The sequence below is a fragment of the Oncorhynchus tshawytscha genome, linkage group LG03 (genome assembly GCF_018296145.1).
Source record: "Oncorhynchus tshawytscha isolate Ot180627B linkage group LG03, Otsh_v2.0, whole genome shotgun sequence".
Taxonomy (NCBI): domain Eukaryota; kingdom Metazoa; phylum Chordata; class Actinopteri; order Salmoniformes; family Salmonidae; genus Oncorhynchus; species Oncorhynchus tshawytscha.
The window spans coordinates 56,971,843-57,116,021 of NC_056431.1; the positions used below are offsets into that span (position 1 = coordinate 56,971,843).

At 41.2% G+C, this 144,179-nt stretch overlaps 3 protein-coding genes and 1 long non-coding RNA gene across 4 annotated transcripts; 3 read left to right on the plus strand and 1 right to left on the minus strand.

Annotated features, from left to right (window-relative positions):
- Nucleotides 1–2,325: 2,325 nt before the first annotated feature.
- LOC112239610 (integral membrane protein 2B) lies at nucleotides 2,326–21,492 on the minus strand. Its single transcript, XM_024408048.2, has 6 exons — nucleotides 21,287–21,492; nucleotides 5,861–5,992; nucleotides 5,418–5,654; nucleotides 5,149–5,259; nucleotides 4,783–4,933; nucleotides 2,326–3,194 (listed from the first exon to the last, which is right to left on the minus strand). Exons 1-6 carry the CDS (start codon nucleotides 21,365–21,367, stop codon nucleotides 3,106–3,108), a joined length of 801 nt encoding a protein of 266 aa, XP_024263816.1. The 5' UTR covers nucleotides 21,368–21,492; the 3' UTR covers nucleotides 2,326–3,105.
- Nucleotides 21,493–21,664: 172 nt separating this feature from the next.
- Nucleotides 21,665–28,514, plus strand: med4 (mediator complex subunit 4). Its single transcript, XM_024408053.2, has 7 exons — nucleotides 21,665–21,761; nucleotides 23,259–23,325; nucleotides 26,317–26,487; nucleotides 26,605–26,662; nucleotides 26,765–26,851; nucleotides 27,092–27,223; nucleotides 27,381–28,514. The coding sequence occupies exons 1-7, from the start codon at nucleotides 21,691–21,693 to the stop codon at nucleotides 27,551–27,553; spliced, it is 759 nt and encodes a 252-aa protein (XP_024263821.1). The 5' UTR covers nucleotides 21,665–21,690; the 3' UTR covers nucleotides 27,554–28,514.
- A 143-nt stretch (nucleotides 28,515–28,657) lies between these two features.
- On the plus strand, nucleotides 28,658–46,460 carry sucla2 (succinate-CoA ligase ADP-forming subunit beta). Its single transcript, XM_024408062.2, has 11 exons — nucleotides 28,658–28,810; nucleotides 29,601–29,787; nucleotides 35,939–36,038; nucleotides 36,131–36,293; nucleotides 36,945–37,073; nucleotides 37,583–37,721; nucleotides 39,418–39,579; nucleotides 39,702–39,844; nucleotides 42,120–42,240; nucleotides 43,302–43,390; nucleotides 43,975–46,460. Exons 1-11 carry the CDS (start codon nucleotides 28,727–28,729, stop codon nucleotides 44,047–44,049), a joined length of 1,392 nt encoding a protein of 463 aa, XP_024263830.1. The 5' UTR covers nucleotides 28,658–28,726; the 3' UTR covers nucleotides 44,050–46,460.
- A 5,439-nt stretch (nucleotides 46,461–51,899) lies between these two features.
- LOC112245850 lies at nucleotides 51,900–59,732 on the plus strand. The gene is made up of 3 exons (XR_002952817.1): nucleotides 51,900–52,177; nucleotides 55,535–55,578; nucleotides 58,945–59,732. It is a non-coding gene; the product is annotated as an uncharacterized LOC112245850 (long non-coding RNA).
- Nucleotides 59,733–144,179: the final 84,447 nt, after the last annotated feature.

The window sequence follows — 144,179 nt, forward strand, 5'->3', positions numbered from 1 at the left end:
ATACCAATTATTGGAGGACCAAAAAAAACAATACCGATTAATCGGATGATTTAATTTAAAAAAAATTGTAATAATGACAATTACAACAATACTGAACTTATTTTAACTTAATATAATACATCAATAAAATCAATTTAGCCTCAAATAAAATGAAACATGTTCAATTTGGTTTAAATAATGCAAAAAGTGTTGGAGAAGAAAGTAAAAGTGCAATATGTGCCATGTAAAAAAGCTAACATTTAAGTTCCTTGCTCAGAACATGAGAACATATGAAAGCTGGTGGTTCCTTTTAACAGGAGTCTTCAATATTCCCAGGTAAGAAGTTTTAGGTTGTAGTTATTATAGGAATTATAGGACTATTTCTCTCTATACGATTTGTATTTCATATACCTTTGACTATTGGATGTTCTTAAAGGCACTTTAGTATTGCCAGTGTAACAGTATAGCTTCCGTCCCTCTCCCTAAATGGGCTCGAACCAGGAACACATCGACAACAGCCACCCTCAAAGCAGCGTTACCCATCGCTCCACAGAAGCCGCTGCCCTTGCAGAGTAAAGGGAAGAACCACTCCAAGTCTCAGAGAGAGTGACGTTTGAAACGCTATTAGCGCGCACCCCGCTAACTAGCTAGCCATTTCACATTGGTTACACCAGCCTAATCTCAGGAGTTGATAGGCTTGAAGTCATAAACAGCTCAATGCTGGAAGCACAGCGACGAGCTGCTGGCAAAACGCACTAAAGTGCTGTTTGAATGAATGCTTACGAGCCTGGACACACTAGAAAACTAGTAATATCATCAACCATGTCGTTAACTAGTGAAAATGATTGACTGATTGTTTTTTATAAGATAAGTTTAATGCTAGCTAGCAACTTAACTTGGCTTCTTACTGCATTCGTGTAACAGGCAGTCTCCTCGTGGAGTGCAATGTAATCAGGTGGTTAGAGCGTTGGACTAGTTAACTGTAAGGTTGCAAGATTGAATCCCAGAGCTGACAAGGTAAAAATCGTCATTCTGCCCCTGAACAAGGCAGTTAACCCACCATTCCTAGGCAGTCATTGAAGATAAGAATGTGTTCTTAACTGACTTGCCTAGTTAAATAAAGGTGTAAAAAAAAAACGGCCAAATCGGTGCCCAAAAATACCAATTTCCGATTGTTATGAAAACTTGAAATCGGCCCTAATTAATCGGTCGACCTCTACCCTCTTGTTCTGGGCAATGAACAGGAAGGCTCTTCCTTCACTGTCCCGAGTGGACATCAGGGTCTATGTAGTGCCTGCCTCCAGTGCTCCGGTGGAGCGTGTCTTCAGCCATGGTGGCATCATACTGCGTCCTCATCGTGCACATATGACTTAAGACTTTTATCAAATTTGGTATTTTGCAAATACAAATGTATCATAGTGCCCTGAGATAAGAGAAAAAATGAAACTGTTTATGCATTACACAATCTGCCGTCTTTGGGGTCTGTATTTTTTCCTCAGACATTCAGGCCAGTGTTCAAATTGTAGGCATCAGTTCAGTATCAGTTGTTTAGATGTATCTTTTAATAAATGATTAACTTTATGGAAGGATTGTTTTAGGTGTGTAGAGTATATCTGGAGAGAGCCCTACAATATTTTGTTGTCTCTCATGGCTACCCATGTATTTCCATGGAAATAAAGTTTATTTGGAAAGTAATAAATATTTTTAAAAGCATTCATGATTTGCATAAATGTAATATACTATTACATTTGGTGAAGAGCACATTATGGCTTGTTTAGGACTCGAAACTTGACTCGGACTTGCCTGTCTTGGCTTGAGTGCTAAGACTTACTTGTGATTTGGTCCCACCTCTGCAGAGTTCCACTACAATCATTTAACAGGGCTTATAGTCATACATTGTCAATTTATCCGTCACCACATTTAGCTATCAGAGGAGAGACATACTGCTATGGGAGCAAACATAAGCAAATGAGTCAACATGTACCATTGACTCCATTCAAAAGAGTGGCAAATGTGCTCACAGGAAAAGGGTTGCAGGTAGCCTCGTGGTTACAGCGTTGGGCCAGTAACTGAAAGGTTGCTAGATTGAATCCCTGAGCTGACGAGGTAAAAATCTGTCGTTCTGCCCCTGAACAAGGCAGTTAACCAACTGTTTCTAGGCTGTCATTGTAAATAAGAATTTGTTCTTAAAATGACTTGCCTAGTTAAATAAAACGTTACATAAAAAAACATGCCAGAAATGGATGGCACCAAGTTAGCAGACAAATGTGTATTTAAGAAAAGTACTCAGGCTTATTTGATATGTTCTTGTCACAAACACGCTGGCTATGCCATGGAGGTCCGTAGTACTGGTTTAAGATTTATTGTGGTGTTGGTCATATCTTTACAGAGGTTATATACAAATTAGTAATATAGATGGAGTTCAGGGAAAAAAACAAAGAACTTAAACTAAATATTTTGATCCCAGTATAAAAAAAGTGTGTTTTCCTTTGTTGTATAAGAAAAAAATAACTGATTTGAATTATATCGACAACTATCTTGATTTTTATTTATTCTTAAAGCTAGATGAAAGAAACATGTATCCACACTTATTTTAAGATGTTTTCCAGTCAAGACATCTTAACAGTTTCAACAGAAAATGTAACATCTATAAAACACCCTGGACTAGTCCTTTGCACATTTGTTTCTGTATTCAAAAATACAAATTAGACTCGGTTTCAGAAAAATCTGACTATACCATACATGATCTGCTTCAAGCCCCCTAATCCCAGTTTGATTACTTAAGTAATCTTAACCTCACTGATGATTTTGAGATCTATGTTTACATTTTTGACAAGCTAGCAGTCCCGCCGTTGAATATATCCTCCAAAAAATAGAAACCCTCTATCGAATAACTGCATCCCTGTATAATGAAAAAAAAAGGGAAAAAAAGAACTGATTGACAGATTTTAAGCAGACAAAATTGCCCCATTTCACATAAAAATGATCACACAACTACCTGATGTAGAATAACAAAATGGGAAAATTTAAAACAGAAAATGAGGATTACAAATCTCCAACTGCGCTCCCGGGGGAAATGAAGAGGTTGTACAGAGAAGATGTCACACTTTGCCCACGGCGACGTCACTAGGGCTCACAGATCAAGGTCTCCACCACAAATTTGCTCTCAAAGTGACGGATCTTGTGGCAGTTGAGAGCTTCACGCTTCTGCATACCTGTAATGTGGGAGATGGGAAGGTTTAATTGCTGATCTACGCCTAACAAAAACCTGTATAAGATGCCACAATATGGTGGTTGGTTGTTCATACAGGCTCAGACTCATTGGGAGTAAAGATATGAGTCAGAAACACTACATGACAATGTATGTGGACACCTGCTCATTGAACATCTCATTCCAAAATCATGGAGTTGGTCCACTCTTTGCTGCTATAACAGCCTCCACTCTTCAGGGAAGGCTTTCCACTAGATGTTGGAACATTGCTACGGGGGCTTGCTTCCATTCATCTACAAGAGCATTAGTGAAGTCGGGCACTGATGTTGGGGGGGATTAGTCCTGGCTTGCAGTCAACGTTCCAATCTAGCCCAAAGGTGTTCAATGGGGTTGAGGTCAGGGCTCTGTGCAGGCCAGTCAAGTTATTCCATACCAATCTCGACAAACCATTTCTGTATGGACATTGCCTTTTGCACAGGGGCATTGTCATGCTGAAACAGGAAAGGGCCTTCCCGAAACTGTTGCCACAAAGTTGGAAGCACAGAATTGTCTAGAACATAAAATTGTATGCTGTATCGTTAAGATTTCCCTTCACTGGAACTAAGAGGCCTGAACCATGAAAAACAGCCCCACACCATTATTCCTCCTCTTCCACCAAACTTGACATTTGGCACTATGCATCTGGGCAGGTAGCGTTCTCCTGGCATCTGCCAAACACAGATTCATCCATCGGACTGCCAGATGGTGATGCGTGAGTCATCACTCCAGAGGACGCATTTCCACTGCTCTAGAGTCCAATGGGGGCGAACTTTACACCACTCCATCCAATACTTGGCATTCCGCATAGTGATCTTCGGCTTGTGTGCAGCTGCTCGGTCATAGAAACCCATTTCATGAAGCTCCCGACGAACAGTTCTTGTTCCAATGTTGCTTCCAGAGGCCGTTTGGAACTCGGTAGTGAGTGTTGCAACCGAGGACATATGATTTTTACATGCTCCAGCACTCGGCGGTCCCGTTCTGTGAGCTTGTGTGGCCTACCACTTCCTGGCTGAGCCGTTGTTCCTCCTAAACGTTTCCACTTCACAATAGACCAGGGCAGCTCTAACAGGGCAGAAATTTGACTAACTGACTTGTTGGAAAGGTGGCATCCTATGACAGTGCCACATTGAAAGTCACTGAGCTCTTCAGTAAGGCTATTCTACTGCCAATGTTTGTCAATGGAGATTGCATGGCTGTGTGCTTGATTTTATACACCTGTCAGCAACGGGTGTGGCTGAAATAGCAGAATCCAGGGTGTCCACATACACTATATATACAAAAGTATGTCGCAATGCCCATTTGGTAGATTTGTTAGACGTGTGTGTGTGTGAATACTTGCACGTGTGTGAGAGTAGTGTGTTAGGTATGGGAGGTCTAACTGCGTACTTAGAGACCAGTCAGTCATGATCTCAAGCTAAAAAAGGGCTGAATGTAAGAGAAGCCCATTTCCTTTGGGCATGTCAGCATAATTCTTCACTTGTCCAAAGAACTATGAAGCGTGCGCAAGGTGTGATGTATGGTATGTGTGTGTATTTATGCAGGTGTGTACTGACCCAGGATCCTGTCTCTGCGCTGAAGCTTATAGGTGTCCTTGCCCTGGCAGAGGTTGTTGATGAAGAATCCCAGTTGTTCCACGTTGTCCAGGCGCTCTGTCACCACCATCTCCTCATGGACCAGGTAGGACTGGGGCATGTAGGCACCAGCCTGGGGAAGAAAGAGGAATACAACATTGACTAACACATCCTATCATTAACATCATGAGATACTAAGTGGCTCATTTCAAAGACATTTAATGTCAGTCTCTCTTACAACATTGTAAAAACAGTATAAGGTTACATTGGGTACCCAGACTAGTGCGTAAGAAATCGAATGTATTACTATCATTATTGTAACATGGTTCATAAAGCAGTTCCTGTTACCTTGATGTTGACCAAAAGCTCCAGGAAGTCATTGGGAGGCATGACGATGGAAGTGTTGAGGGGAATGACATAGCACTTGTTCAGGAACAGGTCCAGGTAGGCAGTCAGTCTCTGTGGAGAAGCACCAATAGAACAGACTAAGATAACAACCTTAAGAAATGCCACTGAACACAAACAATCCATGGTCTGCGGATTGTTATCCCCACAGAAACAAACAGGGGTTAGCAAAAAACAGCCTGGTTGAAGTTTTCAATTCAGTCAAGTCTTACCCTGTGGAAGTCGTGGACGATGTCGGCGGGGTCACCGTCTTCGAACTCGGGCACGGGTACGTTGATGAGAGCCACATCCTGGTCCACCAGTATGCGGATGTTCTCCTGGATCATCTTAAAGCTGGAGGGCAGGTCCAGCTCCACATCCTCCTCCTCCTGGGTCATCATTGTCTCCTCATGGTAGTTCACAATGTCCTCCTCAAAGTACTTTGCCCCACACACAAACACCCTGCCCTCCTGGTGGACACAGAAAACATTTATATTCCCACTTTTCACTGCATGGAGCTCTGCCCTTCGAGCAGAATGTATCTTTTGCCATGTCAAATAAAAACTCTAAAACATATCATGTATTCAAATACAATAAATACAACATTCCAATCCTGACAGTTACAGTATTCAATAACCCCTAGATAAACACAGGGGTCAGAGTGGTCCAGTCTCACCTCCAGGATGTAGTACCTGTAAAGGTAGGCCCCTCCCACAACCACGCCAGACAGCATCAGGGCCAAGCCCAGGCACACGCACCAGCACCAGGCCTTGGACTGCTGACGCACTGGCAGAGCCACCTCCGGATCCTAAAGAAACAGAGGGAAGAGGCCGTATGTGAGGCAGACAGACACACACTGTATTTTCAGGTTTTTAAGTCACTCAATCCCTCATCTTTCAATCTTGAAACACTTCTGCCCATCTCTAACCTCTCCTTTCTCTGCCCTCTCTCTCCATTAATTTCTCTCACTTTCCTTTTCCACCTCACCCCTGTGTTCAAGGCAGTGTAGGAGGGATGGGCACAGCCACACTAGATATGAGAGTTTTGGCAACACTCCTGGTTCAAAACAACAAAAAGAGGTAAGGTTTGTTCAGGGGGGGTGCAGCACATTGGCAGAGGGGCTGCATGGTGAGCGGAGACAAAACAAAGGCAGTGTTTAAGGAATGGATGAAGAGGGCTTCATTCTCCCCAAAGAGGCACAGAGCAGGGCGAGTGATGATGCAAATCAACAAAAGCACAGCAAGAAAGGGAGACGAAGAGATAGAAAGGAGAAAAAAAGGTAGGTAGAGTAGGAGAACATAGAGAAAACAGAGGATGGGGAGAGTAGACCATCTACAGTGTATATTTGTGTATGCCTTGACATTATTGCAGTCAATTTGTGATATCATAGAAAAGGCTAGGAGATGGGTTTGATCCTTGGATCTTGGTGTAATACAGCTGGTCTTAGCTCTATTTTTTTTTAAAAAGCTTGTGAAAAGCTTGACTAAAACACTAGCACTTGACTCACCCCAGACACTCCCAAACTTCCTGGGAATTTCAGATGGGTCAAAGATCTAAGGAGGACTGCAAACCACCCAAAGGCCCTGCTGGCGATAATGAACAGCTAAGTGCTCTGATCAACAGCCATAGATTGAGCTGATTGAGGTTGATTGAGGGAGTCATGTGGACAAACAACACAGTATTTATCAAATCGCAAACATGGGATTTCACGATAAGGTCTCTTCTTTAAAAACTCTCCACCATCTTCGTATCCCCTTGTGAAGGGACTTTCTAGACATGGGTCGACCCCTGGTCTAGCTGACCAAGGTAATGAGTATGGGTATTGGCGGAAAATCATTAAGTCTCAACATTCTTCAGTAATGCCCTGATGGCATATTTCTCTACATTTCAACAATAGGAAGTTCTAGAGCTGGCTTCTGAAGAAACAAGTTTGCTTACTGAGAACATTTTTATTGTTGAGCCCATCTGTACAGTTGAGGAGTATGACTGCATGAGTAAGCGTTTCTGGGTCCAAACAATAGTTTGACAGGAAGAGCCCACATTCTCAACCAAACTTCAGCAGAGAAGCTATTGCACAATGAAAAGCAAGCAATTCGCCCTTCCCAAGTAGTAAGAGCTAACCTGACCTCAATCAAGTTAATGTCAACACAAATTTCGGAGCAGCAGGGTGGCGTTTCCAGGGAGACGCAAAGCAATAAAGAGAGAGACTAGGAGGGAGAAACACAGGGGAGTAGGCTAATAGCAAAAACCAAGAGGGAGCAAGGGGGAGAGGAACACTAACGTATATCCCATTATATCCACTCTGTTCGGAAGCCTTGGCTGCAAGTCATTTCCTAGAGAGGGCAAAAAGGGAATATTTGAGGCTTTCTGGCTGGTTTAACTTCTAATCTCTTCCCCATGAGATCAAAATGCCAGGGTGGTTTTGCCTTTGCTGACCGAAGGGGAGTTTCCAGGGACAGGCTTCGACTTACTCTAAGAGTAAATAGGGTAATATATTGCACTAAAACAGGAACTTCTGCTTCATTAGCAACAAGATTCTCTGCCAATGACAGTCTGATTCAAATGCTGTGGTGGGCCTACCTCTCACCATTACACCCAGTGAGAAAACAAAATCCCCATCATGGATGGTTTTGTAACTGAGTCTGTATGTGCCCAAAGCCATGAACGGTTTGGTTACAATTGTCAGAGTCAGAGGCTTTATTAAAGTTTACATTCATCCCACAACCGCACATTAACCTCAGGTTCTTTTCTCATGTTGAACTTTGATAGTATAAAGCTGCTGCGCTAAAATTAAACTTGGTCTCAGTTTTGTTCCTCCAGTCTGTTCCAATTCACTTCCTCTTCCTTTTGTGTTCTTCTGCTCTGACTATGTTGGTTTCCCCATTTCTGCAGGATGAAAGGGAAGAACATACACGCATCCAGAACCTATATGCAGATACTGGACATCAGCGTAAATGTTATCAAGAAACATACTTTTGACCCTGAAATAGACAATATGGGAGCATAGCTTAGTGTACACTGCAGAAAACCTAGTCAAGTGTCTTAAAGGCCCAGTGCAGTCAAACGTTTTAAATACACTGAACAAAAATATGAACGCAACTGTTGGTACCATGTTTCATGAGCTGAAATAAAAGATCCCAGAAATGTTCCACATGCACAAAAAACATCTCAGATTTTGTTCAGAAATTATTTTACATCTCTATTAGTGAACATTTCTCCTTTGCCAAGATAATCCATGCACCTGACAGGTGTGGCATATCAAGAAGCTGATTAAACAGCACGATCATTACACAGGTGCACCTTGTGCTGGGGACAAAAGGCCACAAAAATGTGCAGTTGTCACACAACATAATGCCACAGATGTCTCAAGTTGAGGGAGCATGCAAGTGGCATGCTGACTGCAGGAATGTCCACCAGAGCTGTTGCCAGAGGACTGAATGTTCATTTCTCTACCACAAGCCGCCTCCAACATAATTTTAGAGAATTGGCAATACGTACAACCTGCCTCACAGCATCTAACCAAGCCAGCCCAATAACAGCAAGTTTTCAGTTACCCCTCCCCACTCCCAGACAGTCCTATCAAAATTCATGCTTGAGAAATTGTTCATAGCTAGGAAGCTATTTTAATTTAATTTATACAATTTTAAAAACAATCACAGTAAGGTACTTAATTGTCACCCAGACATGATTTGATATTGAGATTAAAAAAACAGCTGCATTGGACCTTTAAAAATACTGGATGTAGCCTAATATTGTCCTATACTTTATACTTTAAGCACTCCCCTCAGACAGAGATGGTCTTCTGCTCTGCTAAGCCCCCTCAGACCACTGGCTCTAGGCCTACATCTGGGGCTGCAAGCACATCGCACAGTCATGCTAGGGTGATGATCAATGCTTTGTCTGTGTGTCCAAACCAGTCACACCAAGGAAACCACTACACACGAACACTTGTGCTCCCTCTCAGATAAATGCTATTTCTGCCTATGGTACAATGAGACGCCACATTAACTGTGTGTTTCTGAGGCTTGTTGTGTCTTTATGAGCTTCAAATTGTTGTTGTGCGTGTCCTCGTCTTTCTCTCTTTGGAAAAGCCACTACAGACAAACACGTATGCATCGCCTTTGACTATGTTATCATTGTCCTTTCACTTGGTATAGAGGGCGCCATATGCGATGCTACATAAGTTGGGGGCTATGTGTTTCAAAAAGTGTTGTTTTGGCCTTATTTCTCCCTAGGGCCTTGAGGGTGAACTCAGCTGCTTATGCTTCTTCTTGTAAGAAAACGAAATAGGTTGCGTTAGAGCCTGCTCTCCCTTGGCTCAACATCTTCTTCCAGCCTCTACATCTGTTCCGAGGAAAGGCTGTCCCTCAGCTATGGGTTCCTGCAAGTTTCCACATGCTCCCCAACCTGCTGATGCCACAGATAACAAGTATACAGCAGGTGTGGCCAAGTTTCCAGTATGCAAACTACCTGGCCTAGACTAATTCAGTGGTACTGACCGTCTACATAAATCAAGCCATGCTGTATTACCGCTGCATTTACAACATCAAAAATAACAATTGCAAACGGGAGAGGAGTACAATTTGTTTTCTATAGTATGCCTCTTTTTAAATTCCCTAACAAGGAGAGAAAATACTTCCCCTTCTACTTTCGCACTGACACAGCATCTTAATTCTGAAGTTCAGGAATGTAACACCCTGAAAAGAGGTAGAATTTCAGTAGCTCGGAGACAGGTAGTGTTTTACTGTGACCGAGGAAGAGCTCACATTGCACAGGCAACTAAATCCTTATCTTCTTCCTTCTCCACCCCAACATGCCCAGAATATATCCTCAGTAATGCTCAGTGAACTTATGGCCAGCACGTCTTATTTACGAACCTTTCTAACCACGTTAGGGCTAGCAAATTTGACCAATCACACACTATTTCTGCATAAAACGGTCAAATCATTGCAATATTATAGCATAAAACTGACCCATCAAAAGGTGGGCTTGTAATATCAACCAATCACTGCACATGTACCACATAATATGGTTCAATCAAGCTCCTAAGGTTTTCCCTCAGCGCATTTTCACGACCAATTGCCAATGCAAAATGTCAGAATTACCGCAGCAAAATCAAGCATTTTTTCCTGCAAATATCACAAAAAAATCCCTGAAAAATCATGGGGGGACTGACTAGGCCAAGTCTATGCACTGCTGAATATTCGTCGCTCCTACTTTGCATTCACTTCCATACAACAAGGCATTTCCCTCCCATCTATAGAGACTGCTAATGACACATTCAAAACAGTCAGTTTGAACTTTCATTCTATTGTACATTTGCATACTCCATCCATGATTTACATGTAACAGTTTATGCATTTATGTACCAACGTGTTGCCAAGGTTGTCTAATAACAACTAGCTCAGTAAGTAGCTGATGCATTCAGCTGACAGGAAAAGACTGAGGTGCTAACTCGATATCAGATCTGCTTCCGTATTCAAACATGCCGACCAAACAGACATACCCTTGAAAGTTGCCTAGTCGAGGCCATGCAAACTACATAGGGGGATCTGCTGACAACCACGTCTCTTGACTTCCTAATGTCAACTCTCTGTGGAGCCATCTTGTTTATAAAGTGGCTAGTAGGCAACTTGGAAAAACAACATGCGTTTATCTAGATCTACTGTTTCTATAACTGGCCGTCTTTTGGTCATATCTTAGCCACACTGGCACACTAAGAGTTAACCTGACAAAGGTAAGGCAAATAACAATACCACATTCTAGGGGTGCCTCTGTGTTGTTAAGGGGTGTATGTCATTATGAAGTTGGCCTATATTTACATAATATTATTGAACTGTCAAGTGGTTGCAGAGCAGACTCAGGCTTGCTATTGGTCGAACCCTTGAACTGGCCTACCTGGTTAACTTCTTGGTGACAGGGGGGGGCAGTATTGAGTAGCTTGGATGAATAAGGTGCCCAGAGTAAACTGCCTACTACTCTTTCCCAGATGTTAATATATGCATATTATTAGTAGTGTTGGATAGAAAACACTGAAGTTTCTAAAACTGTTTGAATGATGTCTGTGAGTATAACAGAACTCATATGGCAGGCGAAGACAAATCCAACCAGGAAGTGGGAAATCTGAGGTTTGTAGTTTCATTTAAGTGATTTCCTATCCAATATGCTGTGTCTATGGGTCCAGATTGTACTTCCCAAGGCTTCCAGCAGATGTCAACAGTCTTTAGAAAATTGTTTGAGGCTTCTATTGTGGAAGGGGGTTGAATAAGAGCTGTTTCAACAAGTGGACTAGGCTGTGGCCAATCAGTTGTTTACTGCGTGGTCACGCGGGCACGCAGTTCCTTCTTTTTCCTCTGTAATGAATACGCTATTGTCCGGTTGGAATATTATTGAAGATTTATTATAAAATGACCCCAAGGGTTGATTGTAAACATCGTTTGACATGTTTCTACAAACTGTAATGGAACTCTTGACTTTTCGTCTGGATTTTGCGCTCATGCATTGTGCCTTTGGAATGGTGAACTAAACGCGAACAAAACAGAGGTATTTGGACATACATATGAATGTAATTGAACAAAACAAACATTTCTTGTGGAAGTGGGAGTCCTGGGAGTGCATTCCGACGATGATCAGCAAAGGTAAGTGAAGATTTATAATGCTATTTATGACTTTAGTTGACTCCACAATTTGGCGGGTAACTGTATGGCTTGCATTTGTGGCTGAACGCCATTCTCAGATTATTGATTATTGTGCTTTTGCCGTAAAGCTTTTTTGAAATCTGAAAGAGCGGTTGCATTAAGAACAAGTTTATCTTTAATTCTATGTAAAACATGCATGTTTCATCAAAGTTTATTATGAGTAATTCTGTTATCTGATGTGGCTCGCTGCAATTTCTCCGGATGTTTGAGGCATTTCTGAACATGGCGCCAATGTAAACTGAGGTTTTTGGATATAAATATGAACTTGATCGAACAAAACATACATGTATTGTGTAACATTAAGTCCTGGGAGTGTCATATGATGAAGATCATCAAAGGTTAGTGATGAATTTGATCTATATTTCTGCTTTTAGTGACACCTCTCTTTGGTTGGAAAATGTCTGAATGCTTTCTGTGACTAGTTGCTGACCTAACCTATGTTCTGCTTTCGCCGAAAAGCCTTTTTGAAGTCGGACACTGTGGTTGGATTAACGAGAAGTGTATCTTTAAAATGGTGTAAAATACTTGTATGGTTGAGGAACTTTCAATTATGAGATTTCTGTCGTTTTGAATTTGGTGCCCTGAAATTTCACTGGCTGTTGGCGAGGTGGGACGCTAGCGTCCCAAACGATCCCAGAGAGGTTAAATAAAGGTGAAATGAAACCTGTTAAACAGGCAGTGGGAACAGAGCCAACCCTCCCACTGTCCGTCTCTCACGCCATCTGATGAGCTACTGACCAACACATTCCCTTAGACGGCTTCCCTAGCGAGGCGAGCGGCATCCTGCCAGCTGGGAAGTGGTGTAAAAACACCTCCCTCTATTTTATGGAGCATTTTCACCTGAAACTTATCCCAGTGTTTTACCAAAAAGGCTCAGACTTTTGAGTTTCAACTTTCCATGGACCGTCTCCAGTCTCACGGCATCGGTGGACCTGCTCCGACTTGGTGCCACGGCCTGGCCACCGGTTCCTTTCATCTGGCTTTACAATGAATGGCTAACTGAACATTGGTTAAACACCTTGTCTTGATGCAGAGGTTGTCGATTCTGCTCGCCCAAAGTCCTGTATCACACATCTGCTGGAAACACAGTTCCCGAAAAATAACACTAGAGCTTACATTAACATAGACACTGGCAACACACTGGTGTGGGTTAAGTCTCAGGTGAAGAATTCCTCTGAAATGAATTTGAAGCCTATGCCTGCCTAGCTAACCTGAAAGCAAGCTGCCTATTGGGCCCAAGAGTAGGCTACTTTGGTCATCTTGCATTGTCTCTAAACTCATCCGAGTGAACATTTGGCCAGCAAGAAAACACTGAAAACCCAAATAAAACTGTCCCCTAAACTACTCCCAAGTTCAAAGGAGCAAACATACTGTATAGGGTGATTCAATGCCAGCATGGGCTGATTTTTGTTTTGTGGTATTAGACTGTTCAGGCAATTATCCCATAGAACCACAATTGGAAGGTTGTTTGATATGCTTTTTTTGTAACACAACCAACCATACACACAACACCTCAGTGTCATACTCCTAATAGTGGGCTCTAAAATATGGAGTATCGCTACATTCTGAAATACAATTTCACATCCATATATTCAACATGAAAACTATTAATATGTTGCTATGTGCATAATAGCAAAATATAGGGATTGAGAACAATGCCGCGGAGGCAGCAGCATCAACATCCCTGTGTTTTGAGAGAAATGTCTGGGTTTACAGGTGTTGCTCGCGGTTTGAGCAAGAAAACAATAACCGATTCGGTAAATTGAACAAAGTGCTGTGCATAGCCAATATATGAAGGGCCTACATATCAACTTTCATAGTGAATGCTTTTGTTCATATGTTTTGTGCGTATTGATTGAATATTGCCAAATGCGTCAGTAAAAAAATATTGCGCCTCTAATGGAACCCTTGCTGTTGATAGATTGCAAAGCAGCATACAACTGTCCTAAACGTTTGGAAATAAGTTCACTTTCGCATCCATAGGCTTTAAATGCATCTCAAGTGCATTGTTCAGCTCACATCTAAAGGCTGGGGATCATTTAGGATGTTGTTTTTTCAACAGGACAATGACCCAAAACACACATCCAGGCTGTGTAAGGGCTATTTGACCAAGAAGGAGAGTGATGGAGAGTGCTGCATCAGATGACCTGGCCTCCACAATCCCCTGAACTCAACCCTATTGAGATGAGTTGGGATGAGTTGGACAGCAGTGAAGGAAACAGCTGACAAGTGCTCAGCATATGTGGGAACTTCTTCAAGACTGTTGGAAAAGCATTCCAGGTGAAGCTGGTTGAGAGAACGCCAAGAGTGTGCAAAGCTGTCATAAAGTCAAAGGGTGGCTACTTTGAAGAATCTCATATTTGTTGAACACTTTTTTTTGGTTAATACACGATTCCATGCGTTACTTCATAGTTTAGGTATTCACTCATTCTACAATGTAGAAAATAGTAAAAATAAAGAAAAACCCTGCAATGGAGTAGCTGTGTCAACTTTTGACTGGTAATGTATATATATCTATATATATATATATATATCTACAGAAATAAGCTAGATATTGCTTCTGTTGCCTGTTTGTGTGTTTGTTTAATAGCCTACTGATTCCTTGAGCACCAAGCCTCATGCAACGGCAAAATGTTGGGTAAAGCAATTTCACAGATTTGGCGGTTTTTAATCTTTGCTATGCTGTAATAAAGGCTTTACAATTTTTTTTGTTAGAACAGACTGCTATTAGGTATAATTTATTTAGTGTTGTTTACACTGTTCCAAACAGGCATAAAAATACTAATCTAACAGCACCTGTTTGTCACATAATATGCATGCAGCTCTCACTCCTATACTCCTTTTTTTTGATCTCATTGTTATTATTATAATGATCATCATTATAATAATGTCGTTATCATTAGTAGGCTTTGTATAGTATCCTTGTATAACCACCACCTAGCTGTAGGCCTAAGAGCATGTCCTGTTTAGTCTTAATACTGTAACTTACTTCAATATATAGGCTACTGCATCAAATCAATCATTAATTTGTTCATGCATCAGAGCATACGAGACATTCATGCTTTGAAATACAATCAAGCATTTTAGTTTTAAAATGAAGGGAGCTTTGAATGCATGCAACTGTTTTTAGTCTGCTATAATAAAGGCTTTATAGATTATACTTTTTTCCATTAGAACAGCCTCTCTGGTACACATATTTAGTGTTGTCTAAACTGTACCAAATGGCCAGAAACAAAATACTATTGTAATCTAACCGCAACATAACTCACAACACTTACTGCTATACCCTCCTTTATCTTGATCTCCAGTAGTTTCTACAACTAAGTAAAATGTCTGAAATAGATCCGACTTCACCTTTCCCTCCTGAGCAACCAGTAAACATTCACCCGTTTCAAGTTGCTTTCATGTTCTCCGCATCCATTTTGCTGTCGACATTACTGTGTTTGGAGTTTGTTATAACCAATTTATTGATGTGATTATGATAGGCTATAGATCAGGCCCTATTGGTCACATGCATGCAATGCTCACATGTTTCATGTAAAGAGAGCAAGGGTTGAGGGAATGGTTTTCCTAAACAAATGAGGGATTTGAAATGTTGCAGCTTCAGCACAGAGAGCGCAATAAACACTTGCTGTGCGGTGGTGCCTTTTCTCTGCAATAGGGAGGAGAGCGAGACAACGTGTGCAAGTCACAAAGGCACTCGCTGTCATTATTATTATTATTTTTAACAGTGTGCCCATTGGGCTCTTAAGTTATTTGTGTCTTAATTATTTCATCAATTAGTGTGCTTAAAGCATCAGACAAGCTCAATGCATATGTAGTTGGTATTATTCAAACATAGGGTGTGTGTCTTTATATGAAAAAATAAGTTTAAACATTTAGACCAATCGATTGGTCGAAAGGACAGAACAACTCTCGATAGACCCATTTTTTTTTTGCGGGGACAGCCCTAGTTTAAAGAGTATATTGTGCCAAACCATACATCTAAAAATAAGCTAAATCAAAAAGGGTACTTGAGACATTTATAATAATATTTTATGTTGAATAAATTAATGTGACATTTTTTATTCAGAATATACAAATACTCCATATTTTAGAGCACACTATAAGGAGTATAATGACACCAAGATGTTGCCTGTACCATGTATAGTGCAAGGATCATAGTCTTACAAGCGGCATGTATAGGTCTAAAGAGGGCCCAAAAATGGCCACTTTCATTATATTTTTAAATGTGTGATACAATGTAAATAGCATGTAAAGGTATGCGTGTGGCAACAGCCAAACTTTTTTCCAACAGATATTATCAATAAATACATTCCAATAAGGCATGACATAAGGTATATAGATACAACATCCTGCTGAAACAAGGTTTGTATCGCTCTGTTGTTGAATGGACCAAAAGAGAAACAAATCTTTCCTACTGATGAGTCAACAGGGTCAACGGAAGGTAGGCTCTGAGGGTCAGGTCTTGACACGCACCTGAATAATAAAGCAACACCTGAGGGAATGGCATCTAAAACAATTGCAAAATCTTTAGGTGTTACAGGGACCTTGTAAAGTGATAAGAATTCCTTATAATTGAGTAAAAGACCCTCTGCATTTACCAGTTGGCTCACCAATAGGATATTATTTCAGAACCAATATTCTAAAAACAAAGAAGTATTTTTATACAATATATCCCGATTATTCCATATATAATATCTGTGTGGAGAAAAATTATGCTTATAAATGAAGGACTATGACAAGAAAACCTGCCGATGAAAAGCAGAAAGTTTCACTGGAACTTTGTCAATATTATAATTGCAAACCAACATGAAGTTAAGGCCACCAAAAGTAGAGAAGACATGATGAGGAATAAAATTCCACATAGAAGTGGGTTTTCTTAGGAATTGTTTTATCCAATTAATCTTAAAAGTATTATTTAAGGTAGTAAAGTCCAGAAAATTCAGCCCACCATTCTCATAAGTGTTCATTACAACATTTTTCCTGGTGTAATGGGTACAGTTTCTCCACAGAAAGTTGAAAAGCATCTGGTCTATCTCCTTGCTTATTTTACTGTCAAGATATAAAGATAGAGTGTCATATGTTAGTCTAGAGATACCTTCAGCCTGGGTTATTAGGACTCTTCCTTTTAAAGATAAGTCCCTCTGTAGCCATTGACTTAGCTTCTTCTAGTATTTTTAAATAGAGGGTTAACATTTAGTAACCCTCTAGACTTCTGATCCTTTGTAGTGGTTATGCCTAAATATGTAAGTATTTATTTTACTGGAATACCATAATATGAAGGTGTCACACAATCTTTGACAGCCATGAGTTCACATTTATTCATGTTAAGATAGACCAGACGCTTTGGAAAAGGATTGTATCACATTGATCGATATGGGAATTTGGTTAGCATCTTTCAGAAAAAGTGTAGTATCATCAGACAGCTGGCTTATAATAATGTCTTTACCAGCTATGGAAATACCTTGTACAGGACTATTATTTTTAAAATTGGTAAGAAGTGATTAATAAAAACAGGTATGGTGAGATAAAGGACAACCTTGCCTAATTCTTCTCTAACTCAAATCTAGGTGAGGAGCCATATTTCAATTTCATAGGACTCTCTATACAAATGGTAACAGCTCTAATAGCCTTACATAAAAAAAAATCCCCAAAGCCAAGTCTCTCAAGGCAGTGGAAGAGGAACTGATGCTCTACTGTGTCAAATGCTTTATAAAAATTTAAAAAATAATATGAAGCTATCCTCGGTTATTAGGTCTGAGTAGTCAAGTATGTCTAATACTAGTCTGACATTGTTAGAAATATGTCTGTTCCTCATAAAGCCAGATTGTGTTTCATCAGTGATTGCATCCAGGACATTTTTAATTGTTTTGCAAGTAGTAAGACTAATATCTCATAGTCATTATTAAGAAGACAAATTGGATGCCAGTTATCGATAAGCAGCACTTGTTTTTTAGGCTTAGTTATCAGTGTTATTAACCCCTGACTCATTGTAGGAGGGAGAACATTGTTTTTAATACTCTCTAAAAAGACTTCAAATAGGAAGGGAGCTACTTGTTCAGAAAATAATTTGTAAAATTCTGATGTAATTCCATCAACACCTGGTGATTTATTGTTCTTTAGATGTTTGATAGACTAATCTCTTCAACTTTAATGGGTTCATCACACTGTTTAGATTCTATATCACTGATTAGAAATTGATGAACAGAATTATAGAACATTACGTAATTATGCAGTTAAATTGAATCGAAAGGGAAAAAAAGTTATTTTACAACAATGCTTTTATTGATTGTAAAAATGATTCTAAAGAGGTATGGAACACAGTTAAGGGCTTACTTGGTACATCTATCTCATCATGCCCATCTAGTGTGGAGTTTGACGGGAGAATAATAACAAAACCAGTTGATATTGCCAATCATTCTGCAGATTTTTTTACACAGAAAATTAAATTACTGACCAACAATGTAGACATACATTCTTCCAAACAAGCTATTGTCCAATGGATTGATGATCATATTATGAGCAATAAGATCTGCTCTTTTAGTCTACAAACGGTGTTACTGGATGTGTTAAACCTATTGAAGTCATTACCTAATGGTAAATATACAGGTTGTGGTCTTATGGACAATTTTTTGCGTCGCTGTGCTTTTTCCCAGATTTCAGTTCCACTGAGATACATATTTAATTGGTCACTCGAAAAGGGGATGTTTGCAAATGTATAGAAGCATGCGAAACTATGTCCTATTCCGAAAGACAGCAAGAACCCATTACTCCTGCCAATAGTTGACCAATTAGTCTACTCCCTACACTCAGTAAGATATTGGAGGGTATTGTGAGTAGACAAATGTGGGAGTACATGGAAAAGAATAATCTGATTACAGCCAATCAGCATGCTTATCGCAAAAACCATTCCACTGCCACTGCATTGGTTGACATAACTGACCAACGGCTCAATGCTATGGATAATGGCAAATTTGTAGGTGTACTATTTTTAGATTTCAGTGCAGCATTTGATATAGTGGATCATGAAATAATTTAGACAAAATTAATGCGTTATGGTTTTAAGGAGGTAGCATTGAATTGGGTACAGTCATATCTAACTGACAGGAAACAGTCCACCTATATCAATGGTTCATTTTCTTCCCCTAATGTGTTAGGGTGAAAAGGTGGATGAAAAGGTGCCCATTGTAAACGGCCAGCTCCTCAGTCTCGGGTTGCTAATATATGCATATTATTATTAGTATTGGATAGAAAACACTCTAAAGTTTCCAAAACCGTCAAAATATTGTCTGTGAGTATAACCGAACTGATATTGCAGGCGAAACCCTGAGGAAAATCAAAGCAGGAAGTGACTTCTATTTTGAAAACTCCATGTTCCATAGCCTCCCTTTGCTCCATTTAAAGGGATATGAACCAGATTCCTTTTCCTATCGCTTCCTCAAAGTGTCAGTCTTCAGACATAGTTTCAGGCTTTTATTTTGAAAAATGAGCAGGAACGATAACATCGCGTCAAGTGGTCACATGAGTTTTGCTCACGCAACAGAGTTTGGATAGGTATTGCTTTTCCCTCTCCTACTGTGAAAGACATTTGCAGTTGACATATTATCGATTATATATTTTAAAAACAACCTGAGGATTGATTATAAAAAACATTTGACATGTTTCTGTGGACATTATGGAAACTATTTGGAATTTGTCTGCGTTGTCGTGACCGCTCTTTCCTGTGGATTTCTGAACATGACGCGACAAACAAACAGAGATATTTTGGATCTAAAAATAATCTTTATGGAACAAAAGGAACATTTGTTGTGTAACTGGGAGTCTCGTGAGGGAAAACATCCGAAGATCAAAGGTAAACGATTAATTTGATTGCTTTTCTGATTTTCGTGACCGAGCTACCTGATGCTACGTGTACTTAATGTTTTATCGTACGATCGATAAACTTACAAACACTTGGATTGCTTTTGCTGTAAAGCATAATTTCCAAATCTGACACGACAAGTGGGTTAACAAAAGGCTAAGCTGTGTTTTCCTATATTGCACTTGGGATTTCATGAATATAAATATTTATAGTAATATTTATTGTATGTAGCGCTATGCTATTCAGCGGTTGTTGATGACACTTATCCCGATATCGGGATTGCAGCCATAACAAGTTAAACTGTGGAATACCGCAGGGAAGCTGCCTTGGGCCACTTCTTTACTTAATATATACCAATGACCTTCCCTATGCCTTGGTTGAAACTCAAGCTACTATATTTGCAGATGATACTACAATTTATGCAGCAAGACAATCGGTTCAACAGGTACAGCAGGCTTTACAAGGAGATTATCAGGAAGTGGGTTTGCCAAAACAAACTTATTTTAAACACCAAGAAAACCAAAGTTATGTTGGTCTGTTCAACTAGGAAAAGGCCAAAACAGCATGGGATACAATCAAGTATGGGAGGAGTACAAATTGAAGTGGCAGAAACGAAACTATTGGGAGTGCAGCTAGACAACTGCTTATCATGGTCGTCTCAAATAACTAATCTATGTAAAAAATAATAATAATGTTTTTATTAAAACAGCATGCATAATCAGAAGGATAGCTAAATATTTACCAGGAAAAATTCTTCAGCAAATAACCCAAGCATTAATTGAGAGTCAGGTGAACTACTGTTCGGTGGTCTGGGGAAATGCATCATCAAGTGAAGTTAGGAGGCTGCAGAATGCACAGAATAAAGCAGTTAGCATTGTTTTAAGGTGGAGATATGGTTATTCTGTTGCAGTAATGCGCAGTGTTCTTGGTTGGTCATCAATCGACAAGATAATTTTAAAAAACATGCTTATTTTATAATATACATAATTTAAAACGGCCAAGTTCTATTCACAACGGTATTCAGTTGGTAAGAGACAGGCATTCCGTAAATACTAGGAATAGATTGTCCACCATCTATGCGTTATCCAGACAGAAAAGAGAAATAGGCAAAATAACATTTCGATTTAGAGCAATAAAGAAATGTTATAAATTAACTGAGCAAACTAGAAACCTTTCAATATATAAATTTAAACATTATTTTAAAACAATTTAAATATAGTATATAGAAATGTTTTGGGACTATAGTAGATGAAGAATAAATATTTATATAAATATTTATTGGGTCATTATGCTAGTATATTATGTATGTTTGTAATAGTGTGTTATATGTGAAAGTGTGTTTGTATTATAAATTGGATTTTAATGTTTAAGGACTCTTGGAAGATTAGTCCAAATGGGGACTAAAAGAGATCCAAATAAAATCAAAATCAAATAGAGTGAACATTATTCAGTGAGTCAAAAAACATATCTGTGGATTGCTGACAGTACGTATAGCTATACAATTTTCTGTAAACAAATCCTACAGTATTTAGCGACTCACCTTGTCCTCGGGAATGAGGGTTTCGCAGTCCTTTTTCACTTCCTTCTGCCCGAGGGCCGAATTAAAAGATACCTTCACCATCGTGAAATGCACACTTTATTTGATTTCGAAAAAAAGAGAACAACTGTGTTTATCACGTCAAAATTGTTTGGTATCTTGCTGTAACTGCTCCTAAATCAGACGCCGTAGTTTAACACAACTCGTACTGCCTAACTCAAACGCAATAGCAGACACACTCTTCTCAACTTTTCTTCAGTATTTAGTATAGCTAGATGTGGCTCCGCCTCTTTCTCTTTTTGATGTAATGACCAACAGAGGGCGAGAACCGTCGCTACCAAGCTTTCTTTCCGGACAACAAAATATTAGCTCAATTTCCTGTCCTGCGCAGTGGCGTGGCAACAACCATGGCGGTGGCTGACAAATCTACAAAAGAGCGGTTATTATTGGTACTGGACGATTTAGAGGTGTTATCCAGGTACGATATTATTATTTTCTCAACCTTTAATAACTGTTATTTTAACAGCCATTCAAATGATCGAGTTTGTCGCTAATTCAAAAATGCCTTTGCCTACGTTTCTTGTTCTGAGTGTATTGTTAGCGACCTGAGTTGTACCAAAGATTTTTATAACTAAACCAAGAGAGCACAGCGTGTCGTTTCCAATGGGAACAAATGAGCCATTGTGGGCATAATGGGTAAGGAGGGGTGCAGAGCAAGCACGAGTTAGTGAGATCCTATTGGCGCGTTCTAGCGGCATCTGCATATTTCCGTTAGGGAACGCCTACTGTAAATTGCGCGTGTGCAATAACTCTTAAACAACTATATTTAAAAATAAATACAAACTTTTGCAAAAGGTAAAGTCTACAAACCTTAGTCCACTCTGTTTATAACATATTCTAGTTTTGGGAACAGAACTGTATTGAGATCAAATGATTTATCGATTTCGCCCACAATCCATCTCGTTCTATCTTCTCCCACTGCCCGCCCTTGGGCTTCATCTCACTACCATAGGTGAGGGGAAACGCCAAGCGGATGCTTCAAATGTATCCATCCAGTGAAATATCTGTCTCATTGTTCTAGCTGTGGTTGTACACTCAGAACCAGGGTCCGGTTTCCCAAAATAATTTTAAGACTAAGTTCATTTTAGAACCATAGTAACATTTTAAGGCTAAATTCAGTTTAGGATTCTAAGATTAATTTATCCTTAAAATGCTTGTGGGAAACCGGTCCCAGAAACGTAGGCATTTATAAATGGGTTGGATTTATTGAATGGATAACCTGGTCTCAGAGTATGTTGTATTATTCTGTAAGTAAATTCGAAACACTCCATATTGTATATGTGACTTTTTTTATGTTATGTATTAATATGTGAATGTCCATCACCCATTTATGATATGTTACAAACTACAATTCGTATTATGTTATGAATTTTCTAAATGTACATTACAAATGAGAAAAATGTACAATATTTAACGAATTTGAGAAATGTACAATTTGTTCGGAATTTGCAAAACATATGTTACAAATTCTAGCTAGGTGGCTAATGCTAGCTGGGTTAGGGGAAGGGTTAGTAAACATGCTAAGTAGTTGCAAAGTAGTATGAAGTTGAAAAGGTGCTAAAAGGCTAAAGTTGCCTGTGATGAGATTCAAACTCTCATTTCGGTTGCTAGACATTTGCGTATTATGCCCGACAATCCCCCACCTTTAATTTTTACCTTAAGTAACCATCTGTCTTGTGACCATATATCTGAGATACATACAGAATAATATGAAATGCTCTGAGACCAGGTCTGAATGGATGGTCAGGAGGACTATATTAACTCATCTTTGCAAACGCAATGTTCAAGTAACTGATTGGCAGTAATTTATTATATGGTCATTTTCTCTGTCAAGTATTGTCTTTCAAACTGAGATGTTCTGTTTTCTCTCCATTATCATGCATGGAAACTAAACCCAATATTACTCATATTTCAGGGAATTGATAGAGATGCTTGCACTGTCAAGGAGCCAAAAACTCCCTCAAGGAGGTGAGGACACTCAGGTAACAGGCTAACCCGAATAATGGACTAAAGGAGCTTAACGTTACTCCGTAGGACCTTAGATATTCTGTTTAAAGTCAAATTGGCTTTGGAAACCAAAACAGCCAAATAATCTAAACGTGAATCAATTGTGGTACGGTTCTAGAAACATAAATCCCGTTACTTTCATATCACGTAAGAACTATTTCACAAATGCAAAATACACACTTAATGTACACTGTTTTAACCGGTTTTATCACAGTTGCAGCCAACAGTATTTTTCAGTAACAACACGTTTGTTGTGTCCATCTCCCAGTTTACACATGTTCGTAGACGCAGATGTCTAATTAGCACAGATTGTCCACTCTGTCTTCTGTCTGTTTTCTGTAAAAAAGCACTAACACTGAAGGGGTTTGATTAATCTCGCCCAGGGTACACTGGGCAATGCACGGTCACTTCAAGGGCTAGTAACAGGCATCTGATTTAGCATAAAACTGCATAATGTGTTAAATATATAGACAGGTTGGTTGTTTAGCAACAAAACCGACACGTGTGCAACTACGGGGCATAACATACGAATTTGGCTTAGATTGACAACATGTAAACTATATTTAGTTTCCAATGTTTATTGAAAACATAAATACATTTGCACAATGGGTACTTGTTGCCAAAAAATATGTGAACACCCCTTCAAATTAGTGGATTCAGCTATTTCAGCTACACCCGTTACTGACAGGTGTATACAATCGAGCACACAGCCATGCAATCTCCATAGAAAAAACTGGAAGTAGAATGGCCTTACTGAAGAGCTCAGTGACTTTCAATGTGGCACTGTCATAGGATGCCACCTTTCCAACAAGTCAGTCTGTCAATCTTCTGCCCTGGTCAACTGTAAGTGCTCTTATTGTGAAGTGGAAACGTCTATGAGCAACAACTGCTCAGCCGCGATGTGGTAGGCCACACAAGCTCACAGAACGGAACCGCTGAGTGCTTTAGCGTGTAAACTCATCTGTCCTCGGTTGCAACACTCACTAGCGAGTTCCAAACTGCCTCTGGACGCAACGTCACCACAAGAACTATTTGTCGGGGTTTCATGAAATGAGTTTCCATGGCTGAGCAGCCACACACAGGCCTAAGATGCTCAATGCCAAGCATCTGCTGGATTGGTGTAAAGCTCGCCGCTATTGGACTCTTGAGCAGTGTAAACGCTTTCTCTGGAGTAATGAATCGCGCTTCACCATCTGGCAGTTCGACGGATGAATCTGGGTTTGGCGGCTACCAGGAGAACGCTACCTGCCCCAACGCATAGTGCCAACTGTAAAATTTGGAGGAGGAATAATGGTCTGGGGCTGTTTTTCATGGTTCAGGCTAGGCCCCTTAGTTCCAGTGATGGGAAATCTTAACGCCACAGCATACAATGACATTCTAGATGATTATGTGCTTCCAACTTTGTGGCAACAGTTTGGGGAAGGCCCATTCCTGTTTAAGCATGACATTGCCCCCGTGCACAATGCGAGGTCCATACAGAAATGGTCTGTTGAGTTCAGTGTGGAAGAACTTGACTGGCCTACACAGAGCCCTGACCTCAACCCCATTGAATGCCTTTGGGATGAATTGGAACGCCGACTGCGAGCCAGGCCTAATTGTCCCCCAGAGTCAGACCTCACAATTGCTCTTTTGGCTGAATGGAAGCAAATCCCTGCAGCAATGTTCCAACATTTAGTGGAAAGCCTTCCCAGAGGAGTGGAGGCTGTTATAGCAGCAAAGAGGGTGACCAACTCCATGTTAATGTCCATGATTTTGTAATGGGATGTTTGATGGAATGTGTCCACGTACTTTCAGCCATGTAGTGTACATTTGGGAGGAGGGGGGGGGGGTGCCCCCTTGTCAAATTGAACAGTAATCTGCACCACTGTCATATATGTTCCATAAAATAAATGTTTATTTTCTAATTAGTTTTCAATGGGAATGCAGATTAAAGCATTTTTTATCAAAAACAATCACTTTTGCATGTGAAAACACAATCTTACTTTGTACTACACATGCTTAATTACGTCACTTTTGTTTTAAGCCGACATTGCCCTGGGCTTTGAACGGAGCACCTGGCTCATGCCAGGAGGCAGCCCAGTTCCAAATCAAATGCAGTCAACTCTCAGCCAGTGCGAACCCCCTACATGTTTTGGAGTGAAAAAATGTATTCCTCGCTGATATGAAAAACAGGGTCCTTATTCTTTCAAAACTGTATCGCAAGCGATGCGTGTTAATGTTCAGACCGAGCGTTGGGGGTCTTAAACTCCCCCGTACAGAAGATGCCGTCATGACTCTTATGTGTAATGTAATGGAACTGAGAGTCAGGATCAAGGGCTAGTAACAGGCATCTGATTCAACATAAAACTGTACAATGCGTTCGCTATGTAGACAGGTTGGTTGTTTAGAAAAAAAAGACAAGGTTGGCTAAGATAGTTGACAACATGTAAACTATATTTCGTCTCCAATGTTTATTGAAAACAAATACATTTGCACAATAAGCACTTGTTGTCTCTGAAATACATTGTTACAGTTGTGGGTTAGCTAGTGAATTTTAGCCATATTAACATAGATGTGATATCAGTCAAAACAAGACATGATATCAAGAACAAGATGAAACTAGCTGAAACAAGCCACTTATGATTCCCCACATAGCTAGCAACAATGACAAGAAGTAGCCATCTGGCCATCCAGAATCACAACAGCACACAGACTTCTGCCCCATTGAAGCGTGCACATCATTTTTGTGATGTCAACTAACCCGTCTATACCTTTTTTATTTTTATGTAGAAATATCGCTAATAGTCACATAATTAAATGTACACTATACCACTAATAAAATGTAGTTCTTATTTTACATGTATTGTGAAATAGGTTTTTGAGTCTGCCTTTTCTCCATACAACTCTGACTTAATCGTAGTCTATACATTGCAATGTGCATGCAATAGATGTCAGAAGTCTAAATGGATGTGTTTTGCTGTGGGCAGATCCTGGAGCTGCTGGTACAGAGAGACAAAGAGTTCCAGGAGCTGATGAGGGTGGCACAGGAGCAGGGCAAGGTGCACCAGGAGATGCAGGTCCTTGAGAAGGAGGTGGAGAAGAGAGACAGCGACATCCAGCAGCTCCAGAAACAGCTGAAGGAGGCTGAACATATACTTGTGAGTACAGCAGAGCTGAGGACAAATGAGAAATCCTAAACATGCAATTGGAACAAAACAGCACTTTGTTTCTGACTTTGATTCAACCTAACCTTTTTACCCAAACCTCTCTTCTAGGCGACTGCTGTATACCAAGCAAAGGAGAAACTGAAATCTATTGATAAGGCCAAAAAAGGTGAGCCTGATTTTTCACAGCATTCATCTGAATAGCCGGAGAACTTTATGATAAATACTACCAAAGATAATACATGGAACTAAAAGTACTGTTGTCTTTCAGGGAGCATCTCCTCAGAAGAGATCATCAAATATGCCCACAGGATCAGTGCCAGCAATGCAGTCTGTGCCCCTCTCAACTGGGTACCAGGTATGTCCTGTTTCTGCCCATTTGAGCTTCTGTTATGCTGTCTTCGATGCCCTCTATTTTTCAACCCCCACCCCCGCCAGATCCTCCTTCCCTTGCATGTTCCTTCTCTCCAGACTGGAAATTCCTCTCCGTACTGATGGGGAATATTTGAACCTCAGTCTCTGTCATAGCCATCACTTGCATTCACAATACTACTGTAATTACTCTTCAATCAACTTCATGGCATATTCCTTATAACAGGTGATCCGCGTAGACCTTACCCCACTGACCTGGAGATGCGCAGTGGATTGTTGGGTCACATGAGCAACCTGCCAACCAATGGCGTGAATGGACACCTCCCTGGAGATGCACTGGCAGCTGGGAGATTGCCAGGTATGCTTTCGGTTTGTGTGGTTCCTCCTTTCGACAAATGGAATCAACTGTTTTTGTCTTTTCCTGGGATCTGTGTGTTTTGATATGTTTCTGTGAAATATACTGTAATACTAACCCTATCACTGTTTAATTACTCTTTCTTACCTCCCTTCATCAGATGTGCTCACCCCCCAGTACCCCTGGCAATCATCAGATGTCTCAGTGGGCATGCTCCCCCCTCACCATGGCAACGACTTTGGGCTGGAGCCCCCCGGCCACAACAAGGAGAACGAGGATGACGTGGAGGCCATGTCTACAGACTCATCTAGCAGCAGCAGCGACTCGGACTAAGTGTGTGTGTCTGTCTCTGTCTGCCCATCTGTGTGTGTATATCTGACTCCGATTTGGGAATTGGACACACCCAGTACCTAGTAGAGCCAGCTATCCATCACACCCATAACATTTACGATAAGCATCAGTTGATACAGGGTTTGCTATCCGATATAGCAAACAACTACATAGAATCCAGAGAATATTGAGAGATACTCATCTCATGGTCTTGTTTTTCTCTGACCCTCTCTATTACCGGCTTGTTGATAAGACATTTGTACAACACTATCTGTGATCCCCAATGTAATATCACCAGCTCTCTCTAAAGTCCACTGTTTCAGTTCAGGGTGTATTCATTAGTCAGATTCGGTTTGCAATGAAAACAAATGTTTCTATTGACAAATTTGGGTAGGTCCCGCCCCGTTTCGTTTGGTTCCTAGAGTAAAGGTTTTCGTTGCAAAATGTTTTGCAAAAGACAAAATGTTGTGCAATGGAATCTGACTAAGGAATACACCCCAGGGAAATGTCTGGTACTACGTGACTGATAACAGACATACTCCTTTCGTTTGCTATCAGGTTCCCCTTTATTTGTTTCTTTGCTGGGTTTTTTTTAGACTGGCAATGGGGAATAGTGTTGAAAAGTACATGTACCTTTTGTGTAGGAAGGAATATAACAGTATTTCATTTTAAAAAATAAAATGTTGCTGATTCGAACCCAAGTGCTCCTTATCATCTCTGCTATTGCTGAAAACATGTCACCAGGAGTGGATTTTGAAATTGTAGTTGCACTTACTTGAGTTTTCTCTTTTTTTTTCAAAAGTAAAAACAGCTTATTTCAGGCAAGATTCATCGAGCACACCTTATATTCTTTATATTGAAAAACTGCATATTAATTGACTGACTTGTTGCTCCATGTGTAAATAAGGCTGTATATATTGTAGTTTTTTTTCAGGCTTGTAAATAAATACAACTTTTGAGTAAATACTTTGTGTGGTGCTGATATTCTTGATACAATTTGACAAGACATTGTATAGTTTTAAGTATGCGCAATGTGGAGTTGACTTGACCATATGTATTTATTTATAGCCTTGTCTTCAAATTGTAAAGACCATGGAACGTGCACCAAGCCTGTGTAAGGGGTACTTGGTTTACTACGCATGCGCCCAATTTATTGTTCGCTTCAGGGAAGGAAACATGGCGGCGTCCCTGATTTGTGGCCGATTTTCGGCTAGCCTGAGAAATTCTGGGGCTAGATCGACACTTACCACTGCATCCAAGGTAAGTGTGCATTGGGGAAAAAATGGCACGAAATCCGGCTGCCTGTAGCTGTGATTATTATTTTGCTGCCCCATCTTGGACGTCCAAAATTCCCCCAAAAGAGACAGGGTCATATTGACATTAGCTCATCGCCATTGAGGCTGCTAGGAAACTGGCTATGCTAGCTACCTAGACATTCCTCATGTTTATCTCACTGTCTAGCTAGTTACTTTCACTTGCTAGCGATGGCATAATGAATGTATTCATAAACGACTAAATGTATTAAAATACTAGCCATTTTGGGGGTTCAGGGATTTGCGTTTGCTAACAAGATTTTCCGCTCACATAGTTCTAAACACAGTGACCTCCAACACCAAAGCGCCGACGTCAGAACGGGATGAATGGAGGCTATGCGACATCGAGGCTGTCGGCATCTGAGATTTAGCTAAATAGGTTAGCTACAATAGCCAGCTAGCTAACTGTCCAATTTATAAGATTTAGTGGGCCTTTTATACATTCGAAAAACGTTTTTGGTGTCGATTCAATTGACGTCCAAATGACATGTTTGATGTATTTCTCTTTCATATCCGCAAACTTCCACTATTGACACAAACGTTACTCCACATTTGTGTTGTGTGCATCTGTGTGTGCCCTTTTGTATGGATGTAGCAATTTTCATACAGTGTCCTTGCATAGACGATGTACTCCCCCTGGCATGAGTAGGTACTGTAATTTCACTAGTGTTAATGTACCCTCCTCTCCCTAAATCACTTGCTCTATCCCATTCTCACACTCTACTCCCTCTCTCAAGGTGCTGGGTGGTTCCTCTGGACTGCTTGGGCCTCAGCAGCAGTCCCCCCATCTGCAGCAGCAGCAGAGGAACCTCTCCCTGCACGAGTACATGAGCATCGGTCTGCTCAAAGAGGCTGGTGTCTGTGTGCCCGAGGGCAAGGTGGCCAGCTCACCCGATGAGGCCTACTCTGTTGCCAAGGAGATTGGTAATCCATAGCCTAATAGGATGTGGGCAAATAAATTGCAGTAGAGTAAATTGGGGATAAACACTTTGAATTGACAGTAGGCCTATAATTATGTCAGACCAGGTAGTAGTGAGTCTGTATGTATTAACTAACCAATCTTCTTTGATGTTTGGCTGAGTCAGGTATGGTCTGAGAGTGGGATGTATACTGTAATCTAGGGATACCCCAGTATCATCGTAGTGCAATACTGAGAGCAAGAGTTCAAACGACAGTAGGGCCGGGACGATACCAGGATCACAATGCTCGTTAATGTCGTGGCATGGAAACTAAACACAAAGTGGATTTGACTTCTTTAGGAAAACAGCCCTAATGTTGTCTGTCATCCACGGTCACATTTATTTTCAAAAGCTGTAGCACACAATATTTTACATACTGCAGGTTTTTAAAGGACTAAAGAGTTTGGTCTGCTTCGTGTTTTCATTTTTTCCATGGAAAAAAATATTGCTGTACTTGTATCGTCACAGCTCTATAAGACAGTTTAGGGCTGGGGCTAGGGCAGTTTAGGGCTGTCCCCAACTTATATTTTTTTAGCTTACGAGCTATGACTGCTAAAGATATCTAGGGATGGTTCACTGAGTGCTCACATCCCAAAATATACACATTTCACCTGACATGACCATTACGCACATTACACATGGTGGGTGTGGAATTTAAATTTAAAAAAAAATTCAATTCACTTTTGCGCATAGTCAATCACAGAGGTGGGAAAAAGTACCTAATTGTCATACTTCATTTAAAGTAAAGATAATAATAGAAAATGAGTCAAGCAAAAGTGAAAGTCACCCTGTAAAATACTACTTGAGTAAAAGTCAAAGTATTTGGTTTTAAATATACTTAAATATCAAAAGTAAATGTAATGACAAAAATGTCAAGTATGAATAATTTCTAATTATAAATATTAAGCAGACCAATAGGCACAACTAAAAGTTTTAAATTTACAGATAGCCAGGGGTACACTCCCAACACTCAGACATAATTTACAAACGAAGCATTTGTGTTTTGTGAGTCCGCCAGATCAGAGCCAGTAGGGATGACCAGAGATGTTCTCTTGAATTAGACCATTTTCTGTCCTGCTAAGTATTCAAAATGTAACAAGTACTTTTGGGTGTCAGGGAAAAGCACAGTATTTTCTTTAGGAATGTAGTGAAGTAAAAGTTGTCTCAAATATTAATAGTAAAGTACAGATGCCCCCAAAAACTACTTAAGTAGCACTTTAAAGTATTTTACACCACTGCTTAATCATAATCAGAGTTACACTACATGACTAAAAGTATGTGGACAACTGCTCATTGAACGTCTCATTCCAAAATCATGGGCATTAATATGGAGTTGGTCCTCGCTTTGCTGCTATAATAGCCTTTGTTATTCTGGGAAGGCTTTCCACTAGATATTGGAACATTGCTGCGGGGACTTGCTTCCATTCAGCCACAATAGCATTAGTGAGGTCGGGCAATGATATTAGGCGATTAGGCCTGGCTCACAATCTGCGTTCCAATTCATGCCAAAAGTGTTCAATGGGGTTGAGGTCAGGGTTCTGTGCAGGCCAGTCAAGTTCTTCCACACCGATCTCGCTTTGTGCACGGTTGCATTGTCATGCTGAAATAGGAAAGGGCAATCCCCAAACTGTTGCCACAAAGTTGGAAGTACAGAATCGTATAGAATGTCATTGAATGCTGTAGCATTAAGATTTCCCGTGACTGGAACTAAGGGGCCTAGCCTGAACCATGAAAAACAGCCCCAGACATTGTTGTTCCTCCACCCAACTTTACAATTAGTGCTATGTATTGGGGCAGTAAGCGTTCTCCTGGCATCCGCCAAACCCAGATTCGTCTGTTGGACTTGTTGTGAAAAAATTCTTACACAGAGACACTCAAAAGTCAATCTTAAATGAATCATTGTTTGTCAGAGCGCTGGAGAGGTTCCAACCAACTGAATGCACCATAGTACACATGTCAATCAGGTGCTCTCCCTGGGCAGACTCAGCAGTTGTCTTATATAGAGCTATACACAGACAAGTTATTTTTGCATGATTTAGAATAATTCATTAATCATTATCGTTTTGTTTTATTCATGTGACCGACCAATACTGTTTTATAACATGTGACAGACCAACACCCCACAAGGCTTCTCCTCTTTAAACTGATAACTTTCGTTAGTTCTCGAAACGTCTCGGCGTACTGCCAAATTACAGCTATTGATAAGTGGGGATTTGTACAGTCAGCCACTTGCATGAACACAGAGATTGGTTTATAGAACAGCACATAAATAGGACTCAGAAAGTAGTTACAAGAAAAGCACCAACATTCAAATTCCCATTACAGACTGCCAGATGGTGAAGCACCAGAGAACACGTTTCCACTGCTCAGGAATCCAATGGAAGTGAGCTTTACACCACTCTAGCCGACACTTGGCATTGCGCGTGGTGATCTTAGGCTTGTGTGCGGCTGCTCGGCCATGGAAACCCACTTCATGAAGCTCCCGACGAACAGATCTTGTGCTGACGTTGCTTCCAGAGACCGTTTGGAACTCGGTAGTGAGTGTTGCAACCGAGGACAGACGATTTTTACGCGCTATTCGCTTTCCACTGCTTCATTGGACTCTGGAGCAGTGGAAACACGTTCTCTGGAGTGATTAATCACGCTTCACCATCTGGCAGTCTGACGGACAAATCTGGGTTTGGTATATGACAGGAGAACGCTACCTGCCCGAATGCATAGTGTCAACTGTAAAGTTTGGTGGAGGAGGAATCTGGGGTTGAGGTCCACATGGAAAGGGTTTGTCGATCGGTGTGGATGAGCTTGACTGGCCTGCACAGAGCCCTGACCTCAACCCCATCGAACACCTTTGGGATGAATTGGAACGCCGAATGTGAGCCAGGCCCAATCGCCCAACGTCAGTATCTGACCTCACTAATGCTGTTGTGGCTGAATGGAAGCAAGTCCCCACAGCAATGTTCCAATACACAAGGTCAACTTACTAAACTAGTATACAATGTGTATTACCATGAACTTCAAATAGGCCTACCGGTAGACATTTATGTGTTAAAATAAATATGTGGGTGAACTCCGATTGCTGGTCACAGTGAAAAAGGCCATGCTCCCATTACTTTCATGTGCCTTTTTTTTTAAGGTGGGTAAATGCCGATTATCTTACACTAGGCCTACACCACTGTGGGTAGCCTATCCTCTCAGCCAAGGCAATTTTAAACACATGAACACACACAGAATAGGTATCCTACATTCAATTTAATACATGAGTTGAATCAAAGCACATTTTACACCCTAAAGTTGACTATAATTCATGAGTTAATGCTTGTTCACAGATTGTGTGACATAAAACACTACCTTTCTTTCCTTACATTAAGGACATTTATGAGTGTTTGTCATTATTAAGCATTTTAATGAAAATTACAATTAAATTACAACATTGACTTAAACCCTGTACTAATTATGGATCTTGAAGATCTCTGAAAATGCACTGTAAATGAAACTATGCCTACGTAAAATGTAATGATGGTTCGCTGTGAAAACCGTTCTCATGGGCACATAAATCCCAAATAATGTAGACCTATGTCATTGCGAAATCGAATGCTTCTATCCCAAAGAGTTAACTGTAGGCCTACTTTCATTAATGTAAACTTGTTGGATGAATTGGATGTGCAATGGTGTCTAGCTATAGACTAGTTGTCTAGTGACATCATCAATCATCATCAGCTGATCCAGGAAAGAAAACAAGTTTTGATAGAAAATAATGACTCTAAATAAATGCTACTACTTCTGGCCGCGGATGTCACGGAAAATGCGTAGACCTGAAACAAAGCAATGAGTGCTCTAAACAATTGACTGACAAAAGCAAATAATGATAAATCGACAGATACATCGAATGCATTGGAATAAAGGCTATTTTTATCAAATTTGAAAATATGCCTTCAGAGGAAAATCTATGCATGAAGGAGCTGAGGCCGAAATTCAACTTTTTATTTATTTGACCATTTTTTTAACAAGGCAAGTCAGTTAAGAACAAATTCTTATTTTCATTGTCATTTGCGGCCTAGGATGGGTTAACTGCCTTGTGCAGGGGCAGAAAGACAGATTTTTACCTTGTCAGCTCGGGGATTCGATCTGCAAACCTTTCGGTTACTTTCGGTTCCAACGCTCTAACCACTAGGCTACCTGCCACCCCCATTACTGGATGGACAGCGACCATGACAGAGAGCTGGGGGTGTTCGTTTCATTGGGAGATTTTCATATTTACCACTGCATTTTAAACAAATAGGAGAATGGTTAGATTAGCATTATTTTAGGGGAGCTGAGCCTCCCCACTTTGCACCCCGTAGTTCGCACCATGATGTACTGTTGAAGTCGGAAGTTTATGTACACTTAGGTTGGAGTCATTAAAACTATTTTTTCACATTTCTTGTTAACAAACTATAGTCGGTTAGGACATCTACTTTGTGTATGACACAAGTAATTTTTCCAACAATTGTTTACAGACAGATTGTTTCACTTATAATTCACTTTATCAGAATTCCAGTGTGTCAGAAGTTTATATACACTAAGTTGACTGTGCCTTTAAACAGCTTGGTAAATTACAGAAAATGTCATTGCTTAAAAAGCATCTGATAGGCTAATTTACATTATTTGAGTCAATTGGAGGTGTACCTGTGGATGTATTTCAATGCCTACCTTCGAACTCAGTGCTTCTTTGCTTGACATCATGGGAAAATAAAAAGAAATCAGCCAAGACCTCAGAAAAAATTTGTAGACCTCCACAAGCCTGGTTCATCCTTGGGAGCAATTTCCAAACGTCTGAAGGTACCACGTGTACTATTGTTTGTACAGATTAACAAGTATAAACACCATGGGACCACGCAGCTGTCATACCACTCAGGAAGGAGATGCATGCTGTCTCTGTCACCCCCGTGCACCGTGAAGCACGGGGGTGGCAGCATCATGTTATGGGGGTGCTTTGCTGCAGGAGGGACTGGTGCACAACACAAAATAGCAAAAGCAACAGTCAGTCAGGAAGTTAAAGCTTGGTCGCAAATGGGTCTTCCAAATAGACAATGACCGCAAGCATACTTCCAAAGTTGTGGCAAAATGGCTTAAGGACAACAAAGTCCAGGTATTGGAGTGACCATCACAAAGCCCTGACCTCCAATCCTATAGAAAATTTGTGGCCAGACCTGAAAAAGCGTGTGCGAGGCAAGGAGGCCTACAAACCTGACTCAGTTACACCAGCTCTTGTCAGGAGGAATGGGCCACAATTCACCCAACTTATTGTGGGAAGCTTGTGGAAAGCTACCTGAAACGTTTGACTGAAGTTAAACAATTGAAAGGCAATGCTAACAAATACTAATTGAGTGTATGTAAACTTCTGACCCACTGGGAATGTGATGAAAGAAATACAAGCTGAAATCAATCATTCTCTCTACTATTATTCTGACATTTCACATTCTTAAAATAAAGTGGTGATCCTAACTGACTGATTTTTACTAGGATTAAATGTCAGGAATTGTGAAAAACGGAGTTTAAATGTATTTGGTTAAGGTCTATGTAAACTTCTGACTTCAAATGTATATAATTCTTTATGACCATATGTAACTCTGTGATTTAATTATGATTGACTATTGATGTTAAATGTTTCCACACCCAGTGTGTTTAGTGGTGAATAGTGACGTGTATATTTTGGGATATGAGCACAAGTCTGTTTGACCTAACGAAGATCCATTTCGGATCGAAATAATTGTCAACAAAGAGGTGAATTGGGAGCAAAAACAGTGAACGGGCCTTCTTGTTCTTTACTACTATTCTTTATTAGCCCAGCACCTAAGTTAAGGATGTGCGTATGACCACAAACTTTTCTAATGAGTAGGACTAAACTATTCACTAAGTACTCATTGCTAACACAATTTGTTTGGTGGTGGATACAGGTTAACTTAACAGCAACAGTCTAGTCATTTAGGGGCTTATGAGTGCATGCTTCTGCTAAAATGGTTGTGTTTGACCATGTTTTGTGTAGTTTGTTTCATACACATTATCTTTGTATAAGTGTCCGGCATATCTGTAACAGTTACTGTCGCGCTCTCTCTCTCTCTCTCTGTGTGTCTCAGGCACCAAGGATCTGGTGGTGAAGGCCCAGGTGTTGGCTGGAGGCCGAGGCAAAGGCACATTCGAAGGAGGCCTGAAGGGAGGAGTGAAGATTGTTTACTCGTGAGTGTCAGCGACATCTCTTTTCAAACTGCACCCACATTTCTACTCTGTCTGACCATGGCAATGTCAATTCTTCTTCACCTCTCTTACAGGCCAGAGGAGGCCCGGGACATCTCCTCTCAGATGATTGGCCGTAAGCTGTACACCAAGCAGACAGGCGAGCAGGGCCGTATCTGTAACCAGGTGTTCATCTGTGAGCGCAGGTACCCCCGCAGGGAGTACTACTTCGCCATCACCATGGAGAGATCCTTCCAGGTGAGGCCATTCTCCGCCTCTCAGGTGACAACAGGTGACACCGACAGATTGGTCAGTTGTGTGAATCTTGATTTAAGAATGTTGTTGGTGATGTTACCACTAGATGGTGTAGTGGTAAAGGACATGGGTATGGACATGTTGGAAATGCTTGTGCTCCATGGGACTTGGTTGTCCTGCTGTAAAGCTGTATGCAGTTAGTCTTTTCACTCAAAAGGTTAGAGATGCCAGTTGTCATTCCAAATCGAACTTTATTTGTCACATGCGCCGAATACAACAAGTGTAGACCTTCCTGTGAAATGCTTACTTACAAACCCTTAACCAACAGTGCAGTTCAGGAAGAGTTAAGAAAGTATTTACCAAATAAACTAAAGTAAAAAATAATAAAAAGTAACACATTAACATAACAATAATGAGGCTATATACAGGGGGTACTGGTACCGAGTCAATGTGCGTGGATACAGGTTTGAGGTCATTTGTACATTGAGAACTTGATGACCGATGGATCAATTCAATCTTTTGATAAATTTGTGATATTGCTGTGAGAATTATGTTCCATTAATTTGCTCCGTTTCAGTTTGATTGCCACTTGCCACTCAATGACAGTGTAAAATTATTGGTACTAATAATCTATCGGACCCTCCCTCTGAACAGGGCCCCGTGTTGATTGGCAGCTCTCAGGGGGGTGTGAACATTGAGGATGTGGCGGCGGAGAATCCCGACGCCATTGTGAAGGAGCCGATCGACATCATGGATGGAATCAAGATGGAACAGGCGGTTTCGGTACAGTTGGGATCGGGTTGTAAAAATACCTAGTCAGACAAGACAAAAAGCGCATGTCAAACTCTTGATTTGTAGCTATTTTGGAGCACGTTTAAGCAAATGCTTGTGGCAACATTTACTGTATATTTATATTTGGTCTGTCTCAAGTTTCTCTCTCGAGAAGAGCCCTAGAAGCCTCAAAAGGCCTCAGAATCTTGTTAGTTATCCCTTCACGCAGTCTCTTTCAAAGTCAGGGTTGAGTTTGATACAGTCTGTGATGCTCATTCAACATGCCATCTCACTTAGTACATGTCACATGTGCCTGCGGGGTTTCCATGAACTGACACATCCTGTCTCTCACATTCACTCACATACCTCTTATTGTATTTTGTTCCTCCTCTCCCTCACGTCCTCTCACCTTCAATTGAATTCAAAGTGTTTAACAAGCTGGGAATACATTACTTAGTGTTGCCAAAGTATATATTTTTTCAGTCGCTCTCATTTTCTCTCTCCACTTTCTCTTTCTCCAGATTGCCACGAAGATGGGCTTCCCTGCTGCTCTGATCGGCGACGCAGCGGCTAACATAATCAAGCTGTACAACGTCTTCATGAAGTACGATGCCTCCATGCTAGAGATCAACCCCATGGTGGAGGACGCCTCTGGCCAGGGTACACACACATACTTGCTTTTCGTTCCCAGTGATGTTGTTCGACACGCAAGTGTTAAGTGCTGGGTGAGAGAGTTGCCAGTCAGTGTTAAAATCTTGGTTGTAGGCTTCTCCCATCGATCTATTACTCACTGTTAATCATGCTCACTAATGCACTCCCAGTGAACATATGCTTATATGTACTTCTAAGGACTTTGTGGTTATGGACTGAATTTACCAACCCCAAAAGAAGAGTTGATTGACAGCAGGGATTGCCAATGATGGCCCTTTGACGCTACTACGCCAGCAAACCATACCTTTGGTGATATAGTGTATCTGTACACCACTTCAAATTAGTGGTTTTGGCTATTTCAGCGACACCCTTTGCAGACCGGTGTATAAAATGAAGCACACAGATATGCCATAGACAAACATTTGCAGTAGAATGGCCCGTACTGAAGAGCTCAGTGACTTTCAACGTGGCACCATCATAGGATGCCACCTTTCCAACAAGTCAGTTTGTAAAATTTCTGCCCTGCTAGAGCTGCCCCGGTCAACTGTAAGTGCTGTTATTGTGAAGTGGAAACGTCTAGGAGCAACAACGGCTCTGCCGCAAAGTGGTAGGCCACACAAACTCACAGAACGGGACACTCACTACCGAGTTCCAAACTGCCTTTGGAAGCAATGTCAGCACAATAACTTTTCGTCTGGAGCTTCATTAAATAGGTTTCCATGGCCGAGCAGCCGCACACAAGCCTAAGATCACCGTGCGCAATAACAAGCGTCGGCTGAAATGGTGTAAAGCTCGCTGCCATTGGACTCTGGAGCAGTGGAAATGCATTCTCTGGAGTGATGAATCACGCTTCACCAACTGGCAGTCCAACGGACAAATCTGGGTTTGGCGCATGACAGGAGAACGGTACCTGAACCAATGCATAGTGTCAACTGTAAAGTTTGGATCAGGAGGAATAATGGTCTGGGGCTGGATTGGGCTATGCCCCTTAGTTCCAGTGAAGGGAATTCTTATGCTACAGCATTCAATGCCATTCTAGACAAGTCTGTGCTTCCAACTTTGTGGCAACAGTTTGGGGAAGGCCCTTTCCTGTTTCAGCATGACAATGCACCCGTGCAATAAGTGACGTCCATATAGAAATGGTTTGTTGAGATCGGTGTGGAAGAACTTGACTCGCCTGCACAGAGCCCTGACCTCAACCCCATTGAACACCTTTGGGATGAATTGGAACGCTGACTGCGAGCCAGGCCTAATCATCAGTGCCCGACTTTATTAATGGTCTTGTGGCTGAATTGAAACAAGTCTCTGTAGCAATGTTCCAACATCTATTGGAAAGCCTTCCCAGAAGAGGGGAAGCTGTTATAGCAGAGAAAGGGGGACCAACTCCATATTATTGCCCATGATTTTGGAATGAGATGTTCGATGAGCATGTACTGTATAGCCATGTAGTGGTCTGTCTATCTTATCTATACCTCAACCCACTGAACCCAGATTCATCCTTGACATGTACAGTACAGCCAACAAATGTTACACAGTAAAGCGATGTCACCTTGGACCAGTTATAACAAAAGGTTCCCTCAAAGTATAAATGGATATCTGCCGCTGGGTTGTGTCGTAATGAAGTTACAGGGTCATTGGTTTTGTCGTCCAATGATGATGCCAGCCATCTTTGGCTCAGCCTCTTTCTCTTGTGTTCCTCTGACAGTGATGTGCATGGACGCCAAGATAAACTTTGACTCCAACGCGGCGTATCGCCAGAAGAAGGTGTTTGACATGCAGGACTGGACCCAGGAGGATGCCAGGGACCGACAGGCAGCCAAGGCTGACCTAAACTACATCGGCCTGGATGGATCCATCGGCTGTCTGGGTGAGTGCCACAACACACCCACCACTGGTTCACTGTACCACACACCTAGCTTTGGTTCACTGTAGTAACAGTAGTGATAGACATGTTTTGTTATTCATTCTATACACTGTGTGCGTGTGCAGTAAATGGGGCTGGTCTTGCCATGGCCACCATGGACATCATTAAGCTGCATGGTGGCACTCCCGCCAACTTCCTGGACGTGGGGGGCGGAGCTACAGCCCACCAGGTGATGGAGGCCTTCAAACTTATCACCTCCGACAGGAAGGTAAGGACTGAGAGTGGGGGACACTTGTCACTGTAACTAGCATTTCTCATCTCTGGTGGTCATTGAAGAACCATTAAGCTGCAGTAGGTATTCACTGTGGCACAAGCAGGCACAGACATGTCACGTATTCCACAGGCCTTCACCCTGACCTCTAACCACTGACCCCAACTGGAACGGCATGGCTGGGTATCTGGGTCATGAGCAGCCTGCATCTTATACTAATGATGTTTTGATGGGGGGTAGTGGTAGGGATGAATTAAGAATTCATGATGTTTGGACCTTCATGAAGGTTGTGGTTATACAGTTGAAGTCGGAAGTTTACATACACTTAGGTTGGAGTTGTTTTTCAACCACTCCACAAATTTCTTGTTATCAAACTATAGTTTTGTCAAGTCGGTTAGGACATCTACTTTGTGCATGACACAAGTAATTTTTCCAACAATTGTTTACAGACAGATTATTTCACTTATAATTCAATGTATCACAATTCCAGCACAGTCGACTGTGCCTTTTAAATGGAAAATTCCAGAAAATGATGTCATGGCTTTAGAAGCTTCTGATTGGCTAATTGACATAATTTGAGTCAATTGGAGGTGTACCTGTGGATGTATTTCAAGGCCTACCTTCAAACTCAGGGCTTCTTTGCTTGACATCATGGGAAAATCAAAAGAAATCAGCCAAGACCTCAGAAAAAAATTGTAGACCTCCACAAGTCTGATTCATCCTTGGGAGCAATTTCCAAACGCCTGAAGTTACCACGTTCATCTGTACAAACAATAGTACGCCAATATAAACACCATGGGACCACGCAGCCGTCATACCACTCAGGAAGGAGACGCGTTCTGTCTCCTAGAGATGAACGTTCTTTGGTGCGAAAAGTGCAAATCAATCCCAGAACAACTGCAAAGGACCTTGTGAAGATGCTGGAGGAAACCTATACAAAAGTATCTATATGTACACAGTAAAACGAGTCCTATATCGACATAACCTGAAAGGCCGCTCAGCAAGGAAGAAGCCACTGCTCCAAAACCGCCACAAAAAAGCCAGACTACGGTTTGCAACTGGACAAAGATTGTACTTTTTGGAGAAATGCCCTCTGGTCTGATGAAACAAAAATAGAACTGTTTGTCCATAATGACCATTGTTATGTTTGGAGGAAAAAGGGGGAGGATTGCAAGCCGAAGAACACCATCCCAACCGTGGGTGGCAGCATCATGTTGTGGGGGTGCTTTGCTGGATGAGGGACTGGTGCACTTCACAAAATAGATGGCATCATGAGGAAGAAAAATTAGGTGGATATATTGAAGCAACATCTCAAGACATCAGTCAGGAGTTAAAGCTTGGTCTCAAATGGGTCTTCCAAATGGACAATGACCCCAAGCATACTTCCAAAGGTGTGGCAAAATGGCTTAAGGACAACAAAGTCAAGGAATTGGAGTGGCCATCACAAAACCCTGACCTCAATCCTATAGAAAATGTGTGGGCAGAACTGAAAAAGCGTGTGCAAGCAAGGAGGCCTACAAACCTGACTCGGTTACACCAGTTCTGTCAGGAGGAATGGGCCAAAATTCACCCAACTTATTGTGGAAGGCTACCCAAACATTTGACCCAAATTTAAACCATTTAAAGGCAATGCTACCAAATACTAATTGAGTGTATGTAAACTTCTGACCCACTGGGAATGTGATAAAAGCTGAAATAAATCATTCTCTCTACTATTATTCTGACATTTCACATTCTTATAATAGTGGTAATCCTAACTGACGTAAAACAGGGAATTGTTGCTAGGATTAAATGTCAGGAATTGTGAAAAACGGAGTTTAAATGTATTTGCCTAAGGTGTATGCAAACTTCCCACTTCAAATGTATAAGGAAACTTTTCAGTAGACGCATCTCCTAGTAGGTGTGTCTTGACAGACATGTCTGGAGATACCTGTAGGATATCAGTAGGAGGGCCCATTCTGGGGGTGACTTTTAACACTGGTGGAAGCTATGGGGTGACATTTATCTGGGAGATTTTAAATGGGTGATGACTTAAGGGAACACCTATGGGCGTACACATGCTAGTGTACATAGCCTGAGGTGTGAGGTTTGATAGATGGTTAAAAGCTCACTGGTGGTAGATTTGTGGGTAATGTTGATGCTTATGATTCTGTTGATGCTATAGGATTTTTAGGTTTTGGTTGTTAATGGTCCTTTATGGATTTGTCTTGTTTCTACAGTCCATATCTTCAGTCATGTTTTCATGGTCAACATCTCTGTTTGTGGTCCTCAGGTGCAGGCCATCCTGGTGAACATCTTCGGTGGCATCATGAGGTGTGACATCATTGCTCAGGGCATCATCATGGCTGTTACAGACTTGGACCTGAAGATCCCCATTGTGGTACGGTTACAAGGTAAGACTGACCTCCCTCATGGAGTCATCGGCTACAGCACTGACATTTTGGCACGGTCACCCAGTGACACACACACAGTGGGCCGGGAGAGAAGGAAGGGGTGACACCAGGGCAACAACGGAGCGTGGCCTTTTAAAGGTCAAAGAGCAAGCTGCCTGTCAGGATGGGCTTTTCTACTACTTCCACACACACACACACACACACACACACACACACACACACACACACACACACACACAACCTGTGCTGTGGGACCCTGTAGCTCCCAGCTTTATTCCAGATGTACTAAAATAGATTGTGTGTATTTATACAGAACTCAGTAACTCAGTTAAACTAAATGTAATTGGACTAAAATGATTGCCTTCACAAACAAATCATAGACTTCTATTTTACTGTATGTCTTTTTGAGCTATTTTTTCCATTCATGCAGCCCGGGGGATCATCAACTAGAATTTTTCATTTTTCTTGAATGGACGATTGGGGGGCCCGGAAAATATCTACAAATAATTTGTATACTGTAAATGGACCTCGGGGCCCTAACAGATGTAATATTTAACCTTCCTTACATTTTTATACAATCACATCTCCTTTATTATGCGAGGGAATACTTAGGAACAGATTTCCAAAATGAAAATCACATGTAGCCGATTTTCTGATGTTTTTAGTCTTTTATATGATTTATTATGAACTAAAACCAGTTGGGGAACCGTATGTAATGTTCAATGCCTTGCATGTATTGAGGCTCTTTCTTCTGCAAAATGTCCTTATCAATAATGATCACCTACTCTAATATGAAATGTAATCTAGACCACATTTATACCAAACACTATCAGCAACTTACATGAGCAGTTAGAGTTAAGTGCCTTGCTCAAGGGCACATTGACAGATTTTTTTTACCTCGTCGGCTCAGGGATTCAAACCAGCGACCAATGCTTTCAACCACTAGGATATCTGAAAGAATATAATAGGACTGAAATGATGAAATTACAGATTAAAAGAGAACCAAAGAGCTTTGGAAAAGATAGAGGCTAAAGAGAGACTGCTGCTCTGCTGTGTTTCAGGATCCAGAGTGGACGATGCCAAAGCTTTGATCGCTGCTAGCCCACTGAAGCTCCTGGCCTGTGACGATCTGGACGAGGCCGCTAGAATGGTGAGTCACACACCTCTCCCCCTTTCTCTACCCAATTCAGTCCCTCTAAGCACCTTGGGCGTTGTATGTTTGGTACAGTAGGTCTATGTGGAAACTAAGGAATGTCATGCACCGTTTGAGGGTCCAGAGTAATGGGGTTTGTTTGAGACAAGGGGCACCAACAGGGTAGTGTGGGTGTCCATTGGAACTGTCAGGGTATAGTGACAGTTTAAATGCAGCTCATCGCCATCCTGCCTGGCTGAAGTGACACAGCCTGAGTTTTATGGCTTTTATTTCTGGTGGCGCTAACAGCAGTGGCATTCAGAGCAGAGGCCCCCTTCCTCTTATCTCTCCCTCAACCTCTAGTCTGGCTTAGCTCTCACTGACACCCACCATCTCGCTCCCTTGTTTTTGGAGTGATCTACTCCAGAGATGAGCATCAGTTAGCCAGCACAGTGGCAGCTTGGCATGACCACCAAATGGAAATTGCAGCCCCTTGCAATCAAAACCTTTTTTTAGCTTTGTTAGTTTTTTTGTACTCTTATTGTTCCCTGCCACTGTTTAGCTCTGTGTTTGTGTTAAACTATCCTCTTTCTCTCTCTCAGGTTGTAAAGCTTTCTGAGATTGTGTCGTTGGCTCAGGAGGCTCATGTGGACATCTCCTTCCAGCTGCCACTCTAAGCCACGCCCCCTAAACCTCGACACCCCACCCCCAACCTTTCGAACAGCAAGAAGAGCCTCTCACTACTGAGCGAATACTCCAATACAACACGGCCCACCAACTTCTCTGTTAGTTCTGATTCTCTCTCTGTGGCAAGGCTCCAAAATACACATGTGCATACACACCACTAATGTGGGAATTTTTGCTCTCCTAATCTCGACTTTCCTCCCTCTCTGTTTTGTTATGTATGCCATGGCTAGTGTGTATTGTCTGTTCAAATGCAACACATTAACATGCTTTTCAGATCAGACACGGGGGCGTTCCTTCAGATTATTCCATTATTACTCCCTCTGTTTTCACAATGATTCCTAGTTACTTCCTCTTCCCCCACCTCTCTCCTTCAGCTCCCAGAATGCCTAGCTCTAGTCATAATGCACAACCCCCCCAACCTTGCTTGTTTCTTTGAGAGGGTGATAGACCTATCTATTTACAGGTACATTTTGGGAGAATTTCTGCTGTCTGTAAAGGTACAGCTAATTCCCCTTAGGCTTCATTCCCCTGGATCACTTGGCTAGAGAGAGTTATGTCGCTGTCAGTCATAGTCCTCTCCCCTTTAAATCTCTTCCATCTGCCCCTACAGGAGAGGCTTTTACTGAGTGCTTCTGAGAATGGGAGATGAGATGGGGAAGTTGGCCACTATGCAGAATGTAGCTCATCAGACCCTAGGGGATAACACTTGAGCTTATACATTGCTGTTAGGAGGACCTCTTATGTCACTCATTTAATTTCCATGCAATTTTGAATGCATAGCTGGATAAAAGCTTTCTAGTACTCTCGTTTTGAACTAGTAAGAGTTCAATTCTTTGTGTGTGTTATCAAAACTACTGCCTATCTGGTTGTCAGCATGTTTGTGTATTTGTCTCTTCCTTCCCCTCACTCTCCCCTATAAGAGCCTGCTACAGTGTATGTGTAGTCTGCCACTATGTCATGGGGAAAACCTTTTTCACTTCAAATGACAACACAAATGGGTGTGTGCAGTGTCCTCTCAACTAAACTGTTAAAAGATTGTAATTAAGTCCTCTCCATATCTCTCTCTCCATTCCTATCTCTCTCTGTTACTCCCTAGCCCTCAGAACACAGAAACAGTTATTGTGAGTTGTCAAGACATTTATTATATCTTGTAAATAACGAGACCGCCGTTATCTTCTGTAAAATATTTATGCTTCTCTTGGGGAGTAAAAAAAAAGAAAAAAGAAATGTTTGTTTTAGTTTTGTTGCACTTGTACGGTACTTACAATGTGAAAGTTGTCTGCATCTCGTATGGCTGTTTGGCAACAAATGACAACAAAAGCAACAGAGGAATTCCTAAAGCACAAATAAATATAAAGACCAGGCTCATGTGATGCCAAATTAGGTTCTATACTGTGAGACATTAGCATAAGTGTTAGATTCTTACATTTTCTACATGCCAGACAGTACATGTATTTCAGTTACATAATAATAAGTCATTTTGGCTTCTATTCTAATTTCTGTTCTAACCAATGGACGATAAAGTTGTATTCTATTCCATCTCCTAATCCACTGGATACGTACTATGTTAAAAGTTTAAAAACAGGATTGTGTCAGAGCAGGGTTACCTCCTGTTGCCAGCACCGTCTGTCTCTGTATGGCACATGTGGACTGTGGCATTGGTTTTGACACGCTTCAAGGATACATTCGCCTTGAGCATCCTTGAAGCCAGGGCCCACAGCATATCAGGAGCTAAAGGCTGTGACCCAGTGGGTTATCGCTGTGTGGGTGGACTGAGTTGGTATACACTGTACTGTAATAAGGTCTTGTGGGTCGCACGGTGATGGGAGTTTGATTGCTGGAGACGATATTTTGCATTGCTTTAAGTACGTAACCTCCCCGTTGGATCCTTTTCCCCAGAGCTGAAGATTTGAGTCACATTCTGCGCAAGTGTTTCTTTACCTCTACTTTACTCACACATTTTTGTGGTGACCCTCCCTTCACATTTCTCCCAGTCGATCGTGAATGATAATTATTTGTTTTACCAGTGAAACGCCCATTCAGCATCTGAACGCCAACCATTTGATCTCAGTTTCACGGAGTTATGCATTTAGATCTTGAGTTGTACAGTGTATTTTTAGAAGCAGTCCACAGTTTTCTGAATGATGTTCAGTAAATTAATTTTTAGAGCAGATGGTGTTAAAACGGTAGCATACCTCCTGCTTTGTTTCTATCGAAGCACATATTTGGCCTAGTGTTATTTTCTGAGTTTTGGCCACGAGAGAGAAATGCAATCATTCGCACAATCATCCTAAAATCTCATGAGTTTTTTTTTGTCTTGCAGTATCATTATACTATGCTATTGTATTTGGTTCTGTTATTCAGCTTTGATGCAACTTTATTAAACAAGCACCATTTGCCAGAGTAGCCTGTTTTCTAGGAGTAGAGCACAGAAGCTTCGGGGCCTTTAGCTGTCAGGAAGATGGGCCCAGAAAAGTCGGATTCGCAGCCAATGTTGCTGGACATTTCTTTAAATGTTGAGAAGGAAGAGGAAAACGATGTAGAGTCTGTTATTGTTCACTTACTGCTTCAACACACACACACACACACACCATGATATTTTTCCAGAGCTAGCAGTTGAAGACTGGACTGCCTGGCCCTGATTATAAATATACTCTATATTTGTCCTTCATAAACCTGTTCATGCTCGGGATAAGAATATGGGTAGCCTGAAGGCAAGAACAACACAGGAATTATGGAGATGTTCCCATATTTTAAAGGTAGGGGTGTGTCTCTCATGGCTTCATACATGCGACAGTGGCTGCCAGCATAAAAAGCTATTGATGTAAAATGCATGAGATGTCTTATTTCTATTTGAAGGTGATTGAACACAACCAACATGAAGGTGAACAAATGCTTTTGTTATCATGTAAAATACCTATAGCAAACCTTATGATTCTCATGTGTTTTCTGTTCAGGGAAAGTTGCATGTTTGAACATTGAATTACCTATTTTACATACTGCCTTGGTTCAGTTAGCAGTGTTCCCCTCTAGCCTTGATCATAGGTTGGCTTGTCAGTGTTAAAAATATCAAAGCTGACTGTAATCATACAAAGACCCCTGGCAGACGCATTGAATGTATACCTGTAAAGAATGATGCCGGCACGCACACACAATCACTAACGCCCCTCATCGAAGGAACTGCTTTGAAGCCTTTGCAGTAAAAGAAAAAAAAAAGCTGCACTGGATAAATTGGTGAAAGACCCCCGACAGAGACATGTCTCTCTCCTCTAATTGTCCTTCTCCCGCACTCCTTCCTTCTAGCCCGTTTATACATGGTTCTAACATGCGGCTGTTGTCCTGATCTTGTCCACATTCTGATTGTGCCCATTTGTCGACAGGTGTAGACAATCAAAAGACACATTGTGAACAGATTGTGGTTAGATTTTCCTGACCACCTCCGGAGGTACTAGAAGACGCATCTGATATGGATAGCCTTGAAGTGTAAAATTATCATAACAATTAAGTCATACAAATTTGGCCAACCTCCCTAAAAAGAAGTCACACCGGCCAGTTAAGGTAGTAATTATGGACAACGATAACTCCAGACTTAAGATCACTGTCTTCATTAAAAACCAAATGCCTGCTGGTACTGTGATTGGATGCCACAGTCCAATCAAAATTAGATGACGCAGAGATATTGACCCGAATGACAGAAAAATGGTTCCCACGTCCAAAGCCAGCACAAAATTCAGCCAATGTCACTCAAAAGAAAATTAACTCTAGGTCAGGCTTCTACTGAGGTCTGCCATGTAGTGGGGAGAGGGGCACATTAAGTAATTTGGATTAGGCTTCGTCTAGTGTTAAGGCCCTAACTCTAGCTTCATGCACACATCCTGGCTCATCCCCTATGCCTCGACCCTAACCGTAGCTTCATGCTCACAGCTCAACCCTAACCCTCGTTTCATCTCCACATCTTGGATCAACCCTAATCCTAGCTATATGCTCTAGCTATACCGTGACGCATATCTTTTCACATTAAATGCAATGTATTGACTTATTCGTCACGCCTAAAAAGCTTACCAGACTGACGCTTATCAGTTGGTAGCAGGCTGACAAGGAACAGGCCCAACTCCAGACTGTGAACACATTTCATGCAGACAAATATCTCCCAGACACTTCTATTCAACTGTCTGAACCAACGACTCAGCAAAGAACAGCACCATTAAGTAGACAGTGGCGTGCATTATCCCTGCCGGTCTACCGGTGCATTCAACTAAACTAAATAAACCCAGACACCTTGGAACTTTGTCTTGTCCTAATCTGAGGGTGTGGAGAAGCAGTGTCACATCTGTCTTTTGAAGTGATATCTCCCATTAGGATAAACTCCTGTTGGCTACATCATAACAGCTGGGTTGTCTCTGAGGGGCTACAATATTTCCCTGTCTCCTGGTGTCATGGGTAATCCTAATCATGCATGGTCACCAGCCTTGTGTTCTGTTCCTTGGCACACTGTGCTCTGTGAGGATCATGGAGTTGTGCCCTAGTCAGCAGACTAAGCTCCATGAGGGATGGCATTTGGTTTCCCAGAGGGCCTGGGTATGCCAGGGTTCCCAGAGAAGCCTTCATGTGGGCTACTCATACCCGTCAGTCAACCTCATTCACTGTACGTACATGGTGTACTAACTGTGCAGCTTAGTGGCTGGGAGGGAGAGAGGATGTTCTAGTTCTTTTTTTCTCATCCTCTTCACCTCTCACACACGTTTTTCACCCCCACCCCATATACACAATCACTCCCTTTCCATTTCAATCTCTCACTCCTCCATTCTCTGTCCCTCTGTGTGTATGTCTCCCCCTCTCCAATGCTACATGACAAGAGTGTATAAATCTCTGCTGGGGATGAGTGATGGTGTCCAGTGGGAGCAGCGGCATAGTGTTTCCTTCTGTTCTCTTATTTGTGTGTGATAAAGGGCATCAATCTGATCCTGTCTGTCAGGAATGATTGTGTGGGTGGGGAGATGGGTGGGTGGGCAGATGGATGGGTGGGTGGGTGGGTGGGAGTAAGGAGATAAGGTGTGTTCTAACGTAACAGTCTTAGTGAATGAAAAATACGTTTTAGTCTTACCTTATAAACCCAGTGACAGCTTTTGATTGAATACAGTAGGACCTAGAGCTCTGAAAAACCAACAGAATGGTAGCCAAGCTGCTGATTATTTTGACCCAAGAGATGGTCTATGATGTGTTGTTTTTATTGTTTTCTATTGGCCGCAGATGCTGACCAAGCCAATTCACAGTTCAGGACCTTTAATCTCACAGCCACATGCAGTAGCTACACTCAATATCACATATTAGATACTGTCTGGAGAGTCCAGACTAGGAGCTTTCAGCCTTGTATTATTTTCTAGGCAGGTAATGTAAAGAAAAGAATCATCCACATTCATCTGTTGTTTGGGCACAGTTATTTCAAACAGTTACAGGGAGATTAAGTTAAGAGCCTATTTTTAAACATGCAGTGTCTTCCTCTCCTCTCTTTATAGTAGAAGCTCTGTCTAAAGAGTTGTAACTTTTTTCCTTTTGTTGTGTCCTTTCTTCCACACTCACTGATATAGATAAACATGATAAGTGAAAGCAACATGTTGTGTCAACCTATCCAGTCCTTTCATTAATCAGTGGTAATGAAGGCATTGATCGTGTGCAACTTCATCCTACTCAGAAACGCAAATCTGACCTCATATCAGTCCGTGTGTAAGGGGCAACTGCCTCCTCCTCCAAATCAGTCACTCCACCAACCTCATTAGGTTGACCATCTCTCAGTTGGATGTGGATCAAGGTCATCGGACCTGACTGGACCTGTCCGCCTCCCAACGTTTAGTTCTCTGACCTTTTCTGTCCTGTCAGCCACAGGAGTTCCCCCTCAATACATTTGCATGACATTGAATCGGCGTCCTTCGTTAGCTCTCTCCCCCCTGGCTAGTGTCTCTATGTGTTGGCTATTCTGCTTTGAGGTGTGTTCTTGCTCTCTTACACTCACTGACAGAGTGAGTGCAGAGTTGCAAAGAAAAAGCCATATCTCAGACTGGCCAATAAAAGATTAAGATGGGCAAAAAGAACACAGACAGAGGAACTCTGCCTAGAAGGCCAGCATCCTGGAGTTGTCTCTTCACTGTTGATGTTGAGACTGGTGTTTTGCGGGTACTATTTAATGAAGCTGCCAGTTGAGGACTTGTGAGGCATCTGTTTCTCAAACTAGACACTCTAATGTACTTGTCCTTTTGCTCAGTTGTGCACCGGGGTCTCCCACTCCTCTTTCTATTCTGGTTAGAGCCAGTTTGCGCTGTTCTGTGAAGGGAGTAGTACACAGTGTTGTACAAGATCTTCAGTTTCTTGAAAATTTCTCACATGGAATAGCCTTCATTTCTCAGAACAAGAATAGACTGACAAGTTTCAGAAGAAAGTTATTTGTTTCTGGCCAATTTGAGCCAGTAATTGAATCCACAAATGCTGATGCTTCAGATACTCAACCAGTCTAAAGAAGGCCCGTTTTATTGCTTCTTTAATCAGGGCAACAGTTTTCAGTTGTGCTAACATAATTGCAAAAGGGTTTTCTAATGATCAATTAGCTTTTTAAAATGATAAACTTGGATTAGCTAACACAACTTTCCATTGGAACACAGGAGTGATGGTTGCTGATAATGGGCCTCTGTACGCCTATGTAGATATTCCATAAAAAATGTCCAGCTACAATAGTCATTTACAATATTAACAATGTCTACACTGTATTTCTGATAATTTTAATGTTATTTTAATGGACAGAAAAATAGCTTTTCTTTCAAAAACAAGGACATTTCTAAGTGACCCCAAATTTTGGACCGGTAGTGTATACTTTTCATTTTGATACTTTAGTATATTTGATCAATTACATTTACTTTTGATATTTACATATATTTAAAACCAAATACTTTCAGACTTTTACTCAAGTAGTGTTTTACTGGGTGACTTTCACTTTTACTTGAGTCATTTTCTATTAAGGTATCTTTACTTTTACTCAAGTATGAAAATTGGGTACTTTTTCCATCTCTGGTGAGTGACGGCTAGTACAATAAAGGCCTAGATTCAATCAGATCCTGCGTTAACAGGGGATAGCCGACACCCGCATAGCTGATGTTTTGGCGGTGTCAGAGGTGTAACTGCGTTGGAGCTGTGAAATCAGTGAGCAGCTGTTCTTGTTAATTGTCACGCAGCCACACCCATCCCACTCATGTTGGAAGTTCAGAACAAGAAAGTGTAGAAATAAAAATAATGACTCATATTTTAAATAAATCAATAAAATTAGGATTTCTATCAGCCTAATTGAGGTGTAGATTAGATATCAGATTCCAGTGTTTTTTTAAAACAAGATTGCATGGGATTTCTCTTAATGCGACTCCGTGAAGCCAATGTCCAATGCCCGCTTTAGCTATGGAGCCCTACATCAAGTGGCTTTATTCTGCTCGTTGATATATGTGCACTCTATAAACAATTCTACTCTTGTGAAAAGGACTGTTGATTTTCTTTCTCTCTATCTCCTTGTCTTCAAACAGGAGGAAGAGAGCAATTCTCTGGAGAAAGTCTATGAGATGATGACACTCTGGAGAGTCATTATTCTCTCCTCCACAATGAAACAGCAGGAAATGGGGCTTCTTGCTCTCTGAACGGAGTTTATAAATAGAAATATGTGAAATTGCCAGTAGATAGAGCCGTCACACTCTAACCCGCGCACGCACGCACACACGCATGGGTGAAAACACGCACGCACACACACACACTCCACCAGTGATGACCCACCCATAGTTCCGGCTTTAAATTAACATGAAGAGAAAATGTTAATAGGAACTAGCAGGTTACCTCTCCCCTTGAGTTCTTGGATCCACGCCACAACAGCAGCATTTTTAAGAACCTGAGGGACATCATTTTGGAGTGCACACACACACACCAACTCATGAGGTCTGGCGAGGCTCTTCCTTTATGATGCCTTTGTTTTTCTCCCTGCTCTAATATGTCTGAGGCATCCTGTTACCCTGGTGCTCCTGGGTAGAGGATCACTTCTAACTGAATCACATCACAGCAGGATCTCTCTATGAAGGGTGTTTTTGTTCACAGGTGGGTTTTGGCTGTGTTGATATGTAGACAGATTTCTCGCCTTTTCTCGCATTCTACTTCCGTTCTTCATGCTAAGGGCTCTTTTCAAGTTCCTCTTTACAGAGTGATTGAAATTTAAAGGCAATCTCCCCGCTTTAACGGAGACTGCAATCATGATAAACGCTGCATATGTCTGCTCAATTGGAAAGTACCTTTAAACTTATATTGTGGAATCTGTAACACTTCAGCTTTACAGATTGAATAGATCCCTAAACCTTACTGTCAAAAATTGTTTGCACATACAGTGGGGCAAAAAAGTATTTAGTCAGCCACCAATTGTGCAAGTTCTCCCACTTAAAAAGATGAGAGAGGCCTGTAATTTTCATCATAGGTACACTTCAACTATGACAAACAAAATGAGAAAATAAAATCCAGAAAATCACATTGTTGGATTTTTAATGAATTTATTGCAAATTATGGTGGAAAATAAGTATTTGGTCACCTACAAACAAGCAAAGATTTCTGGCTCTCACAGACCTGTAACTTCTTCTTTAAGAGGCTCCTCTGTCCTCCACTCGTTACCTGTATTAATGGCACCTGTTTGAACTTGTTATCAGTATTAAAGACACCTGTCCACAACCTCAAACAGTCACACTCCAAACTCCACTATGGCCAAGACCAAAGAGCTGTCAAAGGACACCAGAAACAAAATTGTAGACCTGCACCAGGCTGGGAAGACTGAATCTGCAATAGGTAAGCAGCTTGGTTTGAAGAAATCAACTGTGGGAGCAATTATTAGGAAATGGAAGACATACAAGACCACTGATAATCTCCCTCGATCTGGGGCTCCACGCAAGATCTCACCCCGTGGTGTCAAAATGATCACAAGAACGGTGAGCAAAAATCCCAGAACCACACGGTGGGACCTAGTGAATGACCTGCAGAGAGCTGGGACCAAAGTAACAAAGCCTACCATCAGTAACACACTATGCCACCAGGGACTGAAATCCTGCAGTGCCAGACGTGTCCCCCTGCTTAAGCCAGTACATATCCAGGCCCGTCTGAAGTTTGCTAGAGAGCATTTGGATGATCCAGAAGAAGATTGAGAGAATGTCATATGGTCAGATGAAACCAAAATCTAACTTTTTGGTAAAAACTCAACTTGTCGTGTTTGGAGGACAAAGAATGCTGAGTTGCATCCAAAGAACACCATACCTACTGTGAAGCATGGGGGTGGAAACATCATGCTTTGGGGCTGTTTTTCTGCAAAGGGACCAGGACGACTGATCCATGTAAAGGAAAGAATGAATGGGGCCATGTATCGTGAGATTTTGAGTGAAAACCTCCTTCCATCAGCAAGGGCATTGAAGATGAAACGTGGCTGGGTCTTTCAGCATGACAATGATCCCAAACACACCGCCCGGGCAACGAAGGAGTGGCTTCGTAAGAAGCATTTCAAGGTCCTGGAGTGGCCTAGCCAGTCTCCAGATCTCAACCCCATAGAAAATCTTTGGAGGGAGTTGAAAGTCCGTGTTGCCCAGAAACAGCCCCAAAACATCACTGCTCTAGAGGAGATCTTCATGAAGGAATAGGCCAAAATTCCAGCAACAGTGTGTGAAAACCTTGTGAAGACTTACAGAAAACATTTGACCTCTGTCATTGCCAACAAAGGGTATATAACAAAGTATTGAGATAATCTTTTGTTATTGACCAAATACTTATTTTCCACCATAATTTGCAAATAAATTAATAAAAAATCCTACAATGTGATTTTCTGGATTTTTTTTTCTCATTTTGTCTGTCATAGTTGAAGTGTACCTTTATGAAAATTACAGGCCTCTCTCATCTTTTTAAGTGGGAAAATTTGCACAATTGGTGGCTGACTAAATACTTTTTTGCCCCACTGTATATTATGACGTTTGTTTTGGTGTTTTGCAGCGTTCGGCCTGTTTTTTTTCGGCTGTTCGAGGACACCTTGTTTTTTTCTTGTGGCTTGTCGAAGTTCGGTAGCTGAAGTCTACGCCCCTTCGTCAGTGATTGGTCAACAATCAATGAAGTGTTTCTTGTCATTCAACGACAGACAACTAGTTTTCAAGTTCATTATTTCACTTGAGAAATACTGCACCAAACATCTTAGTTATATGTAAAATTGTGTGACTAAGAACTCCTCAGCAAAAATGTCAAAATTAATGACAGATTTCTTCAGTTGAGGAAGTGGAATGTTGTTGATATGGCGTCTCAAGAGGGACAAACAGAAAAAGGGATTATGCAAGCACAGACGTTCACTTTGCCTAGCCTTATTCTACTACGAGCAAACCAAACCTATGTATGCGAATATCTTAAACCACTATGGGATCGGTGTCCCCCTCGCGGGACGGTTGAGCTAACGTATGCTAATGTGATTAGCATGAGGTTGTAAGTAACAAAACAATTCCCAGGACAATGACATATCTGATTTGGGCAGAAAGATTAAATTCCTGTTAATCTAACTGCACTGTCCAATTTACAGTAGCTATTACATTGAAAGAATACCATGCTATTGTTTGAGGAGAGTGCACAATTATGAACTTGAAAATGTATTAATACACCAACTAGGCACGTTTGGGCAGTCTTAATACAACACTTTGAACAGATTTGCAATGGTTCATTGGATCAGTCTAAAACGTTGCACATACTCTGCTGCCATCTAGTGGCCGAAATCGAAATGGTGCCTGGGCTGGAATAATACAATATGGTCTTTCTCTTGCATTTCATAGATGATGGTACAACCCCCCCCTATCAACAATATGCATATCCTTGCTTCAGGTCCTGAGCTACAGGCAGTTATATTTGGGTGTCATTTTAGGCGAAAATGTTTTAAAAAGTGTTGGATCCTTAAGTCAACACATGCACATAGAAATGAAGCCAGAGACGTACTTCAAAGGCTGACTCCATGACTACCCCCAACAGTAGAGCCTGTCCCACTTCTTCAGCCTCATGTGGCTGTGGCGGAGCCCAGACACTTTTTTCAATGCATATATTGTATGTATAGGTGGTCTTTGGAGTTGAACCCAATTGAATCCTGGTGTGCTCTGCACCAGGCTCTGCAAACTGAGCTACAGAGATCAATCTTCTGAAGCTTTAGAAAGTGAGTAGTGGGAGTATTCTGTAGGTCAGAGATTCTTGGTGTGAAATTATCTGTTTTTAAGAACAACCGTCAAGCTCTCCTATTGCTTTACTTCACTCAGCGCTAGAATGTCACTATCAAGCGAGAAAAAACTTGAAAGAACAAACAGAAAACATAGGTTGTGTATAGTAAGGTCTGTTGTTTTTTCTTGTGGTTTATATGATTACAAGTGTCATAATAAATGTTTTTGTCTTTTTTTGTCTCATTAACAGAATCACTATTGTTCCTGCCTTGTCTCTGGCCATCTCTGCACCAGGTAAGCAGGGGTCCTTTTTACTTAAAATTCCTCCATTTTAGGAAGTCTAAATATAGCTTGTGTCCTGCAGCCCTCTGTCTGAATTGATTACCTCATGGATCAAGCCTGGCTTCTTATTTTAGACCACAGATTACTGCTCAGAGGATTAACAGTAGAGAGTGAGGTTTAGAAAGTGGGATAAATAGCTATTGGAAGCTCTTGTAATAAATGGAATGTATCAGTGTATATTTAGATACCACAAAGATTAAGAAAATATTGTTTGTAATGGTCTTGCTTATGTAAAGGTGGGTGATGTGGAAGTTTATGATTAGATATCCAAACACATTATTTTTATGTGTCTCAGTGTCTTTGTGATGTGATTTCCTGTATCCCAGGTTTAATGCTCATGAATTATATTTCTGTACATCCTCATCTATTCATTTTTCCTGAATGCAATTTCATTACCGTAGCCTTGCTTGGTGAGGGATGAAAATGGGTGCATTGACAAGGCCCTAAACGTATTTTTACATTGCAGTATCATTGCTGTATTTATGATTTTCCGCTGCTTCATTATCTTCATTGAATGAAACCAAGATCACCCCGTAATGGCAGCACATTTACTTCTAATGCCCTCCTCTTTTACATGAGATATTGGGAAATAATCCCAGGTGCTACAGTATTCTTTCTTCTTCGTTTGTTTGTCTGTGTTTATTGCTTTGCTCACCAAAAGGTTTCTGAAGGTTCAATGATCCCGATAGTAACAACATGCACACAGGACTCAGATTCCATTCACAGTTACGTACATCTATCCATTAAATGTTGACCTTCAGAAAACTTTAGTCCAATATGACCAAGCACAGGGACAGGGAGTGGTAGGTTGTCTCTTTCTGCTGAATGTGATAATGTGCTAAAGTTCTCAAGGTTAAGTTTCACCTCAATGAGTTTAAGGATAGGGTACATTGCATCCTTGGCTGCATCTATATCTGAAAAGCACAGTAAACTTAGAGAACACAGGTTTTTTAACCTTAAGATTCTTCACTTTCTACATATTTCATACCATTAGGGGAAAAGTCTTTACAGCTCAACTTAAAGTCAATAAGAAAGTATAATTTTCATATTCAGTTCCCTTTGCAGGGATTAATAGGAAATCGAAATATCCACACATTCTCCACATATTCTCAAATGCCCAATTCTCTCAGTTCAGTTGAATTAGGGAGCTCCTCAGCCTCAACCCATCCACGCTCCTTGAAACCTCCAGAGATTTTGTTAAATTAGATTATTTGGCCTAGAGAAGGCCATCCCTATTTAAACAGCAGAGATTTTCTCTCAGTAGAATTATAGAGGACTCATATATCATTGACATTGTCACTGAGCTATAGCCTAATCTGGCTACTGTGCAAATTGTTACTTTGATGGGCCTTTATGTCTTTTCACTTTGATGAATTCTCCTACATATCCACAGTAGCCACCTTTCCTCAGTCTTCTTCCAAGGGCAAGCACAATAGTTTCCCTTGGTCCTGGTTAAGAGGATTTGGGCAGCTCTTCATTTAAATTAATTCACTGAAGAGGATTTGAGTAGGTTTTCTATAGATACCTTCATTGGATTGTGTGTCAGTTATTAGCATTTTTGTAGTAAATAAATAAGGGTAAAAAACGTTTTGGGAGACTAAATTCACATAGAACTGTGAGTTATAGACCTACCAATCTACTTTAAAACAAGTCTAAGATGCAGTATATCTGTTTGATGTGCGCTATTTCTATGCTTCATGTTCTTAAGTTTTGTTTTTGTATCTTTTACTTTCGGTTTTGTACACCAGTTTATAACTGCTGAAATACAAATATTTTTGGTTATGGAAAATATATTTCACAGCGATTTAGATAGTATAGTGTAGCGAATCATTGTACTGTCTTATTTTGTCAAATAAACTGAAATTAGGCAAACTATTAGAATTTTAGCAAGCAGTTTTCTGCATAGTGCAACTTTAACAATAAAGACATTTGGAAGCCTATATTAATGTGTGCGGATTGTTCAATGTTTCAAAAAAAATAAAATAAAAGCATGACTAATTATAGGTTCGATTTATGGATTAATATACAGTACCAGGCTGTATCATAACTGTCCGTGATTGGGAGTCTCATAGGGCGGCACACAATTGGCCCAGTGTCGTCCGGGTTTGGCCGGTGTAGGCCGTCATTGTAAATAAGAATTTGTTCTTAACTGATTTGCCTAGTTAAATAAAGGTTAAACAAACAACAAACCAGTCAAAAGTTTGAACACACCTACTCATTCAAGGGTTGTTCTTTATTTTTTACTATTTGTCTACATTGTAGCATAGTAGTGAAGACATCAAAACTATGAAATACCACATGGACTCGTAGTAAAAATGAAAATATATTTTATATTTGAGATTCTTCAAAATAGCCACCCTTTGATAGCTTTGCACACAATTATTTTTTTCTTCTTTCATAATACAGATCAACAATTTACGTTGTTACGTCATACAAAACAGAACACAAGTATCAAGTATTAAGTATTAAATATTTAGAAAATACAAAAACATGCAAAAATATCAATGAAATAATAAAAAAATAAACAATTCTAGTGCAATTGTAGTCACACTGAAAAAAATATTATTATAATGACTCAGGAAAATTCTTCATGATCTTATCTGTCTCTTTCTTGGAAGCTTGTTTATATGAATATTATATATATTTGTATCTGTAGCTGTATGAATAATGAATAAAAGCACCAGATGATGTAAAGGAGGACTAATGAAGTTTGCAGTTTGAATAGGACACACAACACAGTGAGTAAATGTCTCTTTACCATACGAATACATTCATGTCCACTCCACCTCAGCTCAACATACGTTAAGGCGGCTATGCCCTATACCAGTGAAATAAAATCCTAAATAATACACAGAGTTACAGGAGTATTTAAGGCCAGTGGTTAAGGGCCTGCAGGTTTCCACCCTTGCCTTATAAACAACTATTGATGGGAAGCGCAGGTTAGAGTGAATGCAATTGTTAGCTCTCAGGCCAATCAATGTTATCTATTAAACAGTTAAGTCAATCAAAAAGGAGAGATAGCAGCTCTCCACTACACTACATTTTTGGCAGCACAATATAATATAAAACCTTAGTACAGTGTATTGTCTTTGAACAGTATACCATTGTTTAATAGGTTACACAGCAGGACACAACATGAGTTTGTGGACTAGAGAGAACATCATGCACCACACACACTCCTAGATAGCCACACCACAAGTCCTCACAGCCATGTGTGTCTGATGTTCTGTATATGTACAGAAGAATTCAACAGCGGCCCGCAATTGATCTATTTTTATAGATAAAACGTTTCTGTCCATCTCTCTATCCTATCTCAAGCTCCAGTCAGATGAAGGAGGCAGCACACTGAGTGTTTCCACTTTCCATCTGCCACTGTGCTTGCGTAACCGTTCCAGAGGACAGCGTTGAGCAAGATGGGGGACCCAGCACCATGTAACATGCAGCATGCAGCACCAGCTGTGACTCATGATGAGCAGGACTCTCTCTTCCTCTTTCTCAGTCTCTCTGAGCCCGTCTGTCTGGGTCTATGGGGAGATGCTGGACCCCAGCTCCCCCTTGGAAGCAATATGTCCCACTTCCACTAAATGTCTCCTCCATTAGCCTACAGGCCCATGTGCCAACATCCTCAGGACCTGTCACTGCCCCACCTCCTCCAGGAACAAGGTGTGAGGTCACCCTTGCCTTTTGTGATTAGCTCCCGGCTGCTTTTTTATGAAGGAGGAACAAAGTAGCCTAGTTTTTTCTGGTAATTACCGTGCAATCAGTTTATAATTCATGTACCTTTTGAACTGAGAAGAGCAGGAGGTTGTCACAAGGTGTGGTAACTGTGCAATAATACACGTGTACATGGTTGTATAAGTGGGGGGGCATAATATTAATATTATATATTTTTTTTTTTATCCAGTCGGATAAACACTCCAAACGGCCTACCCGACGCTCGGAGGCGTCCGCATGGTCCTAAAGTACACCGTTGCCCTGTTTTGTTTCACATTCCAATGATAAAACATGGGGGACAAAAATGTAATTTCAGAATGTTCCTTCCCCAGTGAAAGTTTCACCCCAGTGTAAATGTGTAGCCTAATTACATTGTTGTGAAGGAGCATCAATCCACCCATTGTTAAAACTCATAAATGTGACAATGAAATAAGTATGAAATTAAATAATTATTGAGTGTGTCTCTCTTCATTCAGTAAAGGACATGCTATTCCTCCAGCATCTATCAAGTGCTTGTCAACTCCTTTAAAATACACCATTACAGAGCTGCTGAATTGAAAGAATCTAACCTTCAGAAAGATGACCAGCATTTTGCTAAATTTTAAGTGAGTCATTCAATCAATAATAAGGTAGCGTAAACACTATTTTTAAATGATCCAATATGTAATATGGTACACTTTATAATTAGGTTTTAATAGCCTCCTGAGAGGCTAGGAAAGTGATCAAGATCTTCAATGAGACTGTGCAGGGACCAGATTGTGGACTTCGGCATACATCGACACTTTTGTTTTTATCCCCTGGATTTCTAACCCCTTGATGTACTTGTTAGATCTAATTTTAATAGCTAGCATTTCAATGGCCATAATAAATAGATATGGAGACAACGGACAGCCTTGTTTTACTCCTCTTAAAGCTCAATACTTTCTGAGAAGTAACCATTATTTACTATTTTACATCTGGGGTTGCTGTACATAACTTAAACCCATTGTATAAGAGAGTCACCAAAATTAAAGTAATCTAGGCATTTATATATAAATTCTAGTCGTACTTTATCAAACGATCAGGCCTGGTATCTTCAATGTTTCATAATGTTCACTTGTTTCAAGTAATTGTCGTATATTATCTCCAATATATCGTTCATGTAAAAAACGTGTCTGATCAGGATGAACAATATCTCATAAAACCTTTTTTATTCTATATGCTATGCATTTCGCCAGGATTTTCGCATCACAACATTGAAGTGTTTGAGGCCTCCAGTTTTTTTAAATGGACTGAATCTTTATACTTACCACCTGGGTCCTGTTTTAGTAGTAATGAAATCAGACCTTCTTGTTGAGTACATGAAAGTCTACCATTTGTATAAGAGTAATTAAAACATGTTAATAATGGATCTTTGAATACATCAAAAAAGGTCTGATATACCTCTACCCTGGTGTTTTTCCAGACTGAAAAGATTTAATTGCCTCAAAACGTTCCTCTTCTGTAAGTTGGCCTTCACACAGGTCTTTCTGTAAATTTGTTAATTTTCATTATTATTATTAGGAAAGAAATCCTTACAGGGATTGCACTTGAAGAAACTTTCAAAGTCCTTGAAATCTTCCGTATCGAATAACCTTCATGCCTTAAAGTCAGTGGTGGTTCTAGCTTGTATGGCTCCCTGGGCGAACCCCCCCTTCAGCAGACATTTGGAACAAATAAATAATAATAACTTTTAAAACTATATACATATAAACATTTTTACAAAAATAAGACTCATAAATATCAAAAAGAAGTAACAAAGACAAATAATACTGTGAAACTATATATTCACAGTATAATGAATGAATTGTGGTTTATTTGGTAGCATTTCGTAGTGTGAATGATTTTACTAATTGCATTAGTACTGTACAAAGTTATTTGATATTTGATAGATTCCCCCGCTCCCCCTACCCCGGCTTCAAGTGGGGAGACCTGAGGTCAACCTATCCTCGCCCCCCTCCCCATCTCGTACATCTGAGTGGGAGACCTTCCCAGGCAGTAGCCTGCCTAGCTCACAAACTACAATTAGGGTGCCCACTCCAACTAGGTTAACTGACCCACAGTCCCACACGGTGACATGATATCATTGTGACGTGCAAAGAGCGATACAAAACCTATTGCTTTAATGTCACCATTCCAATTTTTTTGTGCGGGCGCCCAGTGCCACCCTCGTCAAGATGCCCATGTTGCCTATACCTAAATCCACCACTACCTTAAAGTAATGATGGACTGTCGTTTCTCTTTGCTTATTTGAGCTGTTCTTGCCATAATATGAACTTGGTCTTTTACCAAATAGGGCCATCTTCTGTATACCCCCCCCACACACCTTGGCACAACACAATTCCACAAATTAACTCTTAACAAGGCACACCTGTTAATTGAAATGCATTCCAGGTGACTACCTCATAAAACTGGATGAGAGAATGCCAAGAGTGTGCAAAGCTGTCATCAAGGCAAAGAGTGGCAACCACAATCACCCGACCTCAACCCAATTGAGATGGTTTGGGATGAGTTGGACCGCAGAGTGAAGGAAAAGCAGCCAACAAGTGCTCAGCATGTGCAAACTCCTCAAGACCGTTGGAAAAGCATTCCAGGTGAAGCTGGTTGAGAGAATGCCAATAGTGTGCAAAGCTGTCATCAAGGCAAAGGGTGGCTATTTGAAGAATCTCAAATATAAAATATATTTTCATTTGTTTAGCACTTTCTTTGTTACTACATGATTCCATATGAGTAATTTCATAGTTTTGATGTCTTTACTATTATTCTACAATGTAGAAAATAGTCAAATAAAGAAAAACCCTGGAATGAGTAGGTGTTATAAAACATTTGACTGGTAGTGTATTTCAGATGAAACCATCATGATTGTCAGTTTCCACATGCACTAAATAGTCTATATATATTTCTAGTTCTTGCAAAAACTGTCTCTCACGTGGAGTCAAGTGTCATTGAGATTTGACCTGCATAGAAACTCTCCATTGAATAGATCAGTGGTGTTGTGAAGGGTAAATACAGCTATATTTTGCCTAATAGCTTACCCACCTTGTGAGTAAAAATGCATTGAAAGAATAGGAAACATTACTTCTTTACCCAAGACTGGGGATAGACCCATTTCTTGGCAGCGTCATGAAAAGTTGCACGCCCAGTTCGGAGTCTGAAAAATCTTTGTTTACCGTGGATATGATCACATGCAATTTCAAATGCAGCTCATGCAAGTTAACACATAATCAGATGCTTATCGTCTATAACATCGCAGATTACACAAGCATTTTGCTACACCTGCAATAACATCTGCTAAACACATGTATGTGATCAATAAAATTTTGTTTGATTTGATGTCATCTGAGGGTTGATTACCTGGCAAGCCAGTGAGGCAAGGTAAAATATCCCAAATAGGGCTAGATAATGCCAGAAGAATAATACACTTGTTGAACATAGCTATAGCCATCAGTTTTACATGCTTTCATGGTCATCTCTCACTGTTAAGTTTGTCAAGGTCCTGACTTTACCATTAGCCATCCTGCTACAGAGATTTTTGGTGCAGGATTTATTTTTTTCCATTTATTTTACTAGGCAAGTCAGTTAAGAACAAATTCTTATTTTCAGTGACAGCCTAGGAACAGTGGGTTAACTGCCATGTTCAGGGGCAGAACGACAGATTATTACCTTGTCAGCTCAGGGATTCAATCTTGCAACCTTTCGGTTACTAGTCCAATGCTCTAACCACTAGGCTACCTGCCGCCCCATGTGCGTGCATCACCGGAACGGGACACTTGCTTGTAATCAAAATATGTCTCTATAAAAGAGGCTTCATCTTATTACTATTGTTTTCACACCTAGTTTCAAGTGTCAAGTTTTATTAGTCATATGTACAGGATACACTAAGTTCAATGAAATGCTTACTTGCAGGTTCTTTTTCGACAATGCAACAATAATAAATAATAAAAGATAAGAATACGAACAAAGTAAATAGCTTAGTAGAATAGAATAAACATTTTAGCATAAGTATAATACAGGAAGGCACAATTTATAGTCCAATATTTACATATTTATCAGGGAAAGGGGGGATTGGGGGACAAGTGTTTAAATTGTGCAGTATTAGCAATAGTAAATGAGTCTGGTAGCAGCAATTGTGATCTGTATGTGTGTGTATGTGTGTATGTGTGTGTGTGCTAAGGTGAGGATAGTCAGTGCAGGGGGTCAGTCCAGTTCAAGTGTTCAGCATTCTTATGCCTTGTAGACATAAACTGTCTCTGAGCCCGTTGGTATCAGACCTCATGCTCTGATACCGTCAGCCAGACGGTAAGGGAGTGAATAGCTCGTGACTGCGGTACTTCCTCAGGCACCGTTTTAAGTAGATGTCCTGGATGGGTGGGAACAGTGCCCCAGTGATGTACCACCCGCTGGAGGGCCTTTCGGTTGTGGACCTATACAGTAAGTTGTTGTTTCTCACTAACCTGCAGTTTTCCCTTCAGCACACCAGATCATCAGTGCATGACCATCATTGATTAAGACTGTTCTGTGTAGCAAAACTAGGCCAACCATTTTGAAAATAAATTAGCAACATTTTGATATAGCCTGTTTATCACAGCCAATATGAATAATTCATGAACATTTTAATAGCCACCACATCCTAACATTATCAGGCTGACCAGAATTCACTGCGCCTGCTGCTTTCAAGTTTGTTGTGAAAATCTCATTATAGCAGAAGAGCACGTGTGTTGCTGCTATCACCGGGTTAATTATCAGTGACCCTCTGATCAAGGCAATTTGGCTTAATTTACATAGCCAGGGTCACGAACCAGTGAGTCAACCAACCTCACCGCCTTAACGAGGAGTATGTAACATTATTAAACACACATTTTAAAGATACCGTACACTATTTCCCAGAAAAACTGAGATGTTCTGGAAAGATTCTCTGGATGTGTGCATAAAATGTATAAGTGTCTTTATAGCAGCACTTGGTGACTCAAACACTACAGTACCACATTGGTCATGCTGACGGGCTGACAAAATAGAATAATATCTTTCCCACACAAGTACAGCATATTTACATATACATCAGTCTCAATAAAATATTTCTCTCTAGTTTTATGACCACTGTGCTGACCCTGTGCTGCCCCCAGCCTGTTATGTATGTTGTGCTTGTGGTGTGTGTTTGGGTACTGACTGTGAAAGCAAAGATATATGTGCAAATAGATAGTACAGATGTGTTATGTTCTGTCCAGACTAAAGCTGGCTCTGTCTGACGTGATGACTAAAGTTTTGATGTGTTTGATGTGTTTACCGCCCAGGGAGTTGCAGGTAAAATGGCCTCAGGACCTGTTTGCTTGCACTCACACTGTTCAATCTCATTGGAGAGGGGGGGGGCTACATTTTTTTCTCTGGTATTGCAAAGTTCTAGGACGATAGTGGAACATTTCAATGATAAATAGCGTCACTCTAAAAGTGAAAACAACTGAATGATTAATGATACTGAAAGATGAATGAGGGTTTTTCAGTTCACAGGATGCTGTGAGATGTTGATTTTTGGCTAATTGGGTGAACCATGAATCTCTTTGGGTGATGATGTGAATCGTGCACCGCATACCTACTGCATTCCACCCATAGGTTACACAAGATCATGCTAACCAAGGACTAGTGTAGGATACAGGTAAGGGGACATTGAGGCTAAGGACACCAGGAGATACAGAGAGAAACAGAACTATAGCCTTGTGTAACATGGTCTATCTTGCCATGACACACATTGCGTTCTCTTGTAAAGATTATACATGTTATACAACAAGCTATTCAATGTCATGGCTAAACAAATCCAAATAATTGTAATTTCATTAAACATTGTCAGATGTAACTATCCTAACAAAATATGTATTCCCCTGTGGATAATGATATAAAAACATCTGATAATGGTGCTTGGAGTGTGAGTGTGGGCTCCTGAGTGGCGCAGTGGTCTAAGGCACTGCATCTCAAGAAACGTCACTACAGTCCCTGGTTCGAATCCAGGCTGTATCACATACTGCCTTAATTTTGCTGGACCCCAGAAAGAGTGGCTACTGCTTTGGCAGCAGCTAATGGGGATCCGTAATAAATACAAATACATCCGGCTGTGATTGGGAGTCCCATAGGGCGGTCTGGGTTTGGCCGGTGTAGGCCATCATTGTAAATAGGAATTTGTTCTTAACTGACTTGCTTAGTTAAATAAAGATTAAATAAAAAATATTAAAACATTTTTTTTAAAGATAAAAGAATATACTCTTAATAAACAAAGAACAGATCAACAGTGTTTAAGCTGCAACTGTATTCTGACGTGCAACTTGATTTAACCGAAATTGATGTTATTCTATAATTGTTTATTATTTATTCAAATGTTAGCAAAGCATTTATTACAGCCAGAAAGAGGTCTTAGTGCTCTAAAAACAACCAGAGGACAAACTCAAGCTGCAGTTCCTAGAGGATATGAGAAAAAACCTTTGATCTGATCTGAAGTCATTTTCAGACCTAATCCCATGTCAGGAGGAAAATACAGTGCCTTGCGAAAGTATTCGGCCCCCTTGAACTTTGCGACCTTTTGCCACATTTCAGGCTTCAAACATAAAGATATAAAACTGTATTTTTTTGTGAAGAATCAACAACACGTGAGACACAATCATGAAGTGGAATGACATTTATTGGATATTTCAAACTTTTTTAACAAATCAAAAACTGAAAAATTGGGCGTGCAAAATTATTCAGCCCCCTTAAGTTAATACTTTGTAGCGCCACCTTTTGCTGCGATTACAGCTGTAAGTCGCTTGGGGTATGTCTCTATCAGTTTTGCACATCGAGAGACTGAAATTTTTTCCCATTCCTCCTAACAAAATAGCTCGAGCTCAGTGAGGTTGGATGGAGAGCATTTGTGAACAGCAGTTTTCAGTTCTTTCCACAGATTCTCGATTGGATTCAGGTCTGGACTTTGACTTGGCCATTCCAACACCTGGATATGTTTATTTTTGAACCATTACATTGTAGATTTTGCTTTATGTTTTGGATCATTGTCTTGTTGGAAGACAAATCTCCGTCCCAGTCTCAGGTCTTTTGCAGACTCCATCAGGTTTTCTTCCAGAATGGTCCTGTATTTGGCTCCATCCATCTTCCCATCAATTTTAACCATCTTCCCTGTCCCTGCTGAAGAAAAGCAGGCCCAAACCATGATGCTGCCACCACCATGTTTGACAGTGGGGATGGTGTGGTCAGGGTGATGAGCTGTGTTGCTTTTACGCCAAACATAACGTTTTGCATTGTTGCCAAAAAGTTCAATTTTGGTTTCATCTGACCAGAGCACCTTCTTCCACATGTTTGGTGTGTCTCCCAGGTGGCTTGTGGCAAACTTTAAACAACATTTTTTATGGATATCTTTAAGAAATGGCTTTCTTCTTGCCACTCTTCCATAAAGGCCAGATTTGTGCAATATACGACTGATTGTTGTCCTATGGACAGAGTCTCCCACCTCAGCTGTAGATCTCTGCAGTTCATCCAGAGTGATCATGGGCCTCTTGGCTGCATCTCTGATCAGTCTTCTCCTTGTATGAGCTGAAAGTTTAGAGGGACGGCCAGGTCTTGGTAGATTTGCAGTGGTCTGATACTCCTTCCATTTCAATATTATCGCTTGCACAGTGCTCATTGGGATGTTTAATGCTTGGGAAATCTTTTTGTATCCAAATCCGGCTTTAAACTTCTTCACAACAGTATCTCGGACCTGCCTGGTGTGTTCCTTGTTCTTCATGATGCTCTCTGCGCTTTTAACGGACCTCTGAGACTATCACAGTGCAGGTGCATTTATACGGAGACTTGATTACACACAGGTGGATTGTATTTATCATCATTAGTCATTTAGGTCAACATTGGATCATTCAGAGATCCTCACTGAACTTCTGGTGAGAGTTTGCTGCACTGAAAGTAAAGGGGCTGAATAATTTTGCACGCCCAATTTTTCAGTTTTTGATTTGTTAAAAAAGTTTGAAATATCCAATAAATGTCGTTCCACTTTATGATTGTGTCCCACTTGTTGTTGATTCTTCACAAAAAAATACAGTTTTATATCTTTATGTTTGAAGCCTGAAATGTGGCAAAAGGTCGCAAAGTTCAAGGGGGCCGAATACTTTCGCAAGGCACTGTATGTTGATAATATATAACAGGTTGATACTGTAACCAGCGAGACAAAGAAGTTTGAGATTACTATGTCATAAAACAGCGAGGTTCTTCTGGCAGTGGTTCTGTACCAGTCTGACTGGCTTTTTGTTTGGGGAAAGCACTTCACCGTAGAAGCAGCAGGCGGGCTCCCTGAGAAGCAGCAGACAGGGCTCCCTGAGAAGCAGCAGGCGGGCTCCCTGAGAAGCAGCAGGCAGGCTCCCTGAGAAGCAGCAGACAGGGCTCCCTGAGAAGCAGCAGGCGGGCTCCCTGAGAAGCAGCAGACAGGCTCCCTGAGAAGCAGCAGGTGGGCTCCCTGAGAAGCAGCAGACAGGCTCCCTGAGAAGCAGCAGGCGGGCTCCCTGAGAAGCAGCAGGCGGGCTCCCTGAGAAGCAGCAGGCGGGCTCCCTGAGAAGCAGCAGACAGGGAAAGACTCCTTTATAGCTGGAGAGAGAGGGGAGGAAATCAATGAGCCGCCAGCGTTTGGCAGCTGAAGACTTCAGGCTCTCCACGCTCCCTCCTCGAATCATCAAAGTGAAATAGTAGTTCTGAGACGAAACAAGTGAGAGGGGGAAATGAATGGGCTTATTTTGAAAGACTCCAGAGGGAGTGTTGAAACGTGTCAGAAGCACCGAGAGACACAGGGGAGTTACAGAGGCAACTGGTGCCACAGCCACAGCCATACACGGTTGGTTTTACTTCCATCAAATGCATGATTTATTAAAATAACCACCTTAAAATGATCATGACAGAGATGAATTCAACAGACCCACATTTTTGTAAACAACTGTGTGATATTGTTTAAACAACATTAACTTTTTTAGCAGGTAATGATGGTAAGGCAGCAGAATATTATTATTTTTTTACATTTTTTTAACCTTTATTTAACTAGGCAAGTCAGAACAAATTCTTATTTACAATGACGGCCTAACCAGGCCAAACCCGGACGACGCTGGGCCAATTGTTGCCCACCCTTTGGGACTCCCAATCATGTCTGAATGTGATACAGCCTGGATAATATTGTGGCTTGGGTTGAACTTTAGAAAAGCGGCAAATATAACGCAGTGAAGAATTGTTGCAAAGCAAAGTCGCCTCGCTCAAATCCAGGATGCACAGACTTCATATAGCCTTCATGGGAATTGGTATTTTCACCTCCTCTCAAACTCTCAGGTTATTTTCATCTGATATTCTCTTTCAACCTGAGTTACCATCTGGGCCCATTAATCCCAAGCTTTATTAGTTCATTGTTTAATTAATTAACTTGTGCTGATTTGGTCTCTGGGCACCTGGACTGAATCTAAAATACTTGGTTGGTTGGAGAATCCCAGAGTTATAAACTAGGGTTATGGCTTTGTAATGTAACAGCCTGTTGGTCCATCAACCTTAATGGTAGACAAGGGACAATCCTTGTTAACAAGAAAGTCATGGTTCAATAGAGTCAGATAGAGGCCTGAGAATGATACAGTATTATAGTCTATAGTAGGGATTGATTGAAGCTCAATGTTAAATTCAAATCTCCCTACCATCATATCTAAGCCAATATGACACAAATGTTGCAAATTAACTTGATTGGAAGTACACAACACACTCCCCACCTCTCGTCATTATCCGTCCAGCCGTTACCGAGAACCACTATGTCAGAGTTTTGACAGGGTCGTTAGACAATTTTTTGCCCAAACCTAGCTCAAATTCTAGACGTCAGATTAAAACGAGGCTACAGCCTCCATAAAGTGACAATTATACTTGGATACAAACGTATTTGGACTGAATACGTTTGTAGGTGCAACAGTTGTATTACGTTTATAATTTATCGCTCTCATGTGCATATTTTCCATCCATTTTTTTTGTATTTCTGACAATGCTAACATCTTTTCAGCTGAATCTCAGAGTTCTATCTAAGCGGGTCAAGCAACTCTCGGCAACAACACAGCTGTCAGTCATAAGAAGTGACCGAGAACAAACCTAGGCTACTGTAGATAGCTAGCTATATGAGGTTAATCAGTAAATGCAGACAGATATTTTGATTAGCAAGGTAGCTAGCTAACATTAGCTTGCTTGTCCCCAGTCCAGCAGCTAGCCTCTGTAGCTAGCTAGCGCCAGTAGTTAGCTATCTTTGTTTATGGAAGGTGATTACACATTAGTCATTAGCTAGCTAGCTAGCTAGAGCCAGACATCAACAGCTGACATCGACACGGTTGCTAGCTATCTCACGTCCAAATGCCGGACCTACATTTTCCACAAAACCAACACCAAACTTTGGGCAAACACCAAACCAGGGCCAAGCTTCCTGCCATCCAGGACCTCTATACCAGGCGGTGTCAGAGGAAGGCCCTAAAAATTGTCAAAGATTCCAGCCACCCTAGTCATAGACTGTTCTCTCTGCTACCGCATGGCAAGCGGTACCTGGAGCGCCAAGTTTAGGTCCATGAGGCTTCTAAACAGCTTCTACCCCCAAGCCATAAGACTCCTGAACAGCTAATCAAATGGCTACCAAGAATATTAGCATTTCCCCACCCCCACGCTGTTGCTACTCTCTGTTATTATCGATGCATATCCACTTTAATAACTCTACCTACATGTACATAATTACCTCAATTACCTTGACACCGGTGCCCCCGCATATTGACACATGGACTCTGTACCAGTACCCCCTCTGTATAGCCCCACTATTGTTATTTACTGCTGCTCTTTACTTATTTGTTATTCTTATCTCTTACTTTTGGGGGGGGTTTCTTAAAACTGCATTGTTGGTTAAGGGCTTGTAAGTAAGCACCTGTTGTACCTGTTGTATTCGGCGCATGTGACAAATAACATTTGATTTAAAATGTACTTTTTTTACCCCCTTTATCTCCCCAATTTCGTGGTATCCAATTGTTAGTCGTTACTGTCTTGTCTCATCGCTACTACTCCCGCATGGACTCAGGAGAGGCAAAGGTCGAGAGCCATGCTTCCTCCGAAGGCCAAGACCAAGCCACACTGCTTCTTAATACAGCGCGCATCCAACCCGGAAGCCAGCCGCACCAATGTGTTGGAGGAAACACCGTACACCTGGCGACCTGGTCAGCGTGCACTGCGCCCAGCCCACCACAGGAGTCACTAGTGTGCGATGAGACAAGGATATCCCTGCCGGCCAAACCCTCCCTAACCCGGACGACGCTAGGCCAATTGTGCGTCGCCCCGTGGGCCTCCCGGTCGCGGCCAGCTGCGACAGAGCCTGGGCTCTAACCCAGAGTCTCTGGTGGCACAGCTAGCACTGCGATGCAGTGCCTTAGACCACTGCGCCACCTGGGAGGCCCTTGATTTGATTTTTGATTTGAAATAAATTGTCACATTGCTACCTTACAATGCAGCCAATGGGCTTTAGCAACACTAGCTAGCTACTCCATATTCCAAGCTACGGTAAGAGCATGCCATATTTCACTGTCAAGACAAAACACAACTCAAACTGGAGCTGAGGAAACAAATGCTCAAGTAAACATAGTGGTTGTGCACACCAGTGTGGAAATGCATGCTTGCTAGCATCAGAAAAACTGTTTTGAACATCCAGAAAATATTCCATTAAGCTCCTTCCTCTGTCTTCTTGACATTTTAATACAAATCTGTGCTGATCAACAGTGCCAAACTAACAACGCTGCCTTTTGACTGTCTTGATTGTGTTTACAGCCACAATCTGGAGACCATGTGTTGGATATTTCTACCTGTGTGAAGATAGCAACAATAAGGATTAGCCACAATAATGGAATTTGCAGTTCATCTTCAAAATAAATAAAAATAAACAAAAGAAAATAATTATGACTGGTAAAAAAGTAAAAATAAGTTGAAAACGCACTGTGGATGTATAAGACTGGAATTGCATTGGGGGAATACTTACAGTGGGGCAAAAAAGTATTTAGTCAGCCACCAATTGTGCAAGTTCTCCCACTTAAAAAGATGAGAGAGGCCTGTAATTTTCATCATAGGTACACTTCAACTATGACAGACAAAATGACAGAGAACGCCTGCTGCCTGACCTGCACCCTATCTCATTGTGGAGCTAGAGGAGTTAGAGACCTGTTCATAGATAAGATGAGAGCACCACCCCCAGCTAGGATGGAGTCCGTCACTCCTCAGCAGGCCAGACGTGGTCCTGTTTGTAGGTGAGTCCCAGAAAGTGGGCCAATTATCTAGAAATGATATGTTTTGGGAGGGGCAGAAAACAATTTTCAACAGTTTCCAACCAGCGATTGAGTTGTGAAACTCTGCTGTAGAGCTCATCACTCCCCATAACTGGGAGCGGGCCAGAGACAATTACTCGATGCTGACACAACTTTCTACCTGATTTACACTCTGAAGCTATGTTGCGCTTGGTGACCTCTGACTGTTTCACCCTAAAATTGTTGGTGCTGACATGCCAACATGACATGATCCGATATCATTAAATGACGCATTTTTGACTAAATTGTCTAGTGCATTTTTGGAAATATAATGTTTTTCAACAGATGGTGCCGGAACAGAAGGCAGACGTTTTACGTGCCCCCAACCGATTTGTTTGTAACTTATTTTTTTACTAATTTTGTGCATAATGTTGCCACTACCATCTCTTATGACCGAAAATAACTTCTAGACATCAGGACTGCGATTTCTAACCACGGACTAGCAGAATCCTTTTTTTTCTTTCACGACTCTGATAAGCCTGAGGCGGAGGATATACGGCTCCCTTGGGAACAGACGTGAAGAGGAGGAGGAGAAAGAGAAGCCTGAGAGCTGGGCTGCCTTTTGAGAATTCGGAGGCGAACGAATAAACCCCCCACTCCCCTCAATTCTGCTACCAAACATGCAATCTTTGGACAATACAATCGACACGTTACGGGGAAGATTAAACTACCAACGGGACATTAAAAACTTATACTTCATGGAGTTGTGGCTAAACACCGCAATATCAACCTACAGCTGGCTGGTTATACGATGTACTGGCAGGATAGAATAGCGGGGTCTGGGGGCCTCCCGGGTGGCGCAGTGGTTAAGGGTGCTGTACCCAGGGTTCGAGCCCAGGCTCTGTCGTAACCAGCCACGACCGGGAGGTCCGTGGGGCGACGCACAATTGGCCTAGGGTTGGCCAGTAGGGATATCCTTGTCTCATCACGCACCAGCAACTCCTGTGGCGGGCCGGGCACAGTGTGCGCTAACCAAGGTTGCCAGGTGCACGGTGTTTCCTCAGACACATTGGTGCGGCTGGCTTCCGGGTTGGATGCGCGCTGTGTTAAGAAGCAGTGCGGCTTGGTTGGGTTGTGTATCGGAGGACGCATGACTTTCAACCTTCGTCTCTCCCGAGCCCGTACGGCAGTTGTAGCGATGAGACAAGATAGTAGCTACTAAACAATTGGATACCACAAAATTGGGGAGAAAACAGAGTAAAATTAAAAAAGAAATTGAAAAAAAGAATAGCGGGGTCTGGTAAGACAAGGGGCGGCGGACTATGTATTTTTGTAAATAACAGCTGGTGCATGATATCTAAGGAAGTCTCGAGCTATTGCTCGCCTGAGGTAGACTATATCATGATAAGCTGCAGACCTACCAAGAGAGTTCTCATCTGTTTTCTTTGTAGCTGTACATACCACGTCAGTCAGAGGTTGGCACTAAGATAGCATTGAATGAGCTATATTCCGCCATAAGCAAACAAGTTAACGCTCACCCAGAGGTGGTGCTCCTGGTACCCGGGAACTTTAATGCAGGGAAACTTAAATCCATTTTACTACATTTCTATCAACATCTTAAATGTGCAACCAGAGGGAAAAGAACTCTGGACCACCTATACTCCACACACAGAGATGCATACAAAGCACTCCCTCGCCCTCCATTTGGCAAATCCGACCATTATTCCATCCTCCTGATCCCTGCTTACAAGAAAAAATTAAAGCAGGAAGCACCTGCATTTGACTAGATAAAAAAAAAGTGGTCAGATGAAGCAGATGCTAAGCTACAGGACTGCTCTCCTAGCACAAACTGCTGTCCACATCACCAACAAACTTACATGGTCCAAGCACACCAAGACAGTCATGAAGCCAGGCACAACAAAACCTATTCCCCCTCAGGAGACTGAAAATATTTGGCATGGGTCCTCTGATCCTCAAAAGGCTCTACAGCTGCATCATCGAGAGCACTGGTTGCATCATTGCCTGGTATGGCAACTGCTCGGCCTCCGGCCTTAAGGCACTACCCTCTGTAGTGCGTACGGGCCAGTACATCACAGGGGCCAAGCTTCCTGCCATCCAGGACCTCTATACCAGGCGGTGTCAGAGGAAGGCCCTAAAAATGGTCAACGACTCCAGCCACCCTAGTAATGGACTGTTCTCTCTGCTACTGCATGGCAAGCGGTACCGGAGCACCACGTCTAGGTCCAAGAGGCTTCTAAACAGCTCCTACTTCCAAGCCATAAGACTCCTGAACATCTACTCAAATGGCTACCCAGACTATCTGCATTGCTCCCCCCTCTGCACATAGTCACTTTAATAACTCTACCTAATAACTCTACCATGTACATACAACTAACTGGTGCCACCGCACATTGACTCTGTACCGGTACCCCCCTGTATATATTGCTTTTTTAAAAATTACTTGTTACTTTTATCTCTTACTCTTATCTGTATTTTTTTGAAACTGCACTGTTGGTTAGGGGCTCATAAGTAAGCATTTCACTGTAACCTGTTGTATTCGGCGCATGTGACTAATAACAATTGATTTGATTTGATTTTAGATTACGTAATGACGGCACGAAAAATATAGTGCTACACGTGCAACACAGCATTCCTAAAAGCTTCTCAGGGATAGGCGTCCCGCTAGCGGGACACCAGCCAACAACATCCGGTGAAATTGGAGGGTGCACATTTCAAATAAATAATCATAATATTAAACATTCATGAACATACAAGTGTCTTGTATCATTTCAAAGCTTAAATTCTTGTTAATCCAGCTGTGTTGTCCGATTTACAATAGGCTTTACAGTGAAAGCATACCATGCGATTGTCAGAGGACAGCGCCCCACATCAACATATTTTTCAACCAGCACAGGCTTTATAAAATCACAAATGGCGATTAAATAAATCACTTACTTTTGAAGATCTTCCACTGTTTGCAATCCCAAGGGCTAAAAGCTATAACATGAATGGTTGTTTTTTTAGATAAAATCCTTCTTTATATCCAAAAAACCTTATTTAGTTGGCACCATCGATTTCAGTAATACACACGTTCAACATGCAGACAAAGGAGTCCAAAACAGCTACCGCTAAACTTCGTCCAAACAAGTCAAACAACTGTAAATACACTATAATATTTCATACGGAAAGTACTATGTTCAATAGGAAAGTAAAATTAGTACGCGAGCGAAGTAAGCCCTCTTCACCGCACGCCGAAAGACTGATATTGTTCCGGTGCTTTCTTCACTAAAACTCCAAATTCTTCCTAGTATTTGAAGAAACAAGCCTGAAACCTTGAATAAAGACTGTTGACATCTGGTGTAAGCCATAGGAATTGCAATCTGGGAGCCGGAATTACATAGGAACAATAAGTTTCCATTATAAGAGCCTGGTACCTCAATTTCTTTGTATTATTTCCGGTTGGTTTTTCTTCAGATTTTCGCCTGCCATATCAATTCTGTTATAGTCTCAGACATTACTTGAACAGTTTTAGAAACTTCAAAGTGTTTTCTATCCAATGCTACGAATTAAATGCATATCCCGACTTCTGGGTCTGAGTAACAGGCAGTTTACCTTGGGCACGTCAGTCAGGCGGAAATTCAGGAAACTAGGAAATATTTTTCAGATGTTGACCTTCCCGGAGTTACACAGTATTGTTGAAACGCACATCCATGAGCTTCTTGCTATGGGCGTCACTGCTATTAGCTTCACAACTGACATTGGACAAGTGATTGCAGCCCCATGACAATGCTGAGTCTGACAGCACAGTGGGTTGAGGATTTCGTACTGAGGAAAGCCGTATTGCATGCTCAAGAATGTACTGGTTCTCATTCCACTGCTGCCATTTCAATGGCATTTGAGAACATGTTTGAAACATGGAAACATGAACAACTGACTCGAGAAATAAGCTCATCAACTGCGTCTACAGCAGACGTGATACCCACTGTCATGGTACTGAAATGCCTGCTCAACCAATCTGCTGACACAGACCGTGGGGTTAACTTAGAAAAGTACTGTACTAAAGGCTGTGAACAAGCACTTTGGTGGCATTCTCTCTGAGCCTCTTTACTGTGTTGCCACCATGCTCGATGTTAGGTACAAGGACCACTTCTTCGAAGCAGACAAGAAACAGGGTTTACGTGAAATGTTACAGACACAGCTGGACAAGATGGAAGTGGACACAATGACAGTGCGCACCGAGGAAAAGGGGCCAAGGACAGACAGAGCTGAAACTTCACTGCTTGACATGTATGATGAAATCCTGGTTGAGAATGAAACGACTAAACAAATGAACAACAAACAGCACAGCAAGTAAGTGAAATAAATACATTTTGATTATGTTTTACTGGTAATCTGGACATACGTAAATGGCAACAAAATAACTTTTTAGTCAGTGTTTGTGTGTGTGTGTGTGTGTGTGTGTGTGTGTGTGTGTGTGTGTGTGTGTGTGTGTGTGTGTGTGTGTGTGTGTGTGTGTGTGTGTGTGTGTGTGTGTGTGTGTGTGTGTTTGAACTATTTAACTGTACTAGAATGCATAAAAGGCTGCTAAAGTATTTTATATCGGTACCGGATTTTTGGCAAGGAAAATATTGGATATCGGTGTCGGCCAAAAAGGTCATATCGGTGCATCCCTAATAAATACAGTACATAGTTATTATATACACATTATACATATACTATAGGGCATGTGGGCTGAACAGACATTTAAATTTTAAAAAATAACAAAATAAACATAAGGCAAAGTACATCTTTGTACTTGAGGGGCTATGCCTTTTTAGGGCTTTTAAGCTCCAACTCCTCTCCTTGTGTACCCCCCCCCAAAAAGTGGATTATGTCATTTAAAATATATAGAATGACTGCCACTTAAGTACTGTGGTCAGTTTGTATTACCTTATAAATGTAATTATAAGTATAGTTGCTGGTGGGGGTCTACTTGGGGAGAGTGGATCCTCCAAGAGACTGACATGGAATGAGTGGAGGCCCCAAGCACAACTAAGCTTGATCACATAGCTAGAACGGTCTCCTTTTTCATCATCTTCCGGTAGGGACAATATTCTCCTGTTGTTTTGTCTCATTCTGTTTTCTTGCTGGTCCAGTTCATCTTCTAAAGTTGGCACCTTTGCCAATTTTGCTGTCCTGTTCGTCCATGCGCCCACCCTGTATATGCATATCAGACACGAAAGACTTTGTTTTGGGGAGCATGGAGAGCATTTTAGCTATGTTTTCCTGGATATCCTTTAGCTGTTCGTTGCTCTCATTTGCATCTATACGTTTTTCTTTGTCTTTTCCTCTAAGGGAAGCCATGGCTTGTTGGGTTCAAGTCACAGTGTCGCTTTACACACAGATTGGTTCAATGTTGTAGATAATTGACCACTCACTCTCACCCGGTTGCTTGTGGATATATTGATCAGTGGAGGCTGTTGAGGGGAGAATGGCTCATTATAATGGCTGGAACTGAGCAAATGGAATGGCGTCAAACACATGGAAATCATGTGTGATGCATTTGATACCATTTCACTCATTCCACTCCAGCCAATACCACGAGCCCATCCTCCCCAATTAACCTCCTGTGATATTGATCTAACAATTTTAGAGGCTTAATTTAAAAACTGTGTTGTCTGGCTTCTATTGTACATACAGTGGGACAAAAAATAATTTGCAAATAAATTCATAAAGAATCCTACAATGTGATTTTCTGGATTTTTTCTCTCTCATTTTGTCTGTCATAGTTGAAGTGTACCTCTGATGAGAATTACAGGCCTCCCTCATATTTTTAAGTGGGAGAACTTGCACAATTGGTGGCTGACTAAATACTTTTTTGCCCCACTGTATAATCACAGTTTTGATGGTACAAAACGGAACTATTCGCTCCTTATGCGCCCTATTGGTATGCGCATGCAAATTATATAAATGTATAGGATGCATAACTCTGCAATGTTTTAGGCTAGAACAAAGACTTAAAAGGCACAAGAAAGACACGGCTGTAGTGTACATGGGGATATCTTTCTTTATTCTCTATGGCTGAGTTATACTGTGAAAGGTCAATGACTTAAAACAGTTTTTCTTTCCTTTCAATAGGAATTGAGTCATATTTTACAATGTAAGACTCTCACAATCAATTGAGCTATTCACCTTCTTAAAACTGCAGACAATGAGGTCGACTATCCATGGTAAATTCTTACTTTAATAGTTAGTTAAAAACATTATTTGTGCTATTAGGAGGGCAACAGCCAGCAGATCAGAGTTTAAAGCAACAACCCTTGCAGTTATGCAAGCACATCACTTGTGCCATTAAGGCCCAGACCTTTTGGGAGAAGCCAAATTAAAGGTTGCAATAGCACTGCGAATGGCAGACTGGGTTGCAAAAAAATCTGTCTTTGCATGTGGAAATGTTGGATAATGCACCCTTAACAGAAAATTACCTTCCTGTCTATTGTACTTCAAACTCATACTTTTCAGAGGAGTAATGGACTTTACATTGTCCTGCTATTAAAATCATGTATATACTGTATATATCATTAGGCTGCATGTATTTTTAGATATAGACCTATTGTAAATGTGTATTATTGTAGCGTCACCATCTTTATTGCAGGAATAAATACAAATAAACACAGCTTTAAGCTACATATTCATTTGACAGAGGTAATGAACTGCTCATTGATCAGCACAGCAATTTATAAAACAGGACCATGTTTGCAAAACAAGTGTTTCTGAGCTTATGCCAATATTACACAGGTAAGCTAACGATGACAGAAATCAGGAATGGAGACAGGCTCTATAGAGTTCTATGTATGTACTTCATTAATATTAGATTTCGTGCACCCGCTGTTATTGACAAAGAGACACAGACCGCCACTCCTTGTCTTACCAGAAACAGCTGTTCTATCTTGCTGATACACGGAAACTGTATGTTATCCTCGTTGTTGTTCAGCCATGACTCGGTGAAACATAAGATATTACAGTTTTTAATGTTCCGTTGATAGGATAGTCTTGATCGGAGCTCATCCAGTTTATTATCCAATGATTTCACATTGGCTAATAGGACTGATGGTAGAGGCGGGTTACCCACTCGCCGTCGGATTCTTAAAACGGCAGCTATCTCCTCCGGCACCATTATTTAAGATTATGAATTCGGATGTTTGAGAAGGTTTGAATCCTACGCATACTGCATACACATTGTTTGAAGTACAATAGACCAAAATAGCTCCTGTAGTAGGTCAAAGCTGTGTGTTGGAAAACCATGGTATTCATTGCTGTGCATGGAATTTCCTTTATTTTTCAGCTTCAGACAACTGCTTATTTAGAATGTAGTTTTAGTGAATCAAGAGTGAGACACATCAGCCTTTTCACCTAGTCAGGTCAGGATTTGAACAAGCAACCTTTCGCTTTCTGGCCGCCCAATGCTCTTAACCACTAGGCTACCTGCCACCCTAATAAGTGTGATTAGTCCTAAATACATCACAGTACACAGTCCTGGGAGATGAGCTATCAGCAGTGGAATTGACATTCAATATACAGTATAATGACTACCATCATAGTAGATCTAGGGAAGGAAGCCTAAAACACCACTCTCATTTGCAGTGCATTATTTTACACTTACGGATGAAATAACGTGTTCTGTTGGTTTAATATTAATATGAAAACTGTTATAGTTATTGGAGGTATTTGTCTTTCCATCACCAAACCATTTATTGTTGTTTCTACCTCCTCTTTGCTGCATGGAAAATGTCCTGTCAGGCCATGGTTTTTTAGTTTGTGTTGAGGTCTGGAAGCCAGAGGCTAGATCTGGTAATGTAGCGTGGTCTCCATAAATCAGACACAGCATTGTGGAAAAACATGGTTAGAAAAATCGCGTGAACAGCCAACCTAATGTTGAAACTGCCAGGTAGCACAGAGTTATAGCTGAAGGCAGTAATTCATCATGAGGAGGAGTAGTGGGAGTAGTGTAATGTGTGATTCATCTATATGAGAACTAGACTGTAAATGTGGCCTAATAAGGACAAATTAGATTAGTGTCTATTTACAGTAGCTATAAGGTACAGGATGAGCAGTCCAGAGCTGGCCAGATGATGTCATTGCCACAACTTGACAGCATCACAGTGCCATTCACATGATAGTTTTATGGTAAATGTAACCACTGTGCACAGCAGCATACTTTTTAAGTGTTGAATAAATCCCTCCACATTTTTGTGGAACATAAAGCCGTGGCATTCCACGTCTAACATAGACTTTAATACAACCTTATTCTGTCTTATCATACTCATACTTAACCTTCTCAAGCTACTCTTTGCCAATAGATGTGAAGTTGTGACTTATCCCTAGGCTAGGGTGGTATATTTGAGATAACCAAGACTTATAGTGTTTTGGAGGATACACATACAGTAGACCTACAGAGTAATCATGCAGAGGCGCTTCCCAGGAGCTTCATGGATTTAAATGTTGCCGGTTAGTCTTAGGAGGTGGTGAATAATCATCATGAAATACAGATTACAGAGAGGAAGCCGTCATAGATCTGCTTTACATTTACATTTGTACAAAGATTAACATTTGTGTTCAGTTTCAGTCATGTTTACAGCATAACAAGTTGTCATTCCAATTTTTCCCAACCTGATTATGTAAAAGTTAGATTAAATTAATTAATGTCCCCTATAGCTGTTTTTAGGAGGGAAGACGTGTGTCACAATGTTTCCATGAGTAATCCAGAGCTTGTTCGAGTTTTGTGACCCCAACCTTATTTAGCAGCCAGGGGAGGATTCACCACCAGTGTGTGTGTGTGTTAGTCAGAAGCCAGTGGTCACCAGCAGCACATATGGAAGAACACTCAGTGGAAACGGTACAGAAAGAGGAATCCCAGGAGGGGTCCACAGACAGACACACAGGAAGACAGGCAGCAGGGGTGACTGGAAGGATGTTAGGGGAAAGACTGACAGGAAACAAAATCATGTGCTGTTGTCTTGACAACCATGATTGACAACCAATCCAGGTTGCATCACATCCGGCCGTGATTGGGAGTCCCATAGGGCGGCACACAATTGGCCCAGCGTTGTCCGGGTTTGGCCGGGGTAGGTCGTCATTGTAAATAAGAATTTGTTCTTAACTGATTTGCCCAGTTAAATAAAGGTAAAATAATAATAATCATAATAATAAATGGTGCTGTTGTGTTGATAACCATGGAAGTAACTATGTGGTCAGGGAAAGGACTACAGTACGAAAGCTCACTACACAGGGGGGTCTGTCTGCACTGCAGAGCTTGTTAAAAATACATTTGGGATAAACTGAATCATGGTTCATATGGAATTTTTGATACCTCAATATACCCCTATCCTATTTAATCACTTATAATGGTTTGGGACACCTGGGACCAAGGTGCGACTTCCTGATATGGCTCACACCAAGCCCACACCATCCCACACCAGCCTCACACGGGCTAGCCCTCAGCAAGCCAAACACGGGCTAGCCCATACCAAGCCCAAATCAGCCCAATATGGGCTACTTTACACCAGCCCAATACAGGCTAGCCCACACCAAGCCCAACACAGGCTAGCCCACACCAGTCCAACATAGGCTAGCCCACAACAAGCCCAACAAGGGCCAGCCTACACCAGCCCAACACAGGCTAGCCCAAACCAAGCCTAACACGGGCTAGCCCACACCAAGCCCAACACGGGCTAGCCTACACCAGCTCATCACAGGCTAGCCCACATCAAGTCCAACATAGGCAAGCCCACACCAAGCCCAACATGGGCCAGTCTACACCAAGCACAGATAATCATAATGTAGAGGTGAGGGTGCATTAGCATATTTGCGGGCGTGGTTTACAAATACCCCAATTCATATTGTTAAGTTAAAAAGGAATACAAGAATAAAATTGCTGACACCATTGAAACGAATGAGGGTCGGAACTTCAAAGCCAATTACCTTGGAATCATTTTTTTTCAGTTTTAATTTCACAAGGTCTTTTTGTGAAACCATTACTGTGTGTATCGTTCCAGTTTTAGTGTTCCGTTGTCTGATGTTAACAAAAAATTATATTGTGAAAATGAAGTCTGTAAAGGACTTAAATATATATATGTAATAGTAACAACTTTGTCTTTAAGATCAAATGTAACAGGCAGCCAATCCATTTTTGTTTTAGCTGAAGTGAGGGTCGTCTTTGGGCCAATGTGGAGCAAATGAGCAAAGGCACATTGACCCAATGTGGGCAGCCTACATGGGTTCAATGTTTTAACCCGCTTTGGGCACACATCGTGCTAATTTGGACATGTTTGCTAGTCTAGTCAAAAATCTCCCAGAAGACCGCACGTAACGTTCTGACAACTGGTAAAACCAATTTTCCATACCGCAGAGCTCTTTAAAAAGCAGTTTAGGAGAAACTGAATCATGTTGATATTAATGGTTCGTGTCAGTTTAAAAAAATATATTTCAATTCACAAGACCAATTCCCACCTCCAGCTGTGTGCTTTACTGTTGCAGTGTTGCCATGTCAGTGAGACATACTGCACGTCGACTTGTATACTCTGTTGCTTCAGGAAGCATTCATGTGCACTCTCGCAAAATCGAACAGCCCGAGAGAATTTAATTTAATTTAATATATTCTGTAAGTATTTCTATTTTGTGTGAATGTACTTCAGACATTTTGTTGGTCAGACAGAGAACAACACACAAACTTTAACATATCATTCACCTGTCAAAATACAGCCTACTGTGTCATGACCGTGGGGTAGCTTACCTGTGTCCAGCCACCTCTGAATCAGTCTGTAGCATCCATCTCCATGATCCCATAATAGGGTCAAGGTGAGCGTTATGAATGTAGACAGACTGTTCACATGCACCTCTTTGAGTGTACGCTTAACTTGGACTCAATTGTCAGTAAAGTCTGTTCACATGCAGCTCTATACCTGTGATAGGGAAGTTTCCCTACGGCAAGAATGGAGGACTAAGTCTGTGTGTGTGTGTAGTGTGTGGGTGTGTGTATGTGCGATGTATCTATTGTGTGTGTCTACATGCGTGTGTTGTTCTCTGTTTAATCTCTATGTTCTGCAGTTCTGTCAAATGTTGCCAGAGGGGAAAGTACTACAGTAGCAGCACCTCATTCTGCAATTACTGTCAGATCAGGTAGGGAGGGTACAGCTTGAGATAGCACACAGAGAGCCAGGCAGACGTACAGATGTATGATCTTAATTTGATCACTCTTTTGATGCAGAGAATTTTCTGTGCCACAGGAAATGCAGACGAGCTTCATGATTGACATAAATTCACTGAAAACCTGCACTAACACATGGTTACAGTATATTAATAGTATTGCACTTTCATGTAGCCTAATTTTGGATAGCTAATAGCCTAACCACCGATCGAGCAACATTATGGACTAAACGTTAAAATCCTGTTGCTGCTGGATTATTTTGCTGCGACAATACTGGTCAAATTAAGATTAACACCTGGACGTCTAACACCGTAACGACCCTCCCTGAAACCAGGACAAAGCTACAGAAGGGCCTATGCATTCATGTACACATTATGGTATGTTTCTGAAGTATATCTCCAAAGTGGAATGTTCAGGACATTTAGGTTTGTCTGAAGAAATGTTTTGTGTTGAATGGTTCATTCATGTTCATACAGATGATGTATTATACCATTTATACTGAGCCCAGCTACAATGTGTACACAGGTCAGGAGGTTCAATCTCTCCATTCTGCCTCTCTCACTCAACTCAATTCAATTAAATTCAAAGGGCTTTATTGGCATGGGAAACATATGTTTACATTTCCAAAGCAAGTGAAATAGATAATAAACAAAAGTGAAATAAACAATCAAAAATGAACATTAAACATTACACTCACAAACATTTCAAAGGAATAGAGATATTTAAAGTGTCATATTATGGCTGTCTCTCTATTTCTAAACAACATAACCTGCCATTTAAGGGGTCTCTCCATTCCGCTCTCAGTTGATCTATTGTGTTCATTTCTAAAACACCCAATTACACCATGTTGGCCCATAGTGTTGCCAAGAAATAAGTGAAGAAAATACTGGTAACCCATGAAAACATCAAACCCATTTTCACTGGACTGAGAACTAATACCTTGAGAATCTCACAAAGCTAATGATAAAGATTAACAACTCAATTGTTTCAAGAGCAATTGTTCCTTTCCCAGTATCTACTCTCAATGTTTGCTGCTAAGCATCTTAGTTTTATGGCACCATAAACACAAATCTCTTGGACAGTACCTGGGAGCACAATACTTTGCCAGACACACACCTACAGTAGCCTCCATTATTCAGCAGGAGAGAGTGGAGTGGTGGAGCTACATGGGATGGTATGCTGCAATGGTAGGAGAGAAGTGTAACAGATTGGATTATATTAATCTAATGTCACAGTGGGAGGCCATGGATGCACAATAATGTACACTCATTTACACTGGTGTTTCAGAATGTCACCCTGTTGGAAGGCTCAATAAGGGACGAACAAACAAACACTTTTACCTGCATGGGATGACTACGTCAGAGCCAAACAAAGGGAGTCCGTATCCCTGTATCCCTTCAGCTCTCCCAAATGAACTCTGCTCCTCTCCAGTTGTACATTTCTTTATCTAGCTCTTGTTCTTTATCTCTCCGCTCCTACATTGCAGTCCTGTTTCCAGTATCCCTCTTTTTCTTGTCACTTAACTCCAATCCTCTCTTCTCTGTCTCGTCCCCTCTCTCTTCATTTCAGTGCATCATGTGCGCTATGTCCGCCACATTTTCAGTAATAGGAAATAATGTTCGAACTGCACATGCTGGATGTCTCTCATGGGGAGGATGTTGGACTGGTAAAGAAATGCTCAATTTGTCACTGATCATAAACATTTATAGGTGCCCTTGAGCTGCTGGTGGAAAAGTAATTATTTTTAGAATTCGAGACTGGAAGACTTACTCTCTCTTCTCTAACATGTACGTTGTGCTCAACATTTTCAAACAGGCCCATTGCAAGTTCGAATGTTGCATTAACTTCAGTTTAACTTACTTTACCTGTTGTCCGCTGATGTTTTCATTATGAGACAAAGTATCCACAGGAAAGTAATATTAGCCCGACTTTCATTACGCTGGTCTCATATATTTCTATCATTTGTATTTCCGGTTTGTATTTTCAATACTGACGCAATTCACACTGGACATAAAAGCTATTTTAAAAATATTTAACAATGCCCAAGCGTAACCGAACCACAGACCGAACATTGTCGGCTTTTAGCAAGCACTTCCAGCTGATTGTGAGGAAACTTGCTTCGGTTGATAATGTTTGGCTATTGTTAACACATTGTACATTACTGTTGTTTGCATATTGAGCAATGTGTCAGGAGCTTGAAAATACAAACCGGAAATATAAGCCAACAGAGCCATACACAGACTGGCACCCCCAAAAAGTCTGGTTAATAATACTTTCCTGTGGACATTTTATCTTCACTACCTACCGTCAAAAGTACCAGCAGCATGGACAACCAGCAAGGTAAGTTCAAATATACAGTACCAGTTAAATGTTTGGACACACCTACTCATTGTACATTGTAGAATAATAGTGAAAACATCAAAACTATGAAATAACACATACGGAATCATGTAGTAACCAAAAAAGTGTTAAACAAAACAAAATATATTTTATATTTGAGATTCTTCAAAGTAGCCACCCTTTGTCTTGAGGACAGCTTTGCACACTCTTAGCATTCTCTCAACCAGCTTCACCTGGAATGCTTTTCTAATGGTCTTGAAGGAGTTTGCACATGCTGAGCACTTGTTGGCTGCTTTTCCTTCACTCTGCTGTCCAACTCATCCCAAACCATCTCAATTGGGTTGAGGTCGGGTGATTGTGGAGGCCAGGTAATCTGATGCATCACTCTCCTTCTTGGTCAAATATCCCTTACACAGACTGGAGGTGTGTTGGGTCATTGTCCTGTTGAAAAACAAATGATAGTCCCACTAAGCCCACTAGTCCCACTAAGCCCAAACCAGGCGTATCACTGCAGAATGCTGTGGTAGCAATGCTGGTTAAGTGTGCCTTGAATTTGACATAAATCAGACAGTGTCACCAGCAAAGCATCCCCACACCATCACAAACAGGCCACAAAGACACCGCAGTTGGAACCAAAAATCTCAAATTTGGACTCAAAGACCATAGGACAGATTTCCACCAGTTTAATGTCCATTGCTCATGTTTCTTGGACCAAGCAAGTCTCTTCTTATTATCGGTGTCCTTTAGTAGTGGTTTGTTTTCTTTGCAGCAATTCGACCATGAAGGCCCGATTCACACAGTCTCCTCTGAACAGTTGATGTTCTTAATTGTCGATTTCTGAGGCTGGTAACTCTAATGAGCTTATCCTCTGCAGCAGATATAACTCTGGATCTTCCTTTCCTGTGGCGGTCCTCATGAGAGTCAGTTTCATCATAGTGCTTGATGGTTTTTGCAACTGCACTTGAAGAAACGTTCACATTTTTTGACTGACCTTCATGTCTTTTTTTTTGTAACAGTATTTTTATTGGAATTTCACAATTTTCACCCATATTAAGAGATACAACAACAGAGACAAAGCACACAGAACAAAAACAAGAAAAACAGCACCCACTTACACATATCTACGTGCATATATATACACATACATACATACACATACATACACACACATACATATACCCATGCATATACACACACATACACGCACGCACACACATATACACACCCATACATACGTACACCATTTTCCTCTTCCCGCTCGGTGCTTCTCTCACCCCATCACCATCATTGCGTCTCTCAATACATACATTTTAAACAAACTTACAAACAGAAATTAAACAAAAAAGCTCAGTTTGAACCAAGAGGTTAGGTTCCACACATGGAACGTACAGTGTAGTTCTGAAATACATAGATCCCCGCCATTCTAAGAGAATCCTTGCAGCATAATAGCTGATACCTCAGGTTCTAGGTAATTTAGATAAGGTTCCCATACTTTGTAGAACTGGTCTGTTTTAGAATGCAATGTACATGTCAGATATTCCAGAGGCACCCATACAAATAGTATCTTATGCCAATCTTTAATAGAAGGAACCTTATCACTAATCCACTGTAAAAGGATATTTTTCCTCGCTGCGAAGGTAAGGATGTTGTAAAGCCTCCTTTCACCGACAGAAGTAACATGCCTACTAAGGAGACCTAACAGTAAAGAAACTGGGTCCAATTCTAGATCAACCCCTAGGATCTTTTCAATTTCTTGCAGAACACCAGACCAGTATCTTTGTATTTTGGTACATGACCATAAACAATGTGTTAGGGTGCCTGTATCAGTTTTGCATTTAAGACACTGAGGGGAAGAGGAAGTGGGGCTAAAAGCATGTCTGTGATTTGGGGATATATGCAATCTGTGTATTATTCTTAATTGGATTGCTCTAGTACGGTTACATATAGATATTGTTTTTGCATATCTCCAAATGTCCTCCCACATCTCTTCGTCAATAGTAACAGACAATTCTTTCTCCCACACTTGTTTCACCCTCTGTGTGTTGGCAGCAGAAAAGGACCTTAAAGTATCATAAAACAGACTTACAGACATTTTCCTTTGTGGGGAAAAAAAGCATTCTTTCAATGACAGACACATCAGGGTTACCAATTAAGGTGGTGCTCTTCAGAATATAATGTCTTACTTGTAGGAAGCGGAAAAGGTCCTGCTTTGGGAGTCGATATTTCTCGACCATCTGCTCAAATGACAACAAAATCTTATCAGCAAATAAGTCATTTAGCCTGCGTATGCCCTTATTAAGCCATAAGTTAAAGCCAGCATCCAGCAATCCTGGACTGAAATCTGGGTTGTTAAGAATTGGGGTAAGAGCAGAGGTTAGTTTGGACCTTCCCAGGAAGCGTTGAACTGACCTCCATACTTTGAGTGTGTTAAGTGTAACGGGATTATTGCAGTGATCTTCTACAGACTTGAAACTTCTGAAAAATAAAAGATCCTGTAAGGGGTATTTTGAAAGAGAAGTCTCAATGTCTAACCAAATAGAGGAGTCATCATTTGTGATCCAGTCAGAAATATAACAAAGGTGGGCACACCATAGAACCTGATATTGGGCAGCTTATTTAATGGTGAACATCACCAATGAGCAGCCCCTGTATAGCAGGCGTTACCCTGATGGCCTCGGCCAGTGGTTCCATAACGAGTGCAAAGAGGAGGGGGGATAAAGGACAGCCCTGTCTGGTACCTCTGTGTATAGAGAAGCTATTTGACCGTAGCCCATTAGTAAGGACAGCAGCCTGAGGATCATCATATAAAACTTTCACCCATTTTATAAAGTTGTCCCCCAGGCCAAATTTATTTAGAGCAAATAATAGGTAAGACCACTCCACACGATCAAATGCTTTCTCAGCATCTAGGGAGAGCACAAGACCATCCACAGCACTTTGTTGGTAGGCTTGAATTACATTAAGAAGCCGCCTGACGTTGTTGCATGACTTACGGGCCCTAATGAAGCCAGTTTGGTCTCCTTTCACAATTAGTGGCAGTGAGTCCTCTAATCTTGTGGCTAAAATTTTAGAAAGCAATTTTCTATCCACATTCAGAAGGGAAATTGGTCTGTACGAGGAACAAGACTCTGGACATTTTCCCTTTTTGAGAATAAGTGAAATGTTGGCTTCTCTCAGCGTTTGAGGGAGTTGGTCATTTGAAAATGAGTGGTTAAACATATCACGCAATGGCTCAAGGATCAGGCCATGGAACTCTTTATAGAACTCACTACAAAACCCGTCTGGTCCTGGGGCCTTACCATTTTGCAGATTCTTAATTGCGAACATTATCTCTTCCTTGGTAATAGGGGCATTAAGGAGGGACCTCTGCTCTTCGGAGATAGTAGGGAGCTCAATCTTACAAAAGAAGTTCTCCATTAATTTGGGTGCATCCTTTGGCAGTTCTGAGGCATAAAGGTTTGTATAAAATTTCTTAAATGAGTCACTTATCAATTTATTTTCATATAAATGATTACCATCAGAATCAGTAATAGTAGCAATTGACTGAGAGTCAGCCCTCTTTTTAGCTAGGTATGCCAAGTACTTTCCTGGCTTATCGCCATGTTCATATAGCTTTTGTCTGACAAATCTCATTTTCTTTTCAGCGTCCTGTGTTAGGAGAGAGTCTAACGTTGATCTAATGACTGATATTTCCTTTAATAGGGCAGGAGTGGGCGTTTTAATGTAGTTCTTCTCTTTAGTTCCTAATTCACCCTCTAACATTTTTTGCTTTTCCCGCTTTTTCCATCTCTTAGTAGCTGTGTATGACATAATCAGACCCCTGGCATACACTTTACAGGGCTCCCAAAGGAGCGAGGGGTTATCTGTTGATTGAGAGTTAATAGAGAAAAATGCTTTAAACTCTGTTATAAAATATGATGTGAATGTATGGTCTTTAAGAATGGTTGTGTTCAACCTCCAATGTCTTGACCGATTGAATGCCCCGTTGAGTTTTATGTCCAGGATCACCTCAGCATGATCAGATATGACTATGCTTCCTATCCTAGCGGATAAAACAGACTGCAAAGACGTCTTGGGCATAAAAAAGAATCTATTCTAGTCTGACATCCATGAGGTGCAGAGAAAAAAAGTGAACTCTCTGTTGGAGGGATGAAAAGCTCTCCAGACATCCGCATACCCCAGATCATCACAAATAACTTTAAGTGACTTAGCTTGAGGAGAGAGTGAAGCTATACCACTGGGAAACTTATCAATAAGGGGGTTCAACAAGCAGTTAAAATCTCCTCCAACCACTGCAGTGTCTGAGTTTAATTCTGAAAAGTCTAGAAATGCCTTAGTGAGGAAATCAGGGGGGTGAGCAGGGGGGAAGTAAATATTCATTATGGAAATGTTCTGCCCTTGTAAAGTACCATTAATTATAACAAAGCGACCAAATTTTTCTTTCACACAATTCAAGACCTTAAGTGGTAAGTTATTTTTCACCAGAATTGCTACACCTCTACTTCTGGATGTAAATGATGAGAAAAACACTTTACCAAACCCTCCTTGTTGTAATTTCAGGTGCTCCTTATCATCCAAATGAGTTTCTTGCAACAGGGCAATATCAATATTTTCTTTTTTCAAAAAAGACAGTACTTTCTTCCTTTTAATGGGGTTATGGCTCCCTCTAATGTTCCACGTACATACACGCAGTCTGTTATCTGCCATTGTATCTTGACCATTCAATATCCAGACTGGATCCTACTGTAAAAGTGGGGTGGTACCTTTTTCCATGTGTTGAACTCTCCTCTATCTCACTGAGCATAAACAAAAAGTATGAACCCTGAACTCGAACTATACTAAACCCAAAAATTAAACATGTAAAGATCCAAAAGGGGGTTTTCCCACTAGCTAACATGCAGGGGATTTCAACTCTCCAATGTAGACTCTTAAGTCCGCATTGCCGATCAATAGCCTCATCCTTTATATATATGGAAAAGAAAATCAATAGAAGAAGATTGAGGCTCTTCCACCTAAAACCAAGCCTGGGCACCAATATGGATTCACACATATCTCAGCCTGAGCTATAGCGGCTATTACTTTAGCAAGAAAAATAATAAAGATACGAATATTACTGAGCCGGAGTACGTGAGGACTCACACCACTGTTTCATGATCAGATTCAACCAAAAATAAACAAAGTTATTCAATGCTGTGGAGGTGCAGCTTAAAGTTATTTACCCGAGAGAGTCAATAAACGCAGCAGCCTCTTCAGGTGTGTAGAGCTTTTAGGTGATCCGTTGACCATAATCTTCAATGTGGCCGGGTACAACAGTGCGTAGTCCATCTTCATTCTCCTGAGTCGAGCCTTCGCCTCATCAAACGCTTTGCGTCTTCGTACAACCGCTGTGGAATAATCATTGAAGAATGAGACCTTTGGACCTTTATGTTGACTACCATCAGAGCCGATGTTTCTAGCCGCATCCATGACGCGCTGCTTGTCGGTGAAGTTGTGGAACTTTATAACCACCGGCCGTGGGCGCTGATTGGGACCGGGTATCGGTGCTTGAGAGCGATGGGCTCTGTCCAGCTTCACACGACCAGCCTTAGTGTCCATTTGTAGGTAGCCAGGGATCCATTCCTCAAAGAATTTTACTAAACGTGTCCCTTCAGAATTTTCCGGGAGTCCCACAACACAAATATTGCATCTGCGTCCTCAATTATCCAAGTCGTCAATGTGCTCCGCCATTTCGCGCACCTGTTTCTCAAGTGCTTTTATCTTAGCGTCCATAGATGCAGTTGAAGTTTCCACTGCAGCAATTCTTCCTTCCGCCTCAACAACACGTTTCACAACCCTCTGTATTTCAGCTGAATGGCCTGCTATTGCTTCCAAGACCGTTCTTATCTTAGCATCGATCACTTTAGTAATGTTATCAGTCATCTTTTGAATCATCAGGTCCATTGTGCCTGGATCCGCAATGGTGTTAGCTTCGCTAACGTTAGCTAGCTCCTCATGCACATCCACAGGGGTGGTGGTTTTGGCCGACTTCTTAGTAGTTCTATTGGGCATGTTGTCGGAGATTTTTGCGAAATAGTCGTCAAGACTCATTATATGGTAACTTATTTAGCCAATTCTACCACTTTTTCATGCTAGGAGATTAATGTAAGAATATAAATTTACGAATGCCACGAGAGCTCGCTGAAACACTGTGTTCTCTCTACGGCGCCATTTTGTCCCCCTCACCTTCATGTCTTTAAGTAATGATGGACTTTGCTTATCTGAGCTGTTCTTGCTGTAATATGGACTTGGTATTTTACCAAATAGGCTATCTTCTGTATACCACCCCTACCTTGTCACAACACAACTGATTGGCTCAAATGCATTAAGAAATAAAGAAATTCCACAAATGTACTTTAAACAAGGCACACCTGTGAATTGAAATGCATTCCAGGTGACTACCTCATGAGGCTGGTTAAGAAAATGCCATGAGTGTGCAAAGCTGTCATGAAGGCGAAGGGTGGCAACTTGGAAGAATCTCAAACATGAAAAATATATTTTGATATGTTTAACACTTTTTTGTTTACTGCATGATTCTATGTGCTATTTCATCGTTTTGATGTCTTCACTATTATTCTACAATGTAGAAAATAGTACAAATAAAGAAAAACCCTTGAATGAGTACATGTGTACAAACTTTTGACTGGTACTGTAGTTTTGTACAACATTCTGGCTTGTTGAGACTGAATATCCATGGGGTAACCATGATAACAGTCTGATGTGTTAGGCAAGTGGAAAAAAACTTGTTTACGTCAGTCAGTGTCCCACAGGCTGCTGTAGGCCCAGTATTGATAAGGGAGTTGAGATGTGCTACAATAATCTCACAGCTTTATGATATCCCTCATATTTTGTGCCGTTTTTTTATCCATATACAGGGCTTCGAAAGAACATTTGAAGATTCCTTTTCAGTATGTCATGCCCACTTTGAAATGAATTTATCATCACAGAGGGATGACGGTGGAAACAGCGGGGAGTCACAGTTGGAAATATGTTTATACCACGCTGAAATTAATTTATCATTCATATAACTCAATTGCCTTATTCCAACCACAATCCCTTGATGGTAGTCCAGTGGTCTGCATCTACAGCTTTCCTATCTCCTAAGTCATTACTTCTGTTGCTTTTCACTTGAATGTTAATAAGAATCACTATCTTGTGTGTTATCGCTGTTTTCACCTAGTGAGGAAAGCCAATAGCTACACTCTTGATCCATCACTGTACAACAGCAGCCTCAAGAGAGATGCCTAAACAGATGTTCACACAGACCTTTAGAAACGTCAGTAGCGTATGCTACACCTGACCTGCTATGAACCAGGCTGTAACAAGTAAGAGATTCCATGCACTTTTAGCACTTCGTAAGCTAGATGTTGTTTTTGACAAAACTATATTCCTTTCTCTGAGAAAACCCTGGAAATGTACCGGCAATTTCATTTGATGACACACACAATGGAAAAAACATGACAGTGACATCTTCCGTAATGTCATTGAATTTGATTGAAAATGTTACTAAATGTAAGAAACATTCTGTCACAATTGAATTTAAATCTGTCACAATTTTCAACTACTTGTCTTTTGAAATAAAAAATTACTTTGAAATGTATGTAAAAGTAACTGAGATTGTCACACCCTGATCTGATTCACCTGTCCTTGTGATTGTCTCCACCCCCTCCAGGTGTCACTTATTATCCCCGGTGTATATATCCCTGTCTCTCTGTGCCAGTTTGTCTTGTTTGCCAATTCAACCAGTCACTGTTTGTTTCTAGTCCTCCTGGTTTCGACCCTTGCCTGTCCTGACTCCGTACCCACCTGCCTGACCACTCTGCCTGTTCTGACTACCAGCTTGCCTATCCACTTGTACTGTTTCGGACTCAGATCTGGTTTCTGACCTCTGCCTGGCCTGCCCTCGAGACTGCCTATCGTCTGGTACTGTTTGGACTCTGACCTGTTAAACAGCCACCACTAACATTGAGTGGCTACTGCCAACACACTGTCAATGACACTGACTCTACTCCAGCCACTTTAATCATGGGAATTGATGGGAAATTATGTAAATATATCACTAGCCACTTTAAACAATGCTACCTTATATAATGTTACTTACCCTACATTGTTCATCTCATATGCATACGTTGATACTGTACTCTATATCATCGACTGCATCCTTATGTAATACATGTATCACTAGCCACTTTAACTATGCCACTTGGTTTACATACTTATCTCATATGTATATACTGTACTCGATATCATCTACTGTATCTTGCCTAAGCTGCTCTGTACCATCACTCATTCATATATCCTTATGTACATATTCTTTATCCCCTTACACTGTGTATAAGACAGTAGTTTTGGAATTGTTAGTTAGATTACTTGCTCGTTATTACTGCATTGTCGGAACTAGAAGCACAAGCATTTCGCTACACTCGCATTAACATCTGCTAACCATGTGTATGTGACAAATAAAATTTGATTTGATTTGATTTTGATTTGACCTGTCCCCGACCTGCCTTTGCCTACTCCCTTTGTTATAATAAATATTGGAGCTCTACCATCTGCCTCCTGTGTCTGCATTTGGGTCTCTCCTTGTGCCCTTATAAAGATGATTGAAGCCAGGTCTGGATCCTTATGTGAATGTCATTCCTACACTCCTACACTATCTAGAACGAAAAAGGGTTATTCGGCTGTCCCCATAAGAGAACCCCCCCAAAAGAGTTCTACCTGGAACCGAAAAGGGTTCTTCTATGGGGACAACAACAGAACCCCTTTGAAACTGTTTTTTTCCCCCTAAGAGTGTGTAATCTCTTGCTCTATTTTCTATTTTGGGTAAATCCATTTGAATTCTATCACTTTTTGATATCATCCCTCCTGATTTAAACTAAACTTTCCATGTTTGCTAATGGATGAAGTGATCAGTGATTTTTGGACCTGAATGACAATACATTCAGTTGACTCATGTTGTATACATACCATGTGATATCCATGTCTTTATCACTGGAAAAGATGAACGGTTGAGTTTGATATAATTTAAAAGCTTACAAACAGGGTTGTCAAATTATTTTATTTCTTTTATACAAATTATGACATTTTTTATCCTTTAATGCCAATTACCAAAAAACGCATAAACACGACCTGCAAGTGAATGTCGTTATGATTTAGATTATTGTTCCCATTCACCTTTCCTCAACTTTTGAGTTGAAAACAATAGGGAAATAAAAACTTGTATATTTATTTTTTTATTTCCCCTTTATTTAACCAGGTAGGCCAGTTGAGAACAAGTTTTCATTTACAACTGTGACCTGGCCAAGATAAAGCAAAACAGTGTGACACAAACAACACAGAGTTACACATGGGATAAACAAACATACAGTCAATAAAATAATAGAAAATCTATATACAGTGTGTGCAAATGTAGTAAGATTAGGGAGGTAAGGCAATAAATAGGCCATAGTGGCGAAATAATGACAATTTAGCAATTAAACACTGGAGTGATAGATGTGCAAAAGATGAATGTGCAAGTAGAGGTACTGCGGTGCAAAGGAGTAAAAAATGTATTATATTATGGGGATGAGGTAGGTGTGTGGGCGATTTACAGATGGGCTGTGTATAGGTGCAATGATCGGTAAGCTGCTCTGGCAACTGATGCTTAAAGTTAGTGAGGTCACCAAGTCTAGGGTGAACCAAGGGCTATGTCTGTTGTATGATTTCACGGCAAGTTCTGCTTCAAGACTCCTGAATATACACCACAGCGTGTGTGTGTGTGTGTGTGTGTGTGTGTGTGTGTGTGTGTGTGTGTGTGTGTGTGTGTGTGTGTGTGTGTGTGTGTGTGTGTGTGTGTGTGTGTGTGTGTGTGTGTGTGTGTGTGTGTGTGTGTGTGTGTGTGTATAACATGTGTGCTAGACCTGCGATGCACTGTCGCCAGATTATGAAACGTATATGGGTTCCTCTTTAAAGCCGCGCTACTAGCTAATCAGATCTAAATGAATCGTAAGTTGATTGAGATTCTGTCTGTGTACTTAGTAAGGGCTGCTAATTCCCTTCTCCTCTAATGATCAAATAATGTATTATCTCATACCAGCAGGTCCATCAAACTATAGACCTAGTCATCATAGGCTACAGACACTTACTATGGAATGTTGTAGTACACTATAGAATACTATAGTAAATACTAAAGAATGGTCTGCAGAAACACTACAGTCTGCAAAAACACACCAACAAATAAAGTATAGTAAATACAGTATATAATTTGCATATACCCTACTCATTCCACTCCCCAATATCCCAATTTGTGCCACCCATAAGTGAGAAACATACACAAAAAAGAGCAGAAGCTCTGAACTCTCCATACCTCAGGAGGCTGAAAACAATATGCTTGGACCCTAAGACCATCACAAACTTTTACAGATGCACAATTGAGAGCATCCTGTCGGGCTGAATCACCGCTTGGTACGGCAACTGCGCCACTCGCAACCGCAGGGCTCTCCAGAGAGTGGTGCGGTCTGCCCAGTGCATCACCGGGGGCACACTGCCTGCAGCACCCGATGTCACAGGAAGGCCAAAAAGATCATCAAGGAAATCAACCACCAGAGCCACATCCTGTTCACCACGCTACCATCCAGAAGACGAGATCAGTACAGGTGCATCAAAGCTGGGACCGAGAGACTGAAAAACAGCTTCTATCTCAAGGCCATCAGCCTGTTAAAAAGCCATCACTAGCCGGTTTCCACCCGGTTACTCAACCCTGCACCTTAGAGGCTGCTGCCCTATATACATAGACATGGAATTACTAGTCACTTTAATAATGTTTACATACTGCTTTACTAATTTCATAAGGATATACTGTATTCTATTCCAGTGTATTTTAGTCTATGCCACTTCGACATTGTTCGTCCAAATATTTATATATTTATTAATTCAATTCTTTTACTTTTAGATTTGTGTGTATTGTTGTGAATTGTTAGATACTACTGCACTGTTGGAGCTAGGAACACAAGCATTTTGCTATACCTGCAATAACATCCGCTAAATATGTATGTGTGACCAATAACATTTGATTTCTTCGGCTTTCTATTTCGCAACAAAGCCTCCTTCACTCACGCCGCCAAACTTACCCTAGTAAAACTGACTATCCTACCAATCCTCGACTTCGGCGATATCATCTACAAAATAGCTTCCAATACTCTACTCAGCAAACTGGATGCAGTCTATTACAGTGCCATCCGTTTTGTTACCAAATCACTTTATACCACCCACCACTGCGACCTGTATGCTCTAGTCGGCTGGCCCTCGCTACATATTCGTCGCCAGACCCACTGGCTCCAGGTCATCTATAAGCCTATGCTAGGTAAAGCTCCGCCTTATCTCAGTTCACTGGGCACGATAACAACACCCGTAGCACACGTTCCAGCAGGTATATCTCACTGATCACCCCCAAAGCCAACACCTCATTTGGCCACCTTTCCTTCAAGTTCTCTGTTGCCAGTGACTGGAACGAATTGCAAAAATCACTGAAGCTGGAGACCCATATCACCCGCACTAACTTTAAGCACCAGCTATCTGAGCAGCTAAGTGATCGCTGCAGCTGTACATAGTCCATCTGTAAATAGCCCACCCAATCTACCTACCTCATCCCCATACTGTTTTTCATTTTATTTAGTTTTCTGCTCTTTTGCACACCAGTATCTCTACTTGCACATCATCATCTGCTCATTTATCACTCCAGTGTTATTCTGCTAAATTGTAATTATTCGCTCCTATGGCCTATTTATTGCCTACCTCCTCATGCCTTTTGCACACACTGTATATAGACTTTCTTTTTCTTTCTACTGTGTCATTGGCTTGTTTATTGTGTTATTGGCTTGTTTATTGTTTACTCCATGTGTAACTCTGTGTTGTTGTCTGTGTCACACTGCTTTGCTTTATCTTGGCCAGGTCGCAGTTGTAAATGAGAACTTATTCTCAACTAGCCTACCTGGTTAAATAAAGGTGAAATAAAAATAAAATAAAATAAAAAACACTTCAAAAACAAATGGAAGGTCCAGGTAGTCACAAAAATAGATGGGTGTTGGTTAAATTGTGATTTTAATAAATGGAGCACATTTGGAGTTGCATTTTATTTCCCGCGTGGCAGGGAGCAGGTAATAGTAGAGGGGTTGGAAAGGACATGGAGTGCTGCTCCGTGAGCGATGAGCGGGATATCCAACCGCTCAACTCCGCTCACATGCTCTGTCAGGAACATATGGGCCATTACTGTATCACACATATCTCAAAATATATCCTGTTATATAAAGTGCCTTCAGGAAAGAATTCAGACCACTTGACGTTTTCCACATTTTGTTAGGTTACAGCCTTATTCTAAAATTGATTAAATCGTTTTTTGTGACAAAGCAAAAATTATTTTAGAAATGTTTGCTAATTTATTAGAAATTGAAAATTGAAATATCACATTTACATAAGCATTCAGACCATTTACTTAGTACTTTGTTGAAGCACCTTCGGCAGCGATTACAGCCTTGAGTGTTCCTGGGTATGACGCTACAAGCTTGGCACACCTGTATTTGGTGAGTTTCTCCCATTCTTCTCTGCAGATCCTCTCAAGCCCTGTCAGGTTGAATGGGGAGCGTCGCTGCATAGCTATTTTCTGGTCTCTCCAGAGATGTTTGATTGGGTTCAAGTCTGAGCTCTGGCTGGGCCACTCAAGGACATTCAGAGACTTGTCCCGAAGCCACTCCTGCATTGTCTTTGCTATGTGATTTTATTTATTTATTATAAAGTGACATTCTAAAATGTGCAGTTTTGTCACAACATAATGCCACAGATGTCTCAAGGTTTGAGGGAGCGTGCAATTGGCACGCTGACTGCAGGAATGTCCACCAGAGCTGTTGCCAGAGAATTGAATGTTAATTTCTCTACCATGAGCCACTTCCAACATTGTTTTAGAGAATTTGGCAATATGTCCAACTGGTCTCCCAGGTCCACCCATGGCTGCAGTCCTGCCCAGTCCCGTAAAATCCATAGATTAGGGCCTAATTTATTTATTTCAATTGACTGATTTCCTTATATAAACAGTAACTCAGTAAAATCTTTGAAATTTCTGCATGTTGCGTTTATATTTTTATTCAGTATATTTATGACGAAATATTCTATCAATGTGGACGCAGTTGCTGTTGTAAACATGGCAAGTACTTCTGATGAAATTCAAATAAAAATACTGCTAGCAGGAGAAAAACGATATATAATACATCCCCAATGAAAGAAAAACAACTTGAAAAGGCATGCAATTTAAAAACTGGACATTTATCTTGGATAAACTGGACAGATGCAGTTCCCATGCATTAGCCCCCAATTCCATCTCTGGACTGGAGGTAGGGTATGTACAGGCCTGTGATTTTAGAGGAACAGACAGTTCCTTGTAATTAGTCAGGAGAGCCAATGGGATGTTTGCAGAAGCAACAAGCTAAGAATAAAACATTCTGGGCAAAGATTTACCCAGCCATTGTTCAGAGGAAATATAATTTAAAGAGGTAGGGTAAAACATATTGGAAAAGAGATCAATATCAGTGTAAAATACTTAATCTAAGATTATTTGTAAAAAAAAATTAAAAGACAGCTATGTGTTTTTCGGTTTATTTATTTTTTTATTTCCCCCCAAAATGACACAGGCACGAAATGCTTGTCGATGAATTCACACCCTCACTTCTGATCCTTTCCTCAATGTCATGCACACACAGACAAATACACTACATTTCCAATCAACAACACACACACACACACACACACACACACACACACACACACACACACACACACACACACACACACACACACACACACACACACACACACACACACACACACACACACACACACACACACACACACACACACACACACACACACACACTCACACACTTATGTGCACACACAGGAGCACTTGAGACCCTCTTGAGGCGGGACGGATGGAGGAAATATGTCCTGTCAGTTCTAATTACTTGTACGGCTGTGGATCTCAAAGGTATCGAATTCCTTGAGGTAGACAGCCAGATATATTAACATATAGCTGGCCTGAGCTGGCACCAAAAAAACAAGATACCACCAACGCCTGCAACTCATACATCATACGTATTGGATTGATTGCAACGAGCAGGCAGAATGCAGTGCTGTGAGACTCGTTGCCGCTTGATTTCTCAGAATGCTACTAACGGCAAACTTGCTTGCAACCAAAAACTCACAATAATAAATCAGCATGTCAGTTTATTTTCTGTTGTTACCATGTCATGTGTCTAGGTTCTCCACTGAAATGAAAGATCGACCTATCAGGATCATCGGGAACTATTAGAGTAGAAGAATATAGAAGGACTGGCCTATATTTCATTCAAACGTTTCACCTTAAATGGCAAACTAATACAATATATTCCATTTGAAATAACTTTATTAGACTAGATTTTCATTTGATTAAAAAAAAATATATAGATTGTTTAATCCTGATTTAGTTACACATTTCAAATGTGGACAATCCATGGATATTTTTCCTCAACACATTTATTTTAAAGACGGTTATATTTAATAAATTAGATACATTGGAAGCAAATAAAATAATAAGAGTAATAAGAGCTCACAGATCACTGCACCTGTACATAGCCCATCTGTAAATAGCCCATCCAACTTCCTCATCCCCATACTGTTATTTATTTATTTATATTTTTTTGCTCCTTTGCACCTCAGTATCTCTACTTGCACATCTATCATTCCAGCGTTTAATTGCTAAATTGTAATTATTTCGCCATTATGGCCAATTTACTGCCTTCCTCACTTATCTTACCTCAGTTGCACACACTGTGTATAGACCTTTTCTCTATTGTGTAATTGACTGTATGTTTGTTTATTCCATGTGTAACTCTGTGTTGTTGTTTGTGTGGCCCTGCTTTGCTTTATCTTGACCAGGTCACAGTTGGAAATTAGAACTTGTTCTCAGCTAGCCGACCTGGTTAAATAAAGGTGAAATGGAGCATACCTACATACTGCAATTGTGACTAATTTATGTTACAGAAGTCGATGTGAGAACCTTATAAAGCAAATATTTAATCGAATGTCAGTTCCATTTTTCAATACATTCGATTCTTAAGGTCTTCTGTGGAATGAGAATAAAGGCATAGGATATTGAGATAAAAAGCAATGGTTTTCTACTGGTGAATGAAAAATGTAAAGGAATCCCATTTATTATGGTTCATCAGCTCTACACAGTGAGATTCCTCACTGTCACATGTTATGATATATTAGTCCTGTGTTTTATGGGACGTAGGTGTGAAAACATATGGAAGCGCAAAGAGGGGCTATGACCAGTTTCTGGGAATCACAAAGGAATTTCCTACGAAGGAATCCAAGCGTTGATAAATTAAATATTTCACCTGGCTCATTTTCTCTACAGAACATACATACAGAGCCTTCGGAAAGTATTCAGACTTTTTCCATATTTTGTCACTTTACAGCCCTATTCTAGAATTAATTATATAACAAAATGTCCTCAGCAATTAAAACACAATAGCCCATAATGACAAAGCGAAAAACAGGTTTTTAGACATTTTTGCAAAATTACAGAAATACCTTATTTACATAATTATTCAGACCGTTCACTATGAGACTTGAAATTGAGCTCAGGTGCATCCTGTTTCCATTGATCATCCATGAGATGTTTCTACAACTTGATTGGAGTCCACCTGTGGTAAATTTAATTGATTGAACACAATTTGGAAAGGCACAAGCCTGTCTATATAAGGTCCCACATTTGACCGTGCATGTCTGAGCAAAACCAAGCCAGGAGGTCAAAGGAATTGTCCGTTGAACTCAGAGACAGGATTGTGTCGAAGCACAGATCTGGGGAAGGGTACCAAAACATTTCTGCAGCATTGAAGGTCCCCAAAAACACAGTGGGCTCAATCATTCTTAAATGGCTGCCTGGCCAAACTGAGCAATCGGGGGAGAAGGACCTTGGTCAGGGAGGTGACCAAGAACCTGATGGTCACTCTGGCATAGCTCCAAAGTTCCTCTGCTGAGATGGGAGAACCTTCCAGAAGGAAAATCATCTCCGCAGCACTCCACCAATCAGACCTTTATGGTAGAGTGGCCAGACGGAAGCCACTCCTCAGTAAAATGCACATGACAGCCCACTTGGATTTTGCCAAAAGGCACCCAAAGACTCTCAGACCATGAGAAACAAGATTCTCTGGTCTGATGAAATCAAGATTGAAATCTTTGGCTTGAATTCCAAGCGTCACGTCTGGAGGAAACCTGGCACCATCCCTATGGTGAAGCATGGTGGTGGCAGCATCATGCTGTGGGGATCTTTTTCAGCGGCAGGGACTGGGAGACTAGTCAGGGTTGAGGCAAAGATGAACGGATCAATGTACAGAGAGGTCCTTGATGAAAACCTGCTCCAGAGTGCTCAGGACCTCAGACTGGGGCAGAGGTTCACCTTCCAACAGGACAACAACCCGAGGCACACAGCCAAGACAATGCAGGAGTGGCTTCGGGACAAGCCTCTGAATGTCCTTGAGTGAACCAGCCTACCAGTCCTTGAGTGAACCAGACTTTTAAACGATCGAACATCTCTGGCAAGACCTGAAAATAGCTGTGCAGAGCTTGAAAGGATCTGCAGAGAAGATTTCGATAAACTCCCAAATACAGGCGTGCCAAGCTTGTAGCGTCATACCGAGAAGACTTGAAGCTGTAATCGCTGACAAAGGTGCTTCAACAAAGTACTGAATAAATGGTCTGATTACTTATGTAAAAGTGATATTTCAGTTTTAGATTTTTAATAAATTTAGCAAGCATTTCTAAAAACCTGTTTTTGCTTTGGCATTTAGGGGTATTGTGTGTAGATTGATGAAGGACATTTAAAAAATAGAATAAAGCTGTTACGTAACAAAATGTGGAAAAAGTCAAGGGTTCTGACTACTTTCTGAATACAAAACACACACACACACACACACACACACACACACACACACACACACACACACACACACACACACGCACACGCACACACACACACACACACACACACACACACACACACACACACACACACACACACACACACACACACACGCACACACACACACACAGGAAATGAAAACAACGAACAGTGAGCCATTGTATTCATGCATAAAAAAACAATTAATGAAAGACAAACATTGTACGTTTAAATTTTGTAAAGTTAGTGTGTGAGAGGTGGAAAAATTGTTATCGATCATGATGACAAAAATTCTGGCATTGACAACAAAGATGGAAAGCTACTGAAGATGGTAGCTGACTCTATGGCCACTCATATACACTATATATACAAAGGTAATTGGACACCCCTTCAAATTAGTGGATTTGGCTATTTCAGCTACACCGTTGCTGACAGATGTATGAAATCGAGCACACAGTCATGCAATCTCCATAGACAAACATTGGCAGTAGAATGGCCTTACTGGAGAGCTCAGTGACTTTCAACGTTGCACCGTCATAGGATGCCACCCTTCCAACAAGTCAGCTTGTAAAATTTCTGCCCTGCTAGAGCTGCCCCAGTCAACTGTAAGTCAAATTAAAATCAAATAAAATGTTATTAGTCACATACACATATTTAGCAGATGTTATTGCAGGTGTAGCGATATGCTTGTGTTCCTAGCTCCAACAGTGCAGTAGTATCTAACAGTGCAGTAGTATTTAAAAACAATACACACACAGACTGTCAGCAATGGGCTGAAAGAGGCTGGACTGAGTGCTTGTAGGCATGCTGTAAGGCAGGTCCTCACCAGACATCACCGGGCAACAACGTTGCCTATGGGCACAAACCCACCGTCACTGGACCAGACAGGACTGGAAAAAAGTGCTCTTCACTGACGAGTCGCGGTTTTCTCTCACCAGGGGTGATGGTCGAATTCGCGTTTATCGTCGAAGGAATGAACGTTACACAAGGCCTGTACTCTGGAGCGGGATCGATTTGGAGGTGGAGGGTCCGTCATGGTCTGCTGCGGTGTGTCACAGCATCATCGGACTGAGCTTGTTGTCATTGCAGGCAATCTCAACACTGTGGGTTACAGGGATGACATCCTCCTCCCTCATGTGGTTCCCTTCCTGCAGGCTCATCCTGACATGACCCTCCAGCATGACAATGTCACACTGCTCATTCTGTGTGTGATTTCCTACAAGACAGGAATGTCAGTGTTCTGCCGTGGCCAGCGAAGAGCCCGGATCTCAATCCCATTGAGCACGTCTGGGACCTGTTGGATCGGAGGGTGAGGGCTAGGGCCATTCCTCCAAGAAATGTCCGGGAACTTGCAGCTGTCTTGGTGGAAGAGTGGGGTAACATCTCACAGCAATAACTGGCCAATCTGGTGCAGTCCATGAGATACGTGCAGTCCATCAGATACAGAATTTACTTTCGATTTTGACCCCCCCCCCTTTGTTCAGGGACACATTATTCAATTTCTGATAGTCACATGTCTGTGGAACTTGTTCAGTTTATGTCTCAGTTGCTGAATCTTGTTATGTTCATACAAATACTAATACGCGTTAAATAAGTTTGATGAAAATAAACGCAGTTGACAGTGAGAGGACGTTTATTTTTTTGCTGAGTTTATATATATATATATATGAGATGAGTAAAGCAGTATGTAAACATTATTTAAACATTGAAGTGACTAGTGTTCCATTATTAAAGTGGCCAGTGACTCCAAGTCTATGTGTATAGAGCAGCAGCCACTAAGGTGCAGGGTTATGTAACCGGTTGGAAGCTGGCTAGTGATGGCTATTTAACAGTCTGATGGCCTTAGAATAGACTAGATAGAAGCTGTTTTTCAGTCTCTCGGACCCAGCTTTGATGCACCTGTACTGACCTCACCTTCTGGGTGATAGGCCATGGCTGATGTTCTTGATGATCTTTTTGGCCTTCATGTGACCTCAGGTGCCTTAGCTGTCCTTGAGGGCAGGTAGTTTGCCCCTGGTGATACGTTGTGCATACCGCACCACCCTCTGGAGAGCCCTGCGGTTGCGGGCAGTGCAGTTGCCATACCAGGCGGTGATACAGCCTGACAGGATGCTCTCAATTGTGCATCTGTAAAAGTTTGTGAGGGTTTTAGGGGCCAAGCCAAATTTATTCAGCCTCCTGAGGTTGAAGAGACGCTGCTGCGTCTTCTTCTCCACACTGTCTGTGTGGGTGGACCATTGCAGATCGTTAGTGATGTGTACGCCAAGGAACTTGAAGCTTTCCCCCTTCTCCACTGCAGTCCCTTGGATGTGGATAGGGGAGTGCTCCCTCTGCTGGTTCCTGAAGTCCACGATCAGCTCCTTTGTTTTGTTGACATTTAGTGAGAGGTTATTTTCCTGGCCCTCACCTCCTCCCCGTAGGCTGTCTCGTCATTGTTGGTAATCAGGCCTGCTACTGTTGTATTGTCTGCAAACTTGATGATTGAGTTGGAGGCGTGCGTAGCCACGCAGTCATGGGTGAACAGGGAGTACAGGAGGGGGCTGAGCACTCACCCTTGTGGAGCCCCTGTGTTGAGGGTCAGCCAAGTGGAGGTGTTGTTTCCTACCTTCACCACCTGGGTGTGGCCCGACCAGGAAGTCCAGGACTCAGTTGCATAGGGCGGGGTTCAGACATAGGGCCCCGAGCTTAAAGATGAGCTTGGAGTGTACTATGGTGTTGAATGCTGAGCTATAGTCAATGAACAGCCTTCTTACATAGGTATTCCTTTTGCCCAGATAGGATAGGGCAGTTTGCAGTGCAGTGGCAATTGCATTGTCTGTGGGTCTATTGGGGCAGTAAGCAAATTGAAGTTGGTCAAGGGTGTCAGGTAAGGTAGAGGGGATATGATCCTTATCTAGCCTCTCAAAGCACTTCATGATGACAGAAGTGACTGCTACGGGGCGATAGTCATTTAGTTCAGTTACCTTTGCCTTCATGGGAACAGGAACAATGGTGGACATCTTGAAGCAAGTTGGGATAGCAGACTGGGATAGGGAGAGGTTTAATATGTTCGTAAACACTCCAGACAGCTTGTCTCCATGTTCTCTGAGGACGCTGCAAGGGATGTCGTCTGGGCCGGCAGCCTTGCCGTCAGTTAACAAACTTAAATGTCTTACTCACGTCGGCCACAGAGAAGGAGAGCCCACAGTCCTTGGTAGCGGGCCACAATGGTGGCACTGTGATATCCTCAAAGCGGGCAAAAAAGGTGTTTAGTTTGTCCGGAAGCAAAACTTTGGTGTCCGCAACATGACTGGTTTTCCCTTTGTAGTCCATGATTGTCTGTAGATCCTGCCACATATGTCTCGTGTCTGAGTTTGAATTGCGACTCCACTTTGTCAAAGTACTGACATTTTGCCTGTTTGATTGCCTTACGGAGGGAATAACTACACTGTTTGTACTCGGCCATATTCCCCGTCACCTTGCCATGGTTAAATGCGGTGGTTCACACTTTCAGTTTTGCACGAATGCTGCCATCTATCCATGGTTTCTGGTTTTGGTAGGTTTTAATAGTCATAGTAGGTCCAACATCGCCTATACACTTCACAATGAACTCAGTCACCTATCCATGTATTTGTCAATGTTATTCTCAGAGGATGCCCGGATCATGTCCCCGTCCATGTGATCAAAACAATCTTGATGTAAAGCTCACCGCCATTGGACTTCGGAGTTATGGAAACACGTTCTCTCGAGTGATGAGTCACGCTTCACCATCTGGCAGCCTGACAAATGAATCTGGGTTTGGCGGATGAACGCTACCTGCCCGAATGCATTTTGTCAACTGTAAAGTTTGGTGGAGTAGGAATAATGGTCTGTTTTTCATGGTTCGGGCTAGGCCCCTTAGTTCCAGTGATGGACATCTTAACACTACAGCATACAATGATATGCTATTCTGTGCTTCCAACTTTGTGGCAACAGTTTGGGGAAGGCCCTTTCCTGTTTCAACATGACAATGCCCCGTGCACAAAGCCAGGTCCATGAAGAAATGGTTTGTCGAGATCAGTGAGGAAGAACTTGACTGGCTTAAACAGAGCCCTGACCTCAACCCCATCGAACACCTTTGAGATGAATTGGAACTCCGACTGCGAGCCAGGCCTAATCACCCAACATAAGTACCCGACCTCACTAATGCTCTTGTGACTGAATAAAAGTAAAGTCCCCTCAGCAATGTTCCAACATCTAGTGGAAAGCTTTCCAAGAAGAGTGGAGACTGTTATTATCACGTTTTCAGCAAGTCCCCTCAGCAATGTTCCAACATCTAGTGGAAAGCTTTCCAAGAAGAGTGGAGACTGTTATTATCACGTTTTCAGTAAGACCCAGATGCAGACAGCGTCGAAGTAACAACAGTTTAACAAGTAACAACAGTTTACAACAGTTTATTAATTGAACAGGGGCAGGCAAAAGGCAGATTAAAGGCAGGCAGAGGTCAGTAATCCAGATAGGTGGGGCAAAGGTACAGGACAGCAGGCAGGTTCAGGGTCAGGGTAGGCAGAATGGTCAACACTGGGAAAACTAGGAAACAGGGACAATCGAGAGACAGGAGCAGAGGGGAAACCGCCGGTAGGCTTGACAAAACAAAACAAACTGGCAACAGACAAACAGACAACACAGGTATAAATACACAGGGGATGATGAGGAAGATGGGTGACACCTGGAGGGGGTGGAGACAATCACAAAGACAGGGGAAACAAATAGTACCCGCAAAACACCAGTCTCAATGTCAACAGGCCTTCTGGGCAGAGTTTCTCTGACCAGTGTCTGTTATCTTTTGACCATCTTTATCTTTACTTTTTATTGGCCAGTCTGAGATGTGGCTTTTTCTTTGCAACTCTGCCTAGAAGGCCAGCATCCCGGAGTTGCCTCTTCACTGTTGACGTTGAGACTGGTGTTTGTGGGTACTATTTAATGAAGCTGCAAGTTAAAGGACATGTTAGGCGTCTATTTCTCAAACTAGAGACTCTAATGCACTTGTCCCCTTGCTCAGTTGTGCACAGGGGCCTCCCACTCCTCTTTCTATTCTGATTAGAGCCAGTTTGCGCTGTTCTGTGAAGCGAGTAGTACACAGTGTTGTACGAGATCTTCAGTTCCTTGGCAATTTCTCACATGGAATAGCCTTCATTTCTCAGAACAAGAATAGGCTGATGAGTTTCAAAAGAAAGTCCTTTGTTTCTGGCCATTTTGATCCTGTAATCGAACACAAATGCTGATGCTCCAGATACTCAACTAGTCTAAAGTTGGCCAGTTTTATTTCTTCTTTAATCAGAACAACTGTTTTCAGCTGTGCTAACATAATTGCAAAAGGGTTTTCTAATGATCAATTAGCCTTTTAAAATGATAAACTTGGATGGTTGGTCATCTGAATCAGGGTTAGTTTGGCAGCTGGGGTGTAAGAGGAGCGATTACGATAGAGGAAACCAAGTCTAGATGTAACTGAGAGAAAGACAGTGTACAGTGTAAGTTATTATAGATGCAAACACACACACACACACACTATATGTAAATGTTTTGAAATGTATGTAAATTGTATGGTCTTTTGTCGGTAATATATTTTTCATTATGTGCAGGACCCCAGTAAAACTAGCTATCACCATTGGCTGGGGATCCTAATAAAATAAAATAAAACACTCAGCAGGTAGATGACAGGGCCGTTTTCATTATGGTTCCACCATCCTGGTTTATGGGGACTGCAGTGGAATCAAACACCGCACCACTATCGTCGTATTTCCTTCGTGTAAGACTGTATTCCACCGGAAGCAGCTTTTCAGCTTTGGAATGATCTGCCTATGGAGTACGTAAGATACCGTATGTAGGTGGCGGTCTATGATCTCTACAGTAGAATGAAACCCCCAGACTACTGGAGTCATATCCCACACCAAAAAATACTACAGTTTACTATAAAATACTACAGTACTTACTATAGAATCACTGTATTATACTGTAGAATACTATACTACACACTGTATTATCACTCGATCATGTGTAGTACTTACTATAAAATGTTGTAGTATACAATAGAATGCTAGAGTAAAAACTATAGTATTATCCTAAAAAACTGTAGTAAATACAACAGCAATGTCCGCAAAAACTCTACACTTTTTCATTATAGTAAATGCCCATTCCCCTCCCCCACATCACCATTTGTGACACTAATAAGTGAGAAACCTACATGCCAAGTATAGACCATATATTGTATTCCCTACAGATTATAGAAAAGAGCAGAAGCTCTGAACTATCAGTTCAGATACCAGTCCTACCTACCCACAGGATATGTGAACCAGCCTTTCAAAGTATTTAATGGCTACAGATGTGTGCTATGGGGTGATAGTCATTTAGACAGGTTACCTTTGCATTCTTGGGCACAGGGACTATGGTAGTCTGCTTTAAATATGTCGGTATTACAGACTGGGTCAGGAGGAGGTTGAAAATGTCGGTGAAGATTCTTGGTCAGTGCATGCTCGGTGTATGCGTCCTGGTAATCCATCTGGCCATGCGGCCTTGTGAATGTTAACCTGTTTAAAGGTCTTACTTAAATTGGCTATGGGAGAGTGAATCTTAGAACATATTCCAGTCTTTACTAGCGAAACAGTCCTCCTGTAGCTTAGCATCCGCTTCGTTAGACCACTTCCATATTGGGCGTGTCACATTTTCAACCACTTCCTGACCCAGTACTTACTGTTTGAGTTTTTGCTTGGAAGCAGGAATCTAGAGGATAGAGTTATGGTCAGATTTGCCAAGGAGGGTGAGAGAGAGCTTTGTATGCATTTCTGTGTGTGGATAAAGGTGATCTAGAGTTTTTTCACCTCTAGTTGCACAGGTGCAGTTAGAAATGAGGTAATGCAGATTTCAGTTTCCTTGCATCCACTAGGAGCGCCGCCTCTGGATGAGCATTTTCTTGTTTCTTGCCTTATATAGCTTGTTGAGTGCAGTCTTAGTGCCAGCATCAGTATGTGGTGGTAAATAGACAGCTACAAAAAATAGTGCGGTCTACAGTTTATCATGAGGTATTCTAACTCAGGCAAGAAGAACCTTGGGACTTCCTTAACATTAGAGATTGTGCAACAGCCGTTGTTAAAAAAGAGACACACATCTCCCTTGAGCTTACCCGAAGCTGACATTCTGTCCTGCCTATGCATAGAAAAACCAACTAGATGAACACTACAATTCAAAAGTTTGGGGTCACTTAGAAATGTCCTTGTTTTTGAAAGAAAATCTATTTTTTTTGTCCATTAAAATATCATCAAATTGATCAGAAATACAGTGTAGACATTGTTCATTTTATAAATTAATATTGTAGCTGGAAACGGCTGATTTGTAATGGAATATCTACATAAGCGTACAGAGGCCCATTATCAGCAACCATCACTTCTGTGTTCCAATGGCATGTTGTGTTAGCTAATCCAAGTTTATCATTTTAAAAGGCTAATTGATCATTAGAAAATCCTTTTGCAATTATGTTTGCACAGCTGAAAATGTTTTTTCTGATTAAAGATGCAATAAAACTGGCCTTTAGACTAGTTGAGTATTTGGAGCATCAGTATTTGTGGGTTCGATTACTGGATCAAAATGGCCAGAAACAAATAACTTTCTTCTGAAACTCATCAGTCTATTCTTGTTCGGAGAAATGAAGGCTATTCCATGCGAGAAATTGCCAAGAAACTGAGGATCTCATACAACGCTGTGTACATCTCGCTTCACAGAACAGCGCAAACTGGCGCTAACCAGAATATAAAAAGGAGTGGGAGGCCCCGGTGCACAACTAAGCAAGAGGACAAGTGCATTAGAGTCTCTAGTTTGAGAAACAGATGCCTCACAAGTCCTCAACTGGCACCTTCATTAAATAGTACCCGCAAACACCAGTCTCAACATCAACAGTGAAGAGGCGACTCCGGGATGCTGGCCGCGATGCTGGCCTTCTAGGCAGAGTTGCAAAGACAAAGCCATATCTCAGACTGGCCAATAAAAAGAAAAGATTAAGATGGGCAAAATAACACAGACACTGGACAGAGGAACTCTGCCTAGAAGGCTATCCGTAAATTTAATTTAAAAAAAATAAAAAATAAAATGTGCCGTCTGGTTTGCTTAATATAAGGATTTTTAAACGATTTACACTTTTACTTTTGATACTTAAGTATATTTTATCAGTTACATTTACTTTTGATACTTAAGTATATTTAAAACCAAAGACTTTTACTCAAGTAATATTTTACTGGGCGACTTTTACTTGAGTCATCTACTTTTCGTTTACTTGAGTATCTTTACTTTTACTCAAGTATGACAATTGGGCACTTTTTTCCACCACTGAGATTAATGTCTGCAAAAACACAAGAGTAAATACTACAGTATACTATAGTCTACAAAAACGCCACAGTAAATACTAAAGTATAGTACAGTCCGCAGAAACCCTACAGCAAATCGTACAATCCACAAAAACACATATACTATAATGTATACTACTATTTTCTTTTACTACAGTATTTATTCTATAGTTAATTGTATAATACAGTATACTACAGTAAATAGTACAGTGAATATTACAGTAAAGTCTGCAAAAACACTACAGTGTTTATATTATACCAAGGTGTTTTTGCAGATTTACTGTATACCTTCTTTTGTGGTCTACAGTTAATGAACAAAAAACATATTGTGGATTTGACCTTATATGTATGTCCGGCACAATAGTCAACCAATCCCTCATTTCACTTTATGCATACACTGTTGAGACGGTGGGTTATCACCTAATTGCATTATAATACCATTTCACAAAAAACATTACAGCTTAAATCATCCCAACTTCCAAAAGTTGTTATGGTTGTTATAATTTCATTTCATTATTTTCTTATATGAAGTCTCAATGCTAAATTTGGTAGTTGGTCATAACTGGCCTCATTGCCACCAAAACAAGCCTCAAAGTACAGTACACTCTCCATTCACATTCATACAGCTCATTGAATGCCTCCCAAGGCCTATCCTGACTAAATATTGATTTCAGTCATCACACAAATTGAATAGTTTCCACAGAATGAGTTTACATTATAAGAGAGGAAGGAGGCCTTTCAAGGGCGATTTTCCTTGTGGATGTGTAATGAGGCTTGGAGGTGTGTATGGCAGAGGGAGAAAGAAGGTATGTTGACCATTGAAACACATCACCGTCACACGTGTTTGTCTTCAAGTGTTGTGTGTGTGTGTGTGTGTGCGTACATGTACATGCATGCGTGAGTGTATGAGTGCGTGAAAACTTGCATGTGTGCAGTTGTTGATGTGAGTGTTTATCAGCTGGCATAAGAATAACAGTGTCTTTGAAAGGCGAGACAACAGTTTGAGCAAATGAGTGTTCCAGTTTCACCTGGGACTATGTCCCGCTTTGGGGAGAAGAGACAGTCGATCTCCCCTCGGCAAGGACGTGTGACTGATGTGTTAGTGATGTTGGGAGAACATCGGTTTGACACTGTATGTGGTGTGGTTGCAGCAGAACAGTATGTTATTTTGTGTGTGTGCGTGCGTGCAGTTGAGCTCCCAGATATTTGAGGAGCATGAATGCCGCTGAGCTTCTAACCACTCAGTGAACTTATGAAGCTCAAAGAGGGACATTTCACAACCCTCAGCATCCAAGTTCCACACGGAGCTCAACTGTTTGTCTTCTCTCAACCAAGCTGGGTTTTACGAAAGTAACCCCTCATTGTCTCCCCCTGTTTTATCATTGCATTGTGATTCAAAAAGCGGCATCGGTGTGCTTTATGACCTCAGTGTGCTTGGGTAGGCTGTTTGGTGGTTTCAGCCGACTGGATTTAGGACCAGCGTGGACACCAAAGAGAGTATGAACAGAGGCAGATGTTGTCTGTGGGTGTTGTGCAATTTCTCCAAGTTGTAAAAACAAGCAGGGCAGAAACTGGCTACTCTAAATATGACTGATGTAGCTGGCAAGTTAACTGCTATTTGACTTAAAAGAAGAAAAAAAATATTCCCAATGCTGCGCTAGTAGTGTAACTGACATGTAACATTAGCTAGGGTTTCATCCCATCGTGACTGAATTTCTGTCTGAAGTTATTGAACTAGCTAGCTAGCTACTGTAACTACAGTGAATTTGGAAACCATTCAGACCCCTTGACTTTTTCCACATTATTGTTATGTTACAGCCTTATTCTAAAATGCATTAAATAGTTTTCCCCCTCATCAATCTACACACAATACCCCATAATGACAAAGCAAAAACAACGAGGGAAAAATATGTAATAACACATTTACATAATTATTCAGACCCTTTACTCAGTACTTTGTTGAAGCACCTTTGGCAGTGATAGCCTCGAGTCTTCTTTGGTATGACGCTACAAGCTTGGCAGACCTGTACTTTGGGAGTTTCTCCGATTCTTCTCTGCAGATCCTCTCAAGATCTGTCAGGTTGGATGGGGAGCGTCACTAGACTGCTATTTTCAGGTCTTTCCAGAGATGTTCAATCTGGTTCAAGTCCGGGCTCTGGCTGGGTCACTCAAGGCCATTCAGAGACTTGTCTTAAAGCTACTCCCGCATTGTATTGGCTGTGTGCTTTGGTTGTTGTCCTATTTGAAGGTGAACCTTCGCTCTGGAACAGGTTTTCATTAATGATCTCTCTGTACTTTGCTCCATTCATCTTTCCCTCGACCCTGACTATTCTCCCAGTCCCTGCCGCTATAGACAGGTGTGTGCCTTTCCAAATCATATCCAATCAATTGAATTTACCACAGGTGGACTCCAATCAAGTTGTAGAAAAATCTCAAGGATGATCAATGGAAACAGGATGCACCTGAGCTCAATTTCGAGTCTCATAGCAAAGGGTCTGAATACTTATGTACAGTTGAAGTCGGAAGTTTACATACAGCTTAACCAAATACATTTAAACTCCGTTTTTCACAATTCCTGACATTTAATCCGGGTAAAAATTCCCTGTCTTAGGTCACCACTTTTCCCAGTCAGTTAGGATCACCACTTTATTTTAAGAATGTGAAATGTCAGAATAATAGTAGAGAGAATGATTTATTTCAGCTTTTATTTCTTTAATCACATTCCCAGTAGGTCAGAAGTTTACATACCCTCAATTAGTACTTGGTAGCATTGCCTTTACATTGTTTCACTTGGGTCAAACGTTTGGGGTAGTCTTCCACAACCTTCCACAATAAGTTGGTTGAATTTTGGCCCATTCCTCTTGACAGAGCTGGTGTAACTGAGTCCGGTTTGTAGGCCTCCTTGCTCGCACACGCTTTTTCAGTTCTGCCAACACATTTTCTATAGGATTGAGGTCATGGCTTTGTGATGGCCACTTCAAAACCTTGACTTTGTTGTCCTTAAGCCATTTTGCCACAACTTTGGAAGTATGCTTGGGGTCATTGTCTATTTGGAAGACCCATTTGCGACCAAGCTTTAACTCCTGACTGATGTCTTGAGATGCTGCTTCAATATATCCACATAATTTTCCTACCTCATGATGCCATCTATTTTGTGAAGTGCACCAGTCCCACCTGCAGCAAAGCACCCCTAAAACATGATGCTGCCACCCCCGTGCTTCATGGTTGGGATGGTGTTCTTCGGCTTGCAAGCCTCCCACTTTTTCCTCCAAACATAACGATGGTCATTATGGCCAAACAGTTACATTTTTGTTTCATCAGACCAGAGGACATTTCTCCAAAAAGTACGATCTTTGTCCCCATGTGCAGTTGCAAACCGTAGCCTGGCTTTATTGTGGCAGTTTTGGAGCAGTGGCTTCTTCCTTGCTGAGCGGCCTTTCAGGTTATGCCGATATAGGACTCGTTTTACTGTGTATATAGATACTTTTGTACCTGTTTCCTACAGCATCTTCACAAGGTCCTTTGCTGTTGTTCTGGGATTGATTTGCACTTTTCGCACCAAAGTACGTTGATCTCTAGGAGACAGAACGTGTCTCCTTCCTGAGCGGTATGACGGCTAGGTGGTCCCATGGTGTTTATACTTGCATACTACTGTTTGTACAGATGAAAGTGGTACCTTCAGGCATTTGGAAATTGCTTCCAAGGATGAACCCGACTTGTGGAGGTTTACAATTTTTTTCTGAGGTCTTGGCTGATTTCTTTTGATTTTCCCATGATGTCAGGCAGAGGCACTGAGTTTGAAGGTAGGCCTTGAAATACATCCACAGTTACACCTCCAATAACTCAAATGATGTCAATTAGCCTATCAGAAGCTTCTAAATCCATGACATAATTTTCTGTAATTTACCAAGCTATTTAAAGGCACAGTCAACTTAGTGTAGTTCTGACCAACTGGAATTGTGATACAACACCCAATGAAATAGCAGTGCGCCAAATTCAAAAACAGAAATACTCAATAATAATTCATAAATCATACAAGTGTTATACACCGGTTTAAAGATCAACTTCTTGTTAATCCAGCCACAGTGTCAGAAATAATCTGTCTGTAAACAATTGTTGGAAAAATTGCTTGTGTTATGCACAAAGTAGATGTCCTTACCGACTTGCCAAAACTATAGTTTATTAACAAGAATTTTGTGGAGTGGTTGAAAAACGAGTTTTAACTTCTTATTGATCCCTTCGCGCGCCAATCCCGTTAACGGGATTGATTTGACAACACCCAGTGAAATAGCAGTGCGCCAAATTCAAAACAGAAATACTCATAATAATAATTCATAAATCATACAAGTGTTATACACCGGTTTCAATATCAACTTCTTGTTAATCCAGCCACAGTGTCAGATTTCAAAAAGGCTTTACGGCGAAAGCAAACCATGCTATTATCTGAGGACAGCACCCCATCAAACATACACATGAAAATCATAATTCAACCCGCCAGGCACAACACAACAGTCAGAAATAACATATAATGCATGCCTTACCTTTGAAGATCTTCTTCTGTTGGCACTCCAATATGTCCATTAAACATCACAAATGGTCCTTTTGTTCGATTACTTCTGTCGTTATATCCCAAAAAATGTCAATTTATTTGGGCGTTTGATTCTGAAAACACACCGGACTACAAAGTATCTAATAAGTTACCTGTAAACTTGATCCAGACATTTCAAACAACTTTCCTAATACAACCTTAGGTATTATTTAACGTAAATTATCTATAAAATTTAAGACGGGATAAACTGCGTTCAATAGCAGATAAAAACAAAGTGGAGCGAGCTTTCAGGTCACGCACCTCTAACAAACAGTACACTTCACTCGATACCTGTTCTGAACTGCCCTACTTCTTCATTTCTGAAAGGAAAAATATTGACTTTTGACATCCAGTGGAAGCGATAGGAACTGCAAGCAAGTGCCTTAGAAATCTAGATCTCCATAGAAAACCCATTGAAAAGAAAGTGACCTAAAAAAAAAAAAGATTCCTGGATGGTTTGTCCTCGGTGTTTTGCCTGCCAAATAAATTATGTTATAATCACAGACATCATTCAAACAGTTTTAGAAACTTCAGAGTGTTTTCTATCCAAATCTACTAATAATATACATATCCTAGCTTCTGGGCCTATGTAGCAGGCAGTTTACTTTGGGCACACTTTTCATCCGGACCTGAAAATAGTGCCCGATAGCCTTTGACTCCAACCTAAGTGTATGTAAACTTCCGACTTCAACTGTAAATAAGCTATTTCGGTTTTTTAAAGTTTTTTTATACATTTGCAAAAATATCTAAAACCCTGTTTTGGCTTTGTCATTATGGGGTATAATGTGTAGATTGATGAGGGATTTTTTTAAAGCATTAAGAATAAGGCTGTAATGTAAGAAAATGTGGTCAAGGGGTCTGAATACTTTCTGAAGGCACTGTAGCTACCACAGCCAGTTCAGCATTAGCCTCATGCTATCTGTCAGGTAGCAGTGTCTAACAGCTGTTCTGTGGATAGAAATGTTTTGTAGCCTTGTTTTGTCCCGTTTCAACAGAATTCAATTGGTTCATTTTCTCCAGTTGATGTACCATTAGAGCTAGCCAAAAGTTGGCTAACGTTAGAAATGATTTTTGCCCCAATCACAGTCAGTATAGCAATGTAACGTTATTGATCTGTCAGTTTTCCTAGCTAATTCCCTACTCTTCACACTGACATGGTATAAACAGCTCTTCAGGCTTCACTATACTAATCCAGCGTTACCAGGATCAGATAGTGACAGGTGTCCCAGCAAGTGTCTGACAGCCAAGGAAGACCAGTCTACGGAGCTCAGGTGAATTTTGCCGTCTATTATAACATTCATTGAGTGGATACCAAGTTCCATCTTGAGTTGATGGGTATGCTACAGTCTGGGATCTGTGAATTTCAATAATCTCCTCTCACCTCCACTCTCCAGTCCTCTCCACTCCTTTCCAGTCCTCTCCTCTCCCCTCCTCTCTCCAGTCCTCTCCTCTCCCATTCTCCTCTCCCATCCCCACCTCTCTCCAGTCCTCACCTCTTTATTCCTCTCTCCTCTCCTCCCCTCCTCTCCCCTCCTCTATCTCATCCAATCCCCTCCTCTCTCCAGTCCTCTCCTTTCCTGTCATCTCCTCGTCTCCTCTACCCTCCTTTACTCGCCCCTCCTCTCTCCCGTCCTCTCTCCTTCTTCGTCTCTTAGATTCTATTCTTGGATAATATAATGTATGAATGTACACCAAGGTAATTCTTTGTCATTCCTCATCTGAGCAGGACCAGATGGTGACAGGGGTCTCAGCAGGGTCAGATGACCAAGGAAGACCAGTCTGTGATGGCACTGAGATTAACTTTTGCAGTTACAACACTTTATTTTCTCTGCGCAGCAAACACTGGACAAGCCAGAAGCTTCAAAGAATGAAACTATTTTAAGGCATTCTGACAAACCTCTGAAGTTGATTTCCAAACTGTAACAAGAGTTGATAGGATTTTCCCAATGGCACAAAACATGTAAAATACAAATGTGAGGAGGACCTGGGAGACACAACTGATGATGATGAATGGATACAGATATGTTTCCAGTCATGTTCATATAATCTCAGACATAAATAACTGCAGTTTAAGACCATCCATAGAACGTACTATATGCCAGTGAAACTGAATATCATGCACTCAGAAATGTATTTCCTCTGCTGGAGGTGTAAAACACAAAAGCAGACTAATTTCATGTGTTATGCTCCTGTGAAGGCTGGCTGAAGTCTGGCAAAGAGTACTGTCGATGTTACCATGATAAAAAATATTTTGGGGGGGTATGATATTTGTGCGTCTATAACTTTCTCACTCTCCATTATTATCGATTCATTCAGGATTATCCCACACTCATGTAGAAGTGTTTAGAAACAAATTGATGGCCTAAAATGTACTTTTTAGTCCACCAGCCACTAAGGCAGGTAGATTTAAAAATCTACCAGCCACTGAAATCTTTTACCAACCAAAATACATTTTCCCCGCTAAAATTACACCAACAAAACACAAAAAATGGATGAACATGCTTTGTAATGTTTCTATTACTAGTAAAAAGTCATGTAGAATATTGTCTAATTTCATTATTGTTTTTTAACTGAAATATCACAGATGAGACAAACATTTTCATCTGCCCCTTTAATGCAGAACGTTACCATGGTAATGTGACTCCAGTCATGTTTGTGCCTGTAAAAGAGTGTTGTCTTCTCTTCCCTAGCAGTTGAAACTCAATCATTGAAAAATAACCTAGCTTGTGAACAAAACAATATAAATAGCCAAGAAACACAAAGGACAACGTTTCATAGGACATAAGACACAAAGTAGACTTTTGTTTCAAGTAAATTAGACCCATTTTTATTTCTTTGTGTAGGGCTTCTAAAATGAATCTTTTAGATCTTCACTTGCACACAGACCCAGCCTGGCAGTGTTGCAGCGCGAGGTGGTATAGGATATATAGGATTCATAGTTCTTTGACTGTGTGCTATTCATTTACCAGCTATGAAACAAAAGGCAATACATATTTTGAAACAGCTACTTCAGCATTTATTTTACTATAAATGTGATCATACTTTACTATTTTTATTCGGAAATGTGAGTGAATACACTGTGGATACACTGTGGAGCCCTGACCACCTGCCAACATGGCTAGTGAAATAAACATCTTACCCGCCAATGCCAACATCTAAACGCATTTGGCAGGTGTTCATTTTAGTCCCTGAAAATATAAAATTCTTATTTAGAAAATGACCCAAAAGGGTCATATTATATTCTGTAGAAATTAATAAAATGAGCTTTAGATGCCCAAACATTCTGAGGGAAGACCCCCAGACCCCCCCACCATGTTATAGCCCCCTCACTTCTAAAAACCAAAGTTGTGCCCCTGTGTATGCCCATTGATTCATAAATATTATAATTTATAAATGTCTCAAATGGTTTGTTCAACTGCTGTGCCCCATCCGAACCCAACATATAAGCTTGTTTTACTCCTTTGTTTCTAAACAATGTCATTTTAAACAAACACTGTATAACTGCAAAACATGGTTAAAACTATAATTTTGATAGCATGGATGGTCAGTCCATTCATCCATAGCTCTGTCTATGAATTTGAGAGTGGTTACATCCCAGCTTGCACATTTGGTTCCTTGGAAGCTGTGGTGTGGGAATGTATGTTTTTGGTCTGACATTGGTTGTGGGAACGATGCTGACAGGTAAAACTGAATTATTATTATTTTTGCTTTTTCTGGAACATTTATTTTTAGGTTGCAGAGAGGTTCTGAGAATGTTTTACTCTGGTTCCTTGAATGTTTTCCTGGGAGCTTTAATTAAAGCTCGGAGAATGGAAATTATAGGTTATTTGGAGGTTTTTCCATAACTTCCTTAAAACCTTTACTGAATGTTTCAATAAGACTGTTAATAACACTTCTAGCTTATTTGGGGTTAACTTTTTTGAACTCCAAACACAGATAGGACACATAAAACGGTTTGGGCATTAATCATACAAACTCATAGATTTTTTTTATTGCAACATGGCATCATTGGGATTTTAATTTAGAATCTTCTGTTCTCTATCCATGGAATTAGTCTACTGAAGCTTTTCATTTTTTTCTATTCAACCAGACCCCATTTCAAAGTAAACAAGCACTCATTAGGATCAGGTGTGACACACCTTAATACGCTTAAACAAGATAGAGGGTAGAGAGAGTTTTGTTGCTGCTGTGAACAAACTGTACATGTTTTTGAAATAACATTCTTTGAACATTCTCTGAATGTTACTGAAGTTTTCTTATGGTTTTTATGGAATGCTTTCTTAATGTTCTGAGAACAGAATTTAGACCCTATTAATTTGTATATAAAAAAATATTTCCCAGCATATTTCCCAGAATATTGCCAAGAACTAACATAAAAGAGAACCATACATTATTTTAACGTTTTTGAGAACTTTCCCAGAATGTGGTAAAAATATTACATGGGAATTTCTATGGATTGTTCTGTTGACGTACTGAAATTCCCACAGAAGAATGTTGCTTCTTAGTGTTCTTGGAACAATTTCAGAACATGACTTTAAATAGAACTATGAGGAAACCTGTAGGAAACTGTACGCTTAAGTACTGAAATTCCCACAGAATTAGATGTTTTATATGTGTGTCAGTGAACGCGCTGCAAACCCAATGCAAATTAGGTGCTGCACACAGTCATCTTGCTTTCCGTCAACTTCTACATAGAAATCAAGATAACTACTATTGTCTGGGTGTGAACTTCACAGTGATCAACATTCATACACTTTGGGTAATTTAAGTGAACTAGCTATAAGGGTAGCCCTGTAGGCAAGGATGGAAATGGTCCATCTTGTCCCATGAAATATACGTATTTTCCTCCCATTCGTCCAACCTAACCCATTTATCATACAGTACAGTACCGACATGTGGTTCCCATGTTCTGTGTGAAGGTAATTGGAGGTGTGAGCAGAGCTGAGAATTTAAGAAGGGAAAGGATAAGACAGGGAAGGAGGTTGAGGTGACGAGCTGAATGAAATCATTCCATGCAGCTCAATATGATGTATTTCCAAAGCCCTTCCACGTAGGTTATGTAAACAGAGGCCGTGCAGGAGAAGGTGTGTGTGTGTGTGTGTGTGTGTGTGTGTGTGTGTGTGTGTGTGTGTGTGTGTGTGTGTGTGTGTGTGTGCGTGTGCGGCAGCCACAGGCAGCCAAGGTTGCTCTCCACAGGGCTGTTGTAAGAAACTGAAGATACATCGACCAGATCTTATCAGCTGCCCCCAGAAGAGCCCCAGGCAGGGATCCTGCAGTATCCACAACCTACCACCCAGTCACCTTAAACCTCAGGATGCAGCTTGACAGACTGTCATACAGCCTGTCTGGCAGGGCTCATAATGGTAACAGGTCTGTGAATTTGGATTCATAAAATGTATGTTTGTGTAGGGGTATTGCTGATGTGTTTGTGACTGCAGTCATATGTTTGGGAATAAATATGACTCTTGTTTCATTTTGTCTCAACATTTTGATTTGGACTTCAGTTGAAATCAATTTGTAATTGTGACTAAAGATAATAGTCATTACTGTCACGTCCTGACTATAGAGAGTCCTTATTTTCTATGGTGGAGTAGGTCAGGGCGTGACTGGAGGGTTAGTCTTGTTTATTATTTCTATGTGGGTGTTCTAGTTTTCATGTTTCTATGTTGGAGATTTGCATGATTCCCAATTAGAGGCAGCTGGTAATCGTTGTCTCTAATTGGGGATCATATTTAAGTAGTGTTGTTCCCGCCTGTGTTGGTGGGATATTGAATTTTGTATTTTGAGTAAATGTATGTAGCACCTCTGTAGTCACGGTTCGTTGTTAATTTATTTCTTATTGTTTTTGTTAAGTTTCACTATTGGTACGTTTCTACAAAATATCGTGACAATTACATGTATTCAGAATGTGTCATTATACATTATCTGGGTCATTATTTGGTTCCTTTAGAGAAGTTTAACATTCTGTCATAAAAAGCACATGTTCAACTTAATAAACATATTTTCCCATCTCAAGTAACAGGGTTGACCATAACAGGGTTGACGATTTCATCTTCAATCAGTCATAAATCCCCTTGTTACATGGGGAATGGAAGCTTATTGTGTGCAACAAGGTGTCTCCATTGAGTACGAGCTTTTAAAAAAAAAAGTAATACTCTGAGCTCCAAAAGTATTAGGACAGTGACATGTTGTTGTTGTTTTGGCTCTGTACTCCAACAATTTGAAATGGTGTAAGACTATAAGGTTAAAGTGCAGACTCTCAGCTTTAATTTGAGGGTATCGTCATCCATATCTGGTGAACCGTTTAGTAATTACAGCACTTTTTGTACATGTCACCCCATTTTAGGGGACAAATTAAATTATGTGTATTAAAGTAGTAAAAAGTATTTGGCCCCATATTCCTAGCACACAATGACTACATTAAGCTTGTGACTGTACACATTTGTTGGATGCATTTACTGTTTGTTTTGGTTGTGTTTCAGATTATTTTGAGCCCAATAGGAAATAACAGTAAATTATGCCATTTTGGAGTGACTTTTATTGTAAATAAGAATCAAATATGTTTTCTAAACCCTTCTACATTAATGTGGATGCTACCATGATTACAGATAATCCTGTAACTTTGTCACTCATCATTATTCACGATTCATTCAGGATTATATGTAATCATGGTAGCATCCACATTAATGTTGAAGGGTTTAGAAAACATATTCGATTCTTATTTTCAATAAAAGTGACCCCAAACTGACACAATACATCATTTACCATTAATTTCTATTGAGCACAAAATAATCTGAAACACAACCAAAACAAACAGAAAATGCATCCAACAAATTTGTAGTCACAAACTTGATGTAGTCATAGCATGCTACGAATATGGGACCAAATACTTAACTTTTTACTACTTTAATACACATAAGTAAATTTGTCCCAATACTTTTGGTCCCCTAAAATGGTGTGACTATTTACAGAAAGTGCTGTAATTCCCGATTCAACCGATATGGATGAAAATACCCTTAAATTAAAGCTAACAGCCTGTACTTTCATAGTCATTGTATCATTTCAAATCCAAAGTGCTGGAGTACAGAGCCAAAACAACAACAAATGTGTCACTGTAGCATTACTTTTGGAGCTCACTGTATGTTAAACATTTATAGCCCCTCTAACTATGGGTAACAGGGTTGACGTGTTATCCTCGACCCACTCAGTTATCCACCACAAAACAACAGAAAATGTCCAAAAAGAGTTGAACCAGCTCACCTGCTTTTACACTGTAATTTGACTATTAGATGTTGAACGTTTCTTTAAAAAAAATATTTCCAAAGGAATAGTTTCACCATATTAAAACGAGAGTTCAGTTCACGTAACAGGGAGGACCTTAAAATGAGAGATCGATGCATGTGAATCACAAACACATGAAATAGATAATAATCTTCAGAAATTACTTTTTCAAAGAAACAAAATAACTAGGGCTTTACAATGATGGTGGAAACTTGGAAAAATGTTGGGGTTAAGTGGATTTCAATCTTCCTAGAAGTCGCAAAGGGTGCACGGCAGGATGTCAAAATGCTGAATCTTGGCACTTTAGCAAGTCTTTATTCATATTAAAAATGAGATGTATTAAATGTTCCATGTGGTCTATATTAAAGGGCACTTTATTTACTACAACAGGCTTATAAAATGCAATATTGGTGCACAATTTCTACTTCAAATATCATAGGGACACTAAAGGCACTCATTTCATGGAACAACCCATCTACTGGCAGGATCACTGTGCCATTGCATATTTAATATCATAGTCAGATTAGATAAACACAGATATTGCTCAGCCTCAGAGTAATCTGGCTCTCTGCGTTATAATTTGTCATATAATGAAGCAATTATACAATGCGTGAAGAGATCTTGCCATAAAAGGTGAAATGCCAAATCACAGCATATGTGAAACATTGTCTCCTATGTTTTCAATATATATTTTTTTATATTTGCCCACTGACTCATTATTTACAACAAAAGACAAAAATGTTATCTTCCCTCCTTTACTCCATCCTTTCTCCCTTCCTCACAGTGTAATTAAAATCGCAGCATGCTTGTGTACAGTATTGATCCCTACCTCTCTATCCCCACGGGGCCGTAGTGTTCTGAAAATGCAAATTCAAAATGCCACCTGATTATTAATGGATCTGTTGCATCATGTTTTTTTTCTCTCTCACACACAGATCATTCAATACAGTACTACAAATACAGGCATCGTTCTATGTTACTGTCCATTATGTGGTGGCGAAAGGGGGGTGAGGGCGTTATCGGCCCATTAACCTTACGACAATCAGTCACCACATTTACCACCTCCAAGGCAATTTTCTGAAAAACAGACATGCGTCATTGGACTCACAAGACACAGAAGGAGAAGTGAGAAAAAGAGGAAAGGAGAGAAGTCAAAGTAGAGCAGGAGTAACAGAGGAGAGAGAAAGAGATAGATCAGCAGAGAGATAGGAGAGAAAGAGGCATAGAGACTACAATATGGGAGAGTTCTGCATCTCTGTCATCAGGGCTATTATCTCCCGGCCATGGTGTTGGGTGGGATCCAGGTGTCACATACAGACTGGGGATAAATACATCTTTAAAGATAATACAGTAGTAACACATGCTGGGCCTCAGGGCCTGCTAGTTTTACAGGCGCATGGTCGCTTTCTCCTCTCCCATTGGCCAGGAATTGTCTCCTACCACGGCACTGGACTGCCGCTCCTGACATTTACATACAAAGAGAGAGAGAGAGGTCTGCCTCTTGAGTGTGTCTCTGTTTTCTCTCATGTGAGGCTGTTGTGTCAAACAACATACTATATAATTGTAAATGGTCGTGTTCAAATACCCATACTTGCGCTCTAAATAGCAGGCATTTTGGGAATGCAAAAAAATAATGCTTTATATGCAGTGGAATTTTTTGGGAAAATGTAGTATGCTAGGATGTCATACTCACAATCGGAATTTCATCTAGTAGAATTCGCTGCACACTATTGAGGAAGATAATTGTATTTTAAGACACATGTGTCTGACAACAGCTGATAATCAGCGGAGGGGACACGCTTTACCAAAATGAACAAATGGCAGGAATCAACGCAATTGTGCATCGTGCATGTCACATTCTCAGTAGGATGAGCCTAGTATGCTGTTATTTGTTGCTTACTGCATTTGTTTTTACTAATCAGTACGTTCAAAACAGTATGTTATACTATTAGTACACAGTATGCAGTTTAAAGTGGAACTGACAGCATTTTAGCAACATGAAATCTTATTAACATCTGTTCATATACAGCCCGAGGAAGAATATGACCATTTAAAAAAAAATATATCCAGACAAATGAGCACTTAGATATGGTCATTTTTACATTTTACTAAATTAGAATGTTTTGGAATTATGTATACTAAGGCATTTGTGAAAATTCTATAGCAATATACACTAAATGGCCAAAAGTATGTGGACAGCACTTCAAATGAGTGGATTTGGCTATTTCAGCCAAACCCATTGCTGATGGGTGTATACCATTGAGCACACAGCCATGAAATCACCATAAACATTTGCAGTAGAGTGGCCCATACTGACGAGCTCAGAGACTTTCAACATGGCACCGTCATAGGTTGCCACCTTTCCAACAAGTCAGTTTGTCAAATTTCTGTCTTGCTAGAGCTGTCCCGGGCAAATGTAAGTGCTGTCGTTGTGAAGTGGAAAAGTCTAGGAGCAAAAATGGATCAGCTCCGAAGTCGTAGGCCACATAAGCTCACAAAACGACATAGCGGGTAGCACGTAAAAATCATCTGTCCTCGGTTGCAACACTCACTACCAAGTTCCAAACTGCCTCTGGAACCAACGTCAGGACAACAACTGTTCGTCGGGAGCTTCATGAAATGGGTTTCCATGGCCGAGCAGCTGCACACAAGCCTAAGATCACCATGCGCAATGCCAAGTGTCGGCTGGAGTGGTGTATAGTTTGCCGTCCTTGGACTCTGGAGCAGTGGAAATAAATTATTTGGAGTGATGAATCAAGCTTAACCGTCTGGCAATCTGACAGACGGATCTGGGTTTGATGCTACCTGCCCGAATGCATAGTGCCAACTGTAAAGTTTGGTGGAGGGGAATCATTTTCTGGGGCTGTTTTTTATGGTTCGGGCTAGGCTCCTCAGTTCCAGTAAAGGGAAATCTTAAGGCTGCAGCATACTAGACAATTCTGTGCTTCCAACTTTGTGGCAACAGTTTGGGGAAGGCCCTTTCCTGATTTTAGCATGACAATGCCCCATTCACAAAGCGAGGTCCATACAGAAATGGTTTGTCGAGACTGGTGTGGAAGAACTTGACTGGCCTTCCACTTCAGTTTCCAATAGCACTTACAGTTGTCCACTTCACAATAACAGCCCTTACAGTTGACAGAGGCAGCTCTAGCAGGGCAGAAATTTGACTTGTTGGAAAGGTGAAATCCTATGATGGTGCCACGTTGCCACGTTGAAAGTCAATGAGCTCTTCAGTAAGGGCCATTCTATTGCCAATGTTTGTCTATTGAGATTGCATGGCTGTGTGTCAATTTTATACACCTGTCAGCAACAAGGTGTGGCTGAAATAGCAGAATCCACTCATTTAAAGTGTTGTCTACATACTTTTGTATATATAGTGAATATTGTATGCAAACATTTTTGGGGGAAATTTTATGTTTTTTATACTAAAACTATTTATCAGAGAAAGATATTTTGTTAAACTAGATAACAACAAAAAATCTTGAAATGTAGGGGGTCAAAATTGGACCCCTGTTTTGAATACTTTTCAAAACCTCACCTTGCCAGGATAATGGCACTGAGCCTTTAATAAAAATGTTTCATGAATTGGAGAACACATTGGAAAGGATCTTAGACCGATCCACCATATAGAATCCTTCCAGATCCTTGAAATCCTTTGTCTGCACTTATGGACTGCCCTCTTCAATTCAGACCACAGGTTTTCAATGTGCTTCAAGTCAGGAGACTGAGATGGTAATGCAAAATGTTGATTTTTGTGACCAATTAATAATTTCTTGGTGGATTTTGATGTGTGTTTGGGGTTATTTTCTTGCTGGAAGATCCACTTGTGATCAAGTTTCAGCCTCCTGTCAGAGGCAACCAGTTTTTTGGTTAAAATGTCTTGTTCTTGGGTAAAGTTCATGATGCCGTTGACCTTAAAGTGCAACTGAAAAGCTAATTGGCAAGTGTTTTTTTGTTGCTCATTAGAAAAATGAGATTTCAGTCTTGGGGGTGTGTTTCCTGACCGATTGCACATTTGTTTAATGATGTTTGCCCCCCATGAGACACTAGACACGGAAGCCTATTTCACTTCCTCAAAATACGCACAGAATGAATCTCAGATAACTCAAGAAATCTGTAATTCATTGACATGTTTGCCAAGGATGTCACGTCCTGACCTTAGTTCCTTTTTTATGTCTCTATTTTAGTTTGGTCAGGGTGTGAGTTGGTGTGGGCATTCTATGTGTTGTTCTATGTTTTTGTATTTCTGTGTTTGGCCTGGTATGGTTCCCAATCAGAGGCAGCTGTTTATCGTTGTCTCTGATTGAGAACCATACTTAGGCAACCTGTTTTCCCACTATTATTTGTGGGTAGTTGTTTTCTGTGTCTGTGTTTTACCATACAGAACTGTTTTGGTTTTCATTTATTTTCTCTTGTTCTTTTGTATTCAGTGTTCGGTTATTTCATTAAAATATGGATATTTACCACGCTGCGCTTTGGTCCGATACATCTTAATCCTCCTCAGAAGAGGAAGACAATCGTTACAAAGGATGTTTAAGTTGCCCAATTTGGTGCAATATTTATCAAGTAAAAACATGTTATGTAAACAAAATCAGGCTGCTGGGCAGGTCTGTTTCACTGTCTATGCTATTAGATAGAAAGGAATCACCGTAGCTGTTCGCGTTAGTGGGCAAATGTACATCTTCAAATCAAAACCTAATTGCTCCTATATGTCGCTATGGATAAGAGCGCCTGCTAAATAACAAGAAAGATTGTAACCAGTGCTTTGGTCAGATGACATGGAAATAGAGTTCTTGGCCACACATACCAGTATGGAAATGTGACATCTGTGCACTCACTTCAAAATATAGGCTAGACCCCCTTCTTCCATAACAAAATACTGTGAATATATTTTTATGAAGTTATGTTTCGCAAACAATTAGATGGCAAGTAAAAGAGAAACGTATCGTTAGGCTACAGTAGACACTTAGATTAGAAACCTGAACGTTACTCTTGGACACATTCCCAGTCTCAGACTCTTCTTTTTCTCCCCCCCCACCCTCTCTCTCCATGGTCTCTCCCACTTCTCTATTTCCCATCAGTCAGCTGACTACGGCAGTCTCAACATTCCGTCTGGCAAGGGCGTGCCATCGTTCCTCTCCAATTCACGTTCTCCCTCTCTTACTCAGTCACGGGGAATCAAACCTGGATACCTTCATTCATCTGCTAAAGACAACAACGTCAAACATTTATGTTGTGTCACAATACCCTGCGTTACATTGCATACCAAGTTTCTTTTGTTTAAACATAAAGCTCTAGACAGGATATCAGTTGAGAACGATGCCATAGGGCCGAATTTGGTCCGCGGGTGGTTTTATTTGGCTCCCCAAGATTACTGATCAGTTTTCTTATTGTTGGACATAAGACTGTAAAAACACCAGGAAAATAATTTTCATTTAATAAATCTGTTCCCAAGTATTCCCACGCATTATAAAGAGACACGTAATCGTGTACAAATGTAAGCAAGGGTTGAAATGATGTTTTAGTCAAACATTATATCTGTTTGGGCTTCTTACGGTCAATTGGCAGTCTACAAATTATTTGTAATTATGTTCCAACCCCCCCCCCGACCATCCGCTAAAGAAAAAAATCGTCCCGCAGCTGAATCTAGTTGGTGATCCCTGCCATAGGGGTTGAAGTGAATTCCATTCCATCTCTGTCATTGGAGAAATTAATTGAAATCTAATCCATAATTTGTGTTACGCCTCAGGCTATACAGTATACGTTCTATGATCATTTTCTCCAGTTCATGAATTAGTTACTTTCATAGACACAAACCCTAGAAATCATATGGCTTGTCTCATGGGGAATCGAGTCCATATCTTTAATTGTAAAAAGATAGTAAGAACATTGACTCTGAACCAGTTGAAACCAGATCAATCTGGGTTAACTAATCTAAATGGATTAATTAAAAGATAATGGTATGTAAATTGACTTGATAAACAGCCAGGGCTCACACCATCACACTATGGTAACCGCGTGTAACAGCGCTCGGTTCCTAAATTGAAAAAACAAACACAGCATCAAAGTAAATAAATTCTTGGAGTTTGAAGCTTATTCTTTTTTTTAAAGCCTGTTTCTGTCATGTCATTATAATAAAATATATATATTTTTTGATCTTATCTCCTTGCTGCAACTCCCCAACGGGCAGCAAAGGTCGAGTCAAGTGTCATCTGAAACATGTCCCACCAAACACATGCCCGCTTAACCCAGCTACACTAATGCAAAGGACACACCATTCAACTGATGACAGCCTGCAGGTGCCCAGCCCACCCCAAGGAGATGCTAGAGCGTGATGAGCCGAGTAAATCCCCCCCCGGCCAAACCCAGACGACGCTGGGCCAATTGCACGCTGCCCTATGGAACTCCCAATCACAGCCGGTTGTGATGCAGCCTGGGATCGAACCTGCGCCTGTAGTGACGCGTCTAGCACTGCGATGCAGTGCCTTAGACCGCTGCACCACTTGGGTGGCCCTTTGTCATTTATTCTATCCCGTGGTTCTATAAAGCTCCCAGTTCTGTCCCTTCTGGTTATCGTTTCATTATCAGTCATTATTTCTCTATTACCTCCATCAGATGCACCACTCCTCAGCCTACAGCCTACGGACAAGAGGAACATTTTCATAGCAGCAGGTTAGGAGAACGTAAACAGCAGGTTAGGAGAATTAGGAAAAGGGTTAGGGTTAGCGAACATCACTTCAGGGGAAGTGGCGTGTATTTAGGGAGTCCCCAATCCTCACAGCACTCCACTGCTACTGCCTTCTGAAAGCCTCTGTTCAGGACACACTTTGATTGACAGTTGATATTTAGAAGAGCCGAGGGAGAGAGCAGAATTAAAGGACACACACACACACACACACACACACACACACACACACACACAAAGCTCTACCCCATGGACTACCGCATCTGCAATTCAAATGTTTCTACCATAAAACCCAATAGAAGGAATAGAGAGCGAAGTCATAAAAATATGATGGTAGCTGCTACAGTCTTAGGAATTCAGTAAGCACCATTACAGTCTCACAACACACGCTCAGCACTGGCCATGAGGCCAAGGTCAAATAGAATGTTATTGATCAGACTCAGAGGGATGGAGGTGGAGAGAAAGAAGAAAACGAGAGACAGAGTTTCTCTCTCTTTGGCAGAGCCTGTACACACTGCACACACAGCTGGACACAAACATGTGACACATGAATATTCTCACCCTCTGGCACAGATGTCCTCATTCCTGTTCTTCTCCTTTAACATGTCCACCGCTGTCGAAAGCACCTCATCAAACATTGGGGTGGAGTAGACACCCACTGGGCACAAACTGGTTGAATCAACGTTGTTTCCACGTCATTTCAACAAAACAATTCAATGTGACAACGTTAAATCAACGTGGAAAACTGATTGGATTTGCAAACAGTCATCAACGTAAAGGAATTTCGTAAGTTTTAACCTAAATCAAATTATTATGGTGACAATTTCAGTTGAATTCACGTTAATTGACAACTCAACCAAATGTAAATCAAAACTAGAGTTTGAAATGACGTCTGTGCCCAGTGGGCATTGTGAAAGTTTCATGCGATATCTAATTGTACGGAAGAGGCGTAGAGGAAAATGAGGTGGAAACTTTCAAACAGTGGAGAGAGTTTCACACTTCATAAAGTTGCAATTACAGCTATGCCAGCAGCCATATGATAAATTCAGTGAGGTTTCTGCCTTTGTGACTCTGTAGGGACCTAGCTATGTTCTGACTGAGAAGCTTGGATGTGGATACTGAGAGATAATTCCTGGAAAAGGGCTCTGGGCTGTGTGAATCATCTATATACTGTATGTAATGACAAGTGGAGTGGATCATAACAGTCTATTCCAAGTAAAACCTCAACTTCAACAAAACATATTGCTACATGACTACCATCCCCTTTCACTTATCACCACAGATATACATCTCCTGACAAGCACTGAACACATTATGTGAACACAAGTCAATACTTTTACAGCTGCTGTCTAGGATCAGAGCTTGACAAGGCTTTCAACCTTCACAGCTACTTGAAAAGTAGAAAATACTTCACTGAGAATGATGTTGGCTTTGTTTGTTAGTATGTGTTGGCGTCTATGCCTACGAGTACATTTAAGTTCCCTTTGTGAAGCTATGTGAATTGGTTCACAGCTCAAACTCTGGCCTTCAGCATGAACCCTTCAACTGAAGAACCATATAAGTGTGTTTTTTTATTTTCAGATGATTACTGATTTTCAAATCAAATCAAATTTTATTTGTCACATACACATGGTTAGCAGATGTTAATGTGAGTGTAGCGAAATGCTTGTGCTTCTAGTTCCGACAATGCAGTAATAACGAGCAAGTAATCTAACTAACAATTCCAAAAAAAAACTACTGTCATACACAGTGTAAGGGGATAAAGAATATGTACATAAGGATATATGAATGAGTGATGGTACAGAGCAGCATAGGCAAGATACAGTAGATGATATCGAGTACAGTATATACATATGAGATAAGTATGTAAACCAAGTGGCATAGTTAAAGTGGCTAGTGATACATGTATTACATAAGGATGCAGTCGATGATATAGAGTACAGTATCAACGTATGCATATGAGATGAACAATGTAGGGTAAGTAACATTATATAAGGTAGCATTGTTTAAAGTGGCTAGCGATACATTTACATCATTTCCCATCAATTCCCATGATTAAAGTGGCTGGAGTAGAGTCAGTGTCATTGACAGTGTGTTGGCAGTAGCCACTCAATGTTAGTGGTGGCTGTTTAACAGTCTGATGGCCTTGAGATAGAAGCTGTTTTTCAGTCTCTCGGTCCCAGCTTTGATGCACCTGTACTGACCTCGCCTTCTGGATGGCAGCGGGGTGAACAGGCAGTGGCTCGGGTGGTTGATGTCCTTGATGATCTTTATGGCCTTCCTGTAGCATCGGGTGGTGTAGGTGTCCTGGAGGGCAGGTAGTTTGCCCCCGGTGATGCATTGTGCAGACCTCACTACCCTCTGGAGAGCCTTACGGTTGAGGGCGGTGCAGTTGCCATACCAGGCGGTGATACAGCCCGCCAGGATGCTCTCGATTGTGCATCTGTAGAAGTTTGTGAGTGCTTTTGGTGACAAGCCGAATTTCTTCAGCCTCCTGAGGTTGAAGAGGCGCTGCTGCGCCTTCCTCACGATGCTGTCTGTGTGAGTGGACCAATTCAGTTTGTCTGTGATGTGTATGCCGAGGAACTTAAAACTTGCTACCCTCTCCACTACTGTTCCATCGATGTGGATGGGGGTGTTCCCTCTGCTGTTTCCTGAAGTCCACAATCATCTCCTTAGTTTTGTTGACGTTGAGTGTGAGGTTATTTTCCTGACACCACACTCCGAGGGCCCTCACCTCCTCCCTGTAGGCCGTCTCGTCGTTGTTGGTAATCAAGCCTACCACTGTTGTGTCGTCCGCAAACTTGATGATTGAGTTGGAGGCGTGCATGGCCACGCAGTCGTGGGTGAACAGGGAGTACAGGAGAGGGCTCAGAACGCACCCTTGTGGGGCCCCAGTGTTGAGGATCAGCGGGGAGGAGATGTTGTTGCCTACCCTCACCACCTGGGGGCGGCCCGTCAGGAAGTCCAGTACCCAGTTGCACAGGGCGGGGTCGAGACCCAGGGTCTCGAGCTTGATGACGAGCTTGGAGGGTACTATGGTGTTGAATGCCGAGCTGTAGTCGATGAACAGCATTCTCACATAGGTATTCCTCTTGTCCAGATGGGTTAGGGCAGTGTGCAGTGTGGTTGAGATTGCATCGTCTGTGGACCTATTTGGGCGGTAAGCAAATTGGAGTGGGTCAAGGGTGTCAGGTAGGGTGGAGGTGATATGGTCCTTGACTAGTCTCTCAAAGCACTTCATGATGACGGATGTGAGTGCTACGGGGTGGTAGTCGTTTAGCTCAGTTACCTTAGCTTTCTTGGGAACAGGAACAATGGTGGCCCTCTTGAAGCATGTGGGAACAGCAGACTGGTATAGGGATTGATTGAATATGTCCGTAAACACACCGGCCAGCTGGTCTGCGCATGCTCTGAGGGCGCGGCTGGGGATGCCGTCTGGGCCTGCAGCCTTGCGAGGGTTAACACGTTTAAATGTCTTACTCACTTCGGCTGCAGTGAAGGAGAGACCGCATGTTTCCGTTGCAGGCCGTGTCAGTGGCACTGTATTGTCCTCAAAGCGGGCAAAAAAGTTATTTAGTCTGCCTGGGAGCAAGACATCCTGGTCCGTGACTGGGCTGGGTTTCTTCCTGTAGTCCGTGATTGACTGTAGACCCTGCCACATACCTCTTGTGTCTGAGCCGTTGAATTGAGATTCTACTTTGTCTCTGTACTGGCGCTTAGCTTGTTTGATAGCCTTGCGGAGGGAATAGCTGCACTGTTTGTATTCAGTCATGTTACCAGACACCTTGCCCTGATTAAAAGCAGTGGTTCGTGCCTTCAGTTTCACACGAATGCTGCCATCAATCCACGGTTTCTGGTTAGGGAATGTTTTAATCGTTGCTATGGGAACGACATCTTCAACGCACGTTCTAATGAACTCGCACACCGTATCAGCGTATTCGTCAATGTTGTTGTCTGACGCAATACGAAACATCTCCCAGTCCACGTGATGGAAGCAGTCTTGGAGTGTGGAGTCAGCTTGGTCGGACCAGCGTTGGACAGACCTCAGCGTGGGAGCTTCTTGTTTTAGTTTCTGTCTGTAGGCAGGGATCAACAAAATGGAGTCGTGGTCAGCTTTTCCGAAAGGGGGCGGGGCAGGGCCTTATATGCGTCGCGGAAGTTAGAGTAACAATGATCCAGGGTCTTTCCACCCCTGGTTGCGCAATCGATATGCTGATAAAATTTAGGGAGTCTTGTTTTCAGATTAGCCTTGTTAAAATCCCCAGCTACAATGAATGCAGCCTCCGGATAAATCGTTTCCAGTTTGCAGAGAGTTAAATAAAGTTCGTTCAGAGCCATCGATGTGTCTGCTTGGGGGATATATACGGCTGTGATTATAATCGAAGAGAATTATCTTGGTAGATAATGCGGTCTACATTTGATTGTGAGGAATTCTAAATCAGGTGAACAGAAGGATTTGAGTTCCTGTATGTTTCTTTCATCACACCATGTCACGTTGGCCATAAGACATACGCCCCCGCCCGTCTTCTTACCAGAAAGATGTTTGTTTCTGTCGGCGCGATGCGTGGAGAAACCCGCTGGCTGCACCGCTTCGGATTGCGTCTCTCCAGTTAGCCATGTTTCCGTGAAGCAAAGAACGTTACAGTCTCTGATGTCCCTCTGGAATGCTACCCTTGCTCGGATTTCATCAACCTTGTTGTCAAGAGACTGGACATTGGCAAGAAGAATGCTAGGGAGTGGTGCACGATGTGCCCGTCTCCGGAGTCTGACCAGAAGACCGCTTCGTTTCCCTCTTTTTCTGAGTCGTTTTTTTTTTGGTCGCTGCATGTGATCCACTCGGTTACACTGGTTGTAAGGCAGAACACTTGTAAGGATCCGCATCACGAAAAACATATTCTTGGTCGTACTGATGGTGAGTTGACGCTGATCTTATATTCAGTAGTTCTTCTCGGCTGTATGTAAAGAAACCTAAGATGACCTGGGGTACTAGTGTAAGAAATAACACGTAAAAAAACAAAAAACTGCATAGTTTCCTAGGAACGCGAAGCGAGGCGGCCATCTCTGTCGGCGCCGGAAGTAGATTTTGTGACCTATTAACTGTAATGTCCAGAATCCTCAACTGACATAGATGTGTATTGTACATGTTGTTTATTTATAGTCTGTATGTAATATTAACACTCTGGATAATTCATTTTGACTTTACAACTTGAAATATACCATATCACCAAAATGTTTGTGCCATGAAGTTCTGCCCTGGCTGTGAAATCCCATTACCCTGTAATACAGCATGGCAGGGAAGAGCTCAAGGGCAGGAGGACAAAAGCAACATCAAAGTTTATGTGAGTTCCTCGTAGTATCCCCACTGTACAAGTAATTAACTAATCAAATTCGAGGGGATTTAGCGCTGTGATATGTGGACAGCTGAGAGAAAGAGCAGAGGGTCTTAACGTGTGTGTGTGTGTGTGTGTGTGTGTGTGTGTGTGTGTGTGTGTGTGTGTGTGTGTGTGTGTGTGTGTGTGTGTGTGTGTGTGTGTGTGTGTGTGGAAAAGCTGAAACTGCTGGGAGTTAAATGCACCCTAATCTAGCATCACTGGTGCTGAGGAAAACAAACAGCATAACAGGCTTAGCCAGAGAGAAAGGGGGGGGGAGCGATAGGGAGAGAGGAGGAGTGGAAAAGAGAGGAGAAACGGAATCGTGACAAAATAGTTGACAGTAAGAGAGAAACCTGTAGAGGGGAGAGATAAAAAGAGAGATAGATGGAGAGGGATAGAAAGAGAGATAATAGGAACAGAAAGAGCAAAAGAGACATAGAAAGAGAGAGAGTCAGTGTTATCATAAGTTTATGTCCAACATCCTCTTGGACTCCTCCAGTGAATGATGTACTGTAGGGCTGTCAGGGAGCCTGTCTTGGATATCATTGACAAAACCTCTCTCTCAACTCATCAAGCGCCTGGCAGGTACAGTGGCAGCAGCCCACTCAGCACCTTGCCCATAGACACGACAACCCTCTGTGTCCTGCTGAGACATAAGCCCCAGTACAGAGCAGCTCTGTCCCTCATGGGTGATACAAGAGACCGGAGGAATGTGAGAGTGAAATTATTCCAGAGATTGAACAGGAAATGAGAAAGAAAGAGAGGAGACAAAAAAGGAAGGAAGAGAGTGGAGGGGATTAGAGTCTGAGGTGAGGGGGAGGAATTGACAGGGGGTTTGGAGCTAAGAGACGAGAGATGAGTAGAGGAGAGAGGGGTAAGGTGAGAAGACCATGTGAATAACATTTAGCTATCATTCTCCCACCCATCTCCATAACAGGAGAATGGTCAGGATGTTTAAGTCAAATCGTCATTTTACTCAGAGGGTTCATTATTGTGTTCAGCTGAATCATTGTAGAGGCTATTCAACCCTGATGAAAGGGAATAAACAGAACCTCACTCAATATAAGCTGTTTTTTTTTACTTGGTAATTGTCATGTTCTTTTTCTCTTTCTAAGGAAGGACACCTGAGGCAGTGTTCCCAGCTCACCCTGTCTCTTAACACAGGCTCTTTTAATTGACAATCTGTGAGCAAGGCTTTGGTGTTGCTGTCTACACTCCCAATGTGTTTTTTAATCAAGGACAACATTTTAGAACTGGGACACCAGGTGGGTACAATTCATTATCAGGTAGAACAGAAAACCAGTAGGCTCTGGACCTCGTATGGTAAGAGTTGAGTATCCCTGCCCTATGCTCTGTAGGTCAACAGCTTATTGATGCCAATGTCACTGTCAGTTCAGCTCTCTACATGTTGCACAGCATTGCATTTACAAGGTCAGACTAACTCTTGTAAGCCACTCTGTAGCATAGTATCCTAGATCAGTGAGATCTAGATAAGCAGTCAGTTACTGTTGGTTTACAACACGTGTCAACCTCATTCCACAGAGGGCCGAGTGTCTGTAGGTTTTTGCTCCTCCCTTGTACTTGACTGAGGAATTAAGGTCACTGATTAGTAAGGAACTCCCTTCATCTGGTTGTTTAGGTCTTAATTGAAAGGATAAACCAAAAACCAGCAGGACCTTCTTGGAATGAGTTGGACACCCCTGGTTTACAATGTCCATCTATAACTCTTGTGAGATAGATCAGCCTTCCAATGGGATTTGATGAATCACAATAATCTTTGACCTTTATAGAGGCATCAGTTTGCTTCCCTCCATTCTCCTCTCATTGAATTATACCATCGCACAGTCAGTAACTGTTAATGTACAAGAACACTGTTGATTGAGAGAAACATGAGTTATTAGATGGGATATGATGGATCAGAGCAACCATTGACTTTTTACATCAGTTTATATTCAGGCAGGTAGCCTCGTGGTTAGAGCATTGGGCCAGTAACTGAAACGTCACTGGTCCAAATACCTGAGCCGAAAAAGTGAAGTCTTGCGATGTGCCCTTCAGCAGGACACTTCAGCCTAATTTGCTCCAGGTGAGCCGTAGTACTATGGCTGACCCTGTAAACCAACACATTTCTATGCACCTGTCCGGTTTATTATTTCCCTTCCCTCCCGCTCATCCCTATCGATCACTTCTGCATATCCGCACATAACCAATGACGCAGGCAGATAAAATGAGGGAGGAGGAGGAGGGAGAGGGAGAGAGGGAGGGAGGGGAGATGTCATTTATCTGTCTTTGTGAACAGTGAGGACAAGTCATTTATGGAGATGAAGTGTTGTGGAGGAAGTGGGAGGGGAGTGTTGATGGAGGACATTGTTTAGAACTACAGTCAGCAAAATGACTGTTTAGTCTACTGAGCCGATCATTCATCCAGACCTCTGTTCTCTCTGTCATCCACTCAACATCTGAGGCTGTTTTATCTGAGGGAGTCTTCAGCCAGTAAGCACGAAAGGGGAAAATGTTTTTAAAACCACTACTCTTATTGGACAACATTTCTCCTTTTCAAAATGTTTTTGTATTTAATGCCACTGTGCCAACCTATACGAATGGAACGAATCCAGGAACGAAACAGAACTACATTCCACCTGAAAGACGAGCCCAGGGCAAGAACACCTGTTATTTCTGACATGGCTGTCATCATGACCTATGGTTAACTCATGGGGGAATGCAGATTGATTACAGTACCTTGAGCAACGTCCTTGTGTCCAGGCTTACAGTAAAAATACAGTCCAGATAGTTACAGTAGTTTACTAGAGTTCATCTTCCATATAATCTGAAACGTCACTGATGGAACAGTAAGGTAAGGTGTGACGATAACTGTGGAACTCTCCATCAAACCCTGAGCCATTAAAAGGTCTATGGGAAGTGGGGTCGGGTGACTTACTCTCTAAATACACACATTTTGAATATCATTCAAAACTGGTTTTCTTCTTCAGAACCGGTCAACTCTTCTGATTGTTAGATAAATCGTGTGTGTGTGTGAGATTATTTGCGTTCATGCTTGCATGTTGTTTACTTGGAGTTAATTAGGTATGACTGTGTTGTAAGATTTGGGGGGATTAGTTTGTAGTGGTTATGCCTGCAGAGTTTCCAAAGCACAATTAATAATTCAAGAGACATTTTTACCCAACAGCAAGAGTGGAGCATAGTCTGTCTGGCCAGTGTGGAAAATTAAGCTTCCCACTAGGCACAGACATCAGTTCAACGTCTAGTTTTGATTTACATTTGGTTGAGTTGTCAACTAACGTGAATTCAATGTGAAATCATCCAAAAATGACTCCCTGCCATTGGATTTAGGTTAAAAGTTTGGTGAAAAAAGACAGAATTCCCTTATGTTGATGACTTTTTGTAAATCCAATCAGTTTTCTACGTTGATTCAACGTCGTCACAATGCATTTTTTGGGGGGTTGAAATGATATGGAAATTATGTTGATTCAACCAGTTTTTGCCCAGTGGGTTGGCCTCCATTGCTTGACCTGAACTTGAAATAGTACTAATTTTGGGTGTTGGAGCTGTTTATATTGAGGTGCAGGAGCTCCACAATACTTTTAAGCTACAGGAGCTCAAGCAGTAGAACATTTGAGGTGCTGGTACTCCCACATATTCCCATCTGCTCTTTCACCACCTCCAGTGGTCATCAGCTAGTTTGCATCATTTAATTAGGCAAGTCAGTTAAGAACAAATTCTTATTTACAATGCCGGCCTACACCAGCCAAACTCGGACGACGCTGGGCCATTTGTGTTCCGCCCTATTGGACTCCCAATCACAGCCAGTTGTGATACAGTCTGGATTTGAACCAGGTTGACACCTGGTGACACCTCTAGCACTGAGATGCAATGTCTTAGACCACTGCCCTACTTGGGATACCCTACAATACTGAAGACAAATAGTAAACATACACAAAATTGTAGCTATTTCAATGGAATATCTACTAGCCCTAACACTAGTCTAAACCTTAACCCGTACCCTAACCCTTACCCTTATTCTAAATCTAACCCTAACCATAACTTTAGCAAGCAGTTGCTTAACAGATAGTTTGTTGAAAATCCGGACTATCCAAATAAAGTGTGACCAACCAAGCAGACCAGGCTGGGGTTTGGTGCTAAAAAACTTTAAAATTATATTTTTTGAGGGGAGGGGGATAAAATCAAACCTATTCAATCTTTTCAGGCCGGTGAATTGTCAGTGATTACAAGTGGTCCAATAAGAACAGCATTTTGAGTTAACCCATGCTTCCCTTTTTCAATGAGAGCGGTGACAACCTAGATTCGAGCCAATGTCTTAGGTAGTTGAACATGTTAATACTCCAACCTTCGTTTTCTTCAAAAACAACATTATATAGAATGAGTGCCTTTGATTTTACGGCCTGCACATTCAGCGCGAGATGACCGTTAGACCCCAATTACATGTTTCTGTGCATGAGCTTAGCTAGCCAATGCAGCCATGACATCGCTTACAAACGTGATCAGGGATTTCTATTGGAGAAGCAGTTTCTGCCTATCTTCATACTGTACTGTCTTTGCTTGTGCTCTATTTGATACTCTCAGACACATTATTCAGTCCATATTAAGAGCCCTTAAGTAGCACAACGCCGATTCCATGCCAGCATGGAGGCTGACATGAATTGTGCAGAGCAACAGACTGGCTACAGTTAGGAAACTGACAGTCCAGTACAACATTGGTGCCCAAAGACCCATAAAAGAATGCACAACTCGTCATTCCTTCACATAAATGGGGTTTTGCAGTCGACGATCTTACAGAGTTCCACCTCTTTCAGCACAAAAAAACAACAACTGTGGTTACAGTGGGCTAAGGAACGAAAACACTGGACACTGGAGAATTGGAAAAACATTACCTGGTCTGATGAATCCCGGTTCCTGCTGTTTCACGCTGATGGGAGGACTAGGGTATGGAGAAAACCACATGAGTACACGCATCCATCATCCCGCGTGTCAACATTGCAGTGTGGGGTGTGTTTTCATGGCACACATTGGGCCCCTTGATAAAAGTGGAGCAATGTTTGAATGCCACAGGATATCATATCTGAACATCATTGCCAATCAGGTGCATCCCTTCATGGCAGCAATGTATCCATCTGCACATTTTTCAGCAGGAAAATGCCCCCTGCCACAACACAATGATTGTCCTGAAGTGGTTCCACAAATATGACAGTGAATTAATGTTACTGCAGTGTCCTGCCCAGTCACCAGATTTCAATCCAATCGAATTGAGGCTGAGGGCAAAAGGGGGTACAACTCAATATTAGGAAGGTTTTTCCCAATGTTTTGTACACTCAGTGCCTTCAGAAAGTATACGTGACCCTTGACTTATTCCACATTTTGTTATGTTAAAGTCGGAACTCAAAATGGATTAAAAAAAAAAAATTCTCACCCATCTAAACACAATATCCCATTTTAGCAAATGTATTGAAAATGAAATACAGAAATATCTAATTTGCATAAGAACTCACTTCCCTGAGTCAATACTTTGTAGAGGCATCTTTGATAGCGATTACGGCTGTGCGTCTTTCTGGGTAAGTCTCTAGGAGCTTTCCACACCTGGTTTGTGCAACATTTACCCATTACTCATTTCAATATTCTTCAAGCTCGGTCAAATTGGTTTGGTGATCATCGTTAGACAATCATTTTCAGGTCTTGCCATAGATTTTCAAGCATATTTAAGTCAAAACTGTAACTCGGCCACTCACGAACAGTCACTGTCTTCTTGGTAAGCAACTCCAATATAGATTTGGCCTTGTTTTTTAGGTTATTGCCCTGCTGAAAGGTGAATTAATCTCACAGTTTCTGGGGGAAATCAGGTTTTCCTCTAGTATTTTGCCCGTGCTTAGCTCCTTTCCATTAATTTTTTTATCCTGAAAAACTCCCCAGTCCTTAACAATTAGAAGTATACCCATAACATAATGCAGCCACCACTATGTTTGAAAATATGGAGAGCGGTACTCAGTAATGTGTTGTTTTGGATTTGCCCCAAACATAACACTTTGTATTCAGGACAAAAAGTGAATTGCTTTGCCAGATATTTTGAGTATTACTTTAGTGCGGTTTCCATCCTCTCTGGTAACTGAGTTAGGAAGGACGCCTATATCTTTGTAGTGATTGGGTGTATTGATACACCATCCAAAGTGTAATTAATAGCTTCACCATGCTCAAATGGATATTCAAGGTCTGCTCTTTTTTTTACCGATCTACCAATAGGTGTCCTTCTTTGAGAGACATTGAAAAACGTCCCTGGTCTTTGTGATTAAGTCTGTGTTTGAAATCCACTGCTTGACTGAGGGACCATACATATCATTGTATGTGTGGGGTACAGAGATGAGACAGTCATTCAAAAATCATTTGAAGCACTATTATTGCACACAGAGTAAGTCCATGCAACATATTATGTGATATGTTGCTCCTGAACCTATTTAGGCTTGATATATTGTATATATAGTATAAATACAGTACCAGTCAAAAGTTTGGACACACCTACTCATTCAAGGGTTTTTCTTCATCAAAACTATGAAATAACACATATGGAATCATGTAGTAAAAAAAAGAGTTAAAGAAATCAAAATATATTTTACATTTGAGATTCTTCAAAGTATCTACCCTTTGCCTTGTTTCTCAAACTAGACACTCTCATGTACTTGTCCTCTTGCTCAGTTGTGCACCGGGGCCTCCCACTACTCTTTATATTCTAGTTAGATACAGTTTGAGCTGTTCTGTGAAGCGAGTAGTATACAGCGTTGTACGAGATCTTCAGTTTCTTGGCAATTTCTCGCATAGAATAGCCTTCATTTCTCAGAACAAGAATAGACTGACGAGTTTCAGAAGAACGTTATTTGTTGCTGGCCATTTTGATCCTGTAATTGAACACACACATGCTGATGCTCCAGATACTCAACTAGTCTAAAGAAGGCCAATTGTTATTGCTTCTTTAATCAGAACAACCATTTTCAGCTGTGCTAACATAATTGCAAAAGGGTTTACAAATGATCAATTAGCCTTTTAAAATGATAAACTTGGATTAACTAACACATTGGAACACAGGAGTGATGGTTGCTGATAATGGGTCTCTGTACGCCTATGTAGATATTCCATTAACAATTTGCAGTTTCCAGCTACAATTGTCACGTCCTGACCTCAGAGAGACATTTTATTTCTCTATTTGGTTAGGTCAGGGAGTGATGTGGGGTGGGCATTCTATGTCTATGTTCTATTTTCTATGTTTTTGTATTTCTTTGTTTTGGCCGGGTATGGTTCTCAATCAGGGACAGCTGTCTATCGTTGTCTCTGATTGAGAATCATACTTAGGCAGCCTTCTTTCCCTGTTGTTTGTGGGTAGTTGACTTTGTTAGAGGCATTATAGCCTATGTTAAGCTTCACGGTCGTGTCTTTGTTTTGTTGGAGACATTTACCAAAATAAACAGAAATGTACGCTCACCACGCCACACTTTGGTCCACTTCTTACGACGCCCGTGACAAGAATGTTCATTTACAACATTAACAAAGTCTACACTGTATTTCTGTTCAATTTGAAGTTATTTTAATGGACATGAATTTAATTTTCTTTCAAAAACAAGGACATTTCTAAGTGACCCCAAACTTTTGAATGGTAGTGTATATATAGTACCAGTTAAAAGTTTATATATACACATATATACAGGGTCAGTGCCAAATGTAAAATGTGCAGGGATACTGGAGTAGTTGAGGTAGCTACTGTATAGACATGTAGGCAGGGTTAGGAGAAAGTGACTGTTAACGGGATAAATAATAATAATAGTAAACAATATGGCAGCAGCATAAGTGGTGGGTAGGTGGGTGTGTGTGTATGTGAAAGAGTGTCAGTGTAGGCATGACAGGAAGATGTACAGTACATATAACCAGGGATGAAAAGTGACTGGTAGCAGGAATATATAAATACTTATTTCAAATACCATTAGTATATTACCATATGTAAATAGGATAAATAAATATATCTACTAATGGTAATGTCTATCAATAGTCAATGAACAGCAGCGTAATAGTGGTAATGAATCGAAACAATAATAATTTTTAGCAACAGTGTAGGTCTGAGGGTGTGTGTGGGTGTAAGTGTAAGAGTGACAGTGAAGGTTTTATGTGTCTGAATGGGTAGAGACCTGTGGATAAAAACAGGACAGGGAGGAAAAGTCAAATAATAATACATTCCTAGAAAAATCTTTCTTTTGTGCATCATGACAAAGGATTCAATTATTCCACTTGATTACAGTAAATCTCCACAGATGCTTGGTTTTTTGGCACTTTATTAAGCGGTCCGGTCATAAATGAATGGATCTCCCTTGCCTGGGATGAATTATTTTGGCAGGAAGAGTGGAGGAATGAGAGAGGAGCGAGAGGAGTGGGAGGAGTGAGAGAGCAGTGAGAGATGAGGGAGAGAGATCAGTGAGAGAGCAGTGAGAGAGATGAAAGATCAGTGAGAGAGGAGTGAGAGATGAGGGAGAGAGATCAGTGAGAGAGCAGTGAGAAAGCAGTGAGAGATCAATGAGAGGGCAGGGAGAGAGGAGGGAGATAGATGAAAGATCAGTGAGAGAGGAGTAAGAGGAGTGAGAGAGCAGTGAGAAGAGTGAGAGAAGAGTGAGAGAGAGAACATTGAGAGAGGAGTGAGAGGGCAGTGAGAGAGGAGGGAGAGGAGTGAGAGAGGAGTGGACTGGGACGATATGAATTAGAGGGTTTGACCCAGCACAGCGGTAGCAGGGCCAAGCTATAGGAAATATGGGTTTGGGACCTGCAGGCAACTCTCATCTATCAGCTCTATCAATAGGATTTGTAGAGTTTCAATAGTCCTTCTAGTTGATTCTGTAATGCACTGTAGCTGACATCTGCAATGTTTAAACTTTGGTTCTGTTGGAAAAGAACAGCAGCTGTGTATGATTTGTATAAATTATGCTCTTCCTGCAGAAGCATTCAATAGTCTTGTTATGTTAACAGTGTTTTGAGTGCGTCTGACTGTCAGAGTGGTAATATAATGTGTCTGTAACTGCCTCGTTTTATCACTATAGTGTGTTTTGTGTGTGTGGGGCTGTGTATGTTTGTGTCTGTGTGTGTGTGTGTGTGTGTGTGTGTGTGTGTGTGTGTGTGTGTGTGTGTGTGTGTGTGTGTGTGTGTGTGTGTGTGTGTGTGTGTGTGTGTGTGTTGTGTGTGTGTGTGTGTGTGTGTGTGTGTGTGTGTGTGTGTGTGTGTGTGTGTGTGTGTGTGTGTGTGTGTGTGTGTGTGTGTGTGTGTGTGCCTGTGTGTGCCTGTGTGTGTGTGTGTGTGTGTGTGTGTGTGTGTGTGTGTGTGTGTGTGTGTGTGTGTGCCTGTGTGTGTGTGTGTGTGTGTGTGTGTGTGTGTGTGTGTGTGTGTGTGTTTGTGTGTATAAATGTAGGCAGCTATCTTTGCCAGGCAGCAGCCTCTGCTTACATCAGGGTTTTTTCAGCTCTAATTAATGTTGACTTATTCAGTCAACACCGCCGCAGTGTAGCGCTTTGCTACACAAATTAGCATATAGCTAATTGAAAGCGCAAACAAACTAGCCAAGTCATCTCTGTTATGTGGTTAGGGTGACCACATTGCCCCGGACAGTCCTGCATTTTTCCTTTTGTCCCGCAACCAAACAATACTGTCCAGCATTTTATCAACAAAT

Coding starts and splice junctions, on each gene's coding strand:
- LOC112239610 (XM_024408048.2), bottom strand. CDS start 21,367: ATGGTGAAGGTATCTTTTAATTCGGCCCTCGGGCAGAAGGAAGTGAAA. Junction 5,993..21,286: donor CCCTCATTCCCGAGGACAAG/GTGAGTCGCTAA, acceptor CTGTTTCTTTAG/GATCCGGAGGTGGCTCTGCC. Junction 5,655..5,860: donor ACAGGTACTACATCCTGGAG/GTGAGACTGGAC, acceptor TGTGTCCACCAG/GAGGGCAGGGTGTTTGTGTG.
- med4 (XM_024408053.2), top strand. CDS start 21,691: ATGGCGGTGGCTGACAAATCTACAAAAGAGCGGTTATTATTGGTACTG. Junction 23,326..26,316: donor AAGGAGGTGAGGACACTCAG/GTAACAGGCTAA, acceptor TGCTGTGGGCAG/ATCCTGGAGCTGCTGGTACA. Junction 26,488..26,604: donor AGGAGGCTGAACATATACTT/GTGAGTACAGCA, acceptor CCTCTCTTCTAG/GCGACTGCTGTATACCAAGC.
- sucla2 (XM_024408062.2), top strand. CDS start 28,727: ATGGCGGCGTCCCTGATTTGTGGCCGATTTTCGGCTAGCCTGAGAAAT. Junction 36,039..36,130: donor GGAGTGAAGATTGTTTACTC/GTGAGTGTCAGC, acceptor CCTCTCTTACAG/GCCAGAGGAGGCCCGGGACA. Junction 36,294..36,944: donor CCATGGAGAGATCCTTCCAG/GTGAGGCCATTC, acceptor CCCTCTGAACAG/GGCCCCGTGTTGATTGGCAG.